This window comes from Cricetulus griseus, chromosome 6 (genome assembly GCF_003668045.3).
Source record: "Cricetulus griseus strain 17A/GY chromosome 6, alternate assembly CriGri-PICRH-1.0, whole genome shotgun sequence".
In the NCBI taxonomy this organism is placed as follows: domain Eukaryota; kingdom Metazoa; phylum Chordata; class Mammalia; order Rodentia; family Cricetidae; genus Cricetulus; species Cricetulus griseus.
In genome coordinates, this window is record NC_048599.1 from 137,380,991 (window position 1) to 137,523,909 (window position 142,919).

The following is a 142,919-nucleotide window of genomic DNA, read 5'->3' on the forward strand; positions in this document are numbered from 1 at the left end:
CAATATGGTTTAGCAGGTAAAGGAATTTGACACTAAGTCTAATGACCTGAGTTCCATCCCAAGGACGCACAAGGCAGAAGGAAAAAACCAACTCCTGAAAACTGTCTTCTAACCCCCACATGCCCATGCAAACCCTCCCCCCCCACACATAAATAATGTTAACAAACACGGTGGGCAGCCGGGGAATGACACCCAAGCATCACAGGCACAGACACATGTTCATCTGCACATACAGGAATACAAACACATATGCCTAATATCCAGGGGCAATACATAAAAGAAGTGAGGCAGGGACTGGAGAGATGGCTCAGAGGTTAAGAGCACCGACTGCTTTTCCAGAGGTCCTGAGTTTAATTCCCAGCAATCACATGGTGGATCACAACCATTTATAATGGGATCTTTTGGCCTGCAGTGCAGGCATACATGCTGGTAGAACACTGTGTACATAATAAATAAGTATTTTTAAAAAGTGATGCATGCTGGCCCATGGTGGCAGAGGCAGGTGGATCTCTGTGAATTCCAGGTCAGCCTGGTCTACAAAGCTAGTATCAGGACAACTAGGGCTGTTACAACAGAAACCCTATTTCAGAAAAAAAAAAAAAAAAAAAAAAGAGGCAGACAGCCAACAGAAAGTATTCCACAATGCTAAGACACAGTTCTTAAATGGTTAAGCAATCAAGCCTTTGACAATGGAGGAAGTAGGTGTTTTCATGGTTGGTGGTGATGGTAGAAGGGAGAGCAGGCAGACAAGACAAGCAAGAGCTCAGATGCCCAGCCTCTGACTTGGTCATCTGATGCTGCTCATCCTTGGGAAATAGGAGCTGCACCAAGTATAGTGCACAGGAAAAGGTTGCTGCCACAGCAGGTCCTACAGTAGCTAGACAGAAAGCAACTTAAGTGACCAGAAACAGGGAACCATACTGTCAAAATAACACAGTGCCTCCATGTTCGTGAGAGTCACACAAACAATACTGCAGGACCACTGTCCCACTAGCACAGACATCCAAATGCCCAGAAGCCAGAAACAGTGGCACACCTAGCACATGGAAGGCTAAGGCGTGAGGGCAGTACAGGCTTAGGGCCAGCCTAAGCAGACCAGCAAGACCTGAAAAACAGCAGCACCACAATGACACACACCAAAAGGGAGTCAAGGTGACTTGTACTTACAAATTTCCTAAAATATATTTCTGCTAAAACATAAAGGCCATGGGTTTGGGGATTTCTTAATTTTTTAAGTTAATCTCTTTACCTAATGGGAGGGCAGGCCTCAGTGTGCAAGGAGGTCAGAGGGCAATTTGAAAAAGCTGGTTCTCTCCTACTCTGAGTTCCGGGGATTGGCCTCAAGTTGTCACATTTGGTGGCAAGAATCTTTATTCACTGAGCCAGCCCACGGTAGTTGTTTTAATTTTATTATTAAACATTATCAAAAATATCTAATTAGAGCTTGAAAAGGGTGTGACCCTTGCAGGGGATGGTACAAGCAGGCCATCCTGGCTGTTGTGGACCTTCACAGGAATACTGCATAGATGGCACGGGTCTGCAGTGCAGATGTGGCCGAGAGCCAAGTGCCACTGCTGCAGGCAGCTCAGTCCTGTTAGGCAGGGTGGCTGCAGCCCCGCCCTGTGAACAGACTGTGGCTGGGAGAGCAGTCTATGATCTGGGTCCTGTCTACTGGCCCATACCCAAGCAGTTGCAGACTAAGGTGCTCACTCTGGGAGGGTTATTTCAGAAAAGGAGGAAAGGGGTGGCACTAGCTACAGACACACACACATATATATATGGTGGTCTAAAAAAGAGAAGACTAAACACCCAGTTTCTTTTACCTGACCAAATGTACCTTAAAACACACTGACCTCCACACAGCAAGACCCATAGTGACATGTGACAAGAAAGCTCAGTCACAGAGTGTGTACTTAGCATGCCAGGCCCTGGATCCCCAGCACACACACAAAAAGTCCTCTGGTCAGATCCCAAGACAGTACCTATCAATTTTTTAAGATCTACAAACAGCCTGGCAAACTCACACAAGGATCTGTCTACCTCTGCCTACTGAATGCAGGGATTAAAGGTGTGTGCCACCACCACCTGGCAGATTTTTAATATATATCATAAGTAAAAATAGCCGGGCATTGGTGGTGCATGCCTTTAATTCCAGAACTTGGGAGGCCGGGGCAGGCAGATCTCCGTGAGTTCGAGGCCAGCCTGGTCTACAGAGTGAGTGCCAGGACAGGTTCCAAAGTTACACAGAGAAACCCTGTCTCAAAAAACAAAAAAACGAAACAAGTAAAATAATTTTCAGAGAAGTGCCTTATAAATAATAAGGAAAGCTGAAACACACCATCTCAGCTACTATCCCCATGCAGGCCACTGCTCTGCAAAAACCCATCCCACCAAGACGGAGCCTAACTTCCAGGGACCAGGCTTTAAGCAGCACAGCTAAAATGCCTAAAAATGTCTTGCAGTAGTCAACTGGCATGGCACATTAGCAGGGCCCAAACCATCTCACTAGCACCTGTGTCTTGTGGCAGGGAACCCATCCACCATGTGTCCCCTACCCAAGCTGGCCTAAGTAGACACACGTACCTAGCAATGTCTTAGGGTTTGTCAAACCCAATTGCACCACTGGGTTGTCCAGGATTGCCTGAAAGAGAGGGCTATTTGGATCGATGCCCTGGTCCAACTCCTCAGGGGATGGCTTCCGGTCCCCTAGCAGCCATTCACACTAAAAACCCAAGAACATCAGAGGAGCCATTAGTACCTTCTCAAAGTACCTGAGGCTTACCTTTCCCTTTCTGTGGTTCTCCACAAGCCTCCACTGCTGCAGTACCAGGAAGGGGCCCTAACATGAACAAACCTGGTCCACATTCAGCCAGGATAGAAACAGAAGGAAGCATCAACCAGACGTTTTTAGCAGACCTGGCGTTGCAATTCAATTTGACATGACCTTGGTCACAACACAGTCCCTAACACTGGCTTTACTTGAGGGAACCCCATTATGACAATATCTCTCCACAGCTAATGAGCTTGGAAAGTCTGCATGCAGAACTGCGTCTCAGTTATCTGAGCCTCAACTCCACACACAAGTGAGGAGGTCACAGTCCTCCCTGGACAGAGAGACTGGCAACAGCTGCTATGTGTTCATGGCATGGTATTCAATCTTTTCTGTTTGTTTGTTTTGTTTCTTTGAGACAAGGTTTCTCTGTGTAGCCCTGGCTGGCCCTGAACTCAAAGACCCGCCCGCCTCTGCCTCACAAGCGCTGAGACTGAAGGTGTGCACCAAGACACCCATCCTATGGAATTTGATCTTATAACAGTTAAAAAACCCACACAAAAGGCATTGTGGGTACAGGATTTTCTCAGTTTCTGTTTGAAACATCTGCCCTAAGTATTTCACATAATAATAAGTACCATCACCAACTATGTATGGAAATCCCAACACAAGGGACGTTCCCACTGCCACATGAGGTAAAGGCAACATTAGATGCTCAGAGTGGGATTGGCTGGCACTCACAGCTGCATTCTGCTGGTTGTTGTTCACTCGGAGTGCATCAATCACTTCCTTCTCATCAAAGCCCATCTCCATCAGTGAAATGACAGCCTAAGAGGGAAGAACAAGCTGGTCAGCACCTCACCAGAGGACACCGCCCACCAAGGAGCATTACCATATGCAGTACAGGTTTGTTTCAGTCAGTCACAGGCAGTGGATAACACTTAGCACACATGAGGTAGGAAAGGGCACTGGGACCCTTGCTTAAATTAAAGCAAGGGCAAAGCATGAAATGTTTTGTCTCTACAGCCAAGGACAGAAGTCAGAGCCTTGGAAGTGCATTGGTACTGCACATGACTATACCAGGGCAGCTGACTAAATACAGGCCCTAGCTCACCATTCTCCTCAGTCCTGCAAGAGTCAAGTCCCCATTTATCTCTAGAATCTCTTGACCTGGCCAATGGACTGCTAAGGAAAATACAAGCCACAGACAAGGCCCTGAGAAAACCATGTATTCAACATGCCAAAATCTGGAGAGCAAGTAGTGTGAGCCCTGAGTGGGAAGATCTGTACCTGAAGGAAAGTGAAAGATCAAAGGAAGAATTAAAACCCCAGCAAAGAACAGGACAGGGAATAAAGAACACAAAGACAAGAGAGCATCAGCCTGTGGTAATGATGAGGTGGGGCCATGAGTGTGCATTTGTGGCAACTGAGGGAGGGTGGACAAGTATCCTGGATCCTGGGTCCTTATCCCAGTAGCCAGCCAGCATAATGGACTCCCACAACATGTTCCTCCAGCTCTCTGGATACTGCCCACCAGTCCAAAGGCCACAACAACAGCTGCAGGAGCACACTTGTGACAGACAGAAGCTTGCACACTCAGATTTTCAGGAGATGTCACTGAGCAGAAAGAAGTCAACTGGACCCAAACATGAATTATATAATATATAATTATGAAATATATAATGTATATATATGATTCAAGTCTGCCCAAGTTTCAATGGGAACTCCCATCCCACCCAGACTCCTGGCCTCCCAGCTTCCTTGCACAACACAACCACAAAGTCAACCTCATGCTGAGGCCCCCATTACCTACCCGAGCATCGGCTCGGAATTCCCTTTTCCTTCGGATCTTCTTGAAGATTTCTGTGAGCTCATCCCGGACTTCCTCATCTCCAGCGCTAGTTCCCACAGCAGCTTCAGGAGAGGTGGAGGTGGTAGCTGCAGCACCTGCCCCTGCTTGGGGGTCGTGGCCTGGAAGAGGTGTGTCAATAGCTGGATCTTCGGAGTGTTCAATTAACCACTCCATGGCCTGAGGCACTGACATGCTGAAAAGAGACGATTCTTCTCAACTCCCCCAGGACAGTCATTAGAGACTTTCCTATCCCATATGCTCCAACAACATGTGTTTCAACAGAGACAACAAGAATAGCAGCAGCAACAGTGGCAGATGATCTCTTGGGATGGAAACCTCCACATAGCCCTTACCTTGAACTCCCAAGACCCAACAAAGCAAGCACAGACATGTACCCCAAACAAAGGGACAAAGGAGTCTAGGTCCTAGGTCCACAGCACAAAGAACACAACGATTAACCAGCTCTAGCCTACAGCATTCATATGGGACCTGAGTAACTGAAACCAGAAGTGTTAAGAAGACTATGAAAGAACTCCTGTCCAGACCAGGGGCAAGTTTGGCTTAGAGCTCTCCTAACTTGAAGGTGCAGGGCACATTTACAGACTGATTTTTTGGCTCTCTTAACAGCCAGGTATGGTGGTTCACACCTTTAGTCCCAGCTACTCAGGAGCCTGAAGCAAAAGGATTGCATGAATCCAGGAGTTCAAGACCAGCATAGGTAACAGAGATCCTCAACACACACACACACACACACACACACACACACACACTTAAAATAAACAATAAAAAAAGTATGATTCCATCAGAGTTTGGGAGGGGGAATCACAGGGAAGCCCAGGCCAAGTTCCAAAAAGGGAAGAAAGAGAGCATACTGACTGGTTCAGCCGAAGGGCCTTTGAGGCTCTGCTCTCAGGAAAGCCCATTTCTGTGAGCTGCCGTAAGGCAGTCTCATCCACTCGCTCATCCTCATCTTCATCCAGCATAGCTGAGAAAAAAGAGAAAACCTGTCATGAGGGGATTCCTAAGCCCTTTGAAGCTCCGTAGTCTCAACTGCAAAGGCTCTTAGCAATTACTGATGCCACAGAAAACTCAGGCCCTAACATCAGCTCTTACACATTAGGAATGGCCACACAACAGGCCAGGAGCCACACACACCCACCCCATAATCAACTGAAAGCAGAACCTGCTTTCAATGTGAGGGCTGGGGACACATTCTGAGGCTTGAGCAGACAGTTGGCGGGTGCAGGCTAGGACCCACTCATACCATTTGCCTTCTTAAACAATTCAACTGCATCAGGATTCAGTGCTAACAGCTTCTGTGCCACCTCAATGAGAGACACCAAGATCTTCCGGAGTTCGGTCTGGAACTGTAGTAGAATGAAGAAAGAGATCATGCCTGGCACAGTGATGCACACCTGTAATCCCTGCTCTTGCAAGGCTGAGGCAGGAAGACTGCTGGGAGTTTGAGGCCAACCTAAGCTATACGGTGAAACCCTGTCTCAAAAAGAAAGAAAGAAAGAAAGAAAAGATCATTTCTCTGAATGTCCAACAAACCTAATTAGATCTGCAACTCTACCCCTGAACATAGCCCTCCAAATCTATGAGAGCATTTGGCCTTCACCTTTAATCCCAGCACCTGGATGGCAGAGGCAGACAGATGTGAATTCAAGGCCATCCTGATCTACAATGAGACTCTGTCTCAATAACAGACTGGCGACATCAGAGACTCCTTACCTCCACTCTAGCACCAGTCCCCTGCCTGATACTGGGCCTGGAGGTGGGACATTACAAGCCTAAAGCCTCCTGAGACCCTATCCAGGGTTGGACCCACAGAAACCAGAGAGGGACACATGTGCCAGCCACTGCAGAAGAATTACAAAGCTCTTATCAAATGGAACTCTTTGGGGCTGGAGAGATGGCTCAGAGGTTAAGAAGACTGGCTGCTCTTTCAAAGGTCTTGAGTTCAATTCCCAGCAACCACATGATGGCTCACAACCATCTAAAATGAGATCTGGCGCCCTCTTCTGGTCTGCAGAGACACATGCAGACAGAACACTGTATACATAATAAATAAATAAATCTTAAAAAAAAAAAAAAAAATGGAACTCTTCAAAAAAGACCCCAGAGAGGTTCGGCTTCCAGCAGTACCAGTATGGATCCAGAACTGATAAAGCTGAATGCTGGCCACTTTCCACAATTCCTGCATACAGAAGCATACTTTATCATGGACTAACCCACGTTAGCATGCTGTAGGCTTCTGACTTAGTTTTCTTGTCCAAAGTAATTGGGGAGCTCAGATTCCTCCCTGGAAGCTTTGTTGAATTCAGAGCAAAGTCACTGCATTTCCCTACAGCTGTCTGTCCAGGGCTATAGATATCTCGTCAACTTTGTAGTTTGAAAAAAAAAAAATGTAATTTATAGAAGAGTCCAAAAGTAGTAAAGAGTTCCTGAACATTCTGTTTCAGATTCCCTTTTTTTTGTTTTTTTTTGGGGGGGAGGATGGGGGTGGGATGAGGGGATGACTATAACATCCATGTTAGCCTCAAACCTGAGCTCAAGCCATCCTCCTGCCTCAGCGTCCTGAATGTCACCACACCAACCCCAAGCACTTTTAAAGAACTTCTTGTTATCCCACAGGACATGCCCCCAGTTCCACACCAGGCAGGTACTCACGTCTCTCATGGTGGTTTGAACTGCAGTCCGGTCTGTGCTACAAGCAGGCAGGTTGGCTGTTGCCCGGAGGATAGCATCTTTGTCTGGAGCCTTCTGCTCTTGTTTCTTCTGAAGAGAAAATGATTCAAGTCAGAAAGGAAGAACCCAAGAACATGAGGAGTATGACAACAAACTTGGACCAACAGCCCACATGGAGAACAGTAACCTCCTAAGCTTTAGCTGTGATGATGCCCTTGAGCTAGAAGATTCTGGGAAGTTTCGGGCACCGCATTAGAGGCAGAAGCCTAACAAGATGCTTAGGACATGATCTCACGTGCTATAAACCATATGCAGGTGAAGACAGAGAGGTTGAGGCTGCAGGAGTGGCAGTCCTGTAGTACTTTGGTGGAGCTGGGGCTGAGGCCTCCAGGGCTGTAGTGAAGCCTCCACGAATGAAAGGAAAGGATGAAGGTGGCAGAAGCTCACAGATAAGGAAGACAGGAGAGAAAATCAAACCAGCAGAGGAAGCAGCACTTGGCATGTTCAGAAGGCACAAGAAGGCACACACAGGATGCAAAGAGCCCACAGGATGCAAAGAGCCCACAGGATGCAAAGAGCCCACAGGACACAGCCTACTAAGATGCAACCTACTCAAGAGCACTGGGATACTGGTGCCAGAAAAGACAGGCCTGGGATCCAAGAGCCAGAATGATACTTGTACCTACTGGCCTTGGCCAACAACAGTCTGGTGAAACCTGAGAGCCTAGAGTGAGAGGCTGTTCTGAAGAGAGGGAGGGAAAAGAGGGAAGGGGAGAACCTTCCAGCACCCTGCTACTGCTTTGCTTCCTGTTCACCCCAGCTACTCACAAAATCATCAAACCAACCAGAATAGGTGAGACTGAGGAGTAGGATGGGTGCAACAAGTTCTCTACCCCAGAGAGCTCAGCAGCTGGCACAAGCCATATAGCTTCCAGGGCTCGCAGAGGCTAGGGGTGTAAGGAGGTAGTGAGGAGGAAGAGGAGGACGAACAGGTAAGGAAAGTGGGTACCTCACTACCTGCAAACCAGAGCCACACCAACCCAGCTTGTCCACACCAGGCAAGAGCCAAAACAGCAAGGTAAAGGGGTTACAAGAGCTAGTTCCAGGACGGCCTCCAAAGTCACAGAGAAACCCTGTCTCGAAAAACAAACAAAACAAAACAAAACAAAAAAAAAAAGAAATTCCATAACTCCTCAGGGCACAGGGATCTCAGGTTTCTGTCAGACTGGAGCAGGAAAAGGAGTTGGTTACAGAAGCCAAACTGTAAAGGCCAAAGTAAAACTGTCAGTTCAGATCAGATGTGGAACACCAAGCCTGAAGACCAAGATGAGTCACGTTCCACCTACCCCTGTGAAATGGTTAATCTTCACAGTCAACTGTGGGTTGAGAGAAGTTAGTAAAGCACACCTGTGGTATGCCTGAGAGGGTGCTTCCAATGAGAATTAGCTCTTGAGAAAAAAAAAATATTTCCCTGCCCCTAGCTCTGGCTGTCTTGGAGCTCACTCTGTAGACCAGGCTGGCCTCGAATTCAGAGATCCAACTGCCTGCTTCCCCAGGACTGGGATTAAAGGCGTGTGCCACACCAAGCCTAAGGAACTGTCAGCTGCATGAAAGCGATCTCCCACAACCTCAGAAAGGAATGCACAAGAGTCAGCTGAGCCTTCTGTCCTCACAAGCCTTAGTACTGAACCTCTGAAACTGTAAGCAAGTCTTCCCAGTTAATTGTTTCCTTTATAAGAGTTGCAGTGGTCATTGTGTACAGTCCCTGGTACAGAAGCTGGTACCAGGGACTGGGGTATTGCTGTGATAGGCCTAACCATGTGCTTGGAAGAATTTGGACTGTGGTACTTTGGGTTTGAAAAGTAGTGGACTCCTTGAGCACTGCTTAATAGGCCATACTAGTAGGAACATGGAAGACAGTGGTGTTAAGTTATTTGAACTTTGGGAGGCTCACTCCATAGAAGAATTTTCTAACTCTGAGTGAGAATTTTTGAATTCTCACTCAGAGAAGAATTTTAGTATGTTGCCTAGAGATATTCTCATGATATTTTGGTGAAGGAAGTGGCTGCCTTTTGCCCTTGTCCAAAGAGTCTGCCTGGGGCTTAAGTGAAGAGTTTTGGATTAATTCCACTGGCAGAAGAAATCTCAAAATATCTTAGTATAGATTCTGTCATATGGATATTAGTGTTAACTCTAATGAAGATATGTAATAAAGAGGAGCAAGCTGAGCAAGGAAAAAATATTTGAGGAGAAAAAGGGCACCAGAAAGTGGAATGGAACTAAATCCTCTGTTCAAGGAGATAAATGGATTAAGAAATGGAATAAAGGGGGTGGTGACCTCAGGGCAAGATCCCACCCAGCTAAGTTTCCAACTTGTGAGATGAAACTGAAGAAAAGTTTAGAGCTAGGGGTGGTGGGACACACCTTTAATCCCAGTACTACGAAGGCAGAGGCTGTGGGGAGGAAGAGCTCTGAGTTTTAGGCCAGCCTGGTCTAGAGATCCAGTTTCAGGACAGCCAAGCTTAGGCAGTGAAAGACAGAAAGCTGGCGAAGATGTAATTAAACAAGGGGGTCATGTTCCAGCCCCAGTAAGCAGCAGAACTTGGCAGCTTTGGCCATACGGTTCTGGCTTTAGAATTAAGGATATAAGAAAGGAGTGATAGAATAAAGCCACTAAGGCCAGGCATGTGTCAGGGGTGTCCCTGAATGGAGGCCCAGAGAGGCCACTGCCTGAAGAGGTGAAGTGAAAGCCTGTATTGCCTTTAAAAAACCCAAGATGTCAGAGATGCCAGACTCGTGGGATACCTGCCAAGGAGAGCTGCTGACAGGGAGTAGAAACAGCCCAAAAGAAAGAAGTTTGCTGTGGTAAACAAAGCTGAACAAAGTTGGAGATCTGAAGAGCATTTGGACATCAAACATGGAGCTGCAGAGTTTGGAGTTTGCCCAGGTGGTTTTTGGTCTTGCTTTTGTCTAGTATTTCCTCGTTATGCTCCCTTCCCAGCCTTTTGGAATGGTGATGTATATTCTGTGCCATTGTATGTTGGAAATATGTGATCTGATTTCTTAATTTGATTTTTACAGGGGGATTATAATTAAGGAGATTGCCAGGTAAGCAGAAAAGACTTTGGACTTTGAAACAAGTTTGAGACTGTTATAGACTAGGGGGACTCTTGAAGTTGGACTGAGTGCACTTTTTGCATTATGATATGACTATAAGCCCTTGGGGGCCAAGGGAGTGGACTGTGGTAGTTTGAAAGAAAATGGCACCCAAAAGGAGTGGCACTGTTAGAATGTGGCTTGTTGAAGGAAGTGTGTCACTATGGGGGCGGGCTTTGAGGTCTGTTTGAGGGAAAACAGTCAGTTGACTTCCTGTTGCCCGTAAGATGCAGGACTTTCAGCTGCTCCAGCACCACGTCTGCCTGCATTCTGCCATGCTCCCCATCATGATGATAATGGACTGAACCTCTGAAACTGTAAGCGAACCACCCCAATTAAAAGTTTTATTTGTAAGAGTTGTCGCGGTCATGGTGTCTCTTCACAGCAATAAAAACCCAAACTAGAACAGTAAGTAAACACTAAATAGACTTCACCCAACCTTCTATTATCACTGGAGGGAAGGAGGCTAGGAGGGGAGCTATATCCTTATCACTAAGAAGCCATAATCCAACACTGGTAATGGCAGAAAGAGAATGAATGCAGAGTATCTAGAAAGCAGGGAGAGAACTGCCAAGGGTAACAGCTGGAAGACTAGAGGCGTTCTGGGGTGGGTTTCAGTGGCAAGCATAAGACAGCTAGATCTGTCCCCAACACTTACAAATAGTTATGAATGACTTCCTTTAGGAAATGTGAGTCCAGCATGATATTTTTTTGTTAGATTTTTAGTACTCTTTTAACTCTTAATAATTGCATTGTTTTTTACTTAGAATTTTCAATAATGCTATGGTGTTTCACTCTGTAGTTATATACTAAGTTAAGGCAGCTCTAGCAAGCTACTAGCTAGGTACTCTGAGTAAGTACCCTAATTAAGTACCCTAAGCAAGCAGCAGGCCACACAGTTAGAGGTCAGAACTATGTTCTTAATAGTTACAGGGACTTCAAGTCTAAACGCTAGAACTGTAATCTGAGCTCGCCATCAGCTCTGGAAAGCAGGGGGTGGCCCAGGATCTGTCTTGTGAAGATGGATGGAGCAGCCTGCCCATTTGCTGCCTGACTGTACCCACACCCACACCACCATGGCCAGGTGGCCAAAGATAAGGAGGGCGTGAAGCCCAGGCACTCTCCTATATCCCTGGACCCAGAAGAGACTCCAAAATAGCTCATCTGCTATGGGGCCATGAATCCAGCCCAAGAGTTGGCCTGATCCTTCCTTCCCTGAGATCAACACTCTCCCTGGCATTTCAAAGCATATATTAGAAAGTCCAGACCCCTGAAACAGGAAAAGGTGTTAAACAAAGGTGACTGCCCTTTAAAAGAGCACATCCTGGGACTGTAGAGACAGCTCAGCAGTTAAGACTGCTTGCTGCTCTTCCACAGGACCTACGTCCAGTTCCCAGCACCCACTTCAGGAGGCTCACAACCATCTGTAACTCTAGCCCCAGGGCGTTAGATATCCTCTCTGGCCTCTGCAGGCATAGAAACATAGACTTGCACAAATATACAAATAAAAATTTAAAAATTAATCTTTAAAATATCCTTTCTGCCCACCAGGCACAGGTATGTGATCTAGTGCTGAGACAGGCTACTCACAGGATGTATCTTGCACTGCCTAAGAGAACCTTGCTGGAGGATAGGCTCTGGAGCAGCCCCTACACAAGTAACAAAGTGGGTAGTGTTCCTACGGCCCCAGATCACCCTCTAACATGGACTCCAGGACATCAACCTTGACGTTAACTACAAGAACACACCCAGGCCTATCCAGGTGCACAGCTGCTTGTCCACTCTGCATGCCTGTTCTCTATGTGCAGACATCTAGCTACAGCTGTCTACACTACTCTTCTGGGAGAAGGGGAAAGACAAGAGCACAGGAGTCACACGAGAAAGCAGCACAGGAGGAAGCACCACTAAGGATGATGCCCTCACTCTTCCCCTGCTTCCAGACCAGTGGCAGCTCTTCTGTCACTAGACACCAATCACAAACACACTCAAAGCAGAACAGGCTCGGCCATGATGAAGGACCCCTTAGAGCACACATTTGTGGAGAGACTATATAGGCCCAGGAAGTCTGAAGAACAAGAAATAACTACCAGTGAAGAGAAGAGCACTAGTTCCAAACTTTGAAACTTACCTTTTCTTCTGCTGAGACATCAGCCATCTTAGGAAGTGGGGAAGGAGCACGCTTTTTTATCAGTAACAAGACATCTAGAAAAAAATTTAACAGTTATCTCTATGAAGTCAGTTATCATTTCATAGCCATAAATGACACAAAAGGTATCAGACAGAAGTTAGGGAGGATAGCTCAGTGGCTTAAGGGCTCTCTATACATGAGTGACAACTGGAGTTCAGATCCCCAGGACCACATAAATGACAGGTGGGCAGGGCAGTCTATCCATAATTGTAGTACTTTAGAGGCAGAGACAAGAAATCCCCAAAGCAAATTGGCTAGCCAGAATAGGCATGTAGACAAGTTCCAGGTTCAGAAAGATGCCCTGCCTCAATGAATAAAGTCATGTAAACCCCAGACCTCCACATGCGTATTTATACATGTACACACATCTTTGCATGAACACATGTACACACCACAAGAATGGTGCTAGATGCTTAATGTCAGAAAGCAGGGTTTCCTCTGGGTCCCTCCTAAGCCAAGCCAGCTCTCCCTCCTCAGCTTTGAAGTGGCTGGTGGGTAACCACAGATAACCTGTGGCTTCAGAGGTTGGCAAAGCACATCCCTGACAACCATACAGAGCACTGGTGGACATCTCACACAAGGACTCAGTCCTAAAAATCTGTGAGGCTAACCTAAACCCTGAACTATAGCCAGTCCATAGTTCACCTTGAGGGAGAGGGGGGGTCCCTTCCAGCTCCATTTTGAGCTTTGGTTATAGCTCATCATAAAGGATGACAGTCTGAAGTCCTCATCTGCATGACACACAGAAAACAGATTTTCTCCCATAGCAAAGCATGAATGAAGAGGAGGGTATGCAGAACAGAAGTATCTCACTCAGACCCTGAAACAGCTACTGTGAGCACTTCCAACACTAAAATAAAGCCACCAAAGCTTCAGAGTCTAGTTTTGCTTTAAAACAGGATTAAACATAGCAAGCACTCTCATTTGGCTTCTCAGATGTCTGTCAGGTTTCTGCTACTTTTCACAAGTACACCAATACCCACACTTCTTTTAATAATAAATAAATAAATAAACAAACAAAACCAGAGTCAATCTGGTTCTCCTGCTCTTGTCTAAATCCAGAAAAGCACCATTTGGGTGACACTGGGACGCAGGCTCTATGCTTTGGATATTGTCTCTCAAGGCCTTCTTACCTTGGTCCTGGATGTTTTCTTCCAAGATAGTTTTGGTGTCACTCAGCACCCTCTCCGAAGCTGCATGTATTAACTTATGGTGAGTCACACTCTTGGGGTCTTCTATGCTCCCATGAGCACCCTGGAGGAAGAATTAAGCCACAGATATATAAATAGGAATTGAATTGTGATAGGAGTAACAGAGCATAACACCTCAAGCCACACCTGGAATTATCAAGGCTTTTTCTGTCTCTGTGTCTGTCTATCTGTGTCTCTCCGTGCGTGCGTGCGTGCGTGCGTGCGTGCGTGCGTGCGTGTGTGTGTGTGTGTGTGTGCGCGCGGTTTATACTTGTCGAGTGTATATGTTTTCACGTGGGTATGTATATGTGTGTCCACAAGGATATGACAGCCAGAGGCTAAGGAAGGGCTCTTCTTCAACTTCTCTCCACTTTATTTTTGAGACAGCATCTCTCATTGAACCTGCCTCATCTCATCAATTTGACGATGGTGACTGGCCAATGAGCTCCAGAGATCCTCCAGTCTTTGCCCCACCCCTACCCCAAGTCAATGCCCAGATTAAATGTGCTGCTGCCACTGGCTTTTACATAGGTGCTGGGGATCCAAACCAAAGTCCTCATGCTTGTACGGCAGACATTTTACTGACTGAGCCATCTCCCCAGCTCATGGAATTATTGAGTTTTCTTATTAGCCCAGACAAAGCATAAATTACAGTAAAGAATCCCCACAGATGATTTAAAAAAAAAAAAAAAAAAAAAAGGCTGAGTGAAATGTCAGCAAGCATTGATCCCTCCAGGCCTTTAAGCTTATCACCAGCTCACAGTAGACTCCTGGGGATGGCTAAGACCTTGGGAACACAAGATCCTACTGATGATAAGCACTTGTAACCCAAATCACTTTAGTTTGGAAAGATCTTGAAAATGACTTTTGTTTTGTTTTGTTTTTTTGAGACAGGGTTTCTCTGTAGCTTTGGAGGCTGTCCTGGAACTCACTCTGTAGACCAGGCTGGCCTCGAACTCACAGAGATCTGTCTGCTTCTGCCTCCTGAGTGCTATGATTAAATGCATGCGCCACCAACACCTGGCCATGGAAAATGACTTTTAGATGAAAATATGTCTGTGATTTCCTGAGAATCTGAAGATCCAGTTGCTTTATGCATTTGCTTTTCCTTCTTCAGCAGACACAGGAAAATCAGAGGAAATGCACCAAAAGAAGACTGCTTTCCAGGAGCTAGCACGATTCCTGCGCAAGGAATACCACAAAGTCCTCAGCAGAGCACAGTGCACAACTGGCCTCAGCTTTGCCTTGGGCCCAAGTGATAACCATAATCCAGATGCAACTTACAGTAGCCCAGGGGACTCACAGCTGTGTCTATGTCCCTAGGGCCCTAGAAACCTAGTTACAGTGTCAGTCAGAGGAGGTAGACAAGAACTAGAAAGCAAACTATCAGTAGTACTGAGGAAAATAGCATCTCCAAAAGGACCCTGCAGGTGACCAGAGCAACCCCTTCTACAGACTGTAGGCAGAGGCCTGGCAAACATAGCTCATGATCTCAGCCAAGCTCCAGCACTCGCCCATACAGAATGCAAACACACAATCTCCAATGATAGAGTCCTGCTTGCCTCTGGGCCGTACCATCATCTGCCTGACTATCAAGTAGACAAAGACCAAGAACACAATGTCGCTGCCACATGACAAAGATGAGGATTCACTCTGCCTATGTGTTCAACACCAGGTATACTCACCTGAGTTTGTACATTTCCACAAGTTCACTACTTAACTGCCCAGCATCACACAGCCTTCCCAGGCCCAGGTACCACATCATACTAAGTCAGCTGCAGGCCCTCCCCAAACTCAGAACAAGGAAAAGGGCTGTAACTGTTTCTTGATGCTATAGGTCCCTCGGTGTTAAACTAAGAAAGAAAGACCCCCAAGAAACCTAATGAGATGGCTCACTAGTGCTTTGGCCCATCCCACATAGAATGGGTCACACAGCACATTTGGGACACAGGGTTCTTCAGGCCCTTCCTGGATGTTCTGGAAGGCATCTCTGATACCATGATATACACACTCAACAAAGGGCCTCTATACATATGGATGCTAACCAGAAGAAAAAGCTGAAGCATGTGTTTCCCCCAGATCCTCGAATTTTAGAACACTAGAATCCTCCATCAGTCTCAGATTGAAAACAGTCTATGCCCAGCCCCCAAAGGACAGGGTTTCTCTGTGTAACAGCCTTGGCTATCTGGACCTAGCTGGCTCTGTAGGCAAAACTGGCCTCAAACTCACAGAGATTCACCTGTCTCTGCATACCACCACTAACCCCCTTTAGGAAAGAGGGCTTGCTGTGTCCCTTTCCAAGACTTAGGCAATGGAAGCTGGGGAATACCATGGGGATGTCACTTTGGATAAAACAAAAAGGAAAGACAAAAAACAAATACATTTCTTTAAGAACTATAATAACAAGCCCCTCCCTGATACAGCAGTAGACTCCCAGGAGTGCTGTAGGAGAAAAATTTTTAAAGACTATATATCTTACCCCTCAGGTAGAGAGGAAAGAAGAAATAATAATAGTAATAACTCCAGTATGAGTGTGCACAGGAGGGTGAGGAGAAAGGACAAGTTAAGACAGCAGTTGTAGAAACCCCTCTCTTCTAATGACTGCTTTGTGACTCCTAGGGACGATGGGACCTGGAGGAGAGTCAGTTCTGATGGCTCAGCTCTTTAGTTCTGTTATTTAATTATGCTGTAACCCCCTGCTGCTTCAGTCCTCATACCTGGAGATGCATAGTAAAATAAAAATCTCAATTTAAAGAAGGATAATCACACACACACACACACACACACACACACACACACACACACAATTCAAAATGATACAAGTGCAATATTAAATATCACAAATAATTAGCATCATATCAAAATCATCTGCCTAATTTACCCCACTGCTCCTGGAACTTATTAGTAAGTATTTGTGAATCATTTCTCATCCTTCATAAAATATTGCCACAATGATTATGTAAATCCACACTATTAGTGAGTTAAGCAAAATGCCACACCAATGGAGGGGTCATCCCATGTTGATGTGGTCTGGGTTTGACAACACATTTTCATTGACTTCCTCAATCCTTACGCTGGCTTTGGAGTTACTCCAAGCTTGGCCCTGAGGAACCCAACCAGGTGGCAGAGGACACAGCACAGTACCAGACAAGCATAAATGCTAGAGTACAGTCTAGATGCCCAAGAAGTCCTCAACCTTTAGGCTTGTGTTGAGCCTGTGGGTTTTCTAGATAGCAAGACCACGGTGACTTGTTAAGAAGAAAAACAAGAAAGCGGTCTAAATACATTTTGCCCTTGACCATGTGAGCCTCCTTGAGGTGAACCATAGAAGCGAAGACCCATGGTAATTCAACATCTAGTGTGTTGTAGAAGGTACTTGAACCAGATCTCCTGGTGCCCTCTGTCACTACAGACTGACTCCATAAAGGAGATTTTAAACTACCCTTTCCAAGGAGCTGCTATGAAAACTTGGGAGATTGTCTTTAGAGGCAACACAGTGCTGCATTTTACTACAACCTTCCAGAGTCCCTGCTGAAGAGCTGTGGCCAGTTTTAACATAAACTCTGGCACTAATCATGTCAGGTATGGCGCTTCCATAGGCCACCAGGATCTAACAAGCATCTGTCTCACCTTTAACTGAAAGCAGTTTAGAGACAGGAAAGTTTCAATTATCAGTCCCAAGCCTTAACTACCTAAAGCTAAAAGAAGCTAACTATAGTACAAAGCTCACAGCAAATAAGTAAACTTCACAAAAGCCACTTGCTGGTGAGAAGACCCTAGTCCTGTACCTTGCCACTCAATCAACTGTTGCCCCAGCAGAAAACAGAAGCCCAGGGACTTGTCCCAGAGTGACACTATTTTAAGTGACTGCTGCTAAGAGCGAAGCCCAGGCCAGGGGCTCCTAGCAGCTGGCTCTCGGGCAAGGTGCGGGCCCTCTTAATAAAGGGATCTAGTTACTTCTCAGCTTCTGGGGAAAGCTAATGTAAAACAAAAACCTCATCCCCACAACAAACAAGCCCTAATACTAGAAAACTATGAGCGCTTGCTTTCTCTCTCCCAGTCTCCGTTCACTCATTGCCTTCACTACCTCAGGATGTTGCAGAAATTAAATAAAGCTCTCCCATTAGCCGGGTCGGACTCTATCCTAGGTTTGCGGCTCTCTCCGAAAAGGAGCGGGAGGCGCTGCCCGGACCCGGAGGAGCGACAGCTAGGTGCTGCAGGTTGCCCAGCCGACTCCAGGGTCGGGTCCCAGGCGGATGCGAAGGTCTGGTGTCTAGGTGGAGATGGGACTCGGGCGGAATCCGGGACAGGAGTCTAGGTTTCTGGTTTCCAGGAAGGAGGCAGAGATGGAACTGGGTCGTAAGGGGCTCGGCCTTACGTGCTTGAGGCAACTCTCCTTGAGCTTCTCCACCGACGTGTCCTCGGTCGCCTCCTCCAGCCACTCGGCGCCGTCAGCTGCGCAGATGTGCAGCCGAAGCACCTTGCCCGCGAAGATCTTCTCCTCCTGCACGAACATCGCGCCGCCGCCCGAGCCTGCGCCCGCCGCCCGAACCCGTGAAGGTCACCGGGGCTGGAGGGAGGACCAGGGGCGGGGCCGGGCCGCCGCGCGCTCCTTCGCTGGCCGCCGCCGCCCCCCCCAGCTCCTGTCGGCTTGGCCACCCGTCACTGAAGAGGCCGGAGCTGTCCCTCGCTACCGCTGCTGCCGTCGCAGTAGCCGCCGGGGGCGCGCTATCGCAGCCGCGCCGGAAGTGCGTAATGTGCGCCCGTGAGTATGCCGGGAGATGTGGTTTTTTTTTAGTTGGTGCTCCGCTGTAGCCTCCGCCGCGCCGGAAATACGTAAGTGCAACGAGCATGCCGGGAGATGTAGTTCCCAAGAAGGCTCCCGGGCCCATTAACAGAAATGTGTGAAGCAGGTCAGGCGCCTACCGGGAGTTGTAGTTCCCCATTGCTTCTTTCCTTCAACACCACCAGCCTTGATACCTGTTGTGTTGGTCTGTCAAGCACACACGATCTCAGAGTTAGCAGGAAAAAAACATGAAACGTCTCGGTCAGGACACTAGGAATGTGTCACAGATAGTAAGTGCTTGTCTGGCATGCACGAAGTCCTGGGTTTGATCCCCAGCACGGCATAAACCTGACACGTGTTTGTAATCCTAGCACTTAGGCAGAACCAGAAGAACCAGAGACATCATCCTTGACTACATAATGAGTTCAGGGCCACCCTGGAATACATGAAAGACTGCATTAGAAAAGCAGAGAGAGAGAGAGAGAGAGAGAGAGAGAGAGAGAGAGAGAGAGAGACAGAGAGAGAGAGAGACAGAGAGACAGAGAGACAGAGAGACGCAGGCAGGAGAGATGGCTCAGTGCTTAAGAGCACTTGCTACTCTTGCAGAGGTTCCAGGACTGGTTCTCAGGATCCACATGGTAGCTCACAACCATCCTGGAGATTGGATGCCCTCTTCTGATTTCCAAAGGCTCGACTGTAATGTTAATACATATATGCAAGCAAAGCACTTCACAAAATCTTCTTAAATTAAAAAACAAACAAACAATAAACAACTCTCATTGAGCCAGGAATGGTGGTGTAGAAGGATCAGGAGGTCAAGTTCTTTGTTATCTTTGGGTACATGAGATCCTGTCACGAGCAGTGTTTCTACTGACCTTAGACAGTCCCAGAAGGGTTTGTAGGACCTATTTCTAGCTGAGTACAATACAGAGTGGTGTGTTGCACCAACCTGGGGTCTCCGTCCACACAGCCATGCAGGTAAAGTGTAGGGAAAATGATCCAGCCAAAGAAACACACCCTGAGCAGAGCCAAAGAAACACACTTTGGTCCTGCAACCAGAACCAAAGAAATGGACCCTGACCCTGAAACTAGTGCAAAAGAAACACAGCTTTGTCCCTGGAATCAGAGCCAGTCAAAGAAATACATCCTGGCCCTAAATAAAACTAGAGCCAAAAGGCTAAAAAGGACCAGTGAAAGAAACACAGTTTGGCTCTGTAACCAGAGCCAAATCTGACCCTAAACCTGTGTAGAAACTAACTAATCCCTGAGCAGATCTAGGCATCCTAAGCTCAGGGATTGAAATCTGACCAATCCCCACTCTGGAAAAACTCCACCCTCCTAAGAATCCCTATATAAACCCTGTGTCTGTTCAGCTTGTGGCTGTTTGGGCGGCCAGCCTGGCAGAGGGCAGCCACTCTTCTGGATTCTTCCCTCCCAATAAATCTCTTAGGAAGGTTTGTGTGAGACCTTCTTTGGCCAGAGCAGAGATGACCCTGGGTGGGGCAGAGGGAGCAGAGCTGTAACACTTTTCGCTGGGGAAGCCTTCCTGGAGTAGAACTGTAACAACTTTGCAGGGGAAACACTCTCCTGCTGGAGCAGAGCTGATAAACCGGGGAAGCCTTTCCCTGAATCAGGGTTGTAAGCTGCTATGCTTATTGTGACCTGTGGTATTCTTTGGCTCCCGAATGCCAGAATACCTTTCCATCTGAGCTGTAACACTCAGTATTCTTTAGCTCCAGAGTGCCATAATCCATCCTGGTCCATCCCATCTGATCTGTGGAAATGCTTACGTAAAGGCTCTTGCCACAGATCTGAGTCTTGGCAGGTGGTCCCAGAACTGAGCAAAGGGGGTTGTGAGCAATGGGTCTGAAGCCCCTCTAGCTGGTCTTCAAGTTCCCTGGGCTTCTCCCCAACCAATCACTTGCTCTTTTTCCAATGCTCAGGAAACTCAGCTCATTCTTCAGACCTTAGGACACTTTTCTCCTGGAAGCCTGTCATGACTGTGTCCCCTGGGGTTGCATTTGTATACTGAGAGTGTTGGCAAAATATTTCCACAGAACCAAAAGTCAATATGAGCACCTTGCCACTGGAGATGCTGGAGGGAGTACCCAAACAGGACATGAGACAAGTCTCTTCCATGTGCTAGATCTGGCTCTCCAGGATCCCCTCCCAGGTGTGTGTGTGTGTGGGGGGGGTAATCAAGTAAAAACTGTGGAGACAGTGGACTTTTAATGTCCCTGTCCCTCCCCAGTGGACAACAACAAGTTCCTTCCTCCAACAGCCCCATGCTTTCATGTGGACCCAGAGATACCACTAGGCCCTCTGAAGAAGGATGGGCTGCCCAGCCTCCCAAGTCAGCCTTGCTACAAAAGCTTGGAGGTCACAGCTCTCTTGGTATGGGTAAGCTATGTAGATGCTGATGTAGTATTCAAGGGAGCACCCACTTAGTCCTCCCCCTCCTCACCAGCATGGTTCAGGCATGGGGCTTACATGGAGACTCAGCGTCTCCCCACTTAGTGTCATTCTGCACCTTGCTCAGTCTCAGTCTCTGCTTCAGAGACCATGCTGCCCCCTCCCTGCCAGCCCACAGAAAGGCATGTGTTTATTGTGTACCTGCTATTTATGCCAGGGGTGTAATGGGGAAGGTAGTGGAGCTCCCTGTCTGGTAGATCCTGTGTTCCTAAGGTGGGCCAAACAAGGGTCTGAGTCTCTTGACTAAAGCAATTCAAATCAGTTTTAACCACTTCGGAGAGGAAAGGAATCTACGGAGAGGTTTCTGGACTCTCTCAGAACCTCCATTAGCTAAAAGGACCAGGATAAAGTCCCGACGTCACATTATACAGGTCTTCCTAGGCAAAGCCATACTGCCTTCACATTAGACCCCTTACCCCAGACCCTAGCCCACAAAACTTGATGAGTAGGGTCCGAGTAACCTGTAGCTTGCAACACTCACACTCTTAGGGACACACTCCTACCCATATGGTTTTTAAGGAGAGAACAAGCTAGATGGGTACTTTCAGAGGCTATCAGCTCCTACCTCAGTTGGTCTGAGTGTAGCAGGCCCCAGGGCCCAGCTAGGAGCCAGAGAGGGCTGTGATCAGGAAAGAGCTCGCCCTGGCCAGAGACTTGTGGTGAGATGGCTGCCACAACCAGGTATTGGCTTCTGCCCCAGCACCAAGAATTCACTGGAGGAGGTTGGCATCCCTGAATGGTGACTGACAGGATCATGGCCCTCTTTCCCATGACCATCCTCTACTTCGGCAAGCACCCTGGGGAGACCTGCCCTAAACCACTGAGCTCTATGTAGTGTCAGAGTGCATATTATGTTGGCATTAGATATTCTGGACAATCTGGGAAGGGTCTCCCTGCAAAAAGGCATCAAGTCTGATCCAGATGTTCCTGCCAGCCATGAACAGGAAGGAGTCCCCAGGGTACAAATTTTATAAAAAGGGGGATATTGTAGTATCCAGAGCAGGCCACTAGACGGCGCAGGTAAGCCGCTGTCCAGCTCAGAGCAGGTATTTGAGTTGGCTGGGTGTGTGGCCTGAGTGTGCATACTGTTCAAGCGTGTATGTGGATGTATACATGTGTATGTGTTTGTGCACATATGTGTATGGATGAATTCATATGGGAATATGGCTGTGTGCATGTTTGTGTCTGTAGGCGTGCCAGTCATCATGGGTGTGTGTGGTGCACATTAAGTGCATGAGCAGGTGTACAGGTGTGTGTGTGTGTGTGTGACCCAGGACCCCGACTCTTGGAATGACCACTTCTAATCTACTGATACTCTGCAGGGCCCAGAGCTGGAGCTGCAGGAACAGTGTCACATTGCAGGAGCGGGACTATACAGAGTCCTGAGGAGCAGCACCGCCAGAGGAAGGTGCTGGGAATGGGCTATGAGGGATGACTGTGCTTTCCAGGCAACAGGTGAAGGAAATAGAAGGGCAGACTTTTTAGCTTCCATGCTCCCTTAGGGTACACCAAAGGGATCCAGTTTGAGAAGTATATCTCTGGTTCAACCCTTTACAGTGGGAGACTCTTAAACCTAGAAAGAGGAGAAAGCAGGGGTTTGATCACTTGTCCTGCTCACTGCAAAAGCCAGTACCAGATCCTCGGATCCAACTCCTAAAGAGTTCCTATTCTTCCCCTAAGGTCTCCCTGAGCTGGCCTAGACACTGGCCACCATAGTCAACCATTGTTAGAGTGTCCTGAGGTAGCTACAGCTCCGCAAGGGAGTATGTAGCTCAAAACACCAGAAATGCCTTCCCACCTGTGCTGGAGGTCAGCCGTCAACGTCAAGTTCCCAGTAGGACTGGACATCCCAGGCCCCTCCCAGCTTCCTGTGGCTTCCTCAGTCCCAGGTGTCCTTAACCTTGGTTCAAATCACTGACCTCTTCCCTCTGACCCTTTTCATTCCCTCCTCTTTTGGGGACACCCACTGTTGGGTATAGAGCCACCCAAACTCCAGAGCAAGGTCATCTGAGATCCTAAACCAATGTACCTACAAAGAGCCTCTCCTGAAAAGTCACATCCTAGAGTTCCAAGTGGACACCAGTTTGGGGACCCCCCAATTTGCAGCACTAAGGGAGAGGCCATGGGCATTTACTAGCACAGAATTGTGTTCCTGTCACTGTCTTGCCTATGCCACCCCATCCTACACACACACACACACACACACACACACACACACACACACACACGAGTCCTCTCTCACTGAGATTTGAGCTCAATTGTGACCTCTTGGCTCCTCAGGAGGTCAGTCCCAAGGATCAAGTGCCCAGGGTGGACAGGAACTGGGCAGAAGAGGCTGCCTCCCCCACCCCCAGCTATAGCTCAGGAGCTGTGAAACGTGAGTGATCCCCAAGGTTAATTAATTATTACATTAAAATGCACCCGTTAAGGGGCCGCAAACAGGAAGTATTAATCACCATCTCCTCAGACTGACAGGCACATTTCCCTAAGTTCTGCTGCTGCTGACTTAACCAAATGATAATCTCCCGGCGGCTGCCATTTCCCATGAAGTCACAGCTCATGAATATTCCGACATTGCAATTTGCTTTCTAAAAGGACAGACTTATTATTTCATTTTTAAGTTTACTGTCATGAATAGTAATTTCCCAACTCCCAAAATAATGAGATGAGAGCCACCATTCCGGTCATCTGGGAGCTGGGCCCTCAACTGTGCAGCAGGGCCCTGTCCCTTCCTCAAGGGACCAAGGGGACACCAGGTCATCTTGTGTCTCTGTCCGATTAGAGGAATATCATTATGGAGCCAAAAGCAGGCTACCCCTCCCCTCAGCACAGGAGGTGCTGTTCACTCTTTGGTTCCTGGACCTTGGCAGCCACTCTATATCTTGCTTCTATGACTGGAAGGACAGGAAGGGAAGCTTGACCCAGGCCAGCATAGACACTGAATTCAAATCTGAACTCTGGTGCAGGCTAGTCCTATGTAACCTTAACCTTCACAGACTTTCCCATCTGGACCAGGACTGAACACCAAGGTGGACTTTCTGCATCTCCTCTGTGTCTCCAATACGAAAAGACAAAGAGCAGGGGTCTGGCCGGATGTCAGTCTTCTGTTTTGTGCTGGCAGAAATGGTGGTACTCTGGAGCTGGATGAAGTAGAGTCTCCTGGGCCTCCCTGCAGCTTCCCAGGACTATTCCTGCTGTTTAAGGCAATTATAGGCTGGCCCAAGTGCCCAGTAAACCATAGCAAGTCACTAAATTCACAGTAAGTGAAAAATCAGATTTCATGATGCCCTTCCCTGACTGTTCTTGTGGGAAAGAATGCTTTCCAAGATGCCTCCTTTCAAGGACGGTGACAGTGCACAGGAGGGCTGCCCAGAACCCTCCCCTCCTGCCACTATCTTCAGGACTGCTGCTTTGTCCCAGTCTGTCTGGGGAAAACCTCTTTTCCCACCAGATTCAATTTGCTGCCTGATGTGTGGGGCTCCCTCCCTCAGCACCCAGGCTGTTCTCTCTCACCTGGCCCTGTGACTCACCCAGGGCAATATCTATACTGGAGCCCACAGGCTCAGAATTAAGCCCAGCCACCTCCCCAGACCTCACCTCCACAGTCCTCTGGGATCCTGTGTAGCCTGCCCCCTCCAGGTCTTACTGTTCCCTCCCCATCCCCAATGTGCCTGTGAGCCAGTGGGTGGTCACATATGCTCTTGGCTGTTTAGAAAGAGCAGAGGAAGAGCTGGGGATTTAGCTCAGGGGTAAAAAACTTTCCTAGCAAGCACAAGACCCTGAGTTTGGCCCTCTCAACTCTGGAAAAAGAAAGAATACAGGAGTCCTAGGGATGGCCATGACATAGAACTACTCTGCACATGAGGGGGTCCAAGAGAACAGCTCCCTGTGGAATGTGTCAGGACAATAGCACAGAAGTTGTATAAGGAACTAGGATCTTGGGACTGGAGATTTGGTTCAGTGGTTAAGAGCACTGGCTGCTCTTCCAGAGGACCAAGGTTCAATTCCCAGCACCCACATGGCAGCTCTGTAGTTCCAGGGCATCTGACACCTTCACACCAATGCACATAAAATAAAGTTAAATAAATTATTTTTTTTTAAAGAACAGGGCAAGCCCTCCAAGCCTGGAGGCACACCAATCCTGAGCCTGTGCATACCCCTAGACACTCCCCTTACGCTGCCCTATAAAATCTCTACGAAGACGCGTTGAGCTGTCTTTTCTAGCCACCGGCCATGACGGGTGGATGAAAGACCCGAGCTAACATGGGGTTAGCTTGTTAAACAACTATAATAAAGCCTCGTGCAATTTGCATCAAAGAACAAGGTTCTTGCCTGGTAATGATGGCACACACCTTTGATCACCCCGAGTTCAAGGTCAGCCTGGTCTACAGAACAGCCAGAGATACACAAAGAAACCCTGTCTCGAGAAACAACAGCAACAACAAAAGATTCTTACCTGGGCATGCTGACAGGCCTGTAATCCCAACACTTGGGAGTCAGAAACAGGAAGATTGCTGCAATTTCCAGGGAGTCAGAGTCAGGAGGATTACCGCAATTTCCAGGCCAACCTGGGCCATATAGTAAATTCCAGACCAGCTGGGGCTACATATCAAGACCCCATCTCAAAAAGAAAGAAACAAATGGAGGAGAAGGAAAAAAGAAGTGAGAGGGAGGAAGTGGAGGAGGCGTGGGGTGTACCCAATGGGCCCATGGTTCGCCCTGATGGTAACCAGAGTTTGGTCCAACAGGCCTGAGACAAGCATCTGGTCAACCTCTGAGATGCCCAACAGTGGGCAGCGCTGTCTGTGCACCTAAGTGAGCTGTACCCCTGGAAATCATTGAATTGGGACCAAAGTTTTGCTGGAATCAGTGTCTTCAACCATCCCTGGAACTAAGTTACTGAGAATCTGAGAGCCTGGGGCCTCCAGAGGCTTGGTTTACTGGAAGGCTCCATGCTCTTCACTGAAATGGGCTTTGTGGGACTTGTGGTGGTTTTTCACAGCAGCACGGTGGATAAAAGATCCTTTATGGGATAAGGCTATTGCACACGCAGTGGTCTTTAGTTCCTGAATCCTGGGCACAGACATCCATCAATGGACACTAACCTTCAGTAGCATCCTTGGCCTCCCTTTGACAAACATGACAAGACCTCTTAGGGGTTCCACCCCAACTCCCAGGTGAGAAGTATTGGGGCAGGTATACATAATCGAAGTAACAGGAGGAGCCAGAGTTCCTCTCATCTGGCCCTTCCTGCCCTGGCCAGGCACTGAAGGCCCAGGAAACCCCTGAGAACATAGAGAGAATCAAGAAACCCAAAGATGAGCATCAGCCTTCTCTAGGACACTGTGGTACACAAGAAGATGAGACCCAGGCCTCCTGGGGCCCCACTGGGGACTTCCTGTCCTGCACCCAGCACCCTCCTTCCCTCTACTAAGCTGGGGTTCTTGCTGTGAATAGCTCCCTGAGGTTTATCCCCTGTCCCCTTCATCAAGGGAACCCTGTGAGTACCCAGCCAGAGGGACAAAGTCCTAAAGAATCCTGGGAAGTTTCACTAAGCATCTGACCTGCTTTTGCCCTGACAAGAACAGACAGAGCCCAGAGAGAACTAGACTTCCATTTCCTAGGCAGATTTCCGCAACTCCTCCCAGATCCATCCCCACTCCTTCACACTTTCATGCCCTCTTTTTTGTTTGTTTTGTTTTGGGAGACAGGGTTTCTTTGTGTAACAGCCCTAGGTGTCCTGGAACTAGCTCTGTAGACCAGAACTCACAGAGATCTGCCTGCTGGGACTAAAGATATGATCCACCACCACCCAGCTCATGCCCTGATTTATTGATTTATTCTTATTTTATGTGAATTGGTGTTTTGCCTACATATATGTTTGTGTCAGCCTGTCAGATCTTGGACTTACAGACAGTTGTGAGCGGCCATGTAGGTGCTGGGAATTGAACCGGGGTCCTCAGTCAGTCCTCTTAACCATTGAGCCATCTCTGCATCCCTTTCTTGCCCTCTTGTTTTTTTTTAGGGGGGGGTTTCCATCATGCCCTCTTTTTAAAAGACATTTATTAGCTGGGAGGTGGTGGTGCACGCCTTTAATCCCAGCATTTGGGAGGCAGAGGCAGGCGGATCTCTGTGAATTCGAGACCAGCCTGGTCTACAAGAGCTAGTTCCAGGACAGCCTCCAAAGCCACAGAGAAACCCTGTCTCAAAAAACAAACAAAAAACAGACTTTTATTTTTTATTTTTTATCTATAAGTATTTTTGCCTGTGCGTGCGTGCGTGCGTGCGTGCGTGCGTGCATGCGTGTGTGTGTGTGTGTGTGTGTGTGTGTGTGTGTGTGTGTGTCCACTATGTATGTGCCTGGTGCCTGGTGCCCATGGATGAGGGTATCCTGGAACTGTACTTAAGTATATCTGTAAATATTGGGTGGTGGTGGCACTTGGGAAGCAGAGGTATGAGTTCAAGAACAGCCGGGTCCACAAAGCAAGTTCCAGGACAGCCAGGAATTTTACACAAAGAAATCCTATCTTGAAAAAAGAATGTTTATAAGCAGCCATGTGGGTGCTGGGAACTGAACCCAAGTCCTCTGAAAGAGCAACCAGTGCTCTCAACTGCTGACTCATTCTGCAGCCTGGCAGCTGCCTTTGTAACCATTCTCAGACAGGGATATACATTGATGGACTGATCCAGGGGATTTCTGGTGAAGCAATTGTCACTCTAAGTGACACATGGGGGAGAATAATGGTCATGGCTCCCACAACACCTTTCCACTCCTGTTAGGTGAGCCAGGGCACAGAGGCCACTGCCTGTGGTATGAGCTACGGCTTCCAGTTCAGCACTAATGCGTAGGAAGATGTTCAGTAGCTGGTGTTTGGCGCCCGGATGCAGGAAGAACCCAGCGCCACTTCTGGGAACACAAGACATTTAAGTGACTTCCTTGATGAATATTTCATGATTTACATTAATGGCTTTCTGGTGTTTTTCATAACAAAACTCTCCACATTATGATGGGTTAAATGTGGTTATTCCGGCCTCTCTCTCTCTCTCTCTGAAGTCCCTCCCAGAGCAAGCAACAGTACCCCTAGCCCTCTGCCAGGCTCTCCCCCAGACTCCCCTTCTGTGCTGAATGGTGCTGTGTACATCACAGCTGGGACATCAGATGGGGCAGCTATAACAGCTCTGTGCCACATAGATGACCAGGGCCAGGGAGATGACTCAGGACAGCCAGGATCTGGTTCACATGTCCCAGCCTAAGAACTGTGTGGCTTACTCACAGTCACATCATACCCCAGGAATCTAGTCTTTTTTAGTAACTGACGCTTCATCCAGGTTTGCTGCTGTTACTTGCTGTCCCATCCTGTCCTAGGACACGCATGTTGTATCCAGTGTCCCCGAAGGTTCCACTTGGTTTTAACAGCATCTCAAACATTCTTTCCTTTGGTGGCCTTGCTGGCTCAGAGTCCATCTGGGCAGGTGTTTTATCTCCCTTTGGCTGGGTTCTACCTTCATGACTATGGTGTTGTCCTGCAGAGGCCGCCCTCATTTCACCCTGCCAGTGCAGACTGTCACCACTGTTCTCAGCCTTGATCGCCTGGCAGACCCTGTGCTAGGCTACTCTGTGGTAAGCTACCACCCTGTTGCTGGCCCTAGGAAAGTAAATCATTGTGCCTCCATCATGTGAGGATGAGCAATCAATGACTTGGAATTTCCTTCTGTGTGACAGATTTGCCTCTAATCCCCTGCTCACCTCTTCACTCCCTCCATTTAGCACGGACACAAGGTGCTAATGCACTCCAGTTACAAACCAGGGTTTCAGTTACTCTGGCTCCACCTGCTGACTCTTGGCCTTTCAGGTGGATCCCTGTGCCCATTTGACACAGACATAACTGTCCACCCCTCCCCCGAGAATTTCCTAGACACATAACTTCGTTAGTTTTAATTGCAGCTATGCAACACACACACAAAATAGCAAGGTATTTGTTCTTGTGACAGGCTGCAAAATGTCCTCAGAGTCCATCAATTTTGTACTAGGCATGAGAATGTCTTCCTTCACAAGGCTGACAATCCCAGGAATCCACCAAAACTATAATAAGATACGTGTATTTGGCCTTTCTTCCTGGTTCCAGACACAAGTTCCTCAAAAACAAGCAATGCCACAGAGGTAAGAATAACTTTGGGAGGATTTAGGAGGTGTCTGCAGGTCAGGGACCCTCCTGCAGAGTGAGTATTCTAAGAAGACAGGCTGCTTATTAGAGAGTTGGGACCACCACCCTCTTGAGTTCAATCCCCAGGACCCATATGCTGGAAGAAGATAAGCAGCTCCCACAAGTTGTCCACTGAATTCCACTTGTGCACCACGGTACAGCATAAATGAACCCACATATACATATTAGGGTACCTGTGAGCAAAGCCCTGCAAACAGTGTGTGGGCACAATAGACATAGGCTGGGCCCTTCTCCATGACCCTACTTATAGCCGTACAGGAGGAGTCAGGGATGGTCAGGGGTGGCTACTTGTTGCCTGGGTGGGGGGTCTGCCAAGGACCCCACCTTTGCACCTGGACAAGGTCCCTTCCTTTCCTCCATCAAAATGCTTGCAAAAGTCACAATTGGTACAAAGACAGCACTCAGTCACTGGAATGAGAGCGCAAAATGGTCACTGTCCATGACTCTAGGTTTGAGCTGAGCTTCAGAGCTAGACAGAAACCTTGGGCTTCTCATTAGTGAGTCTTGGGAGACCTGAACCGTGGAGGATGGCAGGGATCTGCCCCCAACTACAGGTGGCAGTAACCTAACCAAAGGCCACATGAACACACCTGCTCTTCCCCTGGAACACCCAGAGGCTTAGTTTCTAGAAATGTCTCTGCTAGACAAGGGGCCAGGTCCTCCCACTGGAACACTCAGGGATCCATCACCTTCTTGGTGTCCAAACTGTCCCCTCCTTGGCCAAAACCCCTGCTGGAATCAAGTGTCACCATCTTTATTGTCCCCACAGTCTTTGTGCTAAGGTGGACAGGACTAGCTCACAGGAGGCATTTTGGGAGGGACTGACTTCTATCTTTAAGTGACCACATATGCCTCCCATACCCTGGGTGCCCTTAGAGAGCTCATGGGGCAACTGAAGCAAGCATGTGGGCACTGCCAGTGCAATCCAGCACCCAGGGTCTTGGTTCCCACAGTGGCCCCAACAGGCACCCACCTGGTCCCCGTGAGACAGTCTAGCCTGGGCAGCAGAAGTGTGGTTGTCCAGTAGAGCCACACTCTCTCCTGTGAGATAGGAAACTGAGGCTAAGAAAGTGTAGAATTGAGATGGGCAGTGGTGGTGCACACCTTTAATCCCAGCACTTGGGAGGCAGAGGCAGGTGGATCTCTGTGAGTTAGAGGCCAGCCTGGTCTACAAAGTGAGTTCTGGGACAGTGAAGGCTGTTATACAGAGAAACCCTGTCTCAACAAACAAACAAACAAACAAACAATGTATAAGGAAAGGGTAGGATTGTTTGCCTGGGTAGTCCCAGACATTCATTCCTCCACCAACCCCAGCCACCTTATCCTTCCAGCAAAACCAGAAGTTTTGATCAGCTGGCCCTGCCCAGTTGGCACTCCTGGGATGGCACAGATGGGATGGCCTAAGCCTGGTGGCCAAGCTGGAGTCACTAACCTCTGCTCCTTGGGCAGGCCAGGACACACGAGCTGCATTCATGCTCCCTGCTGAGGAGATGGCAGGGACTCAGTGTTCTCCTGGTGCCCATCCAGACAGCATCCCTGTCCCTTCCTAACTCAGGTGTTGAGTCTCAGGAACTGCTCGTCTCCCAGATACACACAGCTCACAGCCCAAGCCTCAGGGACAACCTTGACTTGAAAGGAGGTTATGCAGGTAGGGGACCTCCAGGCTTGAAAGAGGAGATCAGGGGCCCCATGCGATAGAGCCAGGCCACCACTGATCCATGGCCTAGGCAGTGGAAAATAGGAACCTGAGCACCCTCCACCCCCACAGGTTGTCATAGAGACACTTAGCACTGAATTCTTGGCCCTGAGCACAGCTCTGTGACTTTAACCAAGGGTTCTCTGGAAATGTCTCCTGGATACCCTTTACTTCAACTGCTGGGCCCCACAGAGCTGTGGGCATTCACCTTCCTTCTGAGGGGTCTCCCTGGGAGATACCACCAAGTCTGTCCTCCCCCAGTATCTTCCATCTGCCTTCTCCACTGCACCATCCTCTCCCATTCTCCCACGTCACCCTGCCCTGGCCTGCCCTCCCCTGTCCTCTTGTGGTCTCTTTAACAGACACTCCACTTAATGGTGCCTTCCACAAAGCCCAGCCTCCACCATCACCTGGGGGAAACATGCCAAAGGCATTCTTCAGGTCCAGGTCCACAGATTGAGGAGACAAGGTTAGATGTGTTTGGACATTCTACTCTTGAGTTGGAGCTATGTTTTAGACATGAGGACATGAGGCAGGGCTTGTCTGGGTCATTAGGCCCAGGGTGGCAGGGTCAGAGCTGACACAGTCTTGACAGCTGTCCACAATGGAATCAGCAGCCTTGCCTTCTGTTTGGAGAGGGAGAGTACACCCCAAAGTGGGCAGATTTTGTCATTCGAGAGGCACACTAGGACTGGACAAATGTCAAGGCCATGGGACCTCATGACTAGTGGCATTCCAGAGGTCACAACATCTTGGCACCAACACACACACACACACACACACACACACACACACACACACACACACACACCACTCTAGCCTTTGATAATTAGTTGACTCCACATCATGCCCCATTGAAGCCAGGAGACACTTGGAATTCTTTTTTTTTTTTAACTTTTTTTAAAAGATTTTATTTATTTATTATGTAATTATGTATACAACATTCTGCTTCCATAGCTGCTTCCATATCTGCACACCAGAAGAGGGAACCAGATCTCATAACAGATGGTTGTGAGCCACCATGTGGTTGCTGGGAATTGAACTCAGGACCTCTGAAAGAGCAGTCAGTGCTCTTAACGTCTGAGTCATCTCTCCAGCCCCGGAATTCTTTTTTTAACTCCAGACCCAGCCATGTGCCTGGGTACTGAGGACAGCCTTCTTCCCATTAATCAGGTGCCCCCACCCAAAAGCAAATAGATCTAGACTCCCCAGCAGCAATGACCCCAGCATCTAGGAGGAGGTAACCCCAGAGAGGTCTTCTCTGTGCAGTCATCTCAGAGCTGAGTGGTACCAACCAGCCTCCCTAGGGAGCAGGACAACTAGGGAAAAGAAGAGGAGGGATGCTGATGAAAGAGACCCCATGCCTATAGCTGTGACCAGCTCTGAAATGGGTCTATAGGTAAAGCCTGGAAAGAAAATGTCCCAGCAACAAACTGTGCCCTCTAATGATCCTAGCCCTTTTCTCTCACTGCATGTCTCCACCATGGGAAGGGAAAACAAACAGGGGGGCATCATCATCCCTGCCCACCCTCAGTTGTCACTCACCCTCCCCTGCCAAGACCAGGGCCACTGCTACAGTCTGGTCATAGCTCCCAAATACACCTAGGCCCTGCCGGGTGGCTGTCTCTCTCTGAGGTTCTGGGGGACCGACCCCTTCTTTCCTAAGCCTTGCTGGGGTGGGGCATTTCCCAAGCCAGCACAGAGTGAAACCAAGAGTAATTTCTAATTAAATAGAGCACAAACCAGGGGATTGTAAAGTGATTTCCCAAACCAGTTGGATCTTGAAGAACAAACATCCCGTTACTGTCACTTCTGCCAAGTGTACACATCTACGAAGCAGGGCAGACAGGAGCCAGTGATGAAGCTGGGCCTTTCCGGGCACTGCGCTTTGCCGAAGCCACTTTATGGAGCTCCTACCGGCAGAGGGAAATGACTGCTGCCAGCCTGATTTATTTGCCCCGACACTTTGCAGCACTTCAGATTAATAAAAATATTTAATAAAGAATCAAGATGGTTTATCTGTAATGCAAAGAGAATCACATTGCCTATATTTTTATTACTGAAAAATTGGAAGCAGGAAGAAATAATGATATAAGCTACTGTGTAAATGACAAAAATACCCATTCTAGTGGCGTGCTTTGTGCAGCAGCCTCGCTCTGCCCTGTAAACATAATGTATGGGTCGCCTCTTCCCATGGATTCCGCAGCCTGCTCACTGTGGAGTTAATATCGCCCTGCTCTCGGCGGCGCAGGGAAGTGATTAAATAAGAAATAAATTTGGCTGTCATTGCATTTAAAATCAAATCAAGGATCATTTGTTACCCCAAATGAAGCTGTTCTCCTTCCCTGCCCGTGAGTAGGCTGCTGTTTGCCGAACCATTTAGAAATGTGTGTACAGTAAACTGGGGCGTAATGGCTTGTACTATAACATGATCTTTATGGGGCTGCCACACCAGGCTGCAGCTGGAGCCCAGAACAGCACATGGCTTTTTAAATTTAAAATTATAGGTGTGAGACCCGGCAGGCTCGTTTCAGATCCATCTGAGTCTTGTTGGTAGAGGTCCCAGGCAAGATGGCAAGAGGACTACTGCCCCGGTACCCCGTTCTTCCCCCTTTATCAGCAAGTGCCAATTGAGGTTCTAGCTGGCCCTACCAGGTGGGAGGAAGGCTCACTTCCTGGGGCAAGAGCCAGGCAGTGGCATGAGTGGCAAAGAAGTCCCAGGACTTGTGTCTACCTGGTGCCTGATGGGGACTAAGCAGTACATCACTCTAGGGTTTGGGGGTCCTACGTAGGCCCCCTCGGGAACCAGGTCCCTCCAGACTCTCACACAGTGGGAAGGGTAGTTCCCATCCTGCTTTCCTTAGTTTCCAATGAACATAATTGGACTGGCTTTAGCATATAGAAGGATCAAGCCTGAGGAAATGTGCTGAGCCTATCTATACTTTGGGCTTGCCTGTCTCCAGCTGAGTGAGAACCAGAGAAAGCAGACTCCTAGGCATGTCCAAGTCCTGACCTCAGGCCCTCAGAAAGTGATTTATCTGGGTTAGGTTGTTGGGAATATAATTAATTAGTTAAAGTCCAGCCACACTGAGTATAGAGGACCTTGACTCTGCTGTGACCAGTGTTCTCGGGATACGGCCACACAGAGACAGGGAAGCCACTTCCGGACAACAGCACACAGACAAGAGGCTGAGAACACAGGGGTCCCCAATTCCATGGGGAGCTGGATGAGGAGGAAGGGTCTCCTCTAGTGCCTTCTGTAGCTATAAGGTAGGAGCTCTCAGCAATGGCATTTGACCCAGGTAGCATAGGCCTCTAGACATTAGATGTCCCATGCTGCTATGCTAGCCAGGCCTGGCTCAGGCTTTGAGAAACACCACCATTGAAGGAGCAAGTGAGTGAATTAGTGAATGCATTAGTGAGTGAATGAGTGATTTAGTGAGTGAGTGAATGAATTAGTGAGTGAATCTTCTTTTCCCAGCCCTCTGCCCTCATCTCCTCCATGAAGCCACCTCTTCCTGCCCAGACGTGAAGTATGTAGAAACAGGTTCCTGCCTGGGCCAGGCAACAGGGACAAGGGATCAGGACTTAGCTGAGCTGGAAGCCAGCTCTGACACTCAGGGTTCCTTGCTGTGCTACTTTATTTAGATGTAGGGAGCACCCCTCATGCCCAGGGAAGCCTTAGGGTGAGCCCACCTTTGCTGAACTCTGCCCTCATATGTTCAGCCACACAGCTTTCATCCCCACACTGTAGCTACACAAATTGAGGTGGGGGGGCAGTACTTTGCTGGGTATCAAGGCTAGAAAAGCTTCCTGGAGGTGAGAGCCAGCCCATTCCTTAGCCGACAGCAGAAAGGACCCCATCATTGGCCCCTAGTCTGACCTAGTCTTCCCAGTCTCTCCACTCTTTGCATCTCCTAGATCTCATGTCCTTACCTTTTCCAAAGTTGTCACCTTGCTCAGTGGAACACAGGTGTGGTCCATCTCCACGTCTCCATGCTCCAAGCTCCCCCCTCTGCTTTAGATCTGGTTGACATCTGAGTTAGGAGGGCAACCTAACCATCCCAAGGAAAGGATACAGTGCTGGTCTGGTTTCCTGGCTTGTCCTCCCAGGGAAAACCTGGACAACCTCCTGCCCAGCCTCTGCCAGTTACTCCAGGACCAACCACAGTCCACACCTACTTGCCAGCCACTCCCAGCTGCAATCTCGGTCAAGAGAACGGGCTAAAAGCCTATGAAGACCAGATGGAGCAGAAGCAGGCTTGTACCCAGCCTTGTCCAAGTCCCCAATGAGCCTCACCATTGTGCTTCCTGGGGTGGTGTGGATCCTCCAAGTAGTCTGGATGGCCTGTGTGGCCTTGGCTACTCAAACCAGCTTAAGGGTCTTCTCTTTCTGCATCTTGTGTCCTGGCCAAAGATTGTCCCCACCCACCTTCTCCACCTCTCCCCCGTCTTTGTTCAGGAGATGACCCCAGGTCCTCCCATGTGCAAATACTAGGCAAGGGCTCCACCATGGAGCCACAGTCCTGCCCAGGATGCTTCTTTCAAAGTGAACAGAACATAATCCCTGTAGTCCTTCTCTCAGCCATCTAGACCCTCAGGGAGGGTCTCTACTGGTGTAGAGCCTGCAGAGGGCACCCTGTAGACGAGGAGCAGCCAGCGGCCATAGCAAGGCTGTGCGAGGACCTGGAGGAAGGGTGGCCTCATTGACTCTGGTGTCACACCAGGCATTCCAGCCCTACCTTGTGCAGTTGATAAAAACAGATTCCCCCTGCACTGGAACTTTTCCTGGAAAGTGGGAGCACCCTAGTGTCCACTCTGAGGGGCTTGTGTGAGGAAATTCTTAGGCCATGGGGGGTGGGGGGATATGTCTCTGACCTCTGACCCTAGCTGCAGACTGAGCTCTGATCTCTGATCCCAACCCACACAGAGTCTCAGGGCTCACTGGACCCTCACCAGCATCCATCAAGGTATTTACCTTGTGGGAGAATCCGACCAGCTGCTTTCTACCAAGGCCTGCCCCAGGACACTTTTCCCTTTTCCCTTGGGGTGGACAGCATCCACTGCCACCAGTCTGGTGGACTTGGCTAATGACCTTCCCACTGGCTGGGGAAGTGGGGTGAAACCCCTCAGCACTGGCCTATTGGATGTCCCGGGTCTGTGCAGCTCAGGAGCCTGTCCAGCCAATGTCCACAGCTGTCTTTGCCAAGTACATTAAGGTTAATGTTGCCATCTTGTTAATGGCTTGCTGTGTTATAATGTGTAACATAAACTTAAAAATTAATTGCCTCACCTTCTGAAATGACTCTAACTGCTCTTGAAGGGAAGTATGGCTAATAACTGTAATTTTAACATCGATTCTTATTGGGAGGTTATGTTTGACTAAATATCCTTTGTTAATTCATGATTTTACATTTTCTCTTCCCTCAAGGTGGGGGTGGGGGTGAAATCTTACTATGTATGTTTTGAACCTAACTTGAAAAAATCTCCAAGTAAAATAAATCTGTCTGTGTGTACTCGTTGTGAATTATGGCTATGGGTGCCATGCATGGCAACAGAATGCCTGAATCACCCTGAGATACAAGTGTTTCTAGTGTCCAGCCAAGTACTGACACTGGCCTCATAAGAGCAGATAATGATAAGCTCCAGGTGGGCACGTGCTGCCCTTAATCACATGGACAGCATGGGGTACAGAAGTGAACCCCTCTTTCCACTGTTGCCACCTGTCAGCTAGAGTAGAGTCTGTGGGGATGGGAAATAGTCACCACCAGCTGACCTCTGTGGCTAGCAGCTCCAACTGTGCTCACTCGAAGGCAGCTGTTCTTCTCTTCCCACCTTTAAGATCTAGGTGGAGTACAGGATCTCCAGCCAGGTGAGATTCCTGGTCCTGCAGGGCCTGAGCCACTGGGGCTGCTCCCGGTGACCTGTCTCACAAGCCAGCATCTGAGAAGGCAATGATACCTGCTTGCCTTGACAGAACATGGCCGGACAGCATGGGAGAGTTCCCTGGTCCAGAGTACCTTAGGGTCCGTTGGATGGGGTTGGGGCAGGTACCGGAGACAGGCTGTGGGCATTGTAGTTTCACCACCTCTCAGTACAGCCTCACTTCAGAAGTGGGGGAGGACATGGATCTGTCCCGAATTTTGAAGCAGGAGAGAGAAGAGCTGAGGGCAGAGACCAAAGACCCAGTCCTGGAGAGATAGAGGTGTGTGTGTGTGTGTGTGTGTGTGTGTGTGTGTGTGTGTGTGTGTACAAGCGACACAGCAGCTCTGGGATTATCCACATTGCTTTGCAGCATCTCTGCTCACTGGTTGTCCAGTAGGGTCTGCTAGATCATAGGCCCAGGGCCAGGCCATCCACAGCCCTAGCTTCAGGTAGCTCCTGAGATCAGTAAAGAAGTCCCAGGGGTAACTCTAAGCCACAGAATGTTTGGAAAGCTAAGGCAAAGGAGCCCTGGTCCCAGAGGCTGGCACCCTATCTCTTGTCTCTGGCAGTCACCTGCAGATGGGGTGCCAGCCTCCCTCAGTAATTCTAGCAGAGCTGCCTGCAGGCCCCTGCCTTAGCAGGTGGACTTTTATTGCCCAGAGAACAACAAATCATTCTGATGATAATGGGGATGAATAAGCACTTAATTATGAGGCCATGAGACAGCATGCTTATTAATCTTAAAGGATGCAGTCCAGTCCTAAGGCCAGGGTTGGTGTTTCCTGGCCACGGGGAACCCTGGACCTGTAGCATCATCCTCAGTGAACCAGATAGAATAGAGCTGGCTGAGCTCAGAGGTGGAGTAGGGAATATGGTGTGTTGAAATGGGGGTCTCTGAAAGTGCCAGGACTGGGAGGTTGGGGGGCTCTAACATCTTTATCCCTCAGCAGGAGGCCTGTCAATATGGGTCTGGGATGACAGGAAGCCAGTAGGGCCAGAATTCTTAGGCTAAGAATTGGAGCTAATAGGAGCCCATCAACTGCCAATACTTCTCCCAGTGATGATGGTCCACCACCCCATGCATGTCTAGGGCCAGGAAGTTCAGGTGGAGGAAAGTTCAGATCTATGGCAATCTTCTAGCCAGACTGAGCCTTGGTATCTGCAGGGTTACGAAGGAGATATGTCAGGGCTGTTGAATGTGTTTGTAACTGATTGAGCATCATCACCTAATAAGGAGACCCAAGGTCTGCAGGGTTACGAAGGAGATATGTCAGGGCTGTTGAATGTGTTTGTAACTGATTGAGCATCATCACCTAATAAGGAGACCCAAGGTCACCCAGCCCCAGGTGACCCACAGAGCCAATTCAGAGGATGCCAACTCTTGCCTAGACACAAGATACTGCACAGGTGGCCCATACCTGTTTCAGTGGTACTGTATATCCCTTACTAGGATCCTGAGGGATTCCAGGGTTACCATCTCCCCAGAGTTCTTTAATCACTCCTGAGGTGTCACTGAACCTTGGAATCCCCATTTCCTCTGGGTCTAGGGGTACTCAGAGATTGCAGCAAAGGTGGCTGGAGAGAAGCAGCCCTTGGCAGATGAGGACACTAAGGGATGACACCCTGGGGATGCTGCCAGCTCCTGGGGGAGGCCGGCTAACAGCCTGGTGCCAGGCCGGGCAGCTTGTGTGAACCGCCTGCGAAGCAAGCTGGCGGCTGGCGGCGCTTGGCAGGCAGCGTCGGGGGCTGTTTGCAGACTGCCACCGACAGCTTCGCAGCTGAAATCGCCCTGGGTAAACACAGGAGTGGATCGTGCCCACAGAAACTAGGGGGCAGGGAACAGGAGATGGAGAGGGCTGTTCTAGGGTGGCTGGAGCCTTCTGGGGCCTCTGTAGCATCTGCAGGCCCTACCTGGACTGGGCTTGGGCTCTGAGTCCTGTGCTTAAGACTGACACTCAGAAACCCAGCTTTCCATCTCAATGCTGTAGGCTCAGGAAGACTGCGGGGGCTAAGGTGGCCCATCACCCTCCCCTCTGTATTCTAGGGCAATTACTCTCCTGTCCATCACACTTTTGTCTAGGCTCTCTTTGAGGAGCCCCTGGCCTTATCACACTGACCAGTAGGAATCCATCCCACTATCCTCAAGTTGGTCACCATGTGTTTTAACTGACATGTATGTACTCTTCTGGGTATCACCCCATTTTCTATGTCCTAGGGCCCAGGGACCCCATTTTAGGAGCTCTGCCAAGAGAGGAAGTCAAGAGAGGAACAAAGAAAGCAGAAAGGAAAACCCTGATGCAGAGGGAGAGGAGGGAATGGAGATACCCTGGGCTTCTGTCTAAGTCTTGGGGCCTCCTTGGCAGCCTACCTGTGACATAGTCCACACTCCCATGGGGACTGCCATCTGCTCAGCTCCCAAGATTGGGGTCCCCTGACCTGGAAAGCTCTCAGAGGAGCCCTGGGACCCCTAGAGTTATGTAAGCACAAGCAGGGCATGCTACTGAAATGATAGAGCCATCATTGCAGTTATGATTTTCCTGCAGTGTTGGGAGTTAAACCCAGGACCTCATGCATGCCAGACAACCGTTCTACCATTGGGTTTATCCCTCTATTTAAATGCAGGAGAAATGCAGCAAAGGATGTAAAGACCACACCTTGTACATGTGAGCCTTGGCCTTCCTAACCTCTCCAAGTGGCAGTCCCCAGCCTTGGGGTCAGGCCATCCCATCCCATCCTGCCCATTTGATCCCAGCAACCCAGAATGCTGCATTCAAATAGAGGCCTCACCTTAGATGGTGGGGCTCCCATCCAGGCCTGGGATGCATGTAGCTTTTCTGGCCATACACAGAGAAGCCACTCACTCTCAGGGCCACCCAGTACCACAGATTACAGGGCCCAGCCACCTGCCAACCCCTGTGGAGGCTCCTGAGTTCCCCAGAAAGAGGTGATAAACATCGGGCCAGGTTGCTTATTAATAGCACAAATGCCCATTACAGGAAGCGTGGTGGGAACACAATTGCCTGTGGGGAGACCTGATGTTTGTCCAGCCCAGAGACTGAGGCTCCTCCTTTTCCTGGACAGACAGAATGATTAGATTTATTGCAGGCATAAGATCGCCCAAGCACTTAGCGGCCTCCTGGCCTGATGTGAGGGGAAGCAGAGGACAGGCTGAGGTGGGCTGCTCAGTGGGGCAGTGGAAGAAGCTCCAGGAATCGCCGTCCCCTCCCCGGGTGGACAGGCTTGTGGGAAGGAAGAATGGAGGAGGACAGCAGCACAAGGACACAGGAGGGTGGACTCCCAGAAGCACTCTTACACCTGCTTGGGGAAGATCTTTACCCATCCTGAAGAACCAGTATCCAGGGAAACCCCAAGCTCCTCATCCTGGGCCCAAAGCTCCCTATCAGTAGGTCTTCCTCCCTCAGTATTATGAGCTACCCAGACAGGCCCCACCCTGACCCCTACCTCTCTGGCCAAATGCTTTCTCTCTCAACCTCCATTTCCCTTCCTGCTAAACAGACAAGGGAGAAAAGAGCAGCTTCAGGAGGATTTCATGATGTGTGCCAGGCCTGCAGGACCTGACCATATGAAGCTATGACTGGCCTCTGCCCCTGAGTGCAGGAGGGAGGGGAGAAGGAAAAAGAGGGAGGAGGGAAAAGAAGGAGGCGGCTTGGAAGACTAAAGGGAAAAGCAAGCTGACCCTGAGGGCTGGGAGGAGGCTCTCTATCCATTTGGTATGTGCAGCACCTCTGGGCAGGTGTTGGGTGCTTGATGCAACCAATATCAGTCTGAAACTGTCAGACAATATTCACAAATAATCGATGAGTCTTTAATTTCCATACGATGACTGCCATATTAAATCTTAACTTAATGTTGTGTGGATCATGAGTTTGAAGGGTCTCTGCACAGGCAGTGGTGATGCACACCTTTAATCCCAGCACTTAGGAGGCACAGGCAGGTGGATCTCTATGAGTTCAAGGCCAGCTTGGTCTATGGAGGGAGCTGCAGGACCACCAAGGTTACACAGAGAAACCCTGTCTTGGGAAGTAAAAAAAAAAAAAAAAAAAAAAAGTGTCTCTGCATGGCTATCTGTTCAGTGGCTCTTCTTTAAATACAAATGCAGTAAGCATGTTCCTGAGAGTGGCTCTGTCACCTCAACACCTGGATCTGTATCTGGTACAGCCCCAGGATGGCTGGTTCTGTGAGAAGGGATTGACTGGAAATCACCAGGCTGGTGGGTGGAGCTAATGCCTGATAGGATATCTGAGTGTCTCAGGGACCCTAGAGATATAAGGCCATGCCTACAGCACCAAGTGGTGGGCCACCAGAGCTTTTGAAGTATGGTGGGGAAGGAGGTCACCACCCCAGAGTGCTATGAGTCTAAGTTTGGGCATCTTCCAATCCATGCCTCCCTGACTAGCTAGTGGGCTTGTTCATGAGGGAGGCCACTGAGAACCCAGCCTTTTCCTTTTTATAGGTACACTTGACACTGCCCACTACCAATGTGTTGAGCACTGCAGAACCCAATAAATACTGAATGACCATGGGACTTCCAGCATCGATCACACCCGAGTCAGGTAGCCGCTGCGACTCTCCGACAAAATCTCAGAGAGCTCACACCACTCCGAAGGTCTCCCACCCAGATATTGGAGCTAGGGCTCCATGGAGGGCAGCTCTAGATTCTGAGTCAGGGCTGCAGTGCACATGTGTGCGTGTGGCTCATGGCACAAAGACACCTGGCTGAAGCAACAACAGGGGCAGTCCATAGACTCTATTATTTCTCTGCTCCATCATGAGCCAGCTATGCTCAGAGACATCTCTGTTGTGATTCCTACAGAGTGAGGGACAGGCTGGGTACACTACAGTATGCCACCTCAGAGCTTTGAGGGTAGAAGACAGAGGAGAAAAATGGAGACCAGAGAAGAATGAAGCCCTGACCAAGGCTTATGAGAGAGAAGGCGGCATAGAGCGGTATTAGCTCCCTTGTGGGACAGAGGGTCCAGACTCAGTGCATTCCAGCTCTCAACAGAAAGGAAACAGACAAGGAGGCCATGGGGACCCTGTAACAGCATCACTCCTTCCCTGACCACTTGAGGGAGGTGTTATTGCTCTGTTTATAGATGAAGAGTTTGAGGGTCAAGGTGGCCAGAATCATAAACCATGGCAGGCAAGTATTTATGGCTTGACCCAGCTTTTCCTCAATTCTTGGTACAGAATCATCCAAGATTCTTTTTGTAATACTTTGTTTGTTTTATGTATATGAGAGCTTTGCCTGCTTGTGTATATATGCACCACCTGCACACCTGATATCCACGGTGGTCAGAAGAAAGCATCACATCTCTCTGGAACTGGAGTTCCAGATGGTTGGAACCATCACATGGGTGCTAAGAACCAAACCCAGATCCTCTGGAAGATCAACAGGGGAGGTTGGGGTCCTGTGGAACCCTGGTGTTGGGCAGCTGACCTTTGGCCCAGTCTTCCAGCCAACACATTTACCAAGTACTTACCACTTGACAGGCACTAATGAGCACTTTGCAAAAATTGCCACTCAAGCCTCCAACACCCTCACAGTGGACATGGGTGTTACCTCATCTAACTGGAAGAACCAGAACCAAGAACTGAACTGGAGCCAAGTACAAGTGCAAAAAGAGTGGCTGGGGTACCACCATACCTCTTAGTCTGTGCTAGAGCTATGGACACTCCCAGGGGGCCTTAGGTCTGGCATTCCTCCCCCAGGCAAGCCATTCCTCTGAAAGTTTTACACATTTTTTTTTCAGAGCTGGTTCTCTGCCCGGATCACAGCCGTGGTCTCCACGGTAATTGACTACTCTCTAATCAAATTGATTTTCATTCCAGAGAGTCCTGCTGTCCGCCTCCGTTCCAGGAATGGTATTTTGAGCAGTCGGCACTCGGTACAGATGTAGAATCCAACAGCAAGAAGCAGAGGGCATCGTGGGCCTCTGCCAATCGAGTTGAAACCTAAATGGCCTGAGCTTTCAGGCCTAATAATTTATGTTTCCCACTCAGGAAGGGTCACTTGCCAGCCTATCTGTCGTGGGAAGAGACCGTTCTATATTATCTATAGGGTGGCTCCGGAGCTCACTTACTGCCCGGCCTGCCTGCCAGGCATCCCTCTTTCTACCCCACCCTGAAAGGCCTCGAGGATAAGCTGTCCACACCCACAGTGCAAGCCCTTTGCAGCGGCCCAGCATGGATCTGAATATGTCTTCTCTGTAGGTCTGGAACTCTTCTGGAATCCCAGCCTAGGCAAACCCAAGGCCATCCCAGCCCCAGATTCTTGTCTTCAGACCCCTCTGACCCAGAGGCTAATGACCTCTCAGTCCTGAGGCTTGAGCACGGAGAACACAGGTTCCTTCTACAGCACCCAGGGCCTCTTTAGTCAGGGTCAAGGCCAAGGTCTGTCAGATATCCCAAGTTCTTCCAACATGCTTCCTGTAGTGTTCTCTGTCTGCCCTGAACTCAGTTCCTTACCCCCAGGCCCAGCAGAGCCAGTGCCCACTACATTTCATTCTTTTCATGGTTCTAGGTAGAAATGAGAGGGACCGCCAGTCCTAGGCCCTGATCCCCTGGCAACCCTCCCTGCACCCACTAGCCCTGGATCCCTGTCCTGTAACACTCATAGGCTGAGAGACTGGACACCTGCCAACATCACAAGGGCTCCCCAGGCTTTGCCGGGAGCAGAGCAAGGTCCTCCTTCTTGCTCCTGTTGCTTCCTTGCTGGGCGAGAGTTGTCATTCTTTCTAGACTTAGGTTGCAGCATCCATGAGGTGGGGAGGTGTGAAAACAGAAGAGACTTCATTGTAAGAGGCTGGGTCCAGGTGATTCGGGTGACCTCATAGGACTACCCAGGTCCTCTTGGGAACTGCCTTTACAAGCCCAATGATGGACTTCATCCCTCTATTCCCTGAACCTTCGGGGGTCTCAGGGTTCATAAAATTGACCCTTGAGGTTTCCACAACCTGGGGCTCCAGGGACTGAGGGCACCTATTCTGCTCTCCTGCAAGTATGGAACCTAGCACTCAAAGGAAATGAGGAACTCATCCAAGATCCCTGGGCCCAAAACCAGCCACCTACTGGTCCCATGCCCATCTTCTCTCTAGCTCCAGAATCCTAGCTTTACCAGGGCAGAACAGCTACTGGCTTGACAAAGAAGAGATATTGTGCCTGGGTGTCCTAGTTATGGTTATGATTGCTGTGATGAAACACCAGGACCAAAGAAACTTAGGAGGAAAGGATTTGTTTGGCTTACACTTCCAATTACTGTTCATCATCAAAGGAATCAGGACAGGAACTCAAAGAGGGCAGGAAACTTGAAGACAGGAGCTGATGCAGAGGCCATGGAGAGGAGCTGCTTTACTGGTTTGCTACCTCTAGTTTGCTCAGCCTGCCTTCTTATAGAACCTAAGACCACCAGTCCGGGTATGGCACTATCCAAAATGGGCTCTTGCCCATCAATCACTAAGAAAATACCCTACAACTGGATCTTTTTGTTTGTTTGTTTTTTGTTTTTTTTTTTTGTTTTTCCAGACAGGGTTTCTCAGTGGCTTTGGAGGCTATCCTGGAACTAGCTCTTGTAGACCAGCCTGGTCACGAACTCACAGAGCTTAGCAGAAAGAGGGTCAGAAGAAAGGTCCCACTGGGGAAGGGACAAGGTTCTAAGGACATTGACCAAGCAGGGCAGGTGGAGGAAAATGACCAGAGTCTCCAGCATGTGGGTCTCACTGTTCTGGGGGTGGGACAGGAGTTAGTTCTTCCCAGTTGTTTCTAAGATATGCAGGGTTCTAGAAAAGGGAGGGACCAGCCTTGTGGCCTGGCCTGTCTGTCTTCCTGACTGGTATTTGAAGCAGGATGTCTTGGCCATCTGGGCAGACATGGCCAACTCTAGTGTGGGGCTAGCTCCTCTGCTGTTCTAAGGTGTCTTAGGGGTTGTCCCCAGGGTACTAGGAAATGCAACTTTCTCCTGTTTGTGAAGACACTAAGTGACCTCAGCTGACAGGAAAGGGCCTCCCTCTACAGTCTAGGAGCATTGTTTACCTTGATAGTAAGATGAAGGGCTAGAAACTGGGGCAACCCCACCACCTGGGTTGCCGAGATGACTAACTGTGTGTTCAGTATGTGCTGGCCCAACCAGTCCTCCCAGCAGCAACGAGGAGGTTCCTTTTTATCTCTTCCACTCTTGGAATACATGTGTGCTGCCATGAGTTGAGAATATCTTATCAATGATAGGACACATGTGTGGCTCTGACTGGTGAGGTTACAATGCCACAGACTCTTGGTTTGTGTTCCCACCATGACACATTTTGTTCCTAATGCTATATTTCTCAGAATCTAGTCCATCATTAAGTAATGCATATTTTATTTGTTTTTTCAGACAGGTTCTCTCTGTGTAGCCCTGGCTGTCCTGGAGCTCACTCTGTGGGCCAGGCTGGTTTTGAACTCACAGAGATCCACCTGCCTCTGCCTTCTGAGAGCTGGAATGAAAGGTGTGCATCACCACTGCCCAGCCTGCAATGAATATTTTAGCAAGATATAATGGCATAAAATTTACCATTTTAACCGTGTGAGTGTGTGTGTGTGTGTGTGTGTGTGTGTATGAATGTGGGGACACATATGCCATGGTGTGCATGTGTGCAAGTGAGCATACATGTGTAAGTCAGAGGAACTTGGGTGTCAGTCCGAGCCTTCTGCCAGGCCAGCTGCCCTGTAAGTTTCTGAGAATTCTGTCTTTAACCTCCCATCGTGCTATAGGAGTAAGATGTGTGCTACCATGTCCAGCTTGATAAGGTTTTGGAGACGCAAATTCTGGTCCTCAGGCTTATGTCACAAGCTAACTGAGCCCTCTCCACAGACCCACTGCAACCACCTTTAAGTCTGGTGTATCATGCAGCCACACATCTGTGCAGCCACTGCCACCATCCATCTAGAGATCCCTTATCCTCCCAAACAGACCCCAAGTCCCCACTAACACTGACTTCTCAGCCAACCCAGACCCTGACACCAACTTCCTGTCATCTGTCTCTATGAATCAGAGGACTCTGGGGACATCATTTCAGTGAAGTCCCCTAGGACATGTCCTCCCATGACTGACTCACTTACCTATGCTCTTGTAAATAGCCTTTCATGCATGTCTCCGTTGTTTTGTTTCATTTTTTAACGTTTATTTTTATTTTGCAGGTATGGATGTTTTGTCTACATGGGTACAGTGCATGCAGAGGCCAGAAGAGGCCATTGGATCCTCTGGACACTGAATGGATGTGACCTGACAGCTGGGTGCTGGGAACCAAACCCAGATCCTCTGGAAAAGCAGCCAATGCTCTTAACTGCTGAGCCATGTTTCCTGCCTCCTCGCCTGTCTCTGTGAGCAGCCCCAACAAAACTCAGCAGGTCACATATACACACAAGGCATAGAGTAGAAGGGGACTACTTGGAAAGAAGGGAATCTGTGGGAGTATGAAGAGAAGAGAGGGTGGTGGGTGCATCAGAATACACTATGTATATGTATGAAAATGCCATAAAACTCATCAGTAATTGTAATTCATGCATGCTGATAAAAAAGACCAGAGGGCCATGACTGGCTGCTTCTGGGATGACTTGTATTCTTTTTTTTTTCTTTGAGTTAGAAACAAGATTGTTTTACATGTCAATCCCAGTTCCCTCTCCCTCCTCTCCTCCCCTACAACCCCCCCCCAACTAAAACCCTACCTATCACATATCCTTTCTGCTCCCCCTGGAAGGTGAGGCCTTCCATAGGGTGTCATAAGAGTTTATCGTGTCCTTTGGGATAGGGCCTAGGCACACCCCCATGTGTCTTGGCTCAGGGAGTATCCCTGCATTCGGATTGGGCTCCCAAAGTCCACACCTATGCTAGGGATAAGTACTGAACTACTACAGGAGGTCCCGTAGGTTTCCGAGGTTTCCTCACTGAAACTCATGTTCCTGGGGTCTGGATCAGTCCCTCAGTCCCATGCTGGTATCCCAGCTATCAGTCTGGGGACCAAGAGCTCCCCGATGTTCAGGTCAGCTGTTTCTGTGAGTTTCACCAGCCTGGTCTGGACCCCTTTGCTCTTCACTCGTCCTTCTCTGCATCTGGATTCCAGTTCAGTTCAGTGAGTAGTTGTGGGTGTCTGCTTCTACTTCCACCAGCTACTGGATGAGGGCTATAGGGTGGCATATAAGACAATCATCAATCTCATTATCAGGGGAGGGCATTTAAGGTAGCCTCTCCTCTGTTGCTTAGATTGTTAGCTGGTGTCATCTTTGTAGATCTCCAGACATTTCCCTAGTGTCTGATTTCTCTGAAACTCTAAAATGTCTCCCTCTATTATGTTATCTCCATTCTTGTTTTCTTCAATTCTTCCCCCGACTCAACCTTTCTGCTCACTCTGCTCCTCACCCCTCCTCTTCTCCCCTTATCATTCTCTTAGCCCCCCCCCCTTCTCATGCTCTCAATTTGCTCAGAAGATCTTGACCCTTTCCCCTTCTTCAGGGGACCATGTATGTCTCTGTTAGGGTCCTCCTTGTTTACTAGACTTGTATTCTTAGAGTGACAATTTTTTTTTGTTTAGTTTTTCAAGACAGGGTAGCTTTGGAGCCTGTCCTGGAACTTGCTCTGTAGACCAGACTGGTCTCAAACTCAACAGAGATCTGTCTGCCTCTGCCACCTGAGTGCTGGGATTAAAGGCGTGTGCTGCTGCTGCCGCCGCCACCACCACCTGGGTGTGATATATTTTTAGTTACATTTCTTGAGGCGGGGGGGGGGGAGTCAGGATAACCTGCAGGGGTCAGTTCTCTACTTCCACTATGTGGAGTCCAGGGATTGAATTCAGGGCATCAAGCTTGGAACCATCACCTTTGCCCACTCACTAACCCTCCTGAGATGATGTCTGTTCCTGAGGCACTCCAGGGTAGAACCACATACCTACTGGAGACACCCTACATAGAAATCCTGCCTCCCTGCCCCTCCCCCTGCTCTATCCCAACCCTGTGTAGATAGCCGCCCTGGTCCCAGAGGAGGCAGTCTACGTTGCTGGGATTCTGTCTTCCTCCTGTCCATCTATCAGTTAAGGATATGGGAAGACTAGCACCAGCTTCTTGGTGAGTCCAAGGGTGGGAGGAGTTCTAGCTCAGTGCCCCTGCTGGCTCTTACGGAATCCCCCAACCCCCAAGTCACCTGGCCACTGAACCCTCCTAGCCAGCAATGGACCTGCTGCATATCCTCTGGGCCTGGTCTCTTTGGTCCCATTCTAGCTCTAGTGCCCCCCCCCCCCCCGCTCCACCAAGAGAGGTCCTAAAGTTCCAAGGGCAATGTGGTAGTTTTGTACTTCTGTAGGGGCATAGACAGCCTCTCCAGGCCCCTCTGCTGCCAGTCCTAGGTCCTTGAATCCACCTCCTCCCCTTAGCCCTTCTACAGAAGCCTGTGGGGACCCAGGTGACCTTTGGGGGTTGGGAGCTGCATCTTTAGGGCAGAGTGGACGAGACGGGCCTGTCCCTCCTGCTGCTGCAGCAGAGCTCTACTCTAGCTCTGAAGCCCCTTTGTCCTAACCGGATAAAAGGGAAAGGGGTCCTGCCTGTTGCACGGCTCTCATTGCTCCCCTCTCCTTTGTGCGGGTCCCTTGACAAGTGGCCCATGACTTTCCACAGGCAGAGTTGTGATGGCCGAAACAGAATACTTCCACCTTGGTGGGTCCAGCTCTGTCCAAAGCTACATTCAGGCCCCTCTTAGAGTGGCAGGGAGGGGGCTGGTCCTCCTGCAAGCAATGCAGGAGTACGTGGCTTAAATGAGTTTATCATGTCCCCCCATGGCCACCCTCTGCAGGCCTCCCTGCTGGATCATAAAAGCTGGACAAAGCCAGGGGCCTGCTGATGCAGCATTTTCCTCCTTACCACAGGACAAAGAAAGGAATTGAAGGGTCTGTGCTCAAATGCAAGACGCTGACCCACATTTTCTGAGCATAGCTACATTTTGTCAGAGGCTTCAAGGTCACAGGGTCATGGCAGGGGCAGGTTTGAGGATGTATCCCTGGTGACAACTTCACAGCTTCCTCAGAAAGCCAGGATGACTCTGGCACTTGGCATGCACCGAGCGGCTAATTCCTGATAAGACAAAACCTGTCTCACACCAATACTCCCTGACCCCCATGAGATCATCTGGTGGCCGGGGGCCTTGGCATTCCTTCTGGGTGGGGGTCTTGGGGCCTTCTGTCTATGCAGCCAATAGCCCCTTCCAGTTCCTTGACAGCCAGGGTGCATGGCTAAGAATCCACCAATCCAAGTGGATGAACGTTAGGTGGTGGTAGTGGCAGCAGGGGTGGGGATTTTAGAGCCAGAGGGGAAAGTGTCTCTAAGAGTCCCCTCCTAGAAGGTGGGCATGGACCCACTGACTCCAGTCCGAGCTGAGCTTGATGGTAAGATGTGAAGGCTCCGTGCTCATCTCATATCTGTGACCTTGTCCCTTGGACATTTTGATGGGGGCAGGGTGTGGTATTGTGGTTCCCATAGAAGATGGGTCTGGATGACCCTACCTCAAACCCTCTGGACCACTGTCCACATTTTGTTTTTTTTTTTTTTTTGAGGTGTGGGGGGGGTTGAGATAGGGTTTTTCTGTGTAGTCCTGGCTACTTGGAACTGGATCCGAAGATCAGGCTGGCCTTGAACTCAGAGATTCGACTGCCTCTGCCTCCTAAATCCTGGGATTAAAGTTGTGTGTGCTACCACTGTCCAGCTACTGTCCATCTTTTTGTTTTTTGAGACAAGGTTTCTCTGTGTAATAGCCCTGGTTGTCGTAGAACTCCCTTTGTAGACCAGGCTGGCCTCAAACTCAGATCTGCCTTCTTCTGCCTTTGAAGTGCTGTGATCAAAGGTGTGAGCCACCACTGCCTGGCTAGCAGGTGGTATTAAAGCCTATGAAAAGGGAACCAGAAATCGGGTGTTGGTGGCTCACGCCTTTAATTGAAGCACTCGGGAGACAAAGGGAGGCAGATTTCTGTAAGTTCAAGGCCAGCCTGGTCTACAGAGCAAGTTCCAGGACAGGTTCCAAAGCTATACAGAGAAACCCTGTCTCGAAATGCCCCCCCCCCAAAAAAAAGGGGGAGCCAGAGACTGGGATGGACTCCTATCAGGTGACCAGAAGTGGTCCTGGGGAAACCCTCACAGGGTGTAAAAACATTGAGCCAGCCATGGGGTTTGGGAGTGGCTTTTTGTTTGGTTTGGTTTTTGGTTTTTTTGAGACTGGGCTTCTCTGTGTAACAGCCCTAACTGTCCTGGAACTAGTGCTGTAGACCAGGCTGGCCTGGAACTCAGAGATCCAACTTCTTCTGCTTTCCAAGTGCTGGGATTAAAGGTGGGCACCACCACCACCCATCAGGAGTGGTCATCTTTTAGAGTGGAATGCACATAGCCAGGGTTCAAGGTAAGACCCCGGAGGCTGCTTCTAGGACTCTCTTCAGAGGTCACATTAAAGCCAGATGACTGCTCATCCCCTCAGAGCCCAGGCTGAGCCCAGCAAGTTCTTGAAGACAAGACAGTGAGGAACATGGGAGACCAGCTGCCAGGCCAAACCCCAGAAGCCCAGCTCAGTCTGGATAAGCTCCACCCACATGTAGTTGCCCTTCTGCCCACTTGGGGGCAGGCCTGGCCAAGGGGAGGGGACAGAAGGAGCCACACATCCAGAAGAGGACAGGCGGGTGGGCTAGGTGAAGAGGAAGAGCCACTTTGTTGACAAGAAGTTGAATAAAATCAGGACTCAAGCTAGGCAGTGGCACACTCCTGTAATCACTCAAACAGGGACTTTTGGGGTCAGGTAGCTCTGTGTTCTTCCACAGTCAAACCTCTTCCTGGCTTCCCTCCCAGGACCCCTCACCCCAATCCCACTGCTCAAGCAACGTCCGGAAAAGCTGGGTTTGAATTGACTTTATTATTCTGTAAATGTGAATTTTACAAAGCGCTTTACAATTAATGATGACATCCTTTTGTTTGTCATGGACTTCCACCTCTGAAACAGCTCTGAGCACAGGCTCATAGCTCTTGGGTTTCCCTGGTCAGCTTGCCCACAATTGCCGTGGTTTTAGTTATTGATACAATGTTGTCAGCCATGGCTACAAAGTAACAGTCTTGTCACTACGGGGTCACAGCACAGAAAGAGAGGAGGATGCTGGAGGGACAAAACAAAGGCCTCCTCCTCTCCAAAACAAAAGGAAGCCAAGATGTGGCATCTGCTCTAGCTCAGTGGTTCTGTGAAGCCCTCCTTAGAGGTAGGGGAGCAACTGATTTTATTAACTTATTTTCTAACAGTCATGAGTTATGATGCTACTTTAACCCCTAGACAGTGCCTTCAAAACAATCCTCTCTTAGGTCCTTTTCTCCAAACATCCCACTGAAGGGACGAATGTTCTCCTTGTACCCACAGCCACCCAGAGCATTCAAGTCAAAAATATTTATACATTTGATACTTTTTTCTCTTTTTGTCTGCTAAAAATAGTATTGCAAATTTTGGCTTCTTTTGACATAAAAATCACAATCGTGTGCAAAACACTTGCAACGATGCAACGAGGCGACTGATGGGACACAAGCAGAGGCTACTCAACCAGAATGCTTTAGGTCCTGCATCCTTTTCCTTTTCTAGGAAAACAAAACAAAACAAAAGCAAACACCTTTGCCATTCTTACAACACTTTGTACCAAGCCCTTCTTCAGCAGCACAGGCTGGGATGGCTGATATCACGCAGAACCCATAGCAGCTGTGGCTAAAGTTGAGATGTTGCATGCTCACCATTCCAATTTGGGATCCACAGCAAACAGATTCTAAGAGTGTTCAGCTGGTTGGTGGGCCATCTGCCATTTCTACTTCAGCTACGAATGACCACCTTTGGAGAACCCAAGCAGGGCACAATGGGATGGGGTGGGGCAGGGCAGGACAGGGGTAGCACTGGACACAGGAGGTTCCTGCTGTTGAACCAGGTAGCACCAGGCACCCCACAGTCCCTGGAGGGGACAGTCCCTGCTAGCTTGCCAGTCCCTCATAGACCCTTCCTTCTACCTTCCTCTGGGCTCTAAACAAAAGCCACACAGCTAGTTTTCCTGGAGGCCCAGACCTGCAGTCACACTATGCAGGACACTCAGGTTCTTGCCTCGATTGCCTTTCACACACCGCTGCATCCACATTCAAGGGCAAAATTAAGACACCAAATCAGACACTAGCTGGAGCAACTGGTATAGAAAACAAGACAGAATTCAAGTACTGAGACAGCCAGGCAGGCAGGCAGCCCCTCCAAGCTCACAGTATCAGCCCTGTCTCTGGTCCCTTGCCCTGGACCCACTGTACTTGGTCCTGGCTGCCTCCAGGACGGTTGTTTGCTTGGGGAGGGCAGAAGAGTGATGGCTCGATCCAGCCCTGCTCAGCAGCTCCAACACAATCCGGTCCCAACTGTCCTCATGGCAAAGATGCTGATGTAGCAAGTTTCTACAATAGACTCTACATAGTATATGCATATTGCTAGTAGTCAAGCTAGGAACAGAGGTGCAGACATCCGACGAATACTGAGAGGATCTCATTTATAGGGTCTGGACAAGTCAGGGTCACGTGGCAGGACAAGACAGCCCCGATTCTGGAATTAGTCATCTTGTAAACAAAGGAGGGGGAGTCTGGTTTTTTAAATTGGTTTTCCTTGGAAAAAATAATCAAAAGATGCTAAGGCACTCTGGAAGGCCCCTCGGAGCCCAGGCCTGCCACCCGCCTGCCTCGCAGTACATTCAGGATGCAGAGGGAGTGCCCCCCCAGCAGGTACAGTCATTGGCCATGCATGTCTGCAAACGCTCCCCACCACGTCCACCATGGGACACATTAGTGCAAAACGCTCTGCCTGGCCCACCTGGGGCACAGGGAGAGCTCAGAATCCATTCACATTTAATTAATATTATTGAAGTTTTACCTATAGCTCTTGCCTTCCTTACCTAGAACGAAACAGATGGCAATTATAAACATTAAGGGACAGAGGTTGAGGACATTGTGCTAGCCCGAGCAGTGGTCAGACATTCTGTGAGGCCACTGACTCCTCCATTGGCCAGTGACACCCTCCCTATGCTGGCCCAGGGTGGGGACCAGGCCCATCTTGGAGTGGAGGGATGAGAGAGAGCCCTTCTGCCACCAGCCAAAATAGGTGGGTCTGTCTCCCAAAGGTCCCCAGGGGTGGTCAAATTAAAGTGCAGATTTGGGTGGGGAAAGATGAAGGAAGATTCCAGAGGCAAAGGGCACAGCCCCCCGCCCCCCAATCCTGCCATACCCTCCACAGTTCTATGGTCTTCTCCCAGCACCAGGAGGGTTTGGTCCAAGTCACTAAATGGCTGGCTGGGGCTGCAACCTACCTAGGACTAAGATGGGAATGGGAGAGGTGAGAGATCCATCTCCGGGTGGCTAGTTCCAGAGTTGGATATTAGCTAGCCTCTGTACTTGCCCCAGGAATGCAGGCCTTGGGTTACCAAGGAGCAGGGAGAGGGGCTCAGGTCAGTTCCCATGGTGCCTGCCATGATGTCCCTTTCCCTGACCACAGGTCTTTCAGAAGAGGAGGAAGACATGTACTTATAGTTAGCACAGTATGGGGGATACCTGTGAGGCCACTCCAAGGCAGGGAAGTGCCAGCAAAAGGGGGGGCACAGAAGGAGTCTAAATTGCACCTCAGGCTCTCCTACCATGGCCCTCCAGATGGGGAAAGACTGCCCAACCTGTGGGCACACAGGGAGGATATCATAGGGCAGCAAATTAAAGATATATAGAGGGACAGGGAACATTAGACCTTTCAAGTTTGGAATCGTAGGTGTCCTTGGGCACTTCAGGAGCTGCTTGGCTTTGCCGGTAAGCAGGCATTCTCTGGACAAGAGTCCAAGAAGAGACATTTGGGTAAGTGGCCTCAGGAGTATATCCCACACAGCTTCAAGCCAGCCAGCTGTCCTCAAAGCCCCTCCATCAGGTACCACCCTCATGATTTTCTAACTTTCTGGTCCCCAATGAGATCCACACTTGCCTACTACTCCAGCCCAGGCCTGTGCCTGCTGCCAACTACACAGGTACCCACAGTAAGCAATAAGCGCACCCCAGGCAGCAGAGTCCTGCTAGCTAGGCCCACAGGTGCTGAGCCTGGCTGTATATGGCTAGCTGTTCTTTCCTGGGCCCCCTCTGCCTCCAATGGAGGCCAAGCTGGGGGTCCATGGGCCTGTATTCACCCAAATCTGTGGTAGACTGGGGACAGGGACATTAGTCCCTCACTGATTTTTTTTTCCCTCTGTTGGAAGGAAAGTCTCCAAACCACAAACAAAATAGATCTGAACTAAACAAGCAAACAAGCAAAATCCCAGAGTGGCTGGGGAGGCAGAGAGTGGTGATGGCAGCCATGGCCAGGGGCATGGAGACCCTGGGGGGGGTCAGCAGGCCAGCCGCTGGGGGTCTGGGTGGAGCAGAGTGAGAACAGGGTATGGGGAGAACACCTTGTCCTTCCCCCACCCCCAGGTGACCAGCCACAGCCACTGCTGCAGGGCCATCATTGGTCTCTGCACACACGTACATGCATACACCCTCACTCTATCATATTCTCTCTCTCTCTCTCTCTCTCTCTCTCTCTCTCTCTCTCTCTCTCTCACACACACACACACACACACACACACACACACGTGGCTTCTTGGGAGGAAGGAAAACAAGAGAAATCTGGCCTCTGGGGGCCCAGCACTGCCCCACTGGGGTCCTTATGGGTAAGAAATGGAGTGTCATATCTGCCTCTCCACCCACAGGCCACTACTACCCCAGCTTCCGCTTTCAGAGCAGGAGGAATAGGAAGGGTAGATGAGGCAGAGTTGGGGCCGGACACCAAGACTTGGTGGCCTCTTCTACCTCCCCAAGAAGGGGGAGGAGAGCACTACCATGGGAGACTGAGCTGAGGAATATCAAAAAGTCGCCCTGGGACCTTCCTCCCAGAGTGTGGCCAGCGGCCTAAATGTTTACAGTATAATGAATGCGTTTGTTTCCTTCATCCATTTTAAATACAGGCAGAATAAAAATCACATTTTTGTCAGGCAGCAGTAGCAGTTCAGTAGGTAAGTGGCTTGATCACATTTGTTTGTATTAGTAACGCATGCAAGCAGCTTTAGTACTCGGTCCCTTGTGAGTCGGCCTTGCCGGCCCCTTACAAGGTCCCTGCATAGGTGCCCTCTGGCCTTCTTGTTGCTGTGGCCACTGGTGTCTGAGGCCTACTGGAGCTGGTGTTGCCCTGCTCAAAGGCCTGAGGGGGGCTCTGGCCATCAGCAGGCAGTGGCTCAGGGGCAGCCACCTCCTGGATAACCGAGCCTGCCCCATCCACCTCCTCACTAGCCTCAAAGGCAGGGTTGGCTGAGGTGCTCAGATCGACGTTCACAGCATCAGTTCTCAGAGCCACAATGGTGGCTGCATCACTTCGTCGCTGCTCAGCATAGATGCGCTGCTCAAACACCTGTGAAGCAGCAGGTGGGAACTCAGGGTCCAGGGGCAGGCTGGCGGCTGAGGCACCCATGACGGTACGGTACATCTCCACACCCTCTGGCAGCATGGACTTGATCTTGGGCAGCCAGCGCTTTCGGACACGGCGAGCATTGGTACACATGTCTGCAGCGATCACGTTCATCTCGCTCTCCTTGAAGCTGGGGGCGAAGTTCTGACAGTACACTGCAGTGAGAAGGAGGAGGAGGAGGTGGTGTAAGAGTAGCCTCGCCCCTCATTGCTTGGCCCACTGCTGACCAAGTGTCTACAGAATCAAGGCGCCCAGGGCTGGACTGTCTGCAATCTTGGTTCTCACTGAGATCCTTTGATTTAAAGTATCAGTCCAGAAGTCACTCTCTCTTTCCTAGGCCCAGGATTCCCTTGTGACTCCTTGGGAAGGTGTGTATGACAGTAAGATTAGTCAGCTTGGGTGCCCACCTCCACCTACAAACTGGGACAGGTAGAGGGTCTTCCCCACATGGGGACTTACCTTCCCAACACCCTCCCTGGTTTCAGACACAGCAAACAAGGAGGATGATATCATCAACTAAGCAAAACAAAAACCTACCAGGAACTGGAGACCAAGGTCAGGCCCAGGTCCCCACAGAGCAGGGACAGGTCCCTGAGAGCTCAGCTTCACGACCTTCTAGCATCTCTGGGTTCTACTGTCAGTCTGTTCCTCCCAATTACCCATTGCTAAGACCCTCCTTCTATAACACTGAATTAGTATCACAAAGGGAATTTCTAAGCAAGACAATAAGACATTTCTTCCACAGGCGGCTGTGCTCTGGACCAGTCTGTGTGTGTTGGGTGGCACAGCTTCTTCTGCATCTGAGGGTACAGGGCTGGGCGGTGGCTTGCCACAGAGATGGACTGGGCTCCGCCCCACCACGCAGGAGCGGGAGGCAGAAGCCGGCCGAACAGATGGCAAAGGCTCAAAATAACCTCAACATGTAAATAAGGGGTTTTGTTCAAAAAGGAAAATTAGATCTATTTCACATATTAAAATAGTTTCGCAGCTGAATTCATCACACTTGGAAACCTACCAAGGACGTTAACACCTCGAGACGGTTTTGCTTGCTGCTCTTTTCTCCCTCCTGGTCCTAGTGCTGCAGGCCAAAGCAAGCACTCAGGACAGGAGCCGGTGGCCCAGAATAACCCGGGGCCTAACTTAGCCTGCCTCAGGCTGGGATCTCAATTCCAGATGGGATTCCCAGACCAGGTGACCCCGCACCACCCACTCACATTTCACAGCATTCAGGACTCGGCTGTCCAGTGGCTTTCGGCTGGGGTCACTGGTAGACGAGCGTATGCCAGTGCCACAGCTATTGGCCAGTGTGTTCCTGGAGGAGAAACAGAAAGGAGGCAGGCTGGTTCAGAAGTGACCTAAGGAACAGGGTTCCCTACCCACACACCAGGTGAAAGAACCCAAATCACCACACCCACCCTGTGTCTCCCTTGAGTCATAGCCAATGTGGGGAGAAGGCCCAGTCTTTCTCTAAGGGACAGCACTCCCGGCTGAGTGGGCAACCTGAGTGACCAGCGCAGGTACTGTCATGGGAAACCCTGAGCCACCTGCGTGAGTTGTTCTTCCTTGGGGAAGGGGCCCTGCTGACCCGTGCACATGGCAGTGTACTTGCGGCTTTTCGCTTCTGGGGGGTGGGTGGGTGGAGGGAGACATAGCCAGTTTTCTCTAGACTGAGCCCTGGAACAAGAGGATGTGCTATCTTCCCGGAGCATTCCCAGGGCATCTCCAGGCCAAGTGTCCACATTAGTGTCAGGAAAAGGCTCAACCCTTTGATGACCAGACAGCTCACAGTTACAGGAAACTCTAGAATCTTCTGCTGTCCCTACACACCTACCTGTCAAAGAAGGTGGCCAGCAGCCTCCGCAGCAGGACCTTGTGCTTCACCCCTGCGCACAGGTGGCAGTTCATGAGCTGGCCACGTGTGATGTAGACCCCGGAACCTAAAGCCAGTAAACATCAACACATGAGGTATTTAACCGTATAAACCTAACCTGGGCTCATGCCCTCTCTAAGGGGATGCCAGGGTCACAAAAGACTGCAGGGAAGCCGGGAGAGGGGCCGAGGGTGAGGTGGGGCCTCTAGGACAAAAGCAGTCTCAGTTCTCACCTGCTGGAAGATGCTAGGGCTGGAGGATGCTAAAGTCAAGCCCTTCCTATCATTCTGCCATCCTCAACTGAAACCCAGCAGGTTTGGGGGTGCTGTGACAAGCCCCATACTTCAATATCTCCTAAACCCCCAGCTTCCCACCATTACCACCACCACCACCACCACCACCACTGCCACCACCGCCGCCCAAGACAGGGTTTCTCTGTATAAAAGCTCTGGCTCTTCTGGAACTCGCTTTGTGGATCAGACTGGCCTCAGACTCACAGAGATCTTCCTCTGCCTCCAGAGTCCTGGGATTAAAGGTGTGCACCACCACCACCCAGATCTCCAGCTTCCTTTATTGTGGGCAAGATGAGAGAGACTACCCCAGCCCTTGCCACTTCCTTAGGAACTTTCTGGAGCTAGCTCTGGCTTTGCCTTTCTACCTTGTCTCTTTTTAAATACCAAAGAGCATCGGGAAAATTTGGCAGAGATGGATAGTAGTCTGGAGAGTCTAACTGAGGCTTCCACTGGCCCAGCACTGGTCTCTCTACCTCATGTGTTCAGGGAAGATCTAGTGCAGGTGTGAACAGGGAGACCACTCTCAGGGATAGACCCCAAAGAAAGTTGGTAATGTCTCAGGAGTCCCTGTAGGATATGGGTGAGCAGAGGACAGAACCTGTGAGGACCAGAGGAGCAAATCAGTGAAGCTCTTGTTTACATGGCATTGCCACAGGGGAAGAGCCCATCATTTAACTTCAGAGGATGGCACAGGTGAAACACCAAATGGTGGCTCTAATAATGAATCCCGACTTATGTGGGTCTCCCTCACCTGGCTTTGTTGTTTTCTGAGACAGGGTTTCTCTGTACAGCTCTGGCTGCTCTGGAACTCACTTTGTAGACCAGACTGGCCTTGAACTCAAGAGATCCACCTGCCTCTGTCCTCCAAATGCTGGGATCAAAGGCATATGCCACCACGTCTGGCTGCTCATCTTATTTCTGATGAACCATGAGCTAAACCTTTTAAGTGGTTTCCAGGAGAGGGGGACAATTGGACAGAATCTGGAGTTTCTGTTCTATTGAGAGAGTAGACCTCAAGAGCTGCCCAGGATGTGGCAGTAGCGGGTGTCGAGTAGAAACAGGAGAGGCTGGCTCAGGGAGGCAGGGCTTAGACGCAGAACTGAGGAACCTGTCCAACTTGCTTGCAAACGAAAAGAGCAATTAAAAGACCAGACATGGTGGTTTATACCTTTAATCCCATCACTCCAGAGACAGAGGCAAGAGAATCTCTGCGAGTTTGATGTCAGCCTGGTCTACATAGAGAGAGTTGTCTCAAACAAACAATCAAAAAGGCAATTAAAGCAAACAGTGTGTGGGGCCAATGGTGTGCCACCCACTTGGACCTTGTTGAATACATGCAAGGACACCAAGACTAAAGGGATGATGTTTCTCAAAAGGCACTGACCTTGAGGGCTTCTGGACTCCACCCTGCTCTGTGAGTTGCCATTCAGATACTACAACTGGACAGTGGGACAGGAGGGACACTGGTAAACTATGCAGCTCGATTCTACCTGTGACCTAAATTAAAATGCATCATGTACATAGCCCCTGCCAATCAGGAGCCTGGCCAGCTTAGGGGACTCAATTAAAATGCTAAATTAATTCAATTGAATAACTCCTCTTAATGACACTTTCTTCTAAAAGGAAATTAGAGGAAATTTAAGATGTTCCTTTTTTTTCTTTCTTTCCTTTTGACTGATTGGTGATGAGTACATTGTTCATAGCTCTGAAAAATAATGGATAGGACATTTGCATACAGTGATGATGATGGGTGGGGCTGCCTCACCTGCTACAAGCTCCAGTTTCTCTCCAGGATCACCCTCCGAGTAGAGCTTTGGGTGGCAGCGGTACCCAATCTGGCTGATGAGGCTGGCAGGCAGTGCCACCAGGTCTCGACGGATGAGGACACAGGAGCGGCTTTCCAGGGGCACCGGCTCTGGCTTCTCTTGCACTAAGGCAAAGAACTAACCCAATTAGGTGGGAGTCTGTGGATGGCCCTGGGCTGCTCTGTGCCTGCCCACCACATTCCCTAAGGCCCAGGTTAGAAGAAACATTCTGCATCAGTCTGGGGCTAACCTGAACTCATGCCAGCCAGCCCTCCACACTGTACACGCAGCATGTCCACCTCCACATCCAGCCCTGTCCTACAAAGATGTCTGATAGCATGAATGGGAAGACAGCCAGTAAGGAATGCCTGCCTAGGCCTGACAACAGGCTGCCCAGGGTGAGAGGTGGTTCCCCGAAGTGTCTACCTAATGGGTTATGGGTTAGGTGGAAAGGCGTGCTGAAGGGGAAGCCAGGACGCATGTGTTGGAAGCAGGCTACAGGACAGCCTGGCCAGAGATGTTGAAGCTGCAGGTGGAGTTTGAACTCAGTGGCCTGCACCTTTCAGAGAGTGAAGCTGCCAGTTCTGCTGTCAGGAAAACCCATGGAAGAAGACAGGCAAAGAAACACAACAGGATCCCAGGCTCTCCTCAAAGGGGCTTTATGCAAGAGGTAACCAGACATGATTAGTCCTACTTGATAGGTAAGTATATGGGTGTCTTAGCACATTCGGGGATATAGCCCCTTGAGCTATTTTGGCCTGGCACAAAAAAGTGCTCCTAAATATTTGTCAGCAGCAAAGCCAGGCAGGCTGGCATCCCTGCTGTCTGGGAATGTTCTGGCAAACCACTTCTGGAACAGGCAGTTGGGTCCAAGAGCTCCTCTGTACCTGCAGCTCTGAGGTTGTACCCATGACACTGGCCCACAAAGGTGGCCCACGGGTATGAGTGTGCTCCACAGAGTGTAGGACACAAGTTAGCCAGCATCAGCATCCAACAGGCAAGAACAGCTTCTTACAAGTCACAGAAGGCTTGGGTCAAGGCTCCTTAATGAGGGCTATCTGCTGGGCACCCTATGCACTACAAGGCTGAGGAGGACCTGTGGTCCTAACCCCAAACCTGCAGTCTTGTCTCAGTCCCTCCATTCCCCCTCTGCCTCTCCAGCTCCCTTTCCCAGGAGGCCTTGCACTTGGGCTAGTCTTTTAGTTAGTCCTTGGCCCATGCTCTCATAGGCTACAGAGATTGATAGTAACACATACAGCCAGCCTACTCAGACAGAGGCCACAAGTGTCATATCACTCTCTCCTGTGTTCCCAGAACACAGGTTAGGTCCTGAGAGGGAGACCTGTCCCAAGCCAGCTGTTCCCTGCTGTTGTGTTTCTACATTTGTGTGTATTATGTATGTGTCTATACACGTTTATGCATGTGTGTCTGTGTATCTGTTTGTGTCTGTATCTATGAATGTATGTGTCATGTCTGTATCTGTGTGGTGCAGGTAGGACTTGGCCCTAAGACAGCTAGAACCTGTTGGCCCCACAAGCTTAGAGTCTGGCAGGCTCAATGCAGGTGGCTCAGACTTAGGTCTTGCTCTGAGGCAACTCCTAGATCTGACACAGGTGCACCTGGTTGTTCCAGATGGGCTGGTTCCCTGTCCCTCCTCACAATGACTGCACAGTAGGGACTCAAAACACTTCTCAGCAGGGGGCCACTGTGTAGGGGCCCCATGAAGGCAGATGGCAAGAGAGGGCCCTGCATAGGAAGGACTTGCAAGTCATCTTGACATCCTGCTCCTGAGGGAGGTGTTGGGGCACTCATCCCCAAGGGCCAACATCTGTGTTCTGAAGTGACCACCCACACCCTACAGGACAGTGAATCACTACAGGAGAGTGCAGAAGGGGTTCAGGCAGAGAAGGTGGGAAGCCTATCTGTAGCTCAGCCTTGTCCCCAGTGTCTGGAGTCACAGAACAGAGTCTCCAGGGTGCCTCAAGCTCACTACTTTTGCTGCAGCTCAGGGTAAGCACAATCCCACCTTCTTCGTCTGAGGGAGTCCCGGAGTCAGTAGACATTCAGTGAAGACAGAAGCCAGGAAAATGGAAGCTGCTCAGACGCAGACCCCTGCCTGGTACCAACTGGTGGTCAGGCTGGCCAGGTGGCATTTCCCAACCAACGGGGCAATGGAGAATCGTTAGAGTCCGGAATTACCCAGAGACTGAGGGAACACATCAAACAATCCGGATGGTATTTTAAAACATAATTATCCGCCCCCCGCCCCCCCTGCCCCGCCTGCTGTGATTACACATGCAAACGAGCAGCGCCAACGCTGTGCGCTGTGCGTGGCATTTACATAAAGAGTGTTCACCAACAGAAATAATTCTCCATCCGCAGCCAGCGCTCTCTTGAGATGTTTTTCTCAACAGCAGAAGTTGTGCTCCACATGAACACCCCTCCCCAGCCTGGCTCCCCAAGAGCCAGAGACTGTCAGCCCAGAGCCCCAAAAAACCTCTTCTATTTCTGCCCTGCCAAGTGCTGGATGCTGCCAGCTAAAAATACCCTAAACTGAGCCTGAGCTCATAGAAAAAGGTGCTCTGAACTCCTCTGGGTGCCTCCGCCCCTTCCCCGGGTCTCCACGGGGTGGCTATGGTCACCACCTAGGCTACAGCATTAAGATGCAGCTAGTTGTTAAGGGAAACTCCAGAGACTCACTCGCAAAGGTTAGGACTGGTACTGTTCCAGGTGTGCTGGGAGTCAGTTGTCCTTGTCCCCTCCCCACCCCCACACAGAGAGATGACTGTGAGCTGAGGAGAGATCCTGTGGTCAAACGAAGTTGCCTGCATCCCCGTCTCAGGTACAGCAGACTTCAGTCATCCAGGACTGGCCCCAGTGGTATCAATGCCACTTTCACATTCCCCAGGCCAGGTGAGAAGACTCTGGTTTCTAGGACTGAGCATCCTAGGGAGAGAGCATGTGAGACATACTTAGCTGTCCTATGAAGAGCTGACTAACCACTTGCTGAAGTGCGGTCACTTCCCAGACAGCAGAAAGATTTGTTATAATGGTGCCCCACAGACATCCAGCACTGCTCCTCTCTCCAGGATCAGTAATCCATCCTCCTTAGGTTACACCAGGGAAGCAAACTGGATACTGGTGGTCACATGATATGTGGGTTACATTCCAGGGCTCTCAACATGGTCACCCAGGAGGCCAGCTAGCCTCTGAGGCCCAGCAGTACCAAGTCTGGGTGGCAGACACACAGGGACCCAACTCTCCAAGAAGGGCTCTGTGCTGTGCTGAGTGAGTGAGATGAACCAAGTACGGAAGGTCAAACCTGTGAGATTTCACTTTTGTCGGGTTCCTGGGTGCAAACCATATGGAACCAAGAGGCAAAATGTGGATATTGTAAGTGGGGAGTCTGTGTCAGTTTGGGAAGATCTCAGGAATTTCTGTGGAGAGGATGATAGTGATGGTTGAATAATGTGAATAGCACACTAAAAATGACTGCAAAATATCACCTCATACTCCAGGTATAAGCACATTTAAAAGGAGGAGGAGGCTGGGCATGGTGGCTCATGCCTATAATCCTAGTACTTGGCAGAGACAGGAGGATCAGAAGTTCAAGGTCATCCTCAGCTACATAGCAAGATTGAGGTCGGCCTCATGAGACCCTGTGTTAAAAACAAACAAAACAACAACAACAAAAACAAAAAAGAAAAAAAGCACTTTGGGTGTAGCTTAGTGGTAGAGTGTATTTAGCTGAGAAGAGGCCCTGCAAAAGAAGGCAAGGGAGAGAAGGAGAGAGGGAGGGCAGATCCCATGCTGATCTAAACAGGTCAGAGCTGCAGCCAGGCCTGGAGAAGGGGATTCCTACCTACTTCACAGACTAGATGTATACAACACCCCTCAGAATACAGAATCAGAAAGTGAACACTAGTTCCTAATTGTGAGCAGGAAAACAGGAGCCCATGAGTTAAGAAAAATGCCAATCCCCGCTCGAAGACTTACCGTAGCACTGCAGTCATCAAGACCACATGGTACAGACAGACAGACCAGCTCATCCCAGGTGGTTACACTGGTGTGAGCCAGTCAGCAGAGCTGACTTTTACAATCGCCCCAAACCAAAGCCAGGGCCACCCTCATTCCTCATGCAGAAATGACTCAGAAGACTTTTGGAAGCAAACAGTAGGAAAAGCCTGTTCTTGGGTTTGGCTAAGAGTTCTGATATGATCCTCATAGCACAAATTCCCAAAACAACAAGAAATGACAGTTCTTCAAAATAAGAAACCAAGACAAACAAATAAACACTTACATGAAAGAGTAACAAAACAGGGTGGCTACAGATGGGGAAAAAAAGAAAACACTATGAAAACTCAACATTTAAAAACAGCAACAAACAAGGGATGGAGAGATGGCTCAGTGAGAGACGGCTGCTCTTCTAGAGGTCCTGGGTTCAATTCCTAGTGTAAGGTGTATGAATTAAAGTTACGAAGGTCTGAGGATAAAAAGGCTTAAGTGATGATAAAGTGAGTTGCAACATTAAAAAGAATGAAAATATGTTTCTGATTTCTCTAGTTCTCATGCTACTGTTCATAGTAAAGTTCTACAATACCACTATACGATCATAACTACAAGGTCAAGAGTAGGGTGCTTTTCATTGTCCTAAAAAATATCTTTCAATTTTAAAATGGTAATGCTTTCAGCCAAGTTGCTTCTAACATGAATATGCTGCTAATGTGTCTAATGCTTATGTTTCCACAAACTCTAAGGATTCTTCTAAGTTCCAGGGAGCTGAATTGGATCCAAACAAACAGGTCAGATTCACTCCAGTTATTCAATCCTCCCCTGGTCCCAGGACTCCCTTCCCTCATGTTGGGACTCCTTGGGAACCCCTCCCTCATCTTACAATCTTCCTCTCAAGTGACAGGACCTAAGAAAATTTTTTCTAAACTTACCCTTGTCCTCTGCTCTGCCAACATCTTGCCAGGTCTAAGAGGTGCCAGGGAGTTCCATACAGCCTGGACTGCAATGAAACAACCAGCTACCCCAGGACGTGGCAGCACCCCAACCTTCTCAGGTCCCCCAAAGATGGTCAATGCCCCCCACGTCAGCAGGAAGCAGTCTTGAGAATTCGACACCCTTATTCCTTATTCTGCCGTGTCCAACACCCCACCTTCTTTTTTTAATAATAAGTAAAGGTGGGATTGAAAGGTTCAGGCATTATGCTGGCCTGCCTCTGTTACCTGTCAGAATCCACTCAGGCAGTACCCGGGTCAGCCCAGGGTTCCGTGGGAACTAAGTCTGCATGCAGGTGCAAAGGACCCCTTTAATCCCTGCCCATTTATGCTCTCTCTTTACTCTCTCTCTACTCTTCTCTCTGCTTCTGCTCTTCTCTTCTCTCTGCCTCTCTATGGGGACCGGCCATGGAGGTCAGCCATTTACCCTGTTTCTCTTCTCCTTTAGTCTCCCTACTCTGCTGGGCCCATAATAAACCGATTAATATATCTAATAGTCTCATGTCTCATCTTGCGCCTTTCTTTCTTTTTTTTTTTTTGTTTTTTTTTTTTTTTGAATTTTCGAGACAGGGTTTCTCTGTGTAGCTTTGGAGCCTATCCTGGTACTCACTCTGTAGACCAGGCTGGCCTCGAACTCACAGAGATCCGCCTGCCTCTACCTCCCAAGTGCTGGGATTAAAGGCGTGCGCCAACAACAACCGACTTTTTTTTTCTTTTTCTTTATTTCTAATTTAAGCAAAAATTTTAACACCCAGCATACACATGGAAGCTCACAACTGGCTGTAACTGTAGTCCCATGAAATCCAATGACCCCTTCTTGTGTGCAGATGGACATGCAGACAAAAGTACCCATATGCATAAATACATAAATAAATAAATATTCAAAAACAAAACAACCAAGTCTCTGTTTCAAAAACAGGCAGACACGTAGAAGGATAAACAGATGAGAATCTGCACTGGTAAAGTGCTTGCTCAACATTCAGTCAAGAAATGAAACTGAGGCTGGGTGTTGGTGGTGCATGCCTTTAATCCCAGCACTCGGGAAGCAGAGGCAGGCGGATCTCTGTGAGTTCGAGGCCAGCCTGGTCTCCACAGCAAGTGCCAGGATAGGCTCCAAAGCTACACAGAGAAACCCTGTCTCGAAAAGCCAAAAAAAGAAAGAAAAGAAAAAAGAAAAGAAATGAAACCACAACAGAATACTATCCTGTTATTTGAAGTCAGGACCTAGAACTAACCATAAGGCCAAGTGCTAGTGAGGGTAGAACATGGAATCCTTGTGTCATCAATATGAGAGCTACCTTAAAAAGCAGCCCCATGGAGACCAGGGGAAACCATTGTCCACTTCTGCAGGCCCCAGCTTGGCAGGGAACCAGTCTGGCAGTGAAGGGGTTATACTCAGAAAGGACACCCACCGAACACAGTGACCATGGGTCTTAGGAACAGTTTTACAGGGATGAAGAGCAGGAAGCCAGGAGGAGAGACCTCACAGGTGGTGAGGTGGGTAGGCTGTTAACAGACAGCAGGTCTTGGTGACTGATGGCTGAAGTCAGGGTGTGGGAGGTACTACCTGTGCACCCAGGCAAAGGGAACCCTACAGTCCTGATGTAGGGGACAGTAAGCCATGCCTGCTAGAAGCTGGCTATGGATAACTTACTATTGTTTATGGTTGGGATTGGAAGGAGGCGTTCAGGCTTGGACACCTCTTTTCAGATGACTTTAGGGTTTAGCTAATATAGACATAGTTAGGATGTGTCATAACAGATTATTGTACCTTCTTGTATTTCACCTTTATGATTGCTAATTTTGGATACTTTACACTGTTAAGTTTAATCCTCTTTTAGACTAAAATGGGAATTGTAGGGGACAGTAAGCCATGCCTGCTAGAAGCTGGCTACAGGTGTGCCTGACCACACCTGTCAGGGTGTGGTCAAGGTGAGGTCAGGATGATGCATAATAGGTTTTTAAGGTGTTGCAAGGCACATGGGGAGCCCCTTCTCTCTGGCCTGCCTGCCTTGCTGCCCCTGGCACGCTCTGGCTTGCATTTGGCTGGTGTTTATCTAAATAAAGATATCTTAACCATACAGACTACGGATGGTCTCGTAATACCCTGATCTTCACAGAGGACTGTACCCCTACCCCCACCAAATACACACTTCCTGCCTAAAACCAGCCAGGCCTAGGTCCTGGCTTAGGAACTTCCTGACAGCCAGGGCCTAGGCCAGTTTGTAAGATAGAGACACTCAGTGTGGTTCTCCTTCCTCTGGGTACCACCTCTTCACCCAATGCTGAGGGTGGGCTCTATGGTTCAGCTGGCTTTCTGTCAGCTGGGCCAGGCAGTTGCTTGCTCAGCACAACCTGCTAGTCGAGGCCTGTCATCCTGTAAGGGCCTAAACACACTTGGGCTTCACCAGCACAGGCACTTCCTGAAGCACTGTCTCTTCCACAGCTTCCAGAGCCCTGGAAAAGGAGAGCAAATATACTCTAGTTGCCAGGAGGGACTCTCTGTGACAAAAGTCGGACATACCAAACATTACCTGGACATACCCATTTCACAGATGCCAAATGTGAGGCACATCCATCTCAGATCCAAGGTGACGTGGCATGTTGGAAATACAAGAACACAAGTTGGGTAGGAGAACCCAGAGTGGACAGCAGATGTGGGACCAAGGGGTGTACACACGTTCATGGCTGATGTAAGCTCCCAGGCAGAGAACAGAGGTGAGTGTGGTCTCTACACTCACTGTGTTCAGCTGCCGGAGAAGACTTAGGCAGTAAGGGTACACACTCAACAGCTCCCACAAGAGACCCATATCAGACCCGGTGACCAGGCTTCTGGATCTAAGTGGCCACCTGGGCTGTTTTCAGGACCCTTGTGGCTCCCATGAGTGACCTGTGCCCCGTCCTGCCCCCCACAGGCTGGCCAGACTAACATGGCTGGTACAGCCTTCATACCCATGGTTCCAGCCAATGTTCCTCCTGAAAGCCAAGCTTGCCAAGCCCTAGTAGGTGGGGTGGCTTTATCCCCAAGAGTCTCTGGCACCTGAGTCCAGCTGAAGAAGGCTCTCCGTCTCTCTGTGGGCTACCTTGGTAAGTGTCCTCATTGCTCTCTATCCTTCCATGAATTTTTTCCATTTTGTTCAATGACACCCCAAAGACACACAATACCACCCACGCACAAGACAGGATGTGACTTCCTTGACGAGTGGCACAGAGAGAACAGGCCATGGTCACACAAAGGGCGTAGATCAAAGTAAAGATTGCTGTGTGTGGAGGTAACCCCAGGACACGTAATGAGTCAAAGCCAGGCACAGGGCTTAGCTAATACCTCACACTTACGTACATATACACACATACAGTTTGGGCTTGGAAAAACACCTAGAATGTGGTACCTATGGATGCCCCAGGGAACAGACTAGCAAGCAAGTAATCCACCCCAGAGACCTTGCTTCAGCTATAGAGTCACCAGGGCAAGAAGAACTTCCATGTGGAGAACAATTATAAGAACTGTGCTTAAAGGGGGGGGGGGGGCTTGTTTCAGTGGCTAGGATTAGGGACTAAGATGAAGGACAGAGAGCATGGTGGGGCACCAGGCACAGGGCAGGGAGACCTGGAGGAGGCACGGGACTCAGGGATGGCATTCTGAGCATCATTCTACACCCATCCCTGGTGTCTCTGTAGAATACTAAATAGCAAGGATGCAGGACAAGACTCCAAACAACAAGAGCCAAGACACAGCTTGGTGGTTTCTGTCCTGGGAGGAAGACTGGATGTCAGAGCCTGCCAGGGCAGTTCTGGCTTCCAGCTGCAACCCAGAACAGCCATGGCTGAGCCTGGGGCTCAGAACACAGCCTGTGCTGGCCCACCCAGGGCCTCTCACCACAGCCTGGGAGGACCAGCGCCCAGGCCTCCCTTGGAACAGCTGCTTCCAAAATGTTTTTAACTAAGGTCCAACTATCAAGAAAACAATACCAGTAAAACCAGAAAACAGCAGCAAATGTATTAGACACAGACCGAATTATTAAAAACAATCAAAAACAAAAAAACCAATCAGCTTACAAAAAGACATTAGACCTGACCATCAGCATATGTGGACTTTAAGATCTGTGCTGGGCATGCAGAAGGGAGCAAGGAATAAAACTGGGAGCCTCAAAGAAAACCAGAATCAATATGGGAATAAAAACTGGCAGCAACTAAAATCATGACCCAGAAGGATGGTTTGAGGAAGAACTACACAGAGCAGACACGATTTGTGAACTGGAAAATAATTCAATACGAAATACTCAGATGTAGGAAGGAAAAGAAAGAAGAAACAGAAGTGACAGAGAACAGGGGCTGGAGAGATGGCTCAGGGGTCAAGAGCCCTGGTTGCTCATAGAGAGGGCACTGGTTCAATTTCCACACCCCCATGGCAGCCTACAACCCTCTGTAACTCCAGTTCCAGGGACGCCCCCTTTGGGCCTTCATAGGCACTGCACACACATGCAGCCAAAACACTCAAACACATGAAAACAATTTTTAATCTTAAAAAAAAAAAAAAAGATGGACAGACAGAGCCAAATGGGAGACATATGGAGAAGCTGGGCCTCGGCAGCAGCCTGGCACTGCTGGCAATGGTGCTCCTGAGGGAAGAAGGAAAAAAGGCTGTTGTGCTCAAGGCCAGTGCCAGGGAGCCAGCGGTGGCTGGAAGGAGCACAGCCCCTTGGAAGAAAGTGCCCCCGGGCAGATCTGACAGGCAGGACAGGGGAATGGAGGGTAAATGCATGGGGAGACACAAGAAAGCCACTTCTAAAACAACAAGCCGAACGGAGTTGAAACTGCTCACGGAATTAAGACACACCAGGGCAGCAACAGAGCAACAGGTGTGGGAGGCTCCCAGGCAGAAACGCTTTGTGGTACAAGGTGGGTAGTGAAGGCCCCAAGTCTGTAAAAATCCTAATGTGATGGTGCTGAAATCATTTGCCCTTAGAAGGACAGCATAAAAACTCACCAGGCTTATTCACAGATTAACACAAGGGGGTCACACAGCAGGGGTCAGGGGCAGTATGAATTAAACCCAGATGGAAGGGAAAGGATGGCAGGCCTAGGTATCCCAGGCCTGCCTGTGCAACCCTGTCACAAGATAAAGATAGCTTGAAAGCAAGAGGCAGAAAAGATAGTCCAGGTACACAGTATATAGAAGAGAGCCGGGTACTAAGTCAATGTCAGACCAGGAGGTATCGATATAAGGAAACACTGTCTGTCTTAACAGGGCTATTTCATAACAGGAAAACAAGCCTGGTCTTAACGTGCACCCAGGATAGCCAGCAAGACAGCAGCAGGAACTCACGCGTCACACACTGACTCTGTCTGCTCAAGACCAGGCCGACCTGGAAGAACACTCCCAGCTCTGCCTTGAGCCTGGTGCAACTTATAAGGCAGCCCATGCAACCTCCTCTCAGCACATCTGGGACTAAGTAGGTTAGCAAGCAAGTCTCCACAGACTCCAGAGAGGGAGGAGGGCTGAGCACACTCCAGGACCACACAGGATTCAGTTTGCTAGGGCGAGCCTAATACTGAACCTGTTTGGAAATTAAGCAATGTCATAAACCCAAGGGCCATGGAAGGGGTGTGTATCTTATATCAGATAAGATGTTTATATAACATCTTATATAATGATAATGATATAATGATAATGATAATAAGGACAATAGGGCACAACAAAATATGTTGTGGTAAAGACCTGGCACCATGTGGAGCCCCATCTGGCATTTAGGGCAGGATGGGAACACTGGGTTCCATCCCAAAGCAGCACGGCTCACAGCCCTAACAGTATGGAGCTAATTCTATTTTATTTATTTATTTGGGGGTTTAAACATTTTTGTTTCATGTGTTTGGGTGTTTCGCCTACATCTATGTCAGTGCACCACGTATATGCCTAGACCCCTGAAATTGTAATTATCGATGGTTATGAGCCACCATGTGGGTTTTTGGGAATTGAACCTGGATCCTCTAGAAGAGTAGCCATGTGCTTAACCATAGAGCCATCTCTCTAGCCCCTAATTTTTGGTTTCAAAAAACTGAAAACATATGTAACGTAGCAAGCCAGGCATAGAAGTACATGCCTTTAATCCCAATAGGCAAATGGATCTTTGTGAGTTCCAAGACAGTCTGATTCATAGAGTGAGTTCCAGATAAGCCAAAGCTATGCAGTGAGATCCTATATTAAAAACAAATAAGCAAACAAACTCATGTAGGGCCCAGAGATGTCTCAGTGAGTAAAGGTGCCTACTGCCAAGCTGGGCAACCCAAGTTCAATCCCCAGAAAAGAACCAACTTCTGCTAGTTGCTTTCTGATCTCTATCCATGAGCCATGGAACATACACAACCCCCACACTCATACACTCTAATATATATACATGTATATGGGTACACACACACACACACACACACAGAGAGAGAGAGAGAGAGAGAGAGAGAGAGAGAGAGAGAGAGAGAGAGAAGAGAAGAGACACCAACACAAAAAAAAGCTAGGCTAAAAGCAGATTCTATGCAGGGGAGAGATTAAGAAGAGCTGAATAACATAAAATCTGAGCTAATGGCCACCCATGGTCTCTGCACAGTGTGTCAACAAGCTATGGGGCAGACACAGTAACAGGCGTGTAACAGGCATTAAGCTCTTGAGAGCATGTGGAACTTCATTCCAGTAAAAGTAAACATAGATGTAGCTGGAAAGGTCTATTAAAAGATGCAAACTATGCTGGGCAGTGGTGGTCCACAGCTTTAAAGCCAGCACTTGGGAGGCAGAGGCAGGTGGATCTCTGTGAATTCAAGGCCAGCCTGGTCTATAGAGCTAGCTCCAGGACAGCCTACATAGAGAAACCCTGTCTTGAATAACCAAAAATAGAAAAAAGAGAAAAACAAAGCAACTTACCAAAACTACACAAGTAGAAACTGAGTTGTCCTGTTGCAAAGAAAATGAATCTGAATAAAAACCTCCCTGTGAAGAGTACAGGTGGCTTTACACAAGCTCTTCTGGATTTTTAATCAGAAACATTTTTAAAAAGTAATTCTTGATTTTCTTTTTGAGGACAGATACCAAACCTTGATACCAAACACAAAGTGGAGCCTTATAGGAAAGCAAGGGACAATCATGCTCCTGCAAAATAGTAACAAAGGTCTCTGAAAAAGTATTAGCAGCAGGGGTAATGACTTACATCTGTAATCTCTGCACTTGGCAGGCTGAGGCCAGAGGTCTGCCTGGAACTCAAGGCTAGACTGAGCTACAGAGTGAGACTTGCTCACAAAAACAAAACAAGGGACTGGAAAGCTGGCTCTGCAATTAAGGACCCAGATTTGGTTTCAAGTACACACATGGTGGTTCATAATCATCTGTAACTCCAGTTCCAGGGAACCCAACACCCTCTGCCACCAGGTGTGTAATATATATATATATATATATATATATATATATATATATATGCAAGCACTCATACACATAAATTTTTTTAATCTAAAAACAATCAATCCCTAAATCACACACACACACACACACACACACACACACACACACACACACACACTTAAACTATGACCCCAGGCTGCTGGACTCAATCCACCTGGCCATGGCAAAGCTCCAGGCCTTGCTTTTGGACTTCTACATTCTGGAATCCTGGGGAGCCATGGGCTATGGGCACATCTCATTCAGGTCCAGAGCTGAAGACAACTAAGGCAGAGCCATCTTTAACACACCTTTGGGGATCTGGGCTCAGATCTAGTTAATGAGGTTAGCATCCTTGGTCCAGCAATGCTGGCTACTAGCATGAAGCCCTATTGAAGAGTATTTGTTCACACTGTAAAGATGTGTTTCTGTCTAAGATGCCTGCTGATTGATTTAATGAAGATCTAAAAGGCAGGAGAGGATATCCAGGATTTCCAGGGAGAGAGAGGAAGAGGAGGACGAATCTAGGCATTTAGGGGGTGCCAGGAAATGCAGGAAGAGAGGTAATAGCCACAAGCCACATGGAAGAACATAGATTAATATAAATGGGTCAATTTAAGTTATAAGAGCTAGTTGGAAACAAGCTTAAGCTAAGGTCAAGCTTTCAAAATTAATAATAAGTCTCCATGTCATTATTTGGGAGCTAGCTAGTAGGATGGAGAAAGAATCGTTAAAAGGCCCCTTCTGAGAGATGAAGCTAGCAAGTCAGATCCTGAGGATATGGAAGGATGCTACCTCACAGCTAGGATGAATTCATCCCAGGAATGCAAAGTTCTTCTAAAATTAACAGCACAAGGCAAGGTATGGTATTGCATGATTTTAATCTTAGCACTTGGGGGCAGAGGTATGCAGATCCCTGTAAGTTCGAGGCCAGCCTGATTTACATAGTAAGTTTCACAACAGTCAGGAGCTATCTAGTAAGACCCTGTCTCAAAACAACAACAACAAAAAAAGAAAATAAAATTAACAAAACACAAGAAGAAACTCATACATAGCTGTGTGAGGGCGTGGTCATTGTGAGGGCGTGGTCAGGCACACCTGTAGCCAGCCCCTAAGTAGGAGTGGCTACAGCTTCCCCTACAGCTGTGTTCTGCATAAAGATGCCTTCATACATGGGAGCTGCACACAGGACAGTGGTCCCTTAGAATCACACTACTTAGTGACATGGTCTCCTCCTTCATTTTCAATCTGCCTCTAGGATGTTCACACATGGTGGGGTTGCCCAATGCACCCCAACATTAAGCAGTGTGATGACTTGAATGAGAATGTTCCCCGCAGGCTCAAGTATTTGAACACTTCAGTCTTCAGCTGGTGGCACTGTTTGCTGGGTGTCACAGAGGGGGTCTTGCTGAAGGCAGTACATCACTGGGGGCAGGCTTTAAGGGTTTATAGCCTTGCCATACTTCCAGTTTGCTCTTTCAGCTTCTTCATGCTTATGGTTAAAGATGAACTCTGAAGGGGTCAGTACCAGGCTGGTGAAACCCACAGAAACAGCTGGCCTGAACAAGGGGGAGCACATGGACCCCAGACTGCTGTCTTGGAGGCCAGCACAGGACTGATCTAGAACCCCCCCCCCCCGAGCATGGATGTCAATTAGGAGGCCTTCCGCACTCTAGGGGATTAGTATTTTTCCCTGGTGTAAGAAGGGACTTTAAGAGCCCATCCCATGTGAAGGGATGCACTCTTGGCCTGGACACATGGGGGAGGGCCTAGGCCTGGCCCAGGATTATGTGGTGGACTTTGGGGAGCCCCCTTTGAGGGCTCTACCCTGCCTGGGGAGTGGAGGGTGGATGGGGTAAGGGACAGGTGGGGGTTGGGGGGGGGTTGGGGAAGGGGAGGGAGAGGGAGAAGGGATTGACATGTGAAGCAAACTTGTTCCTAATTTGAACTAATAAGGAAAAAAAAAAAAAGATGTGAACTCTGCATTTCCTGTCCTGGTGGCTACCTGCCGCCATGCCTCACCTGCAACCCCTGCTATAATGGAGTATCCTTCTGGAACTGTAAGTCCAAACAAACTCTTCTATCTACCTAACTTCTATCTAAGCTACCTTGGTCATGGTGTCTTATCACACCAATAGAAAACTAATACAAGTGGCATGTGGCTACAGTTAGGGGAAAAACAGAAAGCCTTTTCAAACTTCAACTTATTTATGGGAAAAAAATTGCTTAAGGGGGAAAAAAAAGAAAAATATCCTTAATCTGATAAAAACAAAATAAAACAACAAAACCACATCACAACAGGCCTAGAGTGGTACTGCACGTGAGTCTGAGGTATCAAAAGCTTTTCCTGAATTGGAGAACCAGAAGGATACAAGAAATCCCAGCTAATGCCATGAGGCAGGAAAACGAACACAAAGGTTAACATTAGAAATAAAATCGAAGGCTGGAGCTGGGGCTCAGTTAGCTGAAGGCTTGCTTGGCAAGCACAAAGCCCTGAGCTCAGTCTCTGTCACCACATAAACCAGGTGTGATGGTGCATGCCTCAAACACCTGCTATTGGGTGGAGGAGAATCAAAGGTTCAAGGTCAACTTCAGCATCATTGTAAGTTCAAGGTTATACTGTTGCAAGGGGGGCAGGTACGACAAAAAGAAGCAACAAGGACAAGAACAAATGAAATGTGGTACCATACGCCTGTAACCACCATCTTTGGGAGGCTGAGGCAGAAGCATCACAAGTTCAAGGCTAACTGGGATACATACTGAATACTTGTCTTTAAAAAAAATTGAAAGTAAACATATAAACAAGTAAATTTGTGTGTGGCTCAGTGATGGAGTACTTGCCTAACACTCCTGAGGTCCTAGGTTAAAAGGAGGAGGAGGAAGAGGGAGAAAGAAGAGAAGGGAATGAGTCAGTGTTAGCAGAGGACACCAGATTATCTACGGACAACCCAAAATAAACTGCAGGTAAACCAGTAAATCAGAAAATGTGTCGGCCAATTTGTTTCTATATATTATCAAGACCAAAACACAACTACAGAGAAACTTAAACACCATGTAATTAAAACAAGAAATGGATTTCCAGGAATAAATGTAATGGAGGATTGCAGAGCACTATGAGAAAAACTGGGACATCAGATGGCCATGGCTGGACTGAGGGAGTCCATATGACCTCAGAATCCAAGTTGCTCTTATGAGAGGGAGTTGGTACCTTGATTCTCAATAGTATGGAAACGAGGCCAAGGTCAGATCAAGGTCAAAGGTGAAGGAAACAAAAAGCCTGAACAATTTACAAGGCAGAGAAATGAAGCTGCATGCCCTCCGGATAAACAAATCAATAGGGAGGGCAGTAAAGCTTGAACTAAGTCCTTACAGTTTACAGATATCGTACCAGTACTAACAAAGGGGACCCTGGCATGGGGTGGTGTGCAAAATGTCCCTCTCAATAAGTGACAAAGTGGCAGGGCAAGTGTGAACCCAGAACCCGGGGCCAGACCACACTCAGACAAGAGTGTACCTTTAAGAGGTAGCTTGGAGCCCAGGCTTAGTGGCCTTTAAATTCCAGCACTCAGGAGGCAGAGGCAGGTGCATTTCTGTACGTTTGAGGTCTACATAGTGAGTTCCAGGAAAGAGTAAATCCCATCATTACAGGACGTGACAGACAGACAGACAGACAGAAGGCTTTGGAGACAACAGCTCCAATTCATGAGTTCCTTGTTCATTTTCCACCCCTCCCTCAGGGTCTCACTATATTCCCAGGCTGATCTGATTGCTAAAAGGAAAGACAACAGAGAGAACACTATTGAGCAAGCTCAACGGTAATGAATAAATCCAGCCCTGAGACCTTCATTCCTAAACACCCCTTAAGCACTGGCTCGGTGGCTCACCACTTAAGAGTTGTAAGCAAAAGAAGGGAGGAAGGGAAGGAGGAGGAGGGAGGAAGAGAATAGGGGAAGAAGGGAAAAGGGAAGGAGGGAGGAAGAAAGGGAGAGAGGGAGGGAAATAGAAAAGGAAGACGGGAAGAGGGTGGAAGAAAGGGAAATTGGTCCTCACCCAAAGTTAGAAACAACTAATTCTGGTATAGCCATCAGGAATGGTAAAATAAACCTGGAATGTTCTTCCTGAATAAGGCAGTAAGAAAATGTTTTTTAAAATAATAAGACAAATAGCCCGATCTGGTAGAGCACGCCTTTAGTTCCAGCACTCACTCGGAAGGCAGAGAGAGGCGGATCTCCAGGCCAGCCTAGTCTATAGAGTGAATTCCAGGAAAGTCAGGACTACCGAGAGAAATCCTGTCTCAAAATGCCCCCTCAAATTATATATGTATATGGTAAATAAATCACAACAACAGTTGAAGGAAGAGAATAAATCAGCAGGCAAAGTCTGTGTGAAACCCTACTATACAGGCTGCTAGCTGTAAGTGTAGAGTTGTGGTGCCAGCTAGCAGTCACTCCTGAAACAATGAATAGCAATTCATCCCTAGCACCACCACAAAAACGGAGGCTGCCTATAGTGCCCTCAAGGGGAGACAATGACTTCTCCTGGCAGAGCCCTTCTCAAAACTACCCCAGGCAGTGTCGGTAGTACTGTGCCAAACTGGTGTTCAAATCCACTACTCACCAGGACAGATGTGAAGACACAGAACAGCTGGGCTCTGTGGAACTGCAGAGAAGCCCTGGCCCTATCCTGGAAGATGGTCTTCCAAAGGAATTGAGCTGCCTTCCCAAGGTTATCAGTGCCTGGTAGACAGAGTGTGAAGCCAGCCAGGACTGAAGTGAATAACCCGGTGATGCTCATGCCTGAGGATGGCAAATACAGACCCTAGACCAGATCACAGAGCTGGAGGACAGAAAACTTAGTGAACATGGTGACTCTGTAAGGAAATGTACGGCTTGAGGCATAGTGTCTGCTTTGGAAAAACTACAAGCGTAGTGAGAAGATTGAAGGTACATGTGGCAAACTGTGGCCACAGCTGTGCAAAGGGCATTAAGGATGCAGCTTTGAACTGGTCTTAAGCTTTTAGGTGAATTTAAAATAATTTCAAATTGAAGTGGTTTTATTCTTTACAAACATGAGAGGTCATCATATTAACCTTAAGATAGCAAAGATGCTAGGTTAGCAAAATGTGGTGGTGTGTGCCTTCCATCCAAGTAGAAGCAAGTAGATCTCTGTGAGTTAGAGGCTAGCCTGGTCTACATAGTAAGTCCCAGGCCGGTTAGAGCTACGTGGTGAGACCCTCATCTAAAAAAATAAAAATAAAAAAATATAAAAAAAAAGCTAACTCAGAGGAAAAAGCTTTGGGAAATGGATGAAAACCAGGAAACCAGGTAAGTCATTCCATAGGAAAAAAAAAAAAGCTGGGCACAGCGGCTCATACCTGTTACATAGCACTTAAAAGGCTGGAGCAGGGGGACTGGCCACAAGTTCAAAGCCAGACTGAGCTATATAGTGAGTTTAGTTCTAGGCCAACCTGGAGTAAGACTCTATCTCAACAACAAAATGAGATAAAATACCTAAACAGGCACTTCAGAAGGAGGATATCTGAAACTATCTTTGACTGTTAAAAATGTGACACCACTGAAGAGACCCAAACAGCATTCTGGAGATGCTCAACACCTAAAATGTCTAGCATTAAAAATTAAGAGGTAGCCAGAAGTAGTGTAGCAGCAGACACACACCACTTGACTGAACCTCAGCTGTATCATGCTCTAAAGGTACAAGCTGCTTAGAGTTCCCATTTATAAGACACAAAACAGGCCTGTGGTTGCCAAGAGATGAAAGGAAAGAGATGCCTTTGAGGGCCATGAAAGCCAGGCGAGAAGGGACACGCCTTTACTCTCAGCACTTGGGAGGCAGAGGCAGGTGGATCTCTGAGTTTGAGATCAGCCTAGTCTGCAGAGCGAGCTCCAGTACAGTCAAGGCTACACAGTGAAACCCTGTCTCAAAAACACAAAACAAAACAATCAATAAAAAGATATGGAGAACTACAGAAAGAAGAAAAATCAACCAATGAGAGCTGAGCCAGGAGAGGCAAGATGCTGACATTCGCAGACACAGGTTTAACTGCTTAAGATAAGCATGAACAGAGCAGAGTGCTAGAAACAAAAGACAGAGGTATTCCAGAGGACAAGATGGAGTGCAGAAAGGAATATCCATGGGCATGAGGAACTTCCCTTACCTAAAGGCTAGAGAAGGGGAAAAATAAAAACCCAAATAGTTAATAAATAAGCAAACAGGGAGTGTGGGACCATCACAGCTGTCACCGGAGTGCAGGGGACACGCAGAAAGTAGACTAGAAAGACAAGCAGAGGGGCAGAATGGAGAACTACCACATTTCTGTACAAAACAAAAGCACATCTCTACAGTACCAAAACTTGGTATGACCAACCTAGGATATCACCTCCAGCTTTATTTAAAAGCAGCCTTTGAAAACAAAGGCAACAACAAACTACACAGAAAACATATTAAAGACTGTATAAATTACACCTCAGTTATACGATTTTCATTTTATTTATTTATTTATTTATTTATTTATTTTGAGACAGGGTCTCTCTATATAACCCTGGCTATTCTGAAAGTCACCCTGTAGACCAGACTGGCCATGAACTCAGAGATCCTTCTACCATGCAAGGTAATCTAAAGATAATTTCTAATTGTCAGGGTTCATCTCTGGCTGAACTCTGAGAGCCATTGGGAGCAATCTTCCATCAGAAAGTAATGTCCGATGGAAACTCTCATCTTTCCCAAGGATGAGTATGAGAGCGAAAAACAAAGCTATGTCCACTCACCCATCCCAGCCTGACTCCTTATCACTAAAATCCTAATGCCATTTATAGGACAGTGTACACACAAACTGAGGACTCCCTGAAATGCAAAAAAAAACTTGCTTAGCCATAAAAAGAACAAACCTTTAATATATACCATGTGATCGAACCTCAAATAGGTATGGTTCTAAGGGCACAAGCTGCACCACTAACACACACCACTTGACTGAACCTCAGCTGTGTACTCTAAAGGTACAAGCTGCTTAGGGTTCCCATTTACAAGACACAAAACAGGCCCGTGGTTGCCAAGAGACGAAAGGAAAGAGATGCCTTTGAGGGCCATGAGAGCCAGGCGAGAAGGGACATTGGCCGGCATCTTCACTGTGAGACTCCACTGTGGATGGGCTCCCAGGACTCCTGGTATCTGCTTAGCCTCAGAGAACTATATTCCAGAGAGTAGCTTTTACTCGTATAAATGCCAAAAGTTACTAAAGAGAGGAAGGATAAATCATAACCAGCCATGTAAGGTAAAAATAATAACCTATTTCAAGACTCGACGCTCAGAGAAAGGAAAGGCTGTGTGACCACAGCGGCGGCACAAATGGGAAGATGCAGGGAGGAGAGGAGGTGGTGAGCTGTGCAGGAGGCAGAGTACAAGACAAGACACAGATGCCAACTCAGAGCTGCAGAAACAGCCAGAGCCAACAGCGGACAGGAAGGAATGCCAGAGAATGTCCAGGGAGGAGAAGGGCAGGGAGCACAAGATGGAACAAGGGCAAACAGCAGCAGGATGATGGCGGGCTGAACCCAGCACCTCCAACTACACAAGGCAGGGTGTCAGACAGGATTGAACTAAAAATGTACACCCAGCCATCCACCATCTTCAAGTGAGTGAGTTGGAAGTGGGAGATGAGCCAACAGCATGCCATTAACTAAGACAGCCGGTCTACAGGTGTGTGGCCTCGGGGTCCATTCCCAGGGGAAGAGAGGAGGGAGAGAGATGAGGGGGGGGAGGGAGGGAGGCTGGAGTGGATCTATTAACACCAAATTCAACTTTGGAGATGGATAAATTCCATGAAATACACAAATTAGCATGACAGGAACAAGATGATAAGGAGAAATCTGAAATGGTTCTACATCTAAAGTAATATTGGTAATTAAAGGAAATTGTAATTGGTAATACACTGGCAATTAAAATAAATTGGGAATTTAAATCCATCCCACAATTAAGAGCAACAAACATCAGGTTCAAGTGGGCTCACCAGTGACACAATCCTACCCACACTTTAAGCAGGAAGTGCCACTAAACTTATATGAACTCTCTAAAAAATAAATAAATAAATAAAGGAGGGGGTGGAGAGATGTCTCAGCAGTCAAGAGTGTTTGTGGCTGTGGGGCTGGAAGGATGGTTCAGTGGCTGCTCTTCCAGAGGACCTGGGTTCAATTCCCATCACCCACATAGCAGCTCACAACTGTCTGTAACTCCAAAATCTGAGTAGCACCCTCATGCAGCAAAACACCAATGCAAAGAAAATAAAATATATATATATATATATATATATATATATATTTTAAAAGAGTGCTTATTGCTCTTTTAGAACACCTGAGTTTAGTTGCCAGCACTCACATTACCTGTAACTCCAACTAGAGGGGATATAACACCCCTGACCTCCAAAGGTCATCTACACTCAAACACACACACATACTTAAAATTAAGTAAATCACCAGGCAGTGGTGGCGCATGCATTTAATCCCAGCATTTGGGAGACAGAAGCAGATGGATCTCTGTGAGTTTGAGGACAGCTTGAGCTAAACAGAGAAACCCTGTCTTGAAAAATAAAAATGAAGAAAATAAATAAAGTAAACCTTAGGAAAAAAAATAGATGGGTGTGGTGACCCATGCCCTAATTCCAGCACTTGGGAAGCAAAGGCAAGAGAGCTCGTGATTTCAAGGCTAACCAGGTCTACATAGGGAATTCCAGGACAGCTGGAGCTACAAAGTGAGATCCTGTCTCAAAACATAAAAATAAGAAACAAAACTAAAAAGCAATGGAGAAAAGAAGCATATGGCCAGCATTTCCCAGCTTCTGAGTCAGGCCAGGTGACACATGATGTAATCCCAGCTCTTTGTAAGTATGAGGCTAGCCTGATCTACATAGTGAGTTGCAGGACCGGCAGGGCTACCAGGCCCTGTCTCAGACAATCATACAGACAAACAGATAAAAACACAAACATAGATCAACAGCTTTCATGAACACGTGTGAACTTTTTTCAGAAAAGTTAGCAAACTGAACCCAGAACTGTGTAGTCATTGTATCATGTTACAATAAGGCAGTTAATACCAAGAACACAAAGATGGGTCAACGTGGGAACAGCCACTGACAGAAAACAGCATGGGAGGAAATCAGTCTGAGAAAGGAGGCAAGGCTGCCTTATACACCCTCAGCTACCTCTGCCTGAGGGCAAAGAGGAAAGTTCTGTCCTCAAGGCCTATTCTCTTACCACCTTATCCAGCCTGGAGACCCACAAGTAAAAAGATCCTTGAGGCTGGAAAAAGAGGCAGTGAAATGCTGTCCCCACACAGCAGGGGTATGTGACATTCCAGAGAACCTCTGGACAGCCTGGGGCTTGGAGCACAAGGTGGTAGGTGCAAGACTAACATACAAGACTGGCTTTGTTTCTGCGTATTAATGAAAATAAAATCATAAGCAGGGTAACTCACAAAAGCAGCGAATTAAACCGTTCCTTAGGCCTGTAGCCAAACACAGGAGAACACAAGCCTCCTTGGGCTGCTGCACACACTCCCTGCTCATAGCTTCTGAAAAACTAACATTAAACGTCCATGAACTCATTCTCAACCTTCAGGGAAAAAGCATGGTATATCCTTAGAGTGGAATCTTACTCCCCAAGGGGGAAAAAATGAAGTATCTGTCTGTCCTTGAGTACTAATGGCTCTTGATATCAAATATAGGAAGCTGGTCACTAAAGGCTTGACACTGGGTTGCTGTGGGTTTGAAATGCCCAGACACCACCAATCCATAGACTGACAGGGTATGGGGGAGTAAGGTGACTGTTACAAGGTATGGCGTTTTTCTAAAGAGAACCATGTTCTAAAACTGACTGAGGTGATGGCTGCAGCACGATTGGGAACAACCCAAAAGCACTGAGCTGCAATAATTTCAGGAGCGACGGCTATAGCCCACAGGCTCTACCTCAGCAAAACTGCTATGTGCATGAACAACTGGTCACCAGAAGCCGCAGTGGGGGGGAGCGACAGGATGCAGGAGGCTTGGGGATCGGAAGTGCCATGTCACACAGAGGTCTGCCTAGAGCTGAGCCCTACAGACACCAATAAAGGCTAGGATAGCAAAACAGTTTTGAATAGGAAAACACAAAGGGTTTTACAGCAATGTGGGGAACTTATTTAAAACTATGGTTACTCAGCTAGCGGGGAATTTGGCAGAAACAGAAATTCAGAACAGGCCCTCTCAAAGGTGCGAATTCAGTACAGTTCCAAACATCCATATGGAAAAACCAAACTCTCCGCTTACCTCATGTCTCACACAAAAGGGAACCAGGGACCTGAATGTGAAGAGCAAGTACATACAAGCTCTGGGCCAGGCAGACAAAATCTTAGTAAGCCAGACTTGGGCTTGAAATCCTAGCGTGTGAGAGGCTGAAGCAAGACTGTAGCAAATCCAAGGCCAACCTTGGATACACTAAGAGACGTCTCAAAAAATTAAATCAAATCTGAGGTGCTTCATGCTGCATATCTTTTAGTCCTAGGATCCGGGAGGCAGAGGAAGGTAGATCTGTGAGTTCAAGGCCAGCCTCATTTTCATGGTGAATGAGTTCCAGTGGCCAGGGATATATAGGTCCATGGTGACTGGATGCCTCTGGCCTCTTCGTGTTCATGTGTACATACCCACACAGAGAGGCACACAGATAAACATAATTTAAAAAGATAAAAATAAATCTTGAAAAGAAATATTATAACCGGTTTAGGTGATAGACATGGTAGTTTATATCTATAATCAATCCCAATACTTGGGAGGTTGAGGAAGGAGGCATAGGCCAGCCAGGACTACACAGTGAGACCCTATCTCAACAAAACCAAACTGCCTAAAGTGGAAATCTCAGGATTCAAGGATTCAAGCAAGGAACCTGTGGGGAAGAGCCCTGCCAAAGCCAGGGCTAGAACAACCCAGGAGGCCACCACGGTAGGTGTTCAAGGACCTTCAGGGCAGCCATCTTGTTGGGACAGTCATATGGGTCAGCACGGCCTTTACTTAGCCCCCTTTAAATGGGAAGGAGATCCCCCTGTAGCAGTTGGCAGGACCCCTACCTACGCTGACTTTTCTTCTTAGGCTCCCTTTACCCTGTCCAAACCAGGGACAAAAGCACCCTTGTTGGGTCCCTCTACGGGCCAAGCTGGACTACATGTCCCTGCCCAGGCCAAGAGTGATCAGTGGAGCATCTGCAGACTTAGCACCCTAATCCAGCCCCTCTCCCTTCTCTTGGGGAGCTGCAGCAGGAACACTAAGAGGTACCATGCCAGTTAGCCACGCAGGAGAGTCTTTCAGTAAACCATATCATGCTAGGAAAATTGGGAGACTGTAAGCAAGACTACCCAGACAGGAACCCTCCTCATCACTTGGGCTCTGTGAAGGCCTGGGTAGCCCAGCCAGCTCAGGTACGGGATGGTTGAAGCCCCAAATGACCACATGGGTCTCACTGTGCTCCACACAGATCTATGGCAGCAATTGGCCACTGTTCCCCTTTCAAACCAAGCACTACCTTGTGTGTCTCTTTTGGTGGGCAGAGTCAGGATAATCATGCCACTATGTCCATCCTTGTCAAGGAGTGGGGAGAGTGGAGAGAATGGGTGAGGGTTCTGTGAGTGGCCCCAACTTCCCCTAAATTTAGGCAGCCCTCACATAGTGGCCCACAGAGACGGACACCAATTCTCCTGTCTCAAAGAACAGAGTCAGGAGAATGGGCAGAACCCAGTAGTGGGTGCTCTCAGAGGGAAGACGGTATAAACACCAGGCAGAGCAGCAGCTGGCAGCAACAACTAAGCATTTTCCAGAGCAGAGAGGGGCTGGCCTTGCCATCAACACTTGCGGAAGGGTTGGGGGAAGGCAGAGCATGGGAAGTTAGCTTTGTGGCCTGGGTCAGGATTTCCCATGGCACAGAACAAGGCCTACTAGTACTGGTCATGGCCATGCTCTCTTGGGCTAACTACCCTAACCCTCATCCTGCCCTATCATGGGAACCTCCTTAAGTAGGCATGACCTTGACCCCAACCACAACCCAGTAACAACTCATGGTCCCCAGAAAGTGAAGCAGCAGCATGTCTGTCTCTGCCACTAACGGAGGGGGGGGTGTCAGATTTGCCCCCTGAAAGCTATGAACAGAAAGCCTTGGGAATAGAACCTGAACACAACCAGGGCCATGGGTCTCCCCAAGCCAGATCCCACACTGCCCCACTGAGCCTGCTGCTGTGACTAAGGCAGCCTCTCACTCTTAGGCTGTTTGTGTGTAGACAACATGACCCAGCCTGGAGCCCTGAGAGCTCAGATAAGCTTCCTGTGCCAGGGAAGGATAGGGCTGGGGGAGGGAAAAAAAGGGAAGTGGCTTGGGCTGTGGCTCTGTCTGTATCCTTGGTTATGTGGGATCCAGGACTGGGTGCATCAGTCTCCTGCTCTTGAAGCACTGGCCACTGACACATTGGAGGCAGACAACTGACAATCTCCCTAGCTAGGGGAGTAGTAGCTCCAGAGTGTATAAATGTGTGTATAAATGGGAGTGACATTGGACATCTGTCTGTCCTCTCTTGTTCTCCCTCTATGCCAGCATGTATATTCCAAGTTCTCCTGCCCACTGCCCTGCTACAGAAGTCTTGGGTACTAAAGGTCTACCCTCTGTAGGTTGAGATAAGTGGGGTGGGCAGGAAACAGAGATGGGTATCCTGCTGTGTAAACTGAGACAGTCAAGCCTCAGAGGGCCGAGCTCTGTCTTGTCACAGAGCTTCTCAGTGGCCTTACTTCTAACAGCAATGCCTGACAACTAAGATCAGAATAGGAGTCAAAGGGAGGGGACAAAAATGGCTCAAGGCACAGAAGGGCTGGGTTACAAGGGTGCCGTATTATTTAGGGAGGAGATTAAGACTCGGTCTAATGTGTCCCAGGCTGGCCTCAAACTCCCTAAGTAGCTGATAACCTTGAAGTTCTGAACCTCCTGCCTCCACCTCCTGGTGCTAGAATTACAGAGTGGATCATCATGCCTGGTTTTAAAGGGTGCTGTTTTGAGTGGTACAGCAAGTCACTCAGGGAACAACTGCTAAAGAACAAGGTGACAAGGGGGTCCTAGCAGCCATTTCATACAGGGCACACAGTGGACAGCAGACTGCGGGGCCCTGAGTGGCACTGGCCAGCCCCTTACTTGGGAAACTGAAGCCAAAAAGACTCTTTGTAGGAGCACCTGAGAATAGTCCAGAGTCTAGCAGCTCGGACTTAGGCATCTTGCAAGGAGCAATGGATGACCAGTCCCAGGTAGTGGACATGAGGCTATCCCCAGACAAAGCCAGACCCAGGGAACCCGCAGCTCCATGGTCAGGGCCAGGTCTTCCCTACCTGCTCATCCCATGGCTCCCTTCCCAGGGTAGCAACGTCACCACCAATAACCTAGATTTTAACCAAGAAATTGCACACCCCCTTCTCTGCCCCACTTACAGGCCTGCTGAAGAGAAAGACACAATGAAACCTAGACTGTGCACAGGGGCCAACAGAGCAGGGCCAGCCCCACAGCCTGTCTGTCTTCCAGTATACCCCATCACCACAAAATGGTCAGGTAGGATTCCCTCTGACACCCAAAGCCCCACAGAGAAGCCTTGGTGAGGTCCCTGCCCACAGTCCCTAAAACTGGGAACTATGTATAAACCAAGAGAGCTGAAGTATTCACCTGGCCTGATCAACTGCCCAGCCTCTTGTTCCCACCCGACACATGCCAGCTCTGCAAAACCTTCCAAGTCCTCAGTCCAACTGGCTCCTCAGAAAACCTGTTAAAGTAACTGGGCTGTCCCTGTGCAAGAAAAGTTAAGGAGTCTGACAGTCAAGCAAAGAGTGGGTTCAACACATGGGATACTGAATATACTTTTGCTCTGTTCCCACTCTCCCAACAACCCACAGCCAAAGTCACCCTGGAGAGGCAGGGGCTGTGCAAGAATGATCCTGTGGGATAAGTACGGATGGGATCCTTTCCTGACTCTGTGGAGTCTCAGTGAGCATCCTCTGCCCAGACCCCATGGCAGAGTTATGTCAGCCATCAATAGTCACAGCTCCTACACTACAGAAACGTCCAAGACTTGGGGTCCGGGAAATGAAGGGTCTTTGGTCCTTCCTGTCCTCCTAACCAGTGGTCAGCAGGGGTGGAAGACCCTACACACTGGTAGATTCCCTGCACACTGGTAGATTCCATGGAGTGGGCCTACCCACCCTGACCAATTCAGTGGCTAGCATGTATCTTGTTATCAGGAGAAAACCAGCTACAGTCCTCCCCATGAAAAGGAAACAGAAGCTATCTACACAGACCCAGGAGGGCCTGAGCCCCATTCTGAAGCACTTATACAAGAGTGCAAGATTCATTAAACCCTAAGGAGACTCCTAGAGGTCAGAGACCTTCAGCTCCTTCATTTGTTCAATGTCAGGCAGAAACTCTCTGCACACTATGCTACAACTCTGGCAGACTAGTGTCCATCACTTCATGCAAAGGGTCGAGCTCCTGCCCAATTCTCCCGGCCCACACACCTTGCCTGAAGCATAGTGACCTTCTATACCAGGCTGCACTCATACAGGCCCTCTGTAGGCTGTATGCAAGGATGGCATAGTGCCAGGCTCTGCCATGTGTTACCTGCATAGTTTCCTGTGGCCTTAATGTACATCTGGCCGTACTGCTCCTCCACCATGGTATCATAGGCTTCGTCATCCTCCTCATCCTCCTCATTGTGGTAGGAGGTGGGGCTGTCAGTGGTGGGCAGGCTGCTGGCCCCAGGACTGGTCCGCTCCCCCTGGGGATAGGGCACCTGCTGGATGCTAGGGATGAGAGTAGCCAGGCTTGGCACACCATAGTAGGAGACTCGCGGCAGCTTCAGAGGGGCTGTGCCAGGTGTCCCTACAGCACCTGTGGCTATTGCCATACCATCTCGAGAGCCTGTCTCCAGTGGGCGCTTAGAAGCCAGGCCCAGGCCAGTGGCAGGTGGCATCTCCATGGCTTCATGCTTTACACGGGTCAGAAGTGGGATGGGCACAGAAGGGGATGCGACGTAGGCAGCAGTGGCCGGTTGCAGCTGGTTGCAGGGACTCTGGGGCTCTGAGCTGGCATCCTCAATCATGGCGGTCTGTGAGTCACAGTGGGGTGAGCTCACCTTGAACATGAGGTCTGTGCCCCGCTCTACAATGTGCTGGATCTGCAGGAAGCCTGCCGTGTACATGACCACGAGCTGCTCACTGGCCGCCATGGTGAGCTTGCCTGTGTAGCAGAAAGACAGAATCTGCTGGAAGCAGGCGGGCGGCACAGTGCCTGGCAACTCGAATGCACTCTTGCTATTACCACTGAAGAGGTCTCGGAAATAGAGGCTGCTGGCGGCCAGGACTGCACGGTGGGCCTTGAAGGCCTGGCCCTTGACCACAATGGACACATCACAGTAGAGGCCCAGCAGGCGCTGCTCATTCAGACAGCCAAGCACTGTGTTCCCAAAGTTGGGGATCTCGATGTGCAGCATTTGAGACATGGCGGGTGCCGTGGTGGGTGGGCTTCAGACTCAACGTGGGACAGACTGGATGAGGCACATCTGTGGAGGGGACATGGTGGTCAGTTAACTGTCAGATGCTCTCACCCCATCTCGTAACCACTCCCAGCCTCTGGCAAGGCAAAGGACAGTGCCCTGCTCAGGCACTCACCCTAGTTAGAATGCCCCCACCCCCCGGGGGCTTGAGGGGTAGGATTCTCAGAATCCAGATCCTGGCTTGGAAGCAGGACAGAGTGATCCCGAGCCCCTACACAAGCAAGAAGCCCTCTGCCACCTACCCCTTCCATGGCACTCATGGACCGCTCCCAACAATTCTGAGGGCAGGGTTTCGTTCTCCCATCTCTGCAGAAGACACAGGACTGAAGCCTCCAGAGAACAAGACAGGAGTGAACTAGACAGACAAGTCACCCACTGATTGGGATGGGAGGGGTAAGAACGGAGCCCAAGAGCGATCTCAGGGACTCTTCTCTAGAGGGAAAAAGTTCCCTGAGCCAAGAAGCCCCTCACTGTGCAGCCTTCCCCGGGAAGGCCGTCCCAGAGCAGGGAGGGCTTTAGTTTCAGGTTTGTTTTCTCTTTGCCGGCTGAGCAGCCTGCGGAGGGCACTCTGAGGAACTGCAGAGCAACTGTCCCCCTCCCATATCCCTTGCTCAGCTTCAAGCTTCCTCTGACGGACAAGGAGGGATGAGGAGCATTAGGAAAGTAGACTAAGGCCGGGAGAACTCTGTGGGCTCCTTCCTCCACTCCTCCCTTGGGGACAAACCTCCATCTGCCGGATGGAAGGGCTATGGGTGCGCTCTACGCTTCGTGGAAGCTCCCGGCTCCCCAAACCCGGCCCCAGGTCCTGAGCGCCCTCAGGGATGCAAAAGGAGTTGGCGCTTGTCGCAGAGCAGCCTCGCGCCTGTGCGCCCTCCCTCCGCCCCACTTCCAAAACTGGCCAATCCCTGCTGGCTTGGTCCCAGCCCAGGTAACTAGAAGGGTCTCAGGACTAAACCCGCCAGGGGGCAGGGGTGGGGGCAGGCCGCCACTGTTTATCAGCACAGGACTCTGCCGATGGCGGGTGGGGGTGGCTGGAGAAGGCGCAGGCCCTGGCCCAACTCTGCAGAGCCGCACAAAGGGCCGCTGTGTCCCGCGGAGGAAAGTGCGGGCGGCCGCAGAGGCGCCGGGTGGCTGGAGAGGAGGGCGGAGCCACCCTGCGCCAGGAGTTGGGCAGGTGGGCGCAGCGCTGGGGCGTCCCGCAATGCCCCCGCTGCAGAGAAGTTGCTGGGCTGGCCCGCAGGCACCAGTCGAAGAGGAAAGACCTACCTTTAGCGGCTGTGGCCGGCGGCAGACACTGCCCGCTCAGCCTGGCAGCAGGCTCCCGCACGCCGGCCCGCCAGCTGCTCGGGGAATGCAGCAAGGAACCCTGAGGTGGGGAGGGTGTGAGGAGCCCTGCAGGAGGGGTGGGGGTGGCAGAGAGCTGGGCGCTGGGCTCGGCGGCCGCAGCTCAGCTGCACCCAGGCCGGCTCTCCCGGGCAGCGCGCAGCATCTCAATGAAGCAGCCGGATGCAGACGAACATCCAGGCAGCTCTTGGGAATGAATAGCCGCCTTTGATTTGGGAGCTGAAGTAAATGCCAGCTCCCAGCCCCAGCTTTAAAAACAGTGGCGCGTTGGTGCCAGAGGAATGCACGGCTCTGGGTGTTGGTGCAAGACAGACTTTTGATGACTCACTGCAATGCAAACAAAGATGGCAGAAATACTGTACTGTACGTGGAGAAATGCTTCGTGGTGCCACGGCAACTGAGACAGCTTGGAAATTTATAGTGCAGTTTTGCATATGAATTACCCAGTAAACTGCCTCTCTGCCATCCTGTACAGACCCAGTGTCAAAGCATTTAAACTATTCCAAACAGTCTGCAGAGCTGGCAGAGCGTCTAGCTTAACTCTTCCTGGGTAGCAAGAGGCTGGGCAGGAGGCAGGGCAGGGGGCCTAGGGAGCCAGGAAGGATGGCAGCACCAGGGTAGGGAAGGGATTCAAGCAAATCCAGGAGAGGGGGGGAGCAGGAAAGAGGATGCCAGAGGGGTCCTAAAGAGGCACAGATCGGGAAGGGGAAGGACCCTGGAGCTATCTCCCCCTTTTCCTCAGGACCTCAGAGCCATGTACCTGGATACCCTGATGGGCCACAGGCTCTGTATCAGTAGGCCCTGTAGGTCCAGAACCCTGCCCCCACACCACCCCATCTTCTTATCCTTGACTGGTTCTTTAAGAAAGGAGCAACTCTGTGGCCAGGCAGACCCTTGTAGAGGTGAAGTGTGTCTGCTTTTTGGTCACTTTTTGGAGAAGGCCAGCTGTGCCGCCTGTCTACAGTGTCTCCCATGCCCTTTTTCTGGGAAGGAGAAGCCATGCTCTGCTTATGAAAAGGGTAGGCATCTCCTTCCTTCCAGGTTTACACCATTTGCTTAATTGCAAGGGACTCAGGGAGAGCTGTTAGACAGCCTACCTCAGCTTCCCTCACCTGTCCCTAACTGTGCTTCCAGAAAAACATATATTCTATCTGCAAGGCTGGACAGGGTCAGGGCTGGCAATGGTGATGTCTACTGAGCAGCAGTACTATCAAGGTGACACAGGCTGGAAGGAGGTGGTAGCGTTAATGGTCCCTCATCCCTGGTGTACCCTCCAAGGCACCAAGAGAACAAAAAAAGAGCCATCTGGCGCCTCCCTATTTACACACTGTGGGCTCCAGACAAAAGGCCGCTGAACAGGGATGGGAGGAAATCCAGGTGTGGAAGCTGCCAGCAAGCCTAGCCTGCAAAGCCCTCAAAGCCTTTGTCCTAAAGGAGGTAATGAGGACCCTCAGTGTGGCCACGAGACTCACTGGGACTTGGGGGGCTACAAACTAGTGCTCCATCCTGCTGAAGGGCTGTTCTCCACAGGACAGGAGACCCAGGGCTTTGCAGGGTACCTCTGGGCCAGACCCTACCCAGAACAAACCCTTCAGTTTCCTACTTGGTGGTTGCTTTCTTCTAGAAATGTAAGTTAGGCCTCACAAGCCCATCTTGGGCAGGAATAGGTGTGCTCAAAGCTGTACAGGCCACTGACTGACTGCTGGGCCTAGCTAGAGTGGGTCTGTGCTTCTCTGAGACACACAGCACATAAATGACAAAAAGGCTTCATTCCCAGATCTACAGCACCCACCACAAGCAACCCCAACAACCACAGGCTCTCCTGAAGCCTGGCCAGTGGGACAAGCCAGCAAAGCTGCAGTTAAGACCCAGCTCCAGTAGGATCCCAATACCTGGGGCTAAGCTGATGAGTAACCAGGTATGAAGAATTAGAGGGCAGAGTAAGCTCTGGGACCAGCCCCTTCTAACAGTGGGCCTGGCTTGTGGGTCAAGTTGAAATTCTATGTCGTGCCAGCATCAGCCATTTCCTATGACCTGGAGTCTCGGGTATCGGTTATGTACCGGGGGTCAGGGGAAGTTACTGAGCACAGAATCGACAGGATCTGTAAAGCCTGCAAGCTTAGGCTTGCTACTTCATACGCTGATGATGTCTATGATTTGCTCTGACCTGAGCAGGTGAGGTATTTGTGTCCATACCTCAGGGGCTGGTGCCCAGGACCTGAGCCAGCCAGTCCAGCTCATGCAGAAAGGGGGCCATTATTCTCCCAGAAGGTGATGAAGCCGACTTGGTCCCTAGGGACTAGGGACAACTGGCTCATTTGCTACCTTGTCCTCAGGCCACCTGTGCTGGCAAGGCTGATGCCTTCACCCAGCCTGCGAGAGCCGGACCAGAGCTGGTTTTAGGTTGCTTTCTTAGAAGCCTTGGCTGGGACAAAAACAAAGCTGAACTTTAGGAGAAAAGAATCAAATAGAGGCTTGGCTTACACTCCAGGACCATGAAAGTAAGACTAGCCAGCACTGACCCTGGGGTTGCAGCTGGGGGATGAGGGAGCCTTGCACCTAAGTGGGCCAAAGGACGGATTGTGGGAAGGACAGAGCCTGACTCTAGCACCAAGGCCTCCTCACAGCTCTCTACACTAACTAACCCTCCACAGTGGTGTCCAGCTGTGCTCTGCAATCGCCAGCTCTTTCATAACTCCATTTCCCTCCTTGCCCAGCAGGGCTCTTCTCTATGGTGAGGCCTGCTGGATTGATTTGCTTATGGAAATTTCTAGAGTCAAGTAGTAAATTGGCAGTCTCTGCCTTTGCTTACCCCATCCATCCTCACTGCATATGTCCTGAAAAATGGTCTCTTCATAACAGCCTTCTGGATGGAAACCCATGAAAACATCCCAAAGCTGAGTATAATCCCCACTGCTATTCTCACCTTTGGTACCCTTGCCCCACATAGCAGAGGCTCCTGGGAGTTCCCAGATATCTCCAGAGTACGAGATGGGTGAGGTCTGTGTAGACAATTCCCCAAGGGAGGCTAATGTCCTAACAGTCCCTTGAAAGCACCGAAGCCAATAGGTAGATGTGTAAAGCAAACTGATGGGGGGGGGGGGGGGGGGGTATTGGGATGGAGGTGAACGTTCTAGAACTACATCCAGATACACCTGTACATGGGGGCCAGGCAGTGTCTCACCAGAGTTCAGCACCCAAGCAGAAGGGATTCAATTCCCAGGAAGGATTCAAATGAGAACACAGATTTCAACCACACAGCACTCCAGGTATAACTAGGTCTTAGAACCACACCTCTGGAAAGCAAGGGCATAAAACATTTGGCAGGCACAAAACCACTCCAAGGATATCACCAGGGACAAGACAAGCTCACAAATAAGCAGAGACCAACCTTCCTATCACCCCCAAACCAGTCTCAGCTCCAGGGCCTGTGGGTCCTGTCTAGAATCTGGCAGAAACTCTTCTATCCCAAGGACTCTAGGAACTTGCTAGACAGTGGCACAGCATTGAGAAAGATGGTGCTTGGTGTCTGCATGATGACTACCAGCAAGGAAAGGAAGGGGAGAGAAATTAAATTATTTTGCAGGATTTAATTCTGTCAATTTAATAAGAAGCTCTGGATCTCAACAAATACACATGTACCACCACACAGTTGCCAAGGAAGGAAGAAGGCTGCAAGGGAGCCCCACCCCAGGCAGTCTCACCATCCCCAATCAGGCCAGAAGCGCAGAAGGTTTGTACAAGGCATCAACCCTAGGAGGGACTGCAGATGGAGGCTGCCAGCAGACACATAGGCAGGAACATGTGAGGTTCCAGAAACACAGCCTGGCATGAGCTCAGTGAAGACAACAAAGAAACCCCTTCCTGTCACAGTGTAGGCTAGGGAAGAGGGTCTGCTTCCTTCCCAACAGTTGACTAGGCATGCCATCACCAGGGAACAGTGGGAGTAGGCACCACAGCCCTGGGTTAATACTCCCAGGGTCCTGGCTGCTGGCTTGGGAGTGCTTAGGTCTCCAAGAGCTGGGTGAGGCACCAGGTTGGCCCTGAGGTTTGCATTAAACTTTTAAAATGCCATCAGGCAGAGCTGGGCTGCCCTGGCCTTGCTGCTAATGGAATCTTCAGCATCTCGCACAAGGCAAGTAGAAGGGGCTGCAGAACATAGCCTGGGCTGCCAATGACCCTTCCCACAGTGTTCATGCTAACTACATATGCTGCTTCCCTGCCCATGTGAACCCCTCTAGATGGTACAAATGAAAAGACTGGGATCACAAACCCAGGAGCTGCAGGCCCAGGGCCTAAGTCCTGGACACCTGATTATAAAATTCCCTGACTTCCTACTTTTGACATCCAGGGTCATGGGAGTGGGAGTCTTTGTTCATCAAATGACAAGAGTAAGAAGGTCTGGCCCTGGTACCCTGATCTCGGGTACCAGAGCTAGCACTGCATAAGGTCCCCAGGTCTCTGCCACAAGAAGAAACTAAGAGAATATATGTCAGCCTCCATACTTGGAGAAAGAGAGGAGGCACAGGGACATTCCCAGCTCTAGGTCACAGAAGAGGCAGTTCCCTAATATGACAGGTCCCTTTGGAGAAACAAGGAGGAACCACATAAGCCCCTTTAGATGAGGCTCTTTCCTTCAACAAGCCATGAGCAGCCTCTACCCCAGACCACAGGCCTGGGCCAGCACCAGCCAAAAAAGCCTGTTTTAATTGAACCACCGAATGCTGGCCTGGAAGCTTTTTTCTTTTCTTTTCTTTTCTTTTTTTTTTTCTTTCCCCCAGAATGAAAAGGAAGGTGAGTCAATTTAAAAGTTGGCTTGTCAATCTTTTCCCCCTTGCTTCTCTATGCTGGTCCTTACAGAGAGGACAAAACCAAAGTGTGCATGCATGTGTGCACGTATACGGGCGTGTGTGTGTGTGTGTGTGTGTGTGTGTGTGTATGCGCAAGCGTGCCTGTTGGCACGCCCATGTGAGGTGACCTGAGCCACCACTATCCAGCATAAGTTGTCCATGGAGCACACTGTGCTTCTCCTCCTCATGATGGTCAGTCTTGTATGACAGCACTGGGCCTTGTGTGTTAGTATAGTCCAGTGGAGCATTATGTCCACAGGAATAAAACAAATACCTTCTAATGTCCACAGCTCACCTCGTAACCACTTGCTGCATCAGTCTGTGTCCTTTTTTTGTTTTTTTTTTGTTTTGTTTTGTTTTGTTTTGTTTTGTTTTGTTTTGAGACAGAGTTTCTCTGTAAAACAGTCCTGGCTGTCCTGGAACTCACTCTGTAGGCAAGGCTGGCCTCGAACTCAGAGAGATCCTCCTGCCTCTGTTTCCCGAGTGCTGAGATTAAAGGCTAATTGACCGGCTAATCTGTGTCCTTATAAACCAGCAGTTCGCAACCTGTATGTGGCAACCCCTTTGGGGTCACATAGCAGATATCCTGCATATCAGATATTTACATTATGATTCATAACAGCAGCAAAAGCACAGATATGAAGCAGCCACGAAATAATTCTATGGTTGGGTGTCACACCAACATGAGGAACTGTATTAAAGGGTAGTGGCATTAGGAAGATTGAGAACACTGCTCTAAGCACTAGGACTTTTACATGATAGAAGCTGGGGCAAACAAAACACGCATGTGTTGTAGAATAGTTAAATCATTCAGAGATGGAGGTGCAGTGCACCAGGAATGCCTCCACACAAGACCAACACCCTCCCTGTTGTATCTGACCCCTGGCTTCCCAGTCCTGCAGACTGACTGTAGAACTCTCATGAGCCACAGGCTGGTTCCAGAAGGTTTCCAAAGAATGAAGCAGTGTTTTGAGAAGTGCCGACAATCTTCCCTACTTGTATTTGTAATTTAAATAACGTAAGCTTGAAGAGTGTCTCCCTCAGGCATAGTTTAATAACTTAAAAAGCCAGTGCCAGCTCGGCATGCACCTGCCCTCTGGGCCCTCCCTGAGAAGCAGACTCCCTGCTCCTGGCCCACCAGGGGCACTCCACAGCCGACAGCAGGGGCAGCTGTCATTGCTCACCCCTTCCACTTGTGGGCCTGCCAGAGATCCCATAGCAGTCTGTGACCTTGACCCTCCCCACCAGGGCACCAGGGGAGGGTCACCTGGATCTCAGGAGCTGTGAGGGAGCTGGGCAGGGGGTGGCATGGCTGCATGCTGGGCTGTGGGTCACCCAATCAGTATAGACAGCCACTTCCCAGCACACCCCATTTTTAATATTCATAGATCTCCTCATCTGCATATCATGCCATAAATAGTCAGAGGCGAGGTAAGACACAAAGATCCCCTGCATTTCTAATTATGCTTAAAAAGCTAATGTAAATCAGAGACACACAAAAGCACTAAATCAGCTGGGAGGACACAGCCTAGGAGTCCCCCACCTCCATGCCCAAAGTAGATGCTAGTAACAGAGGCCCGAAGGACCCAAATATGACCTTCGGGGAGTCAACCTGACCTGGCTGTGTCCCCCAAATAGGACCACAGGCATCTTCCATTTCTTCCCCTATCTGGTCCAGCACAATTCCTATCCACAACAGATGTCCAGTCCCCACTTCTCATTGAAAGCAGCAGACACTGGGCAGAAGAAAAGCTCTTAGGGGCTGCTGTTGGCCCTGAATACCACATTTAACTGGCTGGACACACCCATCAGAGCTTTCTACAGCCCTGTCGGGGAGCTGATATCTGGGGAGAATCAGATGCTTCACTTCCTGGGGCCATTCCTGACTGAAGGACCAGGACACCTGACAGAGTGCTAGCCAATGAAGAGTCCCAGGAATCGAACCCATCCCTACCCCAAGTGATAGCACTGTCCCTTGAAGGTTCCAACCCTGCACAGGAAGATGAGGTACAACTCCCTTACCTTTAGGGAGAAGAGCATGAAGACCCACAGGATAGAAAGTTCTGGGTGAGAGGTGGGGGCAGAGAGAGACCAGTGAGTGTGGGCCAACCTGGGAATCCACACTACTGCATGTGGCACTAACCTGAAGGTGGCATTTAAACAGTCACAGAATTCTAAGAACAATGATACTGCTGGGACCCTGTCAAGGATACCCCAATGGGCCATGGACCAAGATTCAGACAAAGGACCATTCGATTAGCCATTCCCAGGATGATCAGACTGGACCAGGGCCCCAGGCAAGGGCCAACTCCTGTGCTGAGAACAGAAGACATGCTCAGGGCACTTCTGGCCACCAGGTTAGTGCAACACAAGGGCCAGAAGTGCTGAGAGGCCAGGCGCTGGATGAGGGGCAACAGCCACTCTTAGTCAGGCCTGTCTCAGCAGGACATGCCAAGTCCGTACCATAGAGAACCAAGGAGCATGGGCCTGTCCAAAAGCCTTGTATCTAGACAAAAAACTAGAAAGAGTAGAGAGGAGTGACCTGCAGATATCAGGCTTGAGAGCCAGATTCAAGTGCCCTCTAACCTTATTTGTCATTTGGGTGTAGACAGAGATGCTAGTGCAGAGGTTTTGCTGGAACCTGATAGACACTGAATAAGACACATCTCAGGTCTTTCAGCAAAGCGCCAGGGGTCAGTCAGCAGTCCCAGCCACCAACCCAATCAGACAGAACTGGTTCTCACCCAGCAGGGTGGGCCTCTGTGCAGGAGGTCCTGTGTGTGTGTGTGTGTGTGTGTGTGTGTGTGTGTGTGTGTGTGTGTGTGTGTGTGATCGTGCGTGCGTATTCTTTTCACACTTCCCCCAGGCTGACTTAAGGCCCTCAGTCAAGACTGACCTGACCTCGTACCCAGGAATGGGATGCTGCACCCTTCCCCTCTAGGAGTGTACTGGGAAGTCCAACTTGGAGGACCTGCTGAAGGCACAGACCCAAAAGACACAAGGGTTACCCCGCTCACTGTTGGTGAAATGACTGCTGCCCGCATCTGCCCTGGCAGTAGGCCCAGAACTATTTTTAAGCCCATTTACTAGAAATCCCACAAATTAAAGGAAATATGGATAATGCAGCAGGAATCCTGGGGGGCAAATTAAGGCTGCACAAAGCTGTATTCATGTTCCACAACGGAGTCTTAACTGGGAAACCCGTCTGCTGTACTCGTGCATAGCACCCACTGAGTCCTATAGGAGGGCTGGGGACTTGCACTGGGCTCAGGGACTACAGAAAACATCCAAGTGCCCAGGCTGCTGCCGTACACCAGGCCATAAAAGGTAATCGCTGATATGAAAAACCTAAATGCCCAGCTCACAGGAGTTCTCAGACAGGGAATTCTAACAGTAAACAGTAGCAGCAGCCACTCTCTCTAGAAGTGAGGTGTCTCTCTCCGTTCCAAGACCTGTCCACTCCTGTTAATGGGGTTCAGGAACCCGAACCCCCCAATCACATCCTACTCCAGTAAACAACAAAAGCCCTTTGGGAAGGCTGTGGATGATGCTCTCATTGACCACTCCATGTGGTTTTCACAAGCTGGAGGATCAAGCTATTACCCCCAGACTTTACAGAAAGTGGGGTTCAAAAAGCTGACTGCCTAACCTGAGTAGGTGGGAGATGATACCAGGAATAGCCCAGGCTACCAGGACAAACATCTACTGGGTTGTGAAAAGACCTGGAGTGTGCTGTCCCAAGCTAGGTGTGGTGGTGTATGCCTTTAATCCCAGCATTCTCCAGAATGCAGAAGCAGGTGGATGTCTGTGAGTTCCAGGCCATCCTGGTCTACACAGTGAGTTCCAGGACAGCCTGGGTTATGTACCAAACAAACAAAAACAAGAATCGGACTCAAACCTGACAGCCTCCAGAGATAGTCACCAAGGCTGGACACCTGTGAGGGACCCTGTTCTGCCACCAAATGTTCAGCACTACCAGGTTTAAAAGGTGCAAATTAGTTCAAGGCATAAAGGACAACATGAGGGCTGGAGAGATGGCCCAGTGGTTAAGAGCACTGGCTGCTCTTCCAGAGGGCCTAGGTTCAGTTCCCAGCACCCACATGCTGGCTCACAACTGTCTGTAACTCCAGTTCTAGGGAATCTGGCACCCTCACACAGACCATATGTGCAGGCAAAACACCAATGCACATAAAGGAAGGAAGGAAGGAAGGAAGGAAGGAAGGAAGGAAGGAAGGAAGGAAGGAAGGAAGGAAGGGGAGGGAAGGAGGGCAGAACATGGGCATTATACCCTCACCTACTCACATAAGAGGTAAGGCTAGCCAGCCCTTCTCACTCATTGTAGCCATAAGGGGTACTTTCTGGCTTGGGGCAGAAAGGCAAGCACACACTCTCCTAGATGGGAGAAGGGAGGAAGGGTCAGGTCTGGGCTGGTGGGTGTTGATCACAGGGGGCCACCCCACACCTGCATCCTGGGTCCAGGAAGTCCCCTCTGATGATAAGATGAGTCTTCTGGGCTTACAACAAGCAGGAATCAACAATGGAACCCGAACCATGTACCATCAATTTCAGGTGTTAACAGACTAAGAAAAACTATCAAAAACATTGGGGCTAACCAGGCCCTACACACCCATAATCTCAGATCACCAGAAGGGACAAGCAAGATTATCAGTGTAAAGCAAACCTAGGCTACTTAATGAGACCCTGTCACAAAACAAAACCCTAGGGACAAAAGTGAGTGGAGGATCATCCAGGGATGAACCTTCTCCAGGGGAATTATCTCTGGCTTGCTGTGTACTTGCACAGCCACCTACCCTGTCAGCCCCATAAAGCCCCATAAAGCTGAACCTGCAGCTTTCTCAGACCCTAACTTAAAAAGCATGACTTTCTCATTCCTATCTCATTCCTCAGGCAGCTGCCAAGATTATAGCTTACCTGCCTCTGTTGTTTTTCTCTCAAATAAAATTGTCCCCAAGCTTCCTTTTTAGACCATTTAATTTAAGCCCAGCCCCTTTTGAACTTCTTAGTCTTGACAATAAAAGAGTTTTAAAAGCTGGGTGGTTGCTGGGTGTTGGTGGCACACACCTTTAATCCTAGCACTCTCGAGGCAGGCAGATCTCTGTGAGTTCCTTCCTGAGGCCAGCCTGGTCTACAGATCGAGTTCCAGGACAACTTGCAAAGCAATACAGAGAAACCCTGTCTGGAAAAAAATTCAATATTTATATATACCTAGAATATATAAAATATGCAAAGCATCTAAAGAAAGTTCCACCAAAGGATAGGTAGGCACAGATGTCCAATATGCACATAAAACTCAGTATCATTGGCCAGCAAGGAAACTGAAGTGAAAACCACTGTGAGGAGCTGCAGAGGTAGCTGGGGGTAGAATGTGTGTTTAACATTTAACCAGGCCCCTGGCTTCCAGGCCCTGCACCAAAAACAAAAAAAGAAGCAGGGGATAGCCAGTGATGGGAACGTGGTGAGATGTGAAACACTGCAACTACCTTGGAAAACAAGCTGCAAAGTCTTCCAAAAGTTAGACTGTGTTTCTGGATGACCCAGAAATTCCACTTCTAGGAGTGGAAGAGAAAACACTATCTACACAAAAGTTTGCAAAGCACAGAAGCATTTACAACAGCCAAGAGGTGGAAACAGCCTAAGTATCTATCAACCAATGAAAGTTAAATGGAATTTGTAAAATCAGATGGTAGAATATGATTTACAATAAGGGGAAGTAGTCTATTACCATGTCATAGATGAATCTTAAATGTCAGTGAGAAAAGCCAGTCACTCGAGACCACACTGTGTGTCTGTACAAAATGTCTAGAACAGGTAACTGATAGACAGGGGAGATTAGAGGTTGCCCAAGGCTGGGGCTGGAGCCAGGGCTGGGGCATGCCTGCTAAAGAGTTTGGTTGTTTTCAGTTTTTCCAGACAGGTTTTCTCTGTGTAACAGCTCTGGCTATCCTGGAACTTGCTTTGTAGACCAGGCTGGCCTTGAACTCACAGAGATCCACCTGTTTCTGTCTTCTAAATGGCATTTGCCACCACGCCCCATCGGGTTGTTTTTGAGTGATAAAAATGTTCAGAATTGATTTCCATGAAGGTTACACAATTCTGATCATACTGTTACCTGGTTCATGAATTATGACCATATGGGCAAACTTTGCAGTAATTGAATAAAGATGTTTCAAAAGGGAAAAAACACTGAGTGTGATGGCCATGTGCCTTTAATCCCGATGCTTGGAAGACAGAGGCAAGCAGATCTCTAAGTTTGAGGGTGTCCTGGTTTACACAGCAAGTTCCGGGCCAGACAGGGCTATACAATGAAACCCTGGGGGAGGGGAGTAAAGAAAAGAAAAAAGAGAGTTTAAGGTATAAAGATCACAAGTTCCAGGCAAACCTGAGTTACATGGCGAGTTCAAGGCCAATTTGGGCTACAGAACAATTTGGGTTGATAGGATTGATAAGTGGGTAAAGGTGTTTTCCACCAAGTCTGATGGCCTGTGTTTCATCCAAGACCCAAACGGTAAAAGGGGAACCGACTCCCACAAGCTGTCCTCTAACCTCCAGAAGAGTAAGTACCGCGGTGCCTGGCAGTGGTGGCACATGCCTTTAATCCCCTTTAATCAGGAGGCAGAGGCAGGCGGATCTCTGTGAGTTCGAGGCCTGCCTGGTCTACAAGTGCTAGTTCCAGGACAGCTAGGATTGTTACACAAGAGAAACTCTGTCTTGAAAAAAAAAGAGTAAATAAATAATACAAAACACAAAACACATACACACACATTGCGCCACCACACCTGGCCTCATACTTTTTCATTCTAATGTTAGGACTGAACCCAGAATCTCATCCTGGTTCCCCTCCTTGGCAACAGAAAAACCGGTGGTGGAGGGAGGTGGGTGCCAGGCATATGCTGAGGCACTCACCCCCAAGGCCAAGAGCAGCCCCATCTTGCAATATGTCCTGTGCCCAGCCCTGTCACCCACATTTCTGAGACTTTGAACTCCAAATTCCAGGCTCTCCAAACATAGCACCCAGGGCCTGTAAAGGGACAGCACCTGTGGGCAGGGCCTGGATGACTCTTCCATCCAGGTGATATAAAGGCCAAAGCACCTTCACAGCTTAGAAATGCACATGAGAGATGCAACATTCCTAGGTTTTTGAGGGGAAACTGAGGCTGGGCCATGCTCTCAGCCCCAGATAGGACCCAGGGTAGAGAGCTCCTGGACTAGAGTGAGCTGAAGTTGCCAGAGTGCAAGACATGCAAGTCTAATGAGATGGGTGGGGAGGTGGGAACTTAGTTACTTTCTAATTGATATACTAAGACACCATTACCAAGGCATTTATCAAACTAAGGGTTTAGCCAGGTGTTGGTGGCTCAAACCTTTAATCCCAGCACCCAGGAGGCAGAGGCAGGCGGACCTCTGTGAGTTCGAGGCCAGGCTGGTTTACAGAGCAAGTTCCAGGACAACTTCCAAAGTAATACAGAGCAGACAAACAAAACAAACAAAAAAACTAAGTGTTTAATTTGGGGGCTCATGGTTTCAGGGCGTGAGTCCATTACCATCCTGGAAGGAAGCATGGTAGTTGTCAGGCAGGCATGGCACTGGAGCAGTACCTGAGCGCTTACATGCTCTATAGGTAGACAGAGGGGGCTAAGGGCGAACAGCATGGGCTTTTTGAAACCTCAAAGTCCACACCCCTGGTGACACATCTCCTCCAACAAGGCCACACCTCCTTCTTCTTCCTAAATAGCTCTACCAACTGGGGACCAACCATTCACATATATGAGCCTATGAGGGCCATTCTCATCAAACCATCACACTGAGTCAGGCCCTACTGGGGCAAACATACAGGGCAAGGGCAAGGCTTGAGGAAGTCAAGCCAAGTGGCCCTCGGGAGGCACTAACTAGCATAGTGGGTTGGCAGGTAAGGGCCAGCAATCTCATAGCCCCAGCCAGGACCATGTCTATGTAGGAGACTAGTCTCTCACCTTGTCCAGGGAACCCTACAAGCAGCCAGGAAGCTATGGCGAGGCTCAGGCACCTGGACCCTGAGAGCTGACATCCACATCACTGTCACAAATGCAATGCAGCCGCTGCTCCTCTCAGATTCTCTAACGGTTCCCACGGGAGCACTGAAGGTAAATATGTTAATTTGACTTCAATCATGACTAAAAAAAAAAAAAAAAAACACACACTATATTCGTTTAAGGCACAGATCCTTAACCACTCTCAGACATATGTGTGCATTGCATGTACTCAGCAAGTGGAAGTTTGTGCTCTGTTTTGGGGGTCAGAAGGCAGGATGTTTCCCCAAAGTGGGTAATGAGACCTCTTGGGTGGATAAGGAGACCAGGGAGAAGCAGGGTGCCTACCCAGAGTGCCATGGCATGGTAGGTAAGGCAGGATTCTTACTTGGTCTGGCTGGTATACAACCACCCATGCTGGTCAGAGCAGTGGGTGCCATCTTTAGCTTCTAAGCAAGGGGCACTTTCTCTAAGCACACGGCTCAACCACTGAACATACTGGGAGCCATCCAGGCCAAGCTAACAACCTAGGGTTCCTGGAAGTCCTCTGCAGGGACTGAGGGACATTCAGACACCCAGCTCTCAACTGGACGACAGGGATACTGTCACAGTACACACTAAAGGCAGGGCTCATGGCCAGCCCTCCGTACTTCCAGCTGAGGGGACTCTATGGTCCAATAGAAAGGACACTGGTGCAGATCCACTCAAAAGGGAGCAGAAAAGCCGCCCTCAGGGTAGGAAGATGGGGCCAGGCCTGAAGGCACCCGGAGCTGGGGGCCCTCTATGTCCTTCCATTGGTCTCAGGAGCCCCAATCCCAGCCCATGCTAGACGTCGGTGTGCTCACTAAAGTCTGGAAATGGCTGCACCAGCAAAGAAGAGTGGGTCTCGGGCCTCCCCGACTGCATATTCTATGCCTACGAACAGGAAGTGTCTACAATCTGGGCACTTATAAAATCCAGGGAAGCCTCCAAAGCTCAGCAAAATCCCTAAAATTCACACTGTGGATTGAACAGTCAGTCCCATGTGCCCCCACTGTTCTGGGAATGTCCTGCAAACTACTTAGTCTAGTCAGCTGTGGTGATGGGAGTCCTGCTAGACAGATACAAACAACCACTCCCAAGCTGGGAGACCCTCTGAGTCTAAGCTGATCCCATAACACAGGCTGCCAAGATCAGCCAAGCCCACCCTGGCACAGAACCACACACCACCCAGGAAGGACAGCTGAATTCTGTAGAGACCCAATAACTGGGCCATGAGTCCCTTTTCCCCTGCCTCTCTACACCTACTCTTCTCTGAGCCTGGGCCCTCTCGCTGCCTCCACCTGGGGTATCCTCCTCTAGAAGCATCCAGAATCCAATCCAGGTTCTGTGAAACACGAAAGTGTACTGCCAAGTAAAGTCACAGAAACTTATCTGCATCCCAGAGCACCAATGTCCAGCCCTGCAGACAGAAGAATTTAGCCCACAGAGGACACTTTTGGAGTTCTCTGATTTGGAAGTGGTGCTATGTGGGCCAGGTAGGGGCCTAAGTCTCAACAAAGACACCACAGAGGAAAGAAATGGAACCACCACCTTGTGACCAAGGAGGTAAACAGCCCTCCTGGAGTTTACCTCAGGGGAAAAGAAACAGGGTGTTCCTATATCCCAAAGAAGACACAGGAAACAATCTAGAGGCGAGATCCCTGGCCAAATGGGGCCCTTGAGGCCAGTTCAGGACTCTCCATCCCTCAGGCTGCTGGAAACCCAAGCAACCACTGGTTCTCTCAGGCTGGAGGCAGTGGTGTTGGGGCTGCTTGCTGGCACACAGTTGGCAGAGCAATGTACCAACTTATACACTCCACTCCCCAAGTAGGGCTAAGGCAGACCCAGGGACTCAGAACAGTCAGTACCACTCAGCCTCAGTCAGGATCACAAGTGAGTGGCACCTGAAGCCTTAGGGAAACCCTGGACCCACAGAAGGACGAGGGCTGTTGCAGGCCGGCTACTGCTGCCCACTCCTCAAGCCAGGACACAGACCCCTGCCCTGCCTTATTTACCCTTCCTGGATCACCTGACCCATATCTACCCAGAAGGCACCTGTCTCAGGTGAGGAGCCGATAAGCATCAGCAGAGCACGGAAGGTGCAGCCACACTGATGCTCCATGGGCTCCTGATGTCTTTGTACCACCTGCTCCAGCTAGAGGTCCACAGTAACTAGACTCCAAGACATCCACAGAACCCTAAGAAAATGCCAGGACACAGGTCCCAGCTCCTTTGTGACAGCTCTGCCATATGACCACAGGGTCACTCCACCTCTCATGTCCTCCTCTATGAGATGGGAAAAGGGGTCACACTCCTGCCAAAGACATTCATCCTCAAGTACCAAGCACCTCAACCCTAAAGCAGAACCAGTGCCCCAGTACTCCCCACAGTGTGCAGACAGGACTCAAGTAAGTCCCTCTGCCCGGGTGCAGACTGAGTGGAGCACCTTGGGTCCCCAAGCCCAAATGGTAGCTCTGCCCATCTGTTTGGCTCCCCTGAGCTAGTGGTTTGGCCTCTGTGTCCTCCCTGCAAGGGAGGGGAGAGTGTGGGCAGTCTGACTGGTGGTTGTGGGCCATAGCACTGGGCCAGCTGAGTCCTACCAAACACAAGGGGGAAGAGCCAGGTCCTCACTGCCCCTCTACCAGCCACTCTCCCCCAAATCACACCTGCGGCCCCTGTATCCCTGCTGGGGCACTGTTCAGATAGTTGAGCATCAGAGACACCTACCCAAAGCAGCACCATCAAACCACACTCCACAATCAACACAACTCCCAGGGTTCGCTTTCTTCTCCCCTCAAGAAAAACCAGACACTGTCTCCTGTAAGCAACTAAGTTAATTTTTTTATTCATTTCTCATCACATACAGCCTACCTCAAACCAAGATTACCTACAGTCTTTCTCAGGCCCATCTAATTACAGAGCTCAAGGAAACACACAAGTGTCTCACTGCTGTTCCACCAGAGGAGACATATGCTAAGGACACAATATGACCAATTTTCTGAGTAGGACTGAGAAGTTTGTAAAGAGCATTTCTGACCCTGTGCTGGTTCTCAATTCCAGAAACATTACTACCTCTGGACTGAAGGCCAAAATGTCCTCCCATACCCCAGGGAGGGGCAAATGGCCAAGGATAGAGGGCTAGAGGGGGTAGGGACCACTGGGAAAGGTTCTTGGAGGGTCAGGATTGGGTTTCTGCTGTTGATGGGTTTTGTTTTTAAAGGCAGGGTCTCATTCTGCAGCCCCAGCTGACGTGGAATTCACTCTGTAACCCAGGCTGGCCTGGAACTCTTGGCCAACTTCCTGACTTGACTTAGCCTCTCAAATGCTAGGATTATAGGCATGAACTACCATGTCCCATTTCATTTATTTTACTTGTATTTTTTGAGATAAGTCTCATTATATTACCCTGGCTGGTCTCAAACCCCTAGACCCGAGCAATCCCCTGCCTCAGTCTTCCAAGCAGCTGGTACAACAGGTACACACAACACCTAGCCTGTTTTGTAAAGAATTCGGGGTCAACTGGCCATGGTGGCACACATACTCAATCCCAGCACTCAGGAGATGGGTAGATCTCTGATTTTGAGGGCAGCCTGGTCTACAGAGTGTGTTCCAAGACAGCCAGAGCTACACAGAGAAACCCTGACTCAAAAAACAAAACAAAAAAATTAGATCTAGAATGAATCCTAATCCAGAGGGCAGTGCAGTGAGGTGGGACCCTGGGGAAGGAGCCCGAGTCATAAGATAGAGCTTCAAGAATGGATTTGCCATGGCTGAAGAAATGGCTCAACAGTTAAGAACACTGTCTCTAACTCCAGTTCCAGGGGTTCTGATGCCTTCTGTGGCATCACTGGGCACTGCATTCATATAGTGCACATACATATGTGGACACACACTCAAACACAAAAATCATGGATTCCCATCCCATTGTGTGAGTTCCCAATCCGAGGCAGGTTACCTATGGGAGGGGGTCACAATGCAACCTGAGGTACAGGCCCACTCATCCTTCTACCTCCCATGTGAGCTAGGGGTGGCATTAGCCCCCACCCAGAAGCTATGAAGAGCAGATACCAGTGCCATGCTCTTGGACTTCCCAACCTCCAGACCTGTGAACCCAAATGACCCTCCATTCTTTGTAACCACCCAGTCTAGGGTGTCCTGTTACAACAACAGAAAGCAGACTGAGACAAAGACTCAGTGACAATGGGGGCCAAAACTGGACTGATGTGAACCTAAGCCAAAGAAGACCAAGGGCTGCTGCTACTCCTGCAGGCTGACTGGGGCAAGAAAAACTTCCCCATAGCCTGAGCAGGAAGAGGGCAACTTTCCAAAATCTCAACTATACACTCTCAGTTTCCAGCTCCTAGCCCTTCACAATGGCGGTCCCAACACATACACTAGCCCATCCTGACCACACTGCCTGTCACAGCTCTAAAGGGACCCTGCTAGTGTCAATCAAGACCCAAGCCCTTTGGGGTCAGGAGGGAAAGAGCACTTGCAGGCTTGCCACCATCAGGAGTGGGGATGTCAGGCTTGGGCGCCACCTCTCACCCCTGCAGCCCCACAATCTAAGGAAGATGGGGGGACAGACAGCAGGACCGCTCAGTACTGCTCCGAACTTCTCCACATGGACACACCACCCACCCATAGGCTCCAAGGACCCCAAGGGACGTGTTGCCCACAGATGAGCACTGCCTCTTGGTAGAGCTCTGTGAATTCACGGCCAGCCTGTTCTACATATGGAGTTCCGGATTTGACAGGGCTACATAGTGGGAGTCTGTCTCAAAAAGAAGGAAAGGGAGGAGGAGGGACCTGCCTCTCCAGAAACAGTGTTGGCCGGGACATGCACCTAATATTCCTCGCCACTCTGTAGTTCTACAGCTTCTTGCTTCTACCAAAGACTCAAGTCCTTCACACACACTCAGGATCCTGTGCCTGACCCTTTCCCCATCGTGGCCACACGTTCCTCAACCAAGGCCAGTCTTAAGAGATTGTGGCAACAAGCCAAGTGTGGCAACTCATGCCTAAAACCCCAGGACACAGGAGACTGAAGCAGGAGGATTGCCATGACTGTAAGGCCAATGTGGGCTGCATGGTGAGTTTTAGGACATTTTGGGCTATAGTGAGGGAAAAACCAGAGGGAAAACTCAAACTACATATAGACACGTCCCTGAGTGACTAGGAGCACAGCTCTGAGCATGCCACCATCTCTGGCTGTAGAGGTGACACCAGACGACACAGTGGTGCATGTGTGACGTTCCTGCCCTAGTATGAGTAGGGAAACCGCAGGCAGACCCAAACTGGGGGCATTCTTCCAACTGGTCTGGCCTCTGGGTCAGGATCACAAGAACTGAGACGAGACAATGGAACATTCCAGGTTCTCTGGAACAAATACTTGCTAACTCCATTCACAGCAGCATCACATTTACCAGGGGCCTCCGGCCATCTGTGGGATGTCCAAACAATCAGGTTTTAATGGGTGTTAACTCGGCATTTGCAGGCACTTGCCACAAAGCAGATGAACTTGGAAGGTGTTAGCATAGTCAGCCACCTACAGAAGAACAATCCAGGCTGGGATCCTCTCATGGGAAAACTCAAAGCTTCCTGAATGCCATTCTGACACCAGGAGCAGAAAGAGCCCAAGAGACGGGTCAAGATCACACCACAAGGGAACCAGGCATGGTAGCACACACCTGCAATCCGAGGGAGGGGAAGTTTAAGTAAGAGAATCAAGTTGGAGGCCAGCCTGGGCTACGCAGTGGGGCGGTTCTTAAGAAAACTAAAATAGGCTGGGCAGTGGTGGTACATACCTTTAATTCCAGCACTCGGAAGGCAGAGGCAGGCAGATCTCTGTGAGTTCAAGGCCAGCCTGATCTATAAGAGCAAGTTCCAGAACAGCCTCCAAAGCTACAGAGAAACCCTGTCTCAAAAAAACCAATAATAAATAAATAAATAGCCGGGCGTTGGTGGCACATGCCTTTAATCCCAGAACTCGGAAGGCAGGGGCAGGCGGATCTCTGTGAGTTCGAGACCAGCCTGGTCTATAAGAGCTAGTTCCAGGACAGCCTCCAAATCCACAGAGAAACCCTGTCTCGAATAAATAAATAAATAAATAAATAAATAAACAAACCCTTCAATACAAACAGGGCTAGAGAGATAGCTCAGTGGGTTGAAGGAGTTTGTCACCAAGTCTGACCACCAAAGTTTGTGATGCCTGGAAGCCACATGGTGGGAAGAGGGAATAAACTCTTCTATAAATTGTCCTTTGACCTCCACACTGTATGGAGTATGTTAAAAAACAATTAAAACCAAGCAGGGTGGTGGTGGTACACATCTTTAATCCTAGCATTCAGGAGGCAAAGGCAGAGGCAGGCAGATCTCTGTGAATTCAAGGTCAGTCTAGTCTACAAAACAAGTTCCAGGACAGCCAGGGCTATGCCACTGCCCGGCTAAAATTAATTTATTAAAGATAAATATAATATTAAAATGTCTGTGGAAAGCTGGATGGTGGTAGCACCTGCCTTTAATCCCAGCACTTGGGAGGAAAAAGCAGGCAGATCTCTGTGAGTTCAAGGCCAGCTTGGACTATAGAGCTAGTTCTAAGTCAGCCAGGGGTTCACAAAGAAACCCTGTCTAAAAAAAAAAAAAAAAGACCATGACCAGCAGGGTGGTAGTGGTGGTGAATGCATTTAATCCCAGCACTCAAGAGACAGAGAAAGGTGGCTCTGAGTTCAAGGCCAGCCAGGTCTATGAGGTTCCAGGACAGCCAGAGCTACACAGAGAAACTACCTCAAAAAATAGAAAAGTAAACAAAATATAGGAAGCAGAATTCTAGTTACTTCCTAACCATTCCTACTACTGCAGTATAGTCAATAAACTATTCTTCAAAATAAATAGGTAAATAAATAAATCCCTCAGATTCACTGAAAACAAAATTACCTTCAGGCCACACAAAAATTTAAGATGCAACAAATAGCTAGAACATGGCCTCAGTACCAGATGTCTCACTATGAAGAATGTCCCTGGGTGATAGCTAGTGAGTGACTTTTTACAGCATGCAGGGCTGCTGAGGTCATGGCCTGTGCTGGCACAGGTAGGTGGCATGTGGCCCTTGGCTCTTAAGAGGCTCTGGGAAGAGTTCTTTAAACAGTACATGTAATTCCTAAATTTGATTATCTTCAAGCTTTTCCTCAAACTTCTGAACCACATTCTCACCCGCCAACACTGGGTAGCCTACATATCAATGGAGGCAGGGTGCTCAGGGGCAAGAATGGAAGCCAGTCTCACTCTGGAAACGCAGATGTATCTGCCACAATTCTTGGACTCAGACTGGAGGAGACCATGTCACCCCATTAGACCCCAAAGAAGGGGATCATGTCTGGGTCATGGGCCACATGTTCTGTCACTCCTCAGAAGCAGCACACAGAATACATCCAAGATCTTACAAGCAACAAAGGCAATACCAGCCCTCCCAGAATCCCTTACCAGTTGGCAGAGATGAGGCAGAGGGGCATCTCCAAACCCTGAGGTGTCCCCATATAGTGTTGGGGGTGGGCAATTCTCAAGGACGTTTTGGGGACCTCCCATCTTCCTGTGTCATGAAGAGCCTGGTGAATGGTCCAGAGCTAAACCCCAGAGCAGCCTCCAGTGACCTTGGGACCCCAGACTCTACCTTCCACACAGCTGGTCATATGAAAAGACAAAACACCTGTGTGCCGAGAGAGAAGCCTGCCTGTCACTTCATACATGACCACCCCTAAACACCAACGTCAGACCGGCCTGGCACTCAGGTGTCTGAGACAAGGAGGCAGCAGCATCGGTGCAGGCAAGGTCAAGTGTGCCTAGAACTGTGCAGCCATACTTCCCTGCAGTGCAGGTTGGTTTGGACCCCAAGGATATTTCACCCTTTGAGCCTCCCTACAGCTGCAGCTGGTGTGCACCCTACACTGTCTGTCCCTGTGCCAGCCATGTCACCCCAGGACTTCACTGTGACCCACGCGCTTCAGTTTCCAGGCCACTTCATGTGACACAGACTCACCGCTAAACTGGGTTACAATAATTAACACAATGCCTGTCTCTCCTATCCCAAAGCTTATGTAAGCCTCGGCCCCATTTCCCTCCTTCAGTCCCCTCTGCTTTGCTCTTTCAAACATCTCTAGCTGGATCGTTACTCACACACCCTCTGAGAAGCAGTGGACAGTGTCTGAGGCCCACCCTGCTGGCGAGTACTGCAAAAGCCACCAAGCACAAAGGTTTTCTGTCCTGGACCAAAACTTTTTCTCCCCCCTCCCCAAAACCTCCAACAGGGCCTTATTCACAAACAGGGCACTGACTGGTTAAGGAGCTGAGCTGAGCTCATCTAGAGTTAGGAGGAGGAGGCTGGGACAAGGAGGCAGCCACTAAGATGGTACAGACAAGGTCAAGTGTGTCTAGCACTGTAGAGCCATGAGAAGATGAGAAGGTCTGAAGAGGGCCTCAGCATGCAGATTACCTGTATTCCTGGGTTCAGCCTGGATGCCTGCTGTTGTTGTTTTCAACATTTGCTTTGGGCAGAAGGACAGAAAAGATTGCTCAGTAGCTAAAAGCACTGGCTGCTCTTCCAAAGGACCCAGATTCCATTCTCAGCACCCGAACAGCAGCTAACAACGATCTGTAACTCCGATTTTCAATATATCCAATGCCCTCTCTTGGCCTTCAGACACCAGGTGCACACACACATATTCAGACAAAATGCCAGTACATATAAAATAACTTTTTAAATTTCCAAATATTTTTTAAAGATTTATTTAATGTGTATGAGTGTTTTGCCTGCATTTATGCACAGGCACATGTGTGCAGTGCTCATGGAGGCCAGAAGAGGGCCCTAAACCACCTGGACCTGAACATGGTTGGAGCCACCATATAGGTGCTGGGAACCAAATCTATATCCTCTGCAAGAACAGCCAGTGCTCTTATCTGCTGATCCATCGCTCTGGTCCTGAATTTCTGCAGTCTTTTGTTTTTTGTTTACACCTATCTGCCTTTAGTACTTTTTAGGACAGACCAAGGCTATCCTTTAAAACAATGCAGACCACACATACAAGTACTTTTCAGCAGACACTACAGCCCAAATCCTACAGCAGCCATAAGTGGGACGTTAGGAGCACAAAGAGGTAGCTGGCTAAGTCACGAAGACAGCTCTTTGGGACACCCATGGATATGACACAAGGTGATCTCCTCAGAGCTGACTGTGGATCAGCCCTGGCCAGTGGCCCTGAAGACTAAAGCGGGGTGCTGTATGCTATTCAGAATTCATTTTACACACAAAGAAACTGAGGCCCTGGGGAGTAGTGGGGAGTAGGGCCCATACCAAGAGGATCCTGGGTATGAAAACCTAGCACTGTGGGCAACAGCCCCCATCTACCCTAGGCTTCTGCAAGAGCACTGCCTGCTGCAGGGAGAGTATACCTCTCTACCAGATGCCAGAAGCTACGCCCTGTCCCTTGTACCCCCACCCTGCACTCTCACCCCTGCCCTGGGAAAGCTAAGGGCCTTCCCAGAAAGGTCCCTACTTCCTAAACCTTGGCTCTACATGAGGAGATTTGGGGCACAAAGGAGATTCAGTGACACCCATTGGGCTTCAGTTTCACCACACTACAGGGGGCATCTTTGGGGGACCAACTATTGGGCTTTCACTGTTTCTAGGAACCCCCAAAACAGGCCTTTCCACTGTTCAGGGTCAGGGACATTGCTCTATGGGGATTTGTTACAGTGGAACAGAGTGTTTGAAAGAAGTGTTATCCTAGCCAGACTACACCACACCCTTCAGGATAAACTGGGAGGGTAGACATGGCAGAACGCTTCCTCCTTGTAAGGGTATAACTGCCATCACACCCCCAAAGACCAGCGCTGTAGGACATACCTGTGCCAGAGCACACCCTTTCTCAGGCTCTGCCCCTGTGCCCCTGGAAGCAGCTCAAAGCCAGCGAGACAACTGCCTCCCCTGACCATGTCCATTCCTAGGGGCTGCTGAGTCGAAGAAGCTGAGTGCCCATGTCAAGGCCCAGCCACAGTCACCATCACAGCACTGTCACGCCAGACAGATGCTACTCCACACCACAGCAAGCCTGCCAAGAGGCTTCTAGTTTCATATCACTGTAGCAAAGTGGAGTGAAGGATGGGGGTGGGGCTCCACAGACCTAAGGCTCTGGGCTGCTGCTAGGATCGGGGTGGGAGTCACAGACAACACAAGGCCATGAGGATAGAAGCCTGGGTATACAGGGTGAGGAGAAAGGAAGAAACAGTCTCAGCCCCAAGGACAAGGGCCCAAGTTCCAGGGAAGCCAAACTGCCCCCCCCACAGGATTCCCAAGCCGCAGGCAATTTGCATAATATTCTTTGCAAGTTAATATCAGACTGATAATGATCTCCCTCACAGCAGAGTGGCTGAGGTGCTGTTACAACACTAAGTAATCATATTTTAAATTATGTTTCCCTTTATAGAAAGGTGTTGCAGAAACACAGACATGAAATCTGTCTGTTGCAGCCCACTGCCAACCACATGACCAGCTCCAGCACTGCCAGGTGCCCACAGAGCTATCCCTGGGAGCCTGTCCCAGGGACAGAGAGGGGTTGCTGGCCATGGGCCATGTGAGCACAGGAGCTCATGTATACATAAATATGCATATGTGTACCTGTACACACACACCTGACCTGCCTTCCCAGAAGCCACACACTGCTGCCCTGATCTCTCAGCTGCCCTGGAAAGAAGACCTGGGATTCCCAGCTTCCCATAGCCCAAAACCCTAGCCAGAAACACCAGTGTTCCCTAAAACAGTCACAAGCAAACAGGAATGATGGGACGGAGGGAGGAGGGGCTACCACCCACTCCCCCAGCACCTGGGCTCTCCCCAAGGAGATAAGAATAACCCCCCCCACCCCAAACTGGCCCTTGGGCCACATCCTCATTCTTCTGGGCTTGCCCTCATGCAAAGCCACACCCCAAATGCACATCTTACACCCAAGGAGGGGATGGGTCCTGAGTCTGCCCCTAGTGAAAGAGCCAAGATTTCCCATTTTCTACTCTCTTCATTTTGGAACCAGGACTGGCCACTCAACCTCTATTTTCTTAAAAGCTTTTCCCCCCTTTTTTTATTAAAAAAAAAAATCCAATTATAGCACAAATCTCTCAGCAGGGGTCAGTGTGGAATAAGAATAGCCAAAGTTAATGGACATGACACAAGCAAGATAAATGCCTGAAGGGTTTCAAAAGTTGTATGATGCGGATTTCATTAACATTTTAATTGTAATGTATCTTTTTAATCTTCTCTCACCCTAATGGCTTTATATCCCAAAAAAAAAGAAAGAAAAAACTGCTGACAACAACAAAAAGTATCAATATACAAAATTTAACAAAGGCGCTTAGCATCGCAATAGTAACTAGATTAAATGAGCAAAAACTGTGTTAACATTGTGATTTTTTTTTTTAAGAGCAGAGTCAAGAGTGGAGAGGGCAGAGGAGGAGAGGAGGGAGGCCAAGGACGAAGCCCCAGGAAGAAGGGGTATGGTCCAGTATTGAGGTGCCCCAGAAGTCAGCAACAGGACAGGACAGGACAGGACAGGTCAGCAGGCCACCTCATTGATACCCCCCTCCCCAGGAACACATGCGATAGTAGGGAGAGATTACAGAAACAGCAGAGGAAGGACCAGGAGCCTCCCTTTATGCCCTGACCAGGATTGCTGATGAGAAGGGACACTCAGCTGCCAGCATAAAAAGGGCTCTGGGATTTCACATTGGAAAGACTGCCTCACCAGTAGGACCAGACCCTACTTTCCAGTCAGGGACCTCAGCCCACTCTTGACTATGGACATAGAATTACCTCTGACTTTTAAAAACAGTGGTTTTCAAAGTATTCTTGGCTCTGATTACAGAGGAATTGGGAATTTTTATTTTCAATCAACAAACATTCCTTAGGAGCTGGCTTTGCTGGACCCAATGTACTCTACCCCAGATCCTCCTGGCTTTCAGACTGTCATCCCTCCCCACTGGAATGCCAGGGGGCACTGGCCACCCCAGGGCCAGACAACTCAAAGGCATGACTCCCTGCTCACCCCTAGTGACTATATATGGGCACTTTCAGGCCCCATAGATCCCGCCCCACACCCCGCCCCACCCAACCCCTGCCTGCTTCCCAGACACCAGTGAGGGGCGGGTCTGGAGCTGGAGGCCCATCTGTGGCCGGATGCCCTCCTGGATGCCAGGCTTGATGCAGGGAGGAGGGGCAAGATTCCTAAGAGCCCCAGCCAGCTCTTCCCCGGGGACCTGGAAACAACTCCAGAGAAAAAGCTTCTTCTCCCTGGGACTGAACCAGCCTCCCCTTAAAGGGCCAGCAACATTCAAACCAAGGGTCTCCCCATCCCAATGGCAGCAGGCCAGGCAGAGCCAGCTTGGAGACCTGAAGTGAGGCTCAAACAGAGAGGGTCACACAGCCCAGGGAGGGGGCAAAATCTCCAGTAATCTGACCTCAAGCAGCTTCCCAGAACCCAGGCCCAGCACCGCAGACTCCAGGGCAGGCAGGGCCCTGGGTCAGAGTCCACTCAATGCTCCACTCAGAGAACTCCCAGACTCCTGTCTGGGCAAGGGACAGTATGAGCTCAAAAGTGAGGACACAGAGACTCTTCTATGTTCATGGGCCTGTAGCCTGGAAAGACCAGGCACATGGGTCTCTGCTTCTAAAACCCAAACTTCCAACCTAGACAAGCCTAGCCACCTGCAGCAGAGGCAACCCTGGCTCTAGGAAAGTGAGGGCTGCAGGTGATGCCAACAGGAGGCAGGCTTGGGGAAGAGTGAGAATTTGCTAAACCAGCAAAAGAGGTTGCCAGGATCTTTGCATTGGAGAACAGGCCAGAGTAGCTACCTCAGGCCAGATCACATGCTGCTTCTCCAGTAGTGGGGGCCCAGCCAGGGGTGGAGGTGGGGAAGAATAAGGCTGAAAGGAAAAAGAAACCCAGAAGGAGGCAGTGGCAGGGGAGGCTGTGAGCAGGGTTACACACATCTGAGAAACCAGGTAGAGACTATGCTAGCTAAGCTTCCCCCACCACCTCGTGATAACTCAGGGCCAAGCTGTTTACACTGCCTTAGAGATGAAGTATGAGGTACAGGTAGTCAGGGATAGCCCAGAATCTTCAGGCAGGAACTGTGGGGTGAGGGGCGCAGCAAGCCAGCCCTAAACAGGTTCTAGTATGCCTTCATCACCTGACCACACCCAGGTAGAGCAGACTCCACGGGCTCCCTCACAGGACCAGAACAGCTAAAGACACTGTCCCAGGAGCTGGTGGTACCTGTCCCTTGCATTGAGGTGGTGTTCCTTGCATCACCAAAGGGTTCTGCTCCCTTCTTCAAAAAGCCAGGCCTGGAGCAGGGTTTAAGGACACAAACCTATTATCCCAGGTTTTAGGAGGCTGGAGGATCAGGGCTTCAAGGTCATCCTCAGCTACATATTGAGTTCAAGGCCAGCCTGAACTACATAAGATTGTCTCCAAAAAAGAAAAAAAAATCAAAGCAAAAACAGGTTTCAAAGTCTATGCAGGTTTCCTCAGCCCAAAATGACTCCTAGGAACATAGTCATGGATACCAGCATCCATCCCCATTCTAAGCAGCCAATACTCCTTAGAGCCAGAAGACAGCCTTTGTCATCTTGAGAACCCAGGCCCAGTAGGAAGCCAGCATGGGCCAGATACACATGAGCAGTTATCAAGGCAAGTGTGGGTACCAGCAGGGAAGGCAGCACACACTGGGCTGGGGGTGGGGATGGGGATGCATATCAAAGTCACTTTCTCAAATATGCCATTTACACTGAGGGTTTATGACCCTGTGGCAGATGAAGGCAAGGGGCTGAGGTCTGACAGTGTGGTTCATGGTCACTGGACCCAACAAACAGCACAGCCTCAGCAGCTTGGGAGGTGTTTATCCCACCCCTACACCCAACCTGACTTCAACCCACTGAAAGCTCTCCAGAGAACTTCCTGGAAGTCACCAGGTTCGAGAAGCAGAGCCCACAAGATAGGGGATATGGTGACTTCATAGACTAGGACATGCAGAAAATAGGTCTGAGGCAGGACAGCCAGGGCTGGCAGCCACTGGGTGACATGTGCATTCTAGGATCAAGGATATTAGAGTCACATACCTTAGAGGCAGGGACTCACATCTTGTCAAGGCAATTACAGCTCTTAGTTTCTGCCCCATCAGTGCTGGACCCCCATGCCAAGACCAGACAAGACCCTTGAGATCACATTGCACCCCCCATGCAAATCAGGCAGGAAGGATCTCTATGGCACACCAGCTCACCACCTGAAACCACTATTCTGATAGGACAATGTAGTTTCAAGAACTAGTCTGAAGAAAGGCCTGGTGAGGCTGTCATTGTCATGTCAAGCCCCTCTCCCAGGAAGAGGCACTCTGGGCAACCCACACACAATGCCAGCAGTCCATAATGCAGACTGATGGTGGGCAAACATCTCAGGAGCAGCCTGGCGCTCCACTCTTGCAGCACAAGCATTTCTCTCTGATAGTGTTTCCCAGCACTCTAAATGGCTACAAGCTCCCGGAATCAGCAAGGTTCAGATGCCAGGGTGCACAGCCTTTACCTAGCACCATCTTGCCATGGGCATGACTGCTGAGAAAAGAACACTGAGAAGTGACAAGTGATACCTTGTTCTACTTGGGCTAATTCCAACCAGCTGGCCCAAAGAACAGGGGACAGCTGTCCTGGGTCTCACCTCTGTTCTTTCCCTCATCTGGGCTCCAGCTGGGGTGCCACCCAATAAGGAAGTGCCACAGAGCACCCTTGAAGGAATGAAGAGTGAAGGACACTGGTGGACAGAGTGGGTGGCTCCATGTGCCTGGATAAGATTGTTAGAGGTTGGGAACTAGAATGCTGGTTGTCTACCTCCTGGCTGAGCAAACCTTGTCCCCTCAACTGTGAAAGGAAAAATCACAGCCAACTCTCCCAGGACATCATGAGGTTTAAAGACCACATAGAATGTAGAGCCCCACAGGTCATCCTGCCCTCATCTTTGGTCAAAATGTAAAACAGACGGGAATAGCAGTCAAGAACTTGTACCAAGAAGAGGACAGAAAGAGAACCAGAGGCAGGAGAGCAGGGCCAGAGTGCTGCACCAGGGAGGGCTGGGGCGTGAATGTGCACATGAATTGCTCAGAAGGCAGGGTTTTACTGGACCAAGAGCCCAGCCGGGCCAGCAAGGATCATGACCCAGCCTTCTCCACCCCTAGATAGGCTCAGCCGCAACACTTCCCAGAGATATACCTGAAGGCTAGTATAGAGGGCCCAAAAGCATCTCCATCAGGAAGCTCCAATGAGAGAGAGCAGGGGACAGCGGGAGTTGCCGGTGAGGTCAGCTCCAGGGAGCAGAATTGGGGAGCTCACAAACCCTAGGGTTTAAACAGCAATGTATCTAAGCAGTCAGCAGCGTTGAACACATCTGCCCAGGAAACGAACTCAGAAAAGGGCTGAAGCGACCCCGAAGATTCCCACAACATACGCACAGGAGAAGCAGTCCCAGCCTAGGGTAAGAAGCCATTGAAACACTCAATCTCACCTCCCCCAGCCCCAAACACCCCTAAGTTTTCTTGGAGAAGAGTCCGGAGACCTTAGCAACTTTGCGGAGATGCAGAAATAGGGACAAGCCAAAGCCCCCTCCCACCACCGCGAACCCTAGTGTCTCCCAAGGTTGGATTTGGCACAAGACAGAAAGGGAGGCAGTGACGACCCCTGCCCACCACTGGCCCACCTAGCTAGGGAGGGCGGGCGCGGGCCGAGTGGGAGGCGCAGACGCGCTGCCTGACCTGGCCGGACAGGAGGGGTGTGTCCCCTGTGCCCTGGCTAGGGGCCAGTGTCATCAGGGTTTCCCCTCCCGTCCGGGGCGGACCCGGGGTCTCCCGTGGTCAGAGGACCCCGGCGGAAAAGGAAGGCGCTAGCAGGGCTCCGGGAGCCCCAGCTTTGGAGGGACCGGGTCCAGGGCCCGGGCTGGAGCCGGGCTCTGGGCCGGGACACCTCGGCGAGCCGGCCTCTCCGCCCTGGGGCCACGCGCAGCTCCAGCGCGGCCCGCACCCCACTCGGCCGCGCCCCGGGCGCGCGGCGGGCACTGCGGCAGGCGGCGGGTGCGCAAGTTGGGCGGCCGCGCCGCGGAGTTTGCGGGAAGTGCGGGGGGACGACTGGCCCGCGGCGGAAACGGCGCGATGCGCGCCAAGTTGGCCGTACCTGCGGGCACCCGGCCCGGTCCGGCCTGGGCAGCTGCGGCGCCGCCCGCGGCAGGAAGTGCTCCAGCGTCCCCGAGCTCCGGCGCCCGCGGACTTTCTCCGACCTCGCCCAGCACCGGCGGCCGCACCGCGGCGGGGCGGGGCGCGGGGAGGCGCCCGCGGGCTGTTTAAAGGGACAGAGCGCCGACCGCGCGCGCGCGCGCTCTCGTCGCCAGGTGGGTGCGGGAGAGGGAAGCATAGGGGTTTCTGGTGGGAGATCCCGATGCTCAGAGTTACTGCACCGGCCCTCCCGACCTCTTAGCGTTCGAGACTGAGCGAGGTATCGGAGGGGCTGGGATCAGCGGCCGGACAGGGGAAGGACTTGGGGTGCCCGGCCCCAACCTCTTAATTCCGCTCCGCCGGCTTACTCCCACCAGCCTCGGATAGGAAATAGCATGACCTAGCAACCTTGGAGCAAGTACCTCTGGGCACTGGCGCCTCCTGCCCACTGACTTACAGCAGTCTGGAGGAGTCTTGTATTCAAGCCCGGTGGGACCAAGGAGTATAACAGTATCCGGTGACTGTCAACAGGGCTCTCTGTTTGCCCAAGGCCAAGCTCTAGTGGACAGAGATCTAGTTTTAAGTCGAGTGTCTAGAAATAAAACCCGGCCACACTCCTGAAGTACCCTGGAGTCCCCTTGTTTGCCCCTCCCTTTGTGTGCTCAGGCACCAGAGTACCCTTTGAGGGTCACAGCCATCCTTCTGGACCCCATGCCCACACAAGGATCCTTGCAGGAAAATAAGAATAGCACCAGGAAAGAGGTCATGAGCAAGGTCACTGGGAGGAAGAGCACTAAGTGAACAAAAGTTGCCCTATCCCTCCCCAAGACCTTGGCTGGTGGTTAAGGTCATTGCTAGGTACTACCTTTCAGGAACATCCTGGACCCTGGCCTCAAGCTTAGTCCTTGCTTTGGTCATAACTGACTCTTGGCCTGAAGTTGGCTTCAGTTCTGCTCCTAGAAAACACCTCCACTCGTAACCCACACCCACTAGCTCATTCCTCTGCCTGCGCACTGGGAAGATGGTTATGGAACTTCAACCTGGGCTTTCCCCAGAACTCCACTTAGAGCTATCTAAATTTGCCCCCCAGGTCTAAGCCCGGCCCCACATTGTCACCCAAATGAAGGTAGTCTGATGAATTCAGAGAAGCAGGGGAGAGGTGGCCAAGAGTCTGCCACCTCTCAACCACACATGGCTGAGCTGGAGGTAACTTCAGCATATGGACCTGGCCCATGAGCACCAGAATTTATGATGCATTACGGCCACCTGCTCCACACAGGTGTGAGTGGAAGGTTAGGACTTCCAAATGGGGAGCCAGGCTTCTAAAGCAAGCCTGAGGCCCAGGCAGGAAATGGCAACCACGGGGGATTCCTTCAGGCTCCTAACCTTAAATACCAGCTCCAGTGCCTTTAATCCAAGCACTTGGGAGACAGAGCAGAAGGATCTCTGTGAGTTTGAGGCTATCCTGTTTTACACAAGGAGCTCCAGGATAGCCACAGCTACATAGAGAGACCCTGTCTCAAAAAAACAAAGAAAAAATCTCATCTCTAGCCGGGCGTTGGTGGCACACGCCTTTAACCCCAGCACTCAGGAGGCAGAGACAGGCGGATCTCTGTGAGTTCGAGGCCAGCCTGGTATACAGAGCGAGTGCCAGGATAGGCTCCAAAGCTACACAGAGATACCCTTCTCGGAAAAAAAAAAAATCTCATCTCTAGAACATCAGAGGCAGTCCACTAGGCACTGAAATCCTCTAGTCACCAAGGCTGGGTCACTGTGGAGACGGTGCCAGTCACCCTTTCTGTACTCCCCTAGTGAGATGAGCCTTTCAGCTAGCACCTTGCATTGTGAATGTTATTATTAACATTAATATTTAGTAAAGCTAGAGATGAAATCTAAAACCCAGGACTTCTTTGTGTACTGGATGGGAGCACTACTCCCAGCCCCCAAATATTTTTTATATGCATTAGTGTTTTGCCTGCATTTATGTCTGTGTAAGGATATCAGATCCTTACTAACAACTGTGAGTTGATATGTGGGTGCTGGGAATTGAACCCCAGGTCCTTTGGAAGAACAGCAGTGCCATCTCTCCAGCCCCAAAAACATTTTCTTTAATGATATGTTAGGAAAAACACCAGGAGATGTTTCAGTGGATAAAGCACATCTATGCAAACATGAGGACCAAGGTTCAGATACTCTGGACTCACATTAAAGCCAAGCAGGCATGACTGGTGAGCTCTGGGTTCAGGTAAAAACCCTACCTCAGTGAATAAAGTGGAGAGCAATCCAGAAAGAACCTAACATCATCCTCCAGCTTCCACATGTATGTGCACACACGTGTGCCTACATGCATGCAAGCACACATACATGTGAAGAAAATGGCAACAGATAGCAGTTATTCTTCATGCATACATGAGCATTTGCTTGCCTCCCTGCACATTTTCAGTGCAAGCATGGAATATTTACAAATCCTGGCCTGGCCTGGCCTGTGCCTGTGCTCAGAACATGAGCATATTGCCTAATTCAATGTTGACAACAACCCTATGAGGTCAGCTCTCCTAATTCCTGTTTTATACATGAGAAGAATTCAGTTTAGGAAGAAGATGAAAGCTAGCTCAAGGCTCACTTAGTCAATGCTTGGAAGTAGAGACTCTGCAGAATGAGGACTTAGCAGAGTATAGCCTCTGAAGTGCATGCCCCAAACTTGCTCAGTGTGGAGAAAGACCCCCAGCATAAGGCAGTGAGATACAGCTTGGTGGCAGAGAACTCCGGTCCTGCATGAGGCAGTCAATCTGCCAGGTAAGCAACCACCTCTCTGAAAGGCAGGTTCACCTCCAGCTGAGCTCTCAGGGTCTTCCCCCTTTTATCTGGAAAACAACAGTCTGGGGTAGGTCATAAATACCTCCCTAGAGGGGTGTGATGGCTTTTATCCTAGCACTCAGGAAGCAGAGGCAGGCAGATCTCTGTGAATTCAAGGACAGCCTCATCTACAAAGTGAGTTCCACGTGCATCCAGGACTGTTAACAGAGAAACCCTGTCTCAAAAAACAAACAACAACAAAAATCTCCAAACAAACTCACAGAGGCAAGGCCCTAAGCATCTACATGATGGAAGCCATATCACATAAAACTCTTGTTTCCCTGAGAGTTTAGGAGCTCCTACCTTGAGGACTAAAGTCCCCAGAGGCCTGTGGGTGGGCTCCAAGAGTATATGCAGAGTGAGGTCTGAACACCCAGGCCTGGGTGAGACCTGTTTCCTTCCATCCAGGACTTGTGTTTTGGCTGCTTCCTCCACCCATAATGTTGCTCAATGGAAACACATATTCCCCCAGAATGGCTCTTTCCACCCTCTGCACTACAGCAAGTGTTGACCCATCTGCTAGACTTCCTGTCACCCATCCCACAATCCAGGTGTTCTGTGTCACTCTTCAGTCACAAGTTAGTCATCTTACACCCTTCCACTTCTACCTTTGAGCCCAGCATACCCCATTCTCTTCCAGATAAGAGCAGACCTTCTACCTTCCCAGGCCCTCCCCAAATCCCATGTCACAAGGTCCTTACTGCTGTGGTCAGATAGCTAACAAGAACATTTTAGGGAACTGAGTATAGTGGCTGGCGTGCATGTTTAATCCCAGCACTGAAGAGGCAGAGGCAGATGAATCTCTGTAAGTTCGAGGCCAGCCTGATCTACATAGTGAGTCCCAGGACAGCCAGAGCTACATAGAGAGACCCTGTCTCTCAAAAAAACAAAAACATCTCAGGGGAGGAAGAATTTATTTTCACTTACAGTTCAGGGATACTGTCCATCTTGGCAGGGAAAGCATAGTGGTAGGAGGTCCCTTGCTCACATCTCTGTGGGTCAAAAAGCAGACTGGAGAATGTTCCCACACTCCAACTCCATGCTTGCCCAATACCTTGGAAACTCTTGCCACACTGTTTTGTTTGTTTGTTTGTTTGTTTTGCTTTCCGAGACAGAGTTTCTCTGTGTAGCTTTGGAGCCTATCCTGGCACTCGCTCTGGAGACTAGGCTGGCCTCAAACTCACAGAGATCCGCCTGCCTCTGCCTCCTGAGTGCTGGGGTTAAAGGCGTGTGCCACCAACGCCCACCATACTGTTTTTTTGTTTTTTTAAGATTTATTTATTTATATTATGTACACAGTTTTCGCCTACATGTATGTTTGCACACCACAAGAGGGCACCAGATCTCATTACAGACAGTTGTGAGCCACATGTGGTAGCTGGGAATTGAACTCAGGACCTCTGGAAGAGCAACCAGTGCTCTTAACCACTGAGCCATCTCTCCAGTCCCAAACTGGGTTTTATATGGAATGTTTTCTATAGTGCTGAGACTACTTTTGTGCCCCAGTGCCTTTGTTCCTGCTGTAATAAGAATTAGCTACCCATTGCCCAATGCAACAAAGAGACAAGTAACTGGGTATGTTTACAAACATGCCTATAATCTTAGCACTCTGCATGTAGAATCAGAAGAATCAGAAATTTAAGGTCATCTTCAGCTACATAGTAAATTCAAGGCAAACCTGGGATACATTGGCAAATGCCTTTAATCCCAGAACAGGGATTAAAGAGGGGAGGCAGGGCTGGAGAGATGGATCAGAGATTAAGAGCATTGGCTGCTCTTCCAGAGGACCTGAGTTCAATTCCCAGCAACCACATGATGGTTCACAACCATCTGTAATGAGAGCTGGCACCCTCTTCTGGCCTGCAGGCATACAGACAGATGCTGTATACATAATAAATAAATAAATCTTAAAAAAAATGTTAAAAAAAAGCAGAGGCAAAGGTAGGTAGGTCTGTGAGGTCAAGGTCAGACTGGTCTACATAGTGATTTCAGGCCAGCCAGGGCAATATAGTGAGGTCCTGTCTCAAAATGCACACACACACACACCAAGAATACAAGAAAAAAAAAGGAAATTTATTCAGTATGTTTACATTAGAAAGAGAGACCAAAAAAGGGGGCCAGTGAGTCCCAAGACTATCTTCAGAGTGCCAACAGGTTCAGGATTAAATAGAGGGTTAAAGGTATACAAAGTTCAGGGTTTCTGGCTTAGCGCTCCAGCTCATCAGTGGCCCATCATAGTTTCACATGGGCTAGGCAAATGCTCTACCATGAACTATGTTCCCAGTCCTAATTTATTCATTGTCTTTATGTAGGTAGGTAATCTTCCTGTGTGGCTTTGGGAGCCAAGGGGAATCCATAGGAAAAGGCCAAGGACAACTTCTGTCTTCAGCCAAATAAAGGAGACAGACATCAATTGAAGACACATAGACCAGACCTTTGTCCTGCTTTTGGTTACCTCGTGGGCCCTTGTGAGATATCAATATCAATGCTTTTTAGCAGAAAGAAGTTCACCTCCTCCTCTCCTTTTCCTTTTAACTTTTTTGGGGGTGGGAGGTGGGGGGGGGTCTCTATGTAGCCTTGGCTGTCCTGGAGCTCACTTTGTGGACCAGGCTGGTCTCTATCTCACAGAGATCCACCTGCCTCTGCCTTCTGAGTTCTGGGATTAAAGGTGTGCACCACCACTGCCCTGCCAGCTTCTTCTTTTTCTTTTCTTTTCTTTTTTTTTTTTTAAGTGTTTTGGGTAACCCAGTTAGACCTTGAGCTCATTGAATAGTCAAAAATGACCTTGAACTTCTGATCCTGCTACTTCTACCCTCAAAGTTAGGATTACAGGTCAGGTGTACACCACTATTCTGGGATCATTTTGGTGAATTACAAGTCAGGTGTACACCACCATTCTGTGATCATTTTGGTGAATTACAGGTCAGGTGTGCACCACCATTCCAGGATCATTTTGTTGGTGGAGGTCAAGCCCAGTCTTTGAACAGCCCAGGCCAGAACTCTACTGACTGAGCCATATCCTTAGCCCCCAAAGTGGCTTATAAATGCCTGTTTCCCCTCTTCGTGAAAGAGGCACAAGGGCTACCTGGCACTCCCTGTCCCTGCTTGACCTACATAAACAGGTACAGGCCCCCATTTGTCCACTGTTTCTTCTCTGGCGCAGCAGCCCACGGATGTCTGCAACGTGAGAGCCTGAGGCTAGCTGTCTCCTTGTCCTGGGAACTGCCTGGGGACATGGTCAACTTTGGATACCAGCCCATATTTATCTTCACTCTGGGCCCAGAGCCTGGGTATCCAGATCACCTGGCATGGTATACAGACTAGAGCCACCTTCAGGCCAAAGGAAGATGCCCTGAGGTGTGTGGGTAGAGTCCCACCTACCAGGCCTCCCCGAAAGGGTCTTTCCCTCTGATCCCTTCCCTGCCTTGATCTAGTCTGTTGGCAGTTATCCAGTGAATGGGTATGGAACCTGGTTGGAGCCACAGGCTATGTCTCTGGCCCCTGCCCAGGGCCCACCTCACATGGGAAATCACCCTGAGCCTCAGGGTGCCTCCATTGGCTGAGATACTAGGACTTCCAGTACCTTTGAATGTTATTTCTGGGAATCACTCCTGAGTTTAACAAGTCAGCTCTGGCTCTGAGGCCAGACACCTATTCATATCAGGCATTCATCCCTGTGGGAACAGGAATGGGCTGGCTCAGCAGGCAGGAAGCTAGTGACAGGCCCCAGAGTTCCAGCCCCAGGACTCAAGGACCTGGTGAATGAGGCAGATCTGTGGGAAGGGCTTTAGGTTCCTATGTTTCTGACTGTCCTGCAGACACAGGTGCTGGGGAAGAGGGTGACATGTGACTGCTGATGGGTGTGCGTGCGTGCGTGCGTGCGTGCGTGCGTGTGTGTGTGTGTGTGTGTGTGTGTGTGTGTGTGTGTGTGTGTGTTTCTATCTGGCCACCACCACCCACTCCCTAGCCTGCCACCTGCTAACCACATTGTCCTTAGCAGCCACAGGACCTTTGCACCTGTGACTCCTCTGAGGTGGAACGTGTTGTCTTCTCATTCTGGTAACTGAACTCTAGTCACCTTTCAGACCTGGGGGGTGACATATTGTTGTGTGGCAGTTTCCTTAAGATGGAAACATTTCATTCATTAGGGAAAACTTAAACAACTCAAAGCAGCTTGAGAAAGTCCCTAAAACAGACCAGCTTCACTAGGCCCCCTTCCTCACAAGAGTGAACAATAAACACAGCTGAGAGTCCCTCTCAGACCAAACCAGATGCCTGGAAAAGCAGAAACCAGCAGAGCTGCCAGGAAGAGCTTTAGAACAACCAAAGTCGTTTGGAAGGGACATTCTCCAACTTGCAGGCTCTGCAGGGTGCTTCAGATTCCCAGCTTTTGTGAGCTGTCAGTCATACTGAGGTGGGCTTTGGTGATGCAGCTGTCTTTGAGTCACATCTGCTCCTATAAGTAACCCCAATAAAACTCATTGGTTCACCAAGTTGGACCCTGGTGGTATCTGAACTTTAGTCTGTCACAGGCTCCTTATCTGGGGTGAGATGTGTGTGTTGTGTCTCCCCAGGAAAAATCTTGTCACACAACACAGGTCCCTAGGGAAAGTGTCCTCAGTACCCCAGCCAATGCTTAGCAGCAGCAGCAGCAGCAACAACAACACTGTTCTTAGGAATGAAGGGCCAGGAGCTGCCACTTACTGAAGAAACAAAATCTACTCAAGTTCCTTGACTGTGGGACTTAGATTCTGAATCCAGAATAAAGATGACCTGGGATTCTGCACGCCAGGACCTTCCTTGCTGTCAGGAAGAGATGGTGGGCATCACAGAATGGAGCTATAAGAAAACAGGACTTCTGTGAGGAACTTCATGTGGTTTTCTGTTCCAGGAGGGATGATAGAGCCATGAAGAGAGTGGATCAGGGGCTTGGGGGTACAGTGTACATGTTGGTACAGTGCTTGCTCAACATGCACAAACCCCATGAAATCCACAGCACCACATAAACCAGATAAGGCACACACAAACCCTGGAAACACTAGGACCAGGAGTTCAATGTCATCCTCAACTTCGTAATGAGTTCAAGGCAAGTCTAGGCCATATGAGATAGGTGTCATGCTGCACACATGGTAAGACTCCATATCACTCTCATTGCAGCAGCTAAAAAGGAAAAAAGGAAACAATCAAAAAGTCAGGGCTGAGGGCTGGAGAGATGGCTCAGGGGTTAAGAACACTGACTGCTCTTCCAGAGGTCCTGAGTTCAATTCCCAGCAACCACATGGTGGCTCACAACCATCTGTAATGGGATCTGGTGCCCTCTTCTGGCATGCACTGTACACATGATAAATAAATAAATCTTTAAAAAAAAGATTGTAATAATAAATCTTTAAAAAAAGAAAAAAAGAAGTCAGGGCTGATAAGATGCAGAGAATATAGAATCCTGTGGGTATCTGGAGAAATGTGGCCAGGCAGGGCTTGAGAGAAATCACATGGCAGGGCTGGAGAGGTGGCTCAATGGTTAAGAACATTTGCCATTCTTGCAGATTACTTGGGTTTAGTTTCCAGCACCCACGTGGTGACTCACAACCATCCTTGACTCCAGCTACAATTCTAGTACTCTCTTCTGGGCTCTGTGTGCACACCATGCACATACATACACACAGGCGAAACATTTATACACATAAAGTAAAAACAATAAGTCACATTTGAAAAGAAAAGCTGGGTGGAGGCTTTTAAAAGTGGTAACATACACTTTTAATCCCAGCACTTAGGAGGCAGAGGCAGGCAGATCTCCGTGATTTCCAGGACAGCCAGACAAGTTCCAGGACAAGCTCCAAAGCTACACAGAGAAACCCTGTCTCCAAAAGAAAGAAAGAGAGAAAGAGAGAAAGAGAAAAGAAAAGCTAGGTAATTGTGGAGTGTGCCTTTAGTAGCAGCACTCGGGAGGCAGAGACAGTCAGGTCCCTGTGAGTTTGAAGCCACAGAGAAACCCTGTCTCAGAAAAAAAAAAAAAAAAAAAAAAAGAAGGAAAGAAAGAAAGAAGGAAGGGAGAAAGAAAGAAAGAAAGAAAGAAAGAAAGAAAGAAAGAAAGAAAGGGAAGGAAGGAAGGAAGGAAGGAAGGAAGGAAGGAAGGAAGGAAGGAGGAAAAGAAATCTCCTGGCAATCTCTCCCCACCAATGCACAGAGGACAGGATGACCCTATAATACAGCAACCTTTCCTCTGAGTGAGCACCCAAAACAGGTGAAAAGCAGGGGTTTGGGATGGATAGCAGTGGTAGAGAGCTATCTCCAGCACCACAAATATAAATAATTAGATAAAATAATTTAGAATAAATAAATAAAAGCAGGGGTCCATGGGATTACTTGCACACTAGCATATACAATGGCATACCAACCAACAGGAGAAGCAGCAGCAAGCAATGGGAGACAGCGGGTAAATACCAAGGGAATCCATCCACAAAACACAGCAGTCTCAGCCTCAGCCTCAGCCTCAGCAGGGAGGAGGTCTGCCACTTAACACCACAGGGATGGACTCTGAGGACCACACGCTGAGAAACGAGTCACAAAAGGTTATATTCTGTGAGCCTCCACTCCTGTGAGGTCCTCGGAGTCCTCAGATCCTTGGAGACAAAGGAAGAGGGTGGTGAGAGGGGATAAAGTGGACAGTCACAGTTTGAATGGAGACAGTTTCCACAGGAATGGGATCTGGTGACACCTACCTAGCAATGTGACTTAGCCTAATACATTGGGCACTCAGAAACCGTTGAGATGGTGCAGTCTTTGCTGGATTTCACCATCACTCCAAAAGTGCTCTGCAGACACCAAGAGAAGGGACAGGAGTGGAGCACTTCTGGCTCCCACTGCAGAGGTGGGGCTGGGAGAGAGCACTGATAGGTGTCCTGTGCTGTGACCTGCCCTAACAAGTGAAGCCCTTCCTGCAATGTGTATGAGCAGGGGTCTTGCAGATGGCTGCTCATGGCAACTGTCCCCCTATCCCAGGGGCAGAGGTATCTCTATTTATTTATTTTACATCGAATTTTTTTAAACAAGGCCTCTGTACATAGCCCTGGCTATATTGGAACTTGCTATGTAGTTTAGGCTGCCTGAAACTCACAGAGATCCACCTACCTCTGCCTCCTAAGTGCTGGATTAAAGATGATTGGTATCTCTTGATTATAGGTTGAAGGATGGACAGACAGGCAACGGGCAGGCTACCACAAAGCCATGCACATCCAGCTGTCCTGGACAGCACACACTCCTTTTATCCTGTTGATTTACCTCTCAGACCGGGCCAGAGTGGCCTTGCCCTCAGTTCCTGCTTCATTGCCTTAGAGAACCATAGAGCTCAGAGTCCCTGAGAAGGTAGTGTCAGAGTCATCTGGCCTCCAGGTCACTCCAACCCTGCCCGGGTCTCGTTTCATCTCATTCACTTTGCATTATTCCATGTACCCCTCAGTCCCACTGGAGACTGAACCAGGATAAGCATGACAGTCCTAGTGCCCCAGTACATGCAAGCCTGGTGGCCAAGGGTCCCTGGCTACCTGTGAGCTGGCTGCATGGTAGAGCAGGTGAATAGCAGAGTTTGTTCACCGCTCACTCTCTTGCCTGTAGAACAACCTACCCACTTCACAAGTGAAATTCTGGGAGCAGAAACAGGTTCATCTAAGCCTCAACCTTCTTCATCTTTGCCTCCTGAGTAAAGTTTGTGTAGGGTCTTTGTTTAGCAGCTGGATGTAGCTGGAGGCTGAAATAAAAATGTGGACTTGTTCACCTGGCTGGGCTTCTAAGATGCCCTCACATGGGTAGCTTCTGTGTCCCTGTGGCCACCACTGAAACACTCTGGAATGTAGGAGCCTGAGCCACAGCACCAACCAGCCAGGGAAATTGAATTGTACCCTGTTCCCCTCTATTTGGTTCAAGCACACGCAGTGAGGACTGTGATGAAAGCTGGGAAAATTCAGCATGGTCTCAGACATACTGACACTGGAGCTGGGTATTGCCTGAATGCTGGAGTCTTGCTCTGTGGTGGTTTGAATAAGAATGGCCCCCATAGGCTCTTATATTTGAGTGCTTAGTCATCAGGGAGTGGCATTGCTTAGAAGGATTAGGAGGTGTGGCCTTGTTGGGGTGGATGTGTGTCACTGGGAATAGACTTTGGGGTATCAGCTCAAGCCAGGCCCAGTGGCTCTCTCTTCTTGCTGGCTGTGGATCTCGATATAAAACTCTCAGCTATCTACCTGCATGCTGCCGTGATGACAATGGAGTAAACCTCTGAAACTATAAGCCAACCCCAATTAAATGCTTTCCTTTGTAAGACTTCTGTGGTCATGGTGTCTCTTCACAGCACGAGAACACTAAGACAGGCTCTGTGCCTATACCACATGTGTGCTTGGCCCCACATCTTGTCATGGCTTGTCATGGAGATGCTCACAGAGTCACTGTTGAACAAAGAGCAGGACACACACAGCCCAGGTCCTGAAAAGGTGTAACCAGAAGACACAGGCTCTCATCATCATTGTCCTCGGGGTGTGGATCTCTCTTTGGGGGCAGGGACATGTGTGGGCTCCTAGCCAAGAGAGCTTGGATTCCTTCTGCAAGAGAAAACTGGGTGAGTATTTTGGTTTCTTGTCATTGCTGCAGAGCCCGTGACTCCCTCTGCTCAGGAATTAGGGCAGGACGGTTTTGGTTTCTGAATGCTTCCCCTCCATTTAAATTGGATGCTCTAATCTCCTTCCTCTTTTGTCCTAAATTTCCCTCCATTGCTCTGTGCAGCTGCTTCACAGCTGTTGCCTCCTGCTCTGGAGAAGGCTGAGGGTCGAGCTGGTTGCAGGCACTCATCTCCCAGGAGAGACAACAGAGCCCTAGATAAATCCTGCCCAGAGAGTATGGCACTTGACAGGTCAACTGTACCCTTTGCTGACCATGGTGGGTAAGAGCTGGACACATTGTTTGCAAAAAGAAGTCCAGACTGGGTCAGCAGCGCAGCCTAACACAGTCATTCAGAAAGTGAGCACTGAAGGCCTGTCCTGTGCCAGGCCTGGGGACATGAGAAACAACAATCCATTCATTTGCTTGCTCACTCATTCATTCAACAATTGGCCACTGAGTTCAAGGCCAGTGCTCAGAGAACAGGTCTGGCACTCTTTGTAGGGTTACTCCTAGAGATGCTGGCCCACAGGCTGCAGACTAAGGGTAAGACTCAGGAATGTGTTTGTGCCACTCAGTTCCTGTGATCCTCCCAGCCTAGCATGGTACCCTGAGGGATCCCAAGGAAAGTGGGCTAGCAGGGTGGACCTTAGATCCCATCCAGGCCTCCACAGAAGGGGGATATAGACTCTGGGAGAGCCTCCTGCTCACTTAGGATGCTCTCAATACACTGCTTTTCTTCAGCTGAGTCTGAGAGGAGACACCACCCAGGGCTGCAGCCTGTAGCCTTGGTCCTGCCTCCCACTCCCTCCACTCATTCCTCTGGTCCTGGAGCAGACGGTGGCTAAGTGTGGAATAGCATGGGAAGAACACCTGTCTGCCATCTATTTACCATAGACCTTGCCTCTGGCAGGACTGTGGGAGCAGGGCAGAGACAGCCATCTGGGCTTCTTCTAGCCATTAAAATATCTAGAAGGAGTACAGAATAGCAAGACCAAAATGAGAAGCAGGACAGTGGAAATGCACCAGCACGCTCACCACTCACACTGGCACACCTCTGCACTAACAAACACATGGCAGGCATGCACCTGGCTGCTGGCAGGGATGGGAGTGGGGTTGAGGAGTCAGTCTAGGCTGCAGCGGCTGTGGCCGATGCTACCAGAGATGATGGTGTTCAGGGGGTGCCTCGTGTATTACAGAGCCAGGAAAACAGACAGGGTTATCACAGCACAATTCGAAAAAACACACAAATAATTCATGTTATTATGATGTCATAGTGCTGTAAATAATGAATTTTCACTAATGCTGGGCTTCCTCACTCCCCAGGCAGGCAGTGGGGGCCGAGCAAAGCCTGCAGCAGCTGAGACTGGAAGAGACATACATGGAGCTCCCATACTAGTCTCTTCTAAGTAATAACCATGTTCCCCACAGAGGTAAGAAGGGACAGGCCAACTGGATAGACCTGGAAGCCCATGTCAGCAGGCTGGCCATGGATAAGAAGTTCCAGGCTCCAACATGCAGCCTAAAGTTACTGGGACTGTCTGGAATACTAGCTTAAGCTACCTAATACATCAGACTGTACCTTGCTCAGGAACTCTGATGCCTGTCTTTCTGATGGTCCATCCTTGGCTGCAAATCCCAGTGTGTGAGCACACCAAGTTCACCACTCAACCATAGTATTCACTCCAAAATCTGAGCAGACTGCTTCAGCCTGGTCCCCAGACTGAGGGTGGCCACAGGGCAGGACGCTATCTGCTTGTCCAGAGAGCCAAGGGACCTGCAGGAGCACACGCCTGTTGGTGCTCTCTCCATACATCACTGGCTACCTGGTGGGTCCCATCTCTTGGTGCCACCACTGGTGCCACTATCAGAAGCCTGGACTTGATTGATCTCTGCATGAATATTCATGCAGCAGCCAGCAGGACTGTCATTAATATTCCAAGAAAGGGGAAAGAATACCTGTCCTCATTTAATGGGTGAGGAGTGAGGTTAGTCTGCAGCTTGTGACTACTGTCTACCTATGGGCTTCCAAGGTTGGCAGGGTGTCCATCCTGCCTCTGCCTGACAGGTGACCCCTCACAGTTTCTGCCTGCCTTACTGGCCATGCCCTCCCAACCAATCCAGCTGTCTTTCAGCTTCTGGTCAGCCTCACCTGACCTTTTCTACTCTCCCTCTCTGTAGCTCCAGCCCAAAGCCCTGGCTCTTTCCCACCCTTCCTGAAATGCTCACCTAGACCAACAGCCCCAGTAACAGGATACCAGGGCTGCTATCAACTCATCAAGCTTCTTTACCGGCCACATTTTCTCAAGTAGCTGGCACAGCCCTGCCCCTAGACCTAGTTAGTGGTTCCCACATACTTCTCTGTCCTGCCCAGGGTCCAGGGTAGATACCAGCTGTAAGACCAGCTATAAGCTATACCCCCAGAGAAGAGGGTATCTGCTTCATTCCTTGCTCTGTTCCTGCTGATATGGGAGCCCCTGGGACCCCAGCCTTTGTCTTGTGCTAGTTAGTCCATAGCTCAGGATGGGATGCACCTCCTCATCCTGGGAGATGGTGACAGTTGGCCCCACCAGAGATGGACAAGAACTCTACCCCAGACCTTGGCTTCTGAGAGACTGGTTGTGTCTTGGGGGTGTGGTGGGGGAGTAGGGTCTATTTCTTTGGGCTGGGATGAGATTTCCCAGAGCTGACAGTACCAGAGGCCCCAAAGCACAGCTCAGCAGCACCACAGCTCATGCCTCCAACTGGGCCGATGACACCCTCCTATGGCTGTTCTTCGGGAGACTGGAAAAGCACTGCAGGGATGGGGGCGGGGGAGCTGGCTAGGCAGGGAGGGGTTACCTGGCAGTCTGTGCCCTTCAGTCTGCCACCCACCCCCAGGCGCAGTGCGGGCCACACAACTCTGCCTGAAGCCCCATGTGACACAGCTGCCAACAGGCCCGGGCAAGCTGCCTGGCAGGGTGGGGGAGGGGCCCTGGGCCCTGGATCGCTGAATCAGCTGCGCTGGACCATCCCTGACTGAGCAAGGCTGCTGCTGGGGGGCAGTTCCCTCTTTGGGGAACTGTTGGGGAGGCATGCCAGAATGCTGGGATTTCCGGGAAATCGCCCCTGTTTGCTTCAGTCTGGGACTGTTGCTTCCTGGGAGCTAGTGCCTCCCAGGACAGGGAAGGCTTCTAGGAGAGCCGGGCAGATGGGGACCCTTCTTTCCAAACAAGACCAAAAACGGAGAAGAGAAAGGCACCCTGGCTGCTGTGGTAGATCTAGCACGTTTCCGTCCTCACAAAACGCTGACTCAGCATGTGAAGGCGCCGCTGGCTCCCTCCCCCTCACTTGCTGGCAGGGACCGGGCCTTCCCAAGGTCAGGGGACATCAATAACTGTGCAGCTGAGTCCGTGGCAGCACAGAGTAGTGCTCTGGGTTGTCTCTGCCATCCTTGCTGAATAGGAACCATCTGGCTCCCTTCCTCACACCACCCCGGGAAGGTCATAGGTACCGAGTTTGTTTGGGTCTCCACCTGGGACTGCAGAAGCTGCCACTTAGTACATGAGCAGCGAATGGGAGCCACTAGTCCATCCCAAGCCTGGGGCCCTGCAGCACCTGGCTTCTTCTAGAAATTCTCCAGCTTCTGCACCCTTCTTGTTGTCACTCGCCCTCTGCTGGCTCCTTGGCTCTGATCCCATTTGTTACTGAGGGAGACCATATACTTAAATATACATCCGTGTCTCTGCCTCCTGAGTGCCGGGATTAAAGGTGTGCACCACCACCACCCAGAGAATGTCCCTTTCTTATTGGTGTATTCTCACCCTTCCCGGAGGACCCAGAACCCAGCTCCTGTCTCTCAAATTAACATCTGGCCAACTGACACTGCTGCCCAAATGCTCTCACTGGGTCCCCTGAGCCAGGCGGGACAGCTCTACCAACCTCAGAACAGTCCTAGCAGGTGGCTGGATTCTTGTTCTTCACTCCTTCCTTTTCCATCATCCATTGGGTGGGTAGCAGGCAGCCCTTCCTACCCTTCTTCACAAGGCCAGCCGGAAAGCTGTCCCCATTGCCTTTTCTACCTCATGTGCAGATGGCAGCAGCTAACCAGATGGGTGGCTTTATCAGTGTTGATCTGTTTCGTATACAGCCACTGAGGACTTCTGTGGGCAGGTACATCCTATCTGTGTCCAGATCTGGCCCCTTCATCACTTCCCCTGTCTTTGACTCCTGCCCTGATCTGCAGCAGGTCATTCCCATTTTTATACTTTGATGAAGGTGTCTTAATAAAAAAACAAAACAAACAACAACAACAACAACAACAACAACAAAACCTAATCTGCTTGAAACAAGGCATTTTAGCAGAATGCCCAGGCCTGGGGAGTAGTCCTAAAGTGTCTCTCCACCCTGCAGAGGCACAGTTACTACTGAGTTTCATGGACTATGCCCAATGGATGGGTTCGAAATGTTGCCTTATCCAGGACCTGGCTTACACACACGTGTCACTAAGAGCAATTATCAGCTTTCTCAGATAGGCTACAGCCCCAGATACAACTCAATGTCACCCAGGGCCTCAAGGCCAACACACTCAAAAACAGTGCTAATATCCAGGTAATGTGGCCTGCAGGCTCAGTCCTGCTGATCAGGGAAGCCAGGAGTTACTTTATAACCCCTAAGTCCCAGAAAGGCTCTTGGCTACCAAGAGAGGCTGGCTCAACCAGTCTCTTCCAAGACCTTGTGGTACCCTAGGAAGCCATGGCTTTGAGAGTCTGGAGCAGGTCAATACCCTTATTGTACCAACCACTGGCCCTCAGCTACCTTGGATTTGAGCAGTTTGTTCTCAGTAGCTATCTTCCCTGTGTTCAGTGGCCTCTCTGCCTCATGGCCCCACTGGATAGCAAGGATGAAATCTATTCAAACAAGGAATTTCAACTTGATTTCTTATTCTTCCCAGCAAAGGGACAATGGGGAACACTCCAGGGTTTTGGGTGACACTAAGTGGAAGTCACTTGCCTATTACATATTCAGCTCTAGGTTCTATCCCCAGCACTGTAAAACCAACCAACCAACCAACTACTCCAGATTCACAGAAAACAAAGTAGGCCCAGGGAGGCTCCTGGAAAATATATGTTGTCCCCTCTGGTTGGATGGGTGACTAACAGGGCTACAGTCATTGCACACCTACCCTTACCATGCCTATCTGCTATCAAGCCCAGCTTTGGGTTCTTAGTGTGTGCCTGGGCAGCCATCCCAGGACTATCCCTCAGCATGGCTTTAACTGGGCCAGAAGTCCCATCCATACCAATCCCTAGCTCTAGTCTAAGAAGCTAACTTCCCCCTCTTCAGGTCCTAAGGCAAAGGATTTGCAATTTACTCTTTTTTTAAGATTGTATTTATTTATTATGTATACAACAATCTGCTTCTATATATATCTGCACATCAGAAGAGGGCACCAGATCTCATAACGGATGGTTGTGAGCCACCATGTGGTTGCTGGGAATTGAACTCAGGACCTCTGGAAGAGCAGCCAGTGCTCTTAACCTCTGAGCCATCCCTCCAGCCCGGTTTTGTTTTTTTCGAGACAGGGTTTCTCTATGGCTTTGGAGGCTATCCTGGAACTAGTTTTTGTAGACCAGGAGAGGCTTGCTGTCCTACTCCTTTAATCCCAGTACTCAGGAGGCAGAAGCAGGTGGATCTCTATGAATTCAAGGTCAGCCTGGTCTACTCAACATAGGCACACTGTATAGTGAGACCCACACACACCCTTTTGATTTGTTGAGACAGGGATTCTCTGTGTAACAGCCCTGGCTCTCCTGGACCTCACTCTGTAGACCAGGCTAGCCTTGAACTCACAGACACCGAGTTGCCTCTACCTCCAAAGTACTGGGATTAAAGATGGGTGTTACCGTTGCCTGGCTGGGACCCTATCTCAAAAACAAAATAAATCCCCCAAACAAGCCTCAAGGCTGGAGAGATGGCCCATTAGTTAAGAGTGCTAACTGTTCTTCCAGAGGTGCTGGGTTTGTTCCCAGCACCACACAGTGGCTTAAAACCAACCAGTTCCAGTGATCTCTTGCCCTCTTCTGGTCTCTGCAGACACCAGGTTACACATAGTACACAAACATGCATGCAGGAAAAACACTTATAGACATAAAACAAAAATAAACCATCTTGGGCTGGAGAGATGGCTCAGAGGTTAAGAGCACCGACTGTTCTTCCTGGGGTCCTGAGTTCAATTCCCAGCAACCACATGGTGGCTCACTACCATCCGTTATAAGATCTGGTGCTCTCTTCTGGTGTGCAGATATACATGGAAGCAGAATGTTGAATAAATAATAAATAAATAAAATCTTTAAAAAATAAACCATCTTTCAAAAACACACATACACAAACAAATCCAACAAGCCTCAAGCTGGATATGGTGACTTATGCCGATAATCAAAGCATTTGGTAGTTTTGGGCCAGCCTGTACAAGTTAGTGAGACCCTACTCCCTACCTCAAAATCCCAGGTAACAGCTAGAGAGGTAGGTTCAGCAATTAAGAGCACTGGTTGATCTTCCAGATGCCATTTTGATCTCCAGAATTTATATGGTGGCTCACAACTGTCTAACCCTAGTCCCATGGACTGCAATATTTCTTCTGGCCTCCACGAGTACCAGACATGTAAGTGGTACACAGACCTACATGCAGGCTATACAACATACATGTGAAACTGAAAAACAAAAAACAAGCCAGTATCATATCCCACAAACACAGCTAAAAGAGAAAACTTGATTTTCTGCTCCTCCCAGCATCTAGACATTGCATCTCCAAGTGTGCATGGTGCCCCGAGGCTTTCCTGAAGCACCAGAAATCCAGCCCTCACTTTTTGTTTTTTTGAGATGGTGTATCTCTGTAGCTTTGGAGCCTGTTCTGAAACTTGCTCAGTGTGACCAGGCTGTCCTTGAACTCACAGAGATCCATCTGTTTCTGCCTCCTGAGTGCTGGGATTAAAGGCTTGCACCACCACCACCCTGCCCTCACTTTTATTGACCAACTCAACTCAAGGCTCTTAGCACAACCATCTGACACTAGAATCACTGTTTTGAGGAGTCTACACTTGACATTAAAATCAGACACTTTCAAGACCCAATCCTGCAGGAAATGGCTTCTGTGACTACATTATTTGAAAAGGCAAAGTTTTCTGGCTTGACAGAAACGCAGCACTGTCTCAGAGCACTTGCCCAGCATGTATAAGGCCCCAGAACAGCAAAACTTAAAGCAATCACTCCATCAACACATTAAAAAAATAGGTTTAATGCAGGTGATTCATCTCATAAAGAATTTAACAGGCACTCAGGACACTGGGCAGCTGGGTGTGCAATGGGTGACAAGGTCCTGTCATTCTCTCCCACCACCAGTCCTCTGACACACCCACTGTCACCCAGCAAATGGGGCTTCAGACTGCTCTGAGGAACATGAGCTAATTAATGAAGAACAAAGCTGCTTTGGGGGGAGAGTGTAATTTAGTGCAAACAATTCTCTGCAGCAAGCAAGCAGCGGGGTCCACTGGGAAGGCATCTCACCTGCTGTCCTGGAAGGCAGACAGACTTCCTCCATGAGCCCTCCACTAGATCGATGGGCACAGTTGGCTACAAGTTAAAGAGCTAGGTCAACAGTCCTGCATCTTGCTTTCCCTGTTGGGGTTTCTTCAAGTTTATCTTCAATGGAACACAACTGGTTTTCCTGGCAAGGCAGGGTCAAAGGGGCCACTCCTATGCCCACGGTGTGATGTGACAATTTGGGGTGAAGCATGTGTTGGCAGGATCTGCTCAGTGTCCTGACCTTGGAATTACTACTCAAAGCACTTCATTTGCCACCCCGTCCTTGTCACCAGTGAGAGCCACAGCCCACTTGTGGCAGAGGCCAAAGGTGGTCAGGTACTCCCTTTATTTTTATCTCAAACCAGGCCTAACAGCCATGTGGGGAAGGTGCAGCTAGCCCATCCAGGTTGCCCACTGGGGCTGGTAAATGCCACTGAGGAGGTACATTCTGTTTGCTCCTTTTTTTCTACAGGTTTTAGCTAAGACTTTGGGAGGCTGCTGGAGGCTTCCATCCCTCAGAGACCAAGCTCCTCCTAGCGCTAAGTGGAAGTGGCTTCCTGGGTTCCTCAAGTTTACAGAACTCCAGCATGCCCTGACACACAGACCTGCCCAGAGTGTGGACCAGCCCCTGCTCTGGAGACAAGCCTTGGTGCCTGTGCTCCCTTGTATCAGTGACCAGCCAGTGCCATATATGGTGTCCTGAAAGACTGCACCAATGCAAGCCAAGGTGACCCTGAGACCTGACTTGGGGTTCAAGATGGACCCAGCCACTTGGTGACAACAGAGTGATCCATGGACATAGGATTCAAGCAGCTCAGAAAGGGGCGCAACTAGTGGCAGTAGCATGTCCCTCGGGTCCCTGAGGCGAAAGCCAGAAACAGGGCACATAAAGGGGCTGTGCAGCCCAGAGGCATCCCCTGTGTGTCCCACTGGTTGGGCCTGATGTTGGTGAGGATGTCACACAGAAGGTCTCAAGGTGCAGAAAGGACAGTTGGGCCACCCACTGGACAACCTGAAAATGTACAGGCAGCCAGAGGCTAGAGGCTGAGAGACATGTCACATCTGGGAAAGTGCACAGGAAGGAGAGCGCAGAAGCCAACAGGGAGACTGGTGTTCCCCTCACAGAGTAGTCTCAGCCCTTTACTCTTCTCAGTGGGAGTGTGTGCTTCAGGCCTTACCTTTGGGGTAGGGCAAAAAAGGCCCCTACCAGCCCCGCCCTTCACGGAAAGAAATTCGATACCACACAATCAAGAGCCCCATGGAGGTTGGGTCCTCACATGTCCACAAAGACCATGAAGCACCAGCCCAGACCCCCAACTAGCAGCATGGTCACATGGATGCCGTAGATGAGCAGCTCGTTCATGAGGCGGAAGTCCACACGCCTGCGCCCCAGCAGCAGCAGCAGCACCGACAGCTTGAGCTGGAAGCGCAGCAGCACGCGCACACCCAGGTACTGCAGGCAGAAGAGTGCGGCCAGAGCGCCCCAAAGGGCCGCTGTGAAGAGGCTGCAGCTGAAGTAGAGCAGGAAGCGGATAAAGCCGTAGAGCCAGCGGGTCTTGACATACACATCGAAGTTGTTGTACTTGGTGCGAGCCAGGTGAGAGGTTCTCACTGGCCCACAGGCTGCATGCAGGCAGGTAGTGTGCGGTCCGTGGAAGGAGCGCACCCGCCGCGGGATGGGCATGACCGGCATTGGGCCAGGACGGCAGTGCTATTTTGCAGTGGTAGTGCAGCGTCCAGATGGCTAGCATAGGTGTCATCAGCACCTAGGCGCCCTCAGCTGAGCCTTGGGGGAGGTGTCGGTCGGCCTGCAGGGGGAGGTACAAGAAGAGTACCAGGTCAGACTTCAGCAAGGGTGTCTCCGGAAATCAGTTGTACCCTAAGATTGTTCCCTTAATCTTTTCACAAACCCACACCTGTGCAAAGAAAAAGTACCGTTCTGCCTCACAGTGCTGGGGAAGGCGAGCGGCAGCCATTCTGCACCTCTCTTAGCAGCTGCCAAGGGAGGGCCCCCTGTAAGGGCCATCAGTGAGATAATGGGGAAAGGAGTAGACTAGCTATGCCCACTCCTTATAGCTTCTTGAAGCCCCCATGCACCCTTCTACTGGCTGCACTCCACGGGCCCGTTACTCCCCAGTACTTCCATGGTGACTTATTAACAAGCTCCTTCAGGGACACCCCATGCAGAACCACAACAGGACCAGAATAAAGACAGGGTGTCCACATTGCCAGACCCTAAGGTCACCTGCTGAACCTAAACTCTGGCATTATTTTGGCAGGTTACCTCACCTCCCACTGCTCTTGCTCTGTAAATGGAGGCAACGAGACCTCTTTTCAGGGAGCTGCCTTTACACAGGAGCATTGGCTTGTGTAGGCTGGGTATAGGGCCAGAGTACTCCAAACTGGGCCACAAATACAGGGGAAATGTACGTGGTTCCTTGTTTCACCAAGCAAATGTCATTTGCAGCTGCCTATGTTAATTTGTGGATGAAAAAAATAAAACTTCAGACTATACAGCATTAGAGACAAAAAGTTGGTAACAGGACAGGGAAACATCGCCAACAGGCTTTTGCGAATTCGACTCCAGGCCAGTTTCCTTCGCCGCCGCCGCAGGTCCTGAGCAAATGGCTGCCAGTGCAAATGTGGCCAAGGCTCAGTGGGAAGAAACCTGTCCCGAGCCCGGGGATTTTAGCTATGCTTTACCCAGCTAGACCGGGAAATGGCCCTCGTTCGGGTGTGCCACTGGACACCGCGTAGTAGGGGTTTGCATTCTGCAGCAGGTGTACTCGAGTGGAGGTGCGTGCACTCCAGCGCCCCACACCCCGCCCTGGGGTGGCCTGGCACCAAGGTACGAGTCTCCGCGCACGGGACCCCAGCGCAGCAAGAGGCTCGGCTCTCGAGGGCCCGGCGCTGGGAACGCGGCCCTCACAAGCCCATAGGCTACGCGCGACCCCGGCCCTCTGCCCGCGTCCTCTGCAGGCGCCACTTCCGGTGTCGGGGCGCCGTTGCCGTGGAGACGGCCCTTGGGTCCACTGCCGGTCCCCGCCCGTCCTCGGCCGCTCACCCGGTGCCCTTTCCGCGGCGGTGCCGGTGTCCGGAACCATGCGGCAGGCCGACGGTGCTAGGGACCGGGCTCGCGGGCGAGCCTGTGCCCCGGGGTTGCGACGCCGGGGCGGGCTCATGCCGCCGAAGATAGGGTCGCTTCGTGCGGCCCTTCAATTGCCCCCGGCTGACGCCGGCCCGGAGGGGAGGGCGCGCCCGGACCGGGCCGGAGGCGTTTGTCCCAGTGTGGGAGCCGTAGCGTCGTCCCTCAGCGGCCACCGTAGCGCGGTCCTCACGCCCCCTCCGCCTGCGCCGACACCGCGGAGCTTCGCAGTGCCCGCCTCGGGCCCGCGCGGGGCGTTCGGGAACTCTGTGCTGTCCTAGGGAGCGCGCCCGCGTGCGCGCGCCGTAATTCGTCCATGACGTCATGGCCCGCGGCCGCAGCCGGAGGCCTGACCGTCCTGCGCAGGCGCGGATGGGGACCTCAGGGAGCCCGGCGGATCGACTCCGTGTTGGTGCGCAGGCGCAACAGTGGGCAGGGCTTCCTCGCTCGGGTGTGAGCTAGGAGGCAACTACTCCTGTCTTGTGATGCTGCGGAGCTTAGTTCTCCTGTATGCCAACGGGCGCTGCTGGGCACCTAGAGAACAGAGACGGTTGCAGATGAGGCAGGCGATCGCGGGCTTTAGGGGTACCCTCTGTGGAGCAGAGGGGTCCTGGAAGCTCCTAAAAAAGAGTCAGGCTGGTGGTATCACCAGCCTAAATGACTTTGCCTGGTTCCTACAAGTAGGTATCAAGAGTTTGAGCTAAACGTTGATGTGGTGTGCTCTTGGTGTTAGGGTGTGAAGGGAAGCATGGGTCAGGCCGTCATCCAATGGAGGACCAAAAAGTGGCTGGTCTGTGAGGGTTGTCCCATATTGACCGTCCTGCTTACCAGATGCAGGATCCTTAGGGAAGGAAAACGAACCTCAGCCCGGCGGTTTTGGGGCACAGCGCAGGTCCTTTGTAGGAAGGGGAACATTGTTTAAGAATCGGCTTGGGACTGGCCACAAGACACATTTGCACTGCACAAGGGGAGTGCCCCAGCCCACTTGGGACCAAGAGTGGGTACAAGCTGTGGCATGTGCACATCCTGCCTCTACCACCCACAAATAAATCAAGAGATGTAAACAAAATAAGTAAATGTGCCATGTGCACTTAGGAGGCAGAGGCAGGCAGATCTCTGTGAGTCCTATGCCAGCCAGGGCTACATATGAGACCATGTCAAACAAACATCTTGATCCAGTGAGATGATGGCTTAGTGGGTAAAGGCACTCGCCACCAAACTGACAATCAGAATTCCATCCTTGGTACCCACATAACGAGGGAGAAGATCAATGCCTTCATGTTTCATGTTGCCCTTGGCTTTCATACGTTCACCACACACACTCACACACACAGTTTTTCTTTCTGTTTTTGGGGCTAGATAAATGGCTCAGTTAAGACCACTTGCTGCTTTCACAGATGACCTGGGCTCGGTTCCCAGCACCCACATGGTGGCTCACATTCTTTTTGTTTGTTTGTTTTGTTTTTTTGTTTTTGTTTTTCGAGACAGGGTTTCTCTGTGGCTTTGGAGGCTGTCCTGGAACTAGCTCTTGTAGACCAGGCTGGTCTCGAACTCACAGAGATCCGCCTGCCTCTGCCTCCAGAGTGCTGGGATTAAAGGCGTACACCACTACCGCCCAGCGGTGGCTCACATTTTGTAGCTCCATTTTCAGGAAATCCTGCATTCTCTTCTGGTCTCCATAGGCACCAAGTACCCATGTGGTACACACATAAAACAATTTTTTAAAAAATATTTATGGGCTGGAGAGATGACTCAGAGGTTAAGAGCACCGGCTGCTCTTCCAGAGGTCCTGAGTTCGATTCCCAGCAACCACATGGTGGCTCACCACCATCTATAATGAGATCTGGTGTCCTCTTCCGGCCTGCAGGCATACATGCAGGCAGAACATTGTATACATAATAAAATCTTTTTAAAAAAACATTTTATAAGCCAGGCGTTGGTGGCGCACGCCTTTAATCCCAGCACTCGGGAGGCAGAGGCAGGCGGATCTCTGTGAATTCGAGGCCAGCCTGGTCTCCAGAGCGAGTGCCAGGATAGGCTCCAAAGCTACACAGAGAAACCCTGTCTCAAAAAACCAAAAAAAGAAAAAAAAGTATTTTATAAAGGTTGTGTCTTGAGGTGGCTCATGCCTTTAATCCCAACACTAAGGAGTCAGAGTCAGGATGATCTCTGTGAGTTTGAGGCCAGGGTGGTCTACATATCGAGTAGGGCAGCCAGGACTACATAGAGAGAGACCCTCTCTCAAAATACAGACTGTGTCTTAAAAAAAAAAAGATGGAGATCCATAGAGAAAGACATCTGATGTTGACCTGTGGCCACCACATGTATGTGCATGTGCACATGCACATACACATACACACCATTGGTGCACACTCAGAAGTAATGATTACAATACACCTTCTGGATCTGGGTAGGGTATCCTCATCTGAGATCTCACTTGGAGGAAGGAGGATCAGGGCATCAGTATCAGCCTCTGCTACAGAGTGAGCTGGAGCCCTTGGACTAGGTGAGACTTTCTCGAAACAAAGCGAGCACTCATGTTCTCCTCTCCCCTGGCCTCAGTTTCTGTCACCATGGGATGATGATTTTCTATTTGCCTCATCCTCTTCTCCTTAAATTCCCTCCTTGATCCTATGGCTCATTCCAGGACAAGCTTTGTTTCTTCACTCTTTTTCTGTAGATCTG

At 49.8% G+C, this 142,919-nt stretch overlaps 3 protein-coding genes across 7 annotated transcripts in view; all 3 read right to left on the bottom strand.

Annotated features, from left to right (window-relative positions):
• Window positions 1-18,516, bottom strand: part of Ubac1 (UBA domain containing 1) — a 20,109-nt gene extending 1,593 nt beyond the window's left edge. Inside the window, exons 1-9 of one of the 2 annotated variants that reach the window (XM_027422923.2) lie at window positions 18,226-18,508; window positions 13,791-13,911; window positions 12,598-12,671; window positions 7,296-7,403; window positions 5,887-5,989; window positions 5,499-5,607; window positions 4,584-4,815; window positions 3,512-3,598; window positions 2,584-2,722 (exon numbers count right to left, since the gene is read on the bottom strand). In XM_027422923.2, the coding sequence (XP_027278724.1) occupies window positions 2,584-2,722; window positions 3,512-3,598; window positions 4,584-4,815; window positions 5,499-5,607; window positions 5,887-5,989; window positions 7,296-7,403; window positions 12,598-12,671; window positions 13,791-13,911; window positions 18,226-18,363 (1,111 nt within the window). In that variant the 5' untranslated portion in view covers window positions 18,364-18,508. Of the gene's footprint in view, window positions 1-2,583; window positions 2,723-3,511; window positions 3,599-4,583; window positions 4,816-5,498; window positions 5,608-5,886; window positions 5,990-7,295; window positions 7,404-12,597; window positions 12,672-13,790; window positions 13,912-18,225 lie in introns of both variants that reach the window. The other variant, XM_027422924.2, reaches the window with a different exon arrangement.
• Window positions 18,517-50,862: 32,346 nt separating this feature from the next.
• On the bottom strand, window positions 50,863-118,115 carry Nacc2 (NACC family member 2). Of its 2 annotated transcripts, none has more exons than XM_027422925.2 (6): window positions 117,987-118,115; window positions 86,556-87,495; window positions 59,424-59,588; window positions 57,327-57,432; window positions 56,710-56,807; window positions 50,863-55,650 (listed from the first exon to the last, which is right to left on the bottom strand). In XM_027422925.2, exons 2-6 carry the CDS (start codon window positions 87,433-87,435, stop codon window positions 55,136-55,138), a joined length of 1,764 nt encoding a protein of 587 aa, XP_027278726.1. In that variant the 5' UTR covers window positions 87,436-87,495; window positions 117,987-118,115; the 3' UTR covers window positions 50,863-55,135. The 2 variants fall into 2 exon arrangements, with proteins under 2 accessions (XP_027278726.1, XP_027278728.1); XM_027422927.2 differs by lacking the exon at window positions 117,987-118,115 and adding an exon at window positions 87,732-87,830.
• Window positions 118,116-136,780: 18,665 nt separating this feature from the next.
• On the bottom strand, window positions 136,781-140,507 carry Tmem250 (transmembrane protein 250). Of its 3 annotated transcripts, none has more exons than XM_027422929.2 (2): window positions 140,154-140,507; window positions 136,781-138,897 (listed from the first exon to the last, which is right to left on the bottom strand). In XM_027422929.2, the coding sequence occupies exon 2, from the start codon at window positions 138,780-138,782 to the stop codon at window positions 138,363-138,365; it is 420 nt and encodes a 139-aa protein (XP_027278730.1). In that variant the 5' UTR covers window positions 138,783-138,897; window positions 140,154-140,507; the 3' UTR covers window positions 136,781-138,362. The 3 variants fall into 3 exon arrangements, with proteins under 3 accessions (XP_027278730.1, XP_027278731.1, XP_035302480.1); XM_027422930.2 differs by lacking the exon at window positions 140,154-140,507 and adding an exon at window positions 139,793-139,935; XM_035446589.1 differs by lacking the exon at window positions 140,154-140,507 and adding an exon at window positions 139,379-139,745.
• Window positions 140,508-142,919: the final 2,412 nt, after the last annotated feature.

Bases quoted from the DNA above. Each gene is read 5' to 3' on its own strand.
- Nacc2 (XM_027422925.2), bottom strand. From the start codon at position 87,435: ATGTCTCAAATGCTGCACATCGAGATCCCCAACTTTGGGAACACAGTG. The intron at 59,589-86,555 runs GTAACACATGGC...TCTTTGCCTTAG, and splicing joins GGCCACAGGAAACTATGCAG to TGCAAGAGAAGCCAGAGCCG. The intron at 57,433-59,423 runs GTGAGGCAGCCC...TACTGGCTTTAG, and splicing joins GAAACTGGAGCTTGTAGCAG to GTTCCGGGGTCTACATCACA.
- Tmem250 (XM_027422929.2), bottom strand. From the start codon at position 138,782: ATGCCGGTCATGCCCATCCCGCGGCGGGTGCGCTCCTTCCACGGACCG.